A 101,950-nucleotide genomic window follows, 5' to 3' on the forward strand; every position below is an offset into this window, starting at 1 on the left:
TCATTGTGTGTGCATGGTAGTTCACATGGTAGTGTTGTGACTCATTTTAATGGTATTAAATAACCAACTTTCTCCACACTGTTCAGTAGCTCCTACCAGTGGAACGATCTGATACTGCAGCTGGAATGATACGGAAAGAGTGGGCTTTATTATCCCACATGATTAGGGACGGATTCTAGTGAAAACTGAAGCGTTTTTATACAGTGACTGTGAAAGCAGTAATACACAATTGTTCTATTATTTCATGTAATTTTAAATACTTTTATCAGGATATGTGATTTCTTGTGAGTCTCACCAGCAGTTAAAATCCTAAGGCACACATTAGACATGAGGTAAATATGAATATAACAGCTACAGATTTTCCCTCATCGGATGTTCCTTGCCTTTGTTTGGGAAATCGGCCCTTGTATGAAATTGTAGGTGATTTTCCTCCCTCTCTTTTCAGGTGCCGTCTCTCAGCTTTCACTTGCTTTGTCAGACCTGTGCCAGTGTTTCCTGATAATTGAGTAATTATGTGTAAGAGATAGCACTCCCACAGCGCTATCTCCTAATCACACAGGCTGGTCTTCACTGCAGATCAGCCGGAGGGTAAACACACTAGTTAAACCGTGCCATAAGCATCACTTTCGTCTGCATCTGTGTGTGTGATGTCCTGCAACTAACTGCCCCATTTGTATGCACAACAAATGAGTCCAGGCACAGCCATTTTCAACTTTTAAAAGATGACCAACTGTTGCATAGCAGGCTCACAGCTGATGATAGGTTGATCACTCACAATTTAGATGTTAGTGTTTTCTCAGCAGCTCTCTTTTGTAGAACAAATGCTGCGAGTGAGGTATGTTTGGCATTCCAAAAGCATTTTGTGCTTAAAGCTACAGTTGCGGACGCAACTGAAATGTATATTGCTTTGAAAGTCTGACAGACACATAAGTTTTTTGACAGTAATTAACTATAATGTTCATGTCACTCCAGTGCACCCACAGAGGCAGTTACATGTCTAACGTCCTTTCATCTCACACAGGCTCCGCATTTTAATTCCTAACACACACATACACACATATAGCAAAAGCAGGCCTATTTCTCTCCCAAAAGTTAGCTAACCTACTTTTGAATAGGAGCTTCCTTCCCCACCCCAAGTTGCTTGGAAAGTATGAATCAGGGCTCGGACTCTCATCCACCAGCAGGATCTAAATATTCCGTTACAGTATGCGTTTTCATGCAATTGTCCAAAAACAGGACGAAGAGCCGTAAACGATATACCGGTGGAGGCATCATATAATGTAGCAGACCTTCATACACAGTTTTCTGTCTCCTTCTCACTTACAGGTTTTCTCTCTTTCTCACCTCACCAACATACAGTAATCTCTCAGGACATCCCTTCATATCCCATAAGGGCCCCACCCAGGAGGAAGAGTAACCTGAGAGCCTATTTCTCAGGGTCAGTGTGTATTGTAGGCCAACAGATAACTTTCTTGTGTCTTACCTAGTGACCCAGCAAACACACCCATCAGTTCCCTCATATTAGCCATTAGCTTGACTGTGCACACACGCATCCAGAAAAACAGTGTCGAGGGCCATTTTCATTCCCCGGACTGTAATACCCACTGATGTAATGTGAGAGATAGTGATCTTTTATTTGCTGATTTATAAAACGAGGATGTAATATGAGAGAGCTTGAGGGGGGCGGGGGGTAAGTTGGTGGTGGGGTGGGGGGGATGAAGCAGTGTCGTTGGAATCTACAGTGCTTCATACCTTTCGGCTTCATTAAACCAATTTCACGCCGAGCTGAGCTAAGAGAGGAAGCGCGGCGGCTCGGCGGCCACAACAATGGCACCTCGGAGGGACGTGGCAAAAAAGTAAATTAGGTAGCACTTCACAGGCAGCAAATTAAAAACGGAAAGTTGGAGAGGAAAAAAGTTGAGGGCGAGATGATTATGTCTTTATTGTACCCCTCTCTATTTAAAAAAATCTCTCCTTTCCATTTGGTGGCCATCTTTGACCCCCACCCCCATAAGCTGGGCTGATTCGGGGAAATAATGATCTATTACTTGTGCTGTAATTGGTTTCTAAGATGGCTTTGCCAGGAAAAGCTACTCTTGGCTTTCTGGGTTTTTTGTCACATAATTTGGTTCTTATCTGTAATACTTTATGTATGAGCAAGCGGAATAAATTAAATGTTAATGCGGGTGTTTACTGTCATTGACCTGATGAGCTAAAGGGTTTCATGCCTGATACTAACAGTCCTGCAGAGACAGCCATCTGCTTTCTGGAAAGCTGCTGATCAGGCCAAACTATTAAGATAATGTTTATTTTATTTTTTAATTTTGCTTTTAGCACACTGAACACATTTGTATCCTTGAGAAAGTGCTCTTCTCATCTTTTAAACCCATGTGTGCTTTTCAATAAAACTGTAGTAATGTGAAACTGGGAAGTGGGGAAGCAGTACTGTAAACAATACACAGTCATTAACAGTGTGAAACCAGACACTGACAGTGGTGAGAAGAATGTTCTTTACTCTCTCTCTCTATCTCTCTCTTTCTTTGTCTCTGCCTGTATATGTGTTTGCTCATAAGAGTAAACTGTGTGAATTAGTCTATTATTATTTTCATTGCTATTTTTGTCTTTTGCTGAGCTGTACACTGCTATTATTAGGACATCATGCGCAAAGAAGAATATATTAATAATTAGGTCTAAGTCCAACAAAACTGCTCTTGTTTTAAGAACTTTCTGTGCTCATTTTTATTCGATTTATGTATGGATATATGAGGTTAAGTAGATTTCTTACAGTGTCCATGTGCTTGGATGCTTCATTAAGCAGGGCACTGGATATATGCACACACGCTCTCGTACCCTTGCACAATGCCTCAACAGCAGTGAGACTTTAGAGCTAGTGGCCTGCTGGCTTTACGATGCAGACGGATCCTCCTCGCCATAAAGCCATTAGTCAGGAACAATGGGGGCAGGTGCGAGGCCTTTCTCAAGTGCTCACCTGCACCCTGAGCCCTATTCAGCTCAGCCAAAGGGCCTTTCTCTCCTCTAACTCCACTCTCGCTTACTTCACAGATCACTCCACAGTTTCTTTCAGTCTCCTTCTTCCTCTCTCTCTCTCTCTCTCTCTCTCTCTCTCTCTCTCTCTCTCTCTCTCTCTCTCTCTCTCTCTCTCTCTCTCTCTCTCTTGTTGCATCTCATATGAGGAGATGAGAACGATGAGTTGAGATACCCAGTAGCGGTCCTGAAGTAAATAAACTTTTGTTCTGTTTTTATTTCTATTCTATTTTCCAAAAAGATTTTAAATTGAAGCTCTGTATTTCACTGAGTTAGACTCAGTGATTTTATGATTAAGACAACTGAGAAATCTCAGTTGACTGTAGTTTAGAGGTTCTGAAAATTTGTAGGAAAGACAATTACAATTATTTACTTAGCACCAAAATCTAAGCAAAAGTCAACATACATTTAAAGCAACTGTTTGTCCTGCAAATCACAACCAAATGTGTAATCTAATTATATTCTATACACAGAAAGAGAAATTGTTTTTCATTTTTATTCTATCGATGCAAATATACTCTTTATATATATTAAATATCCTGTGTATAATATAAATTTAATATAATATGAATAATATATAGTTATTACACTTTTATAACAAAAAAATAAGTGTCCTAAAACTTGAATATTCACTAGTTATGATTCCAAACTATTTCTAAGGCAATATTTTAATGTATGCAAATTTTGGATACCGGCTTTGTTACTTTTTTTTTTTTTACAAACAGTCAGATGTTTCCTTGAGTCTTATCTCTTTCATTAAGGCACCTGTTCAGATGACACTGTGATGAAACAATACTTATCTGATATCTGAGGAATTCTGGAAATGTATGAAGTTCATGCTGGTTTGAGTGCATGCTGTCATGAAAGCAAAAGAGATAACTAAATCTGAAATTTATGTAAATTCTAATTTGCAGCATTGTATGTGTGAAATTGTACTCATTTTATTGTTTATAATATAATTTTTATGGAAAGATTGCAAAGTCTGACCATTTTACTAGTCACAAACATCCTGAACCCCATGGCACATGCATTACATTATACTTTTATACATAATGTACATAACTGCACAGATTTAGAGAAACAATTATAAGACAAGTGTTTGAATATCAGAATATTATATTAGAATATATAGATTATTGTTAAATTTACTTTCTTTCCATCACCCATGTCACATGCTCACTTCACAGCTTGCTTATACCCAAGCAACACACTAGTTGCCTAATATGTTTCCGGTCGAATCAGAGCGAGTTAATCTGTTGAGCAAACTAACTGGAAGCAGTGAGTCAGCTGTGTTGTGGGACACAGAGAGCGAGACAGGTGGACAGCACACAAGGGCAGTTACTGTATGAAATAGACAACAGGAAGACAGACAGACAGACATAGAGAGAGACAGGCCTGTGGACAGGCAGCAGCAGGGGTAGGAGCCTGAATGTCCGCTCCGGTGGCAGAGGAACAGATGTGTGGTGAATCTTTAACTTGCCTCACTCCCCACTGTCACTGCATCTGTGCACAGCCCCGCCTGGTCAGTGGAGCCCCATCCTGTGTGAAAAAATGAACAATAAGAACCTACCGGTACACTTATTGATCAACGCTGCCCTGCCTAAATTACTGATCTTTAATAGCCTGTAGGATCATTAATTCTCGAAGCCTGTTGAATGCTTTCTGGAACTTTAATCAAGCTTGGTCTGAATCTGCAGAATAGTATATATTATTGATGCTGTATCCAAATGGAATACTCCCCTTTAACTTCTTCTTCTTCTTCTTCTTCTTCTTCTTTTGGCTTCTCCCATAAGGGGTCCACTTTAATTAGTCTGAAATAATTCTGGAATGCATAAGCAGCATAAGCAGACTAGATAGCCAGTACCCTGATCAGTATAATAAGAACACCTTTAATACCTAAGATCATGATGCTTTATTGTCTATGGCTATATCTTAATCCATAAGAATGCAAACTGTTGCTTGGATTAATGTCACAGGCTCATTAGTGTGTGACAGGTATTTAACCATCACGCAGAGTGTAAAAGCTTAAGTATACTGAAGCAGCATCATGTCTGATTGTCCCCTCTCTAACCCCGTATGTGAAATAACAGCTATGTCACTGGCATAATACTCCATAAGTAGCGTTTTATTGTCATTTATGTGATCAGGCCTAATCCCCTTAGACGTCACACAGTAAATAGTAGGGGGAAAGCTATCTCTCCATAGTGCTCTCTTTCTCTCCTGTTCCAGCACCCGTGGTTTATTTTAATTGAAAATTAGCAAAACAAAACAAGGGCAAGAGGCTCCCTGAATGCCCCCCCCTTTTTCTCTGGGAGCTCCTGGGCCGTTGAATAATGCATATGGGAGAGAGTAAACAGCAGTGGTGGCTCTGGCCCCGGAACAATGGGCCCGCTCTGATTTTATTAGCGAGCTGTCAATCCTCCCCCAGCCTGGGAAGCGTGGGACTGCGGCCAGGAGGCAGCTGCTGACCGCCTCACACTGACCTGCGCACTCGGGCCCAATCCGGCCGCCTGCTTACACACACTGAGCTGAGCTGGATCCTGCATGCCTCCACACACCCCACCTTGACATACACGCACATGCATTAGTGGCCAACCATATTTCTCTGATATGGTTAACTAGACACGTTCAAAAACAAATTGTTGCAAAGTGCTATAATTAGGCTTTAATTATTGAAAATGAGAGCCTAATATAATCCTGCATGCCTATACACATGCTTCAGAAGCTCCATCACACCTATCACCAAATAATATTGTATTGTAAGTTCTTACAATACAACACACAACTAAAGTTTTTCTTGACCAAAACATGCACTTTTAAATTGTTGAAGTAGTGCATAGGATACACATAAAATATGTATTAATTTATTATAATACTATTTATAATTGTGAACTCAAATTCACACTCATTTGTGTGATTGTGGGACAGTGAAGGGTGACAGAGGACATTTTGAAACTTCTCTCCTTCTTTTTCTTGCTCTCCTTCAGCTATTGAGATTCCAGTCCTGCTTCTTGGCTTTGGCCCACAGTAGTTGCCATGCCAACCAGCAAATTGGTTAGCAGGATGAGTAATGATGGGATGTGGTGGAGCTGGAAGGAACCAACAAAGAACTTATTACAGCTGGGTCTTTTCATAGGGCAACCATTGTTGTCAAGTGTACCTGATATTAACCTGCCTCAGCCAGGGCTCCCTATCATTGTGAGCCCTGTGTGTGTGTGTGTGTGTGTGTGTGTGTGTGTGTGTGTGTGTGTGTGTGTGTGTGTGTGTGTGTGTGTGTGTGTGTGTGTATGTGTCTGTGTCTGTGTCTGTGTCTGTGTGCATGCATGTGTGTGTATACATGTGTGTACATGTACATGTGTGCTGCCAGCTATCAGAGAGTAGCAGTGTTCTTGTCTGTTCAGTTATTGATAGCGCAGTTGGCAAAAAACATACTTTCAGTAAATAAATAATAACTTTAGACTAAAACACTGTTGCATGATATGATTGGCAAACATTCAGTCAAACCAGAAAGAAAACCTGTTTTTATCAAATGTACATTTTCCAACCGAATTTATGTCAGAACTGTACACATAAAAACATTATTTCAGAAATGTGATCATTGCATTCTAGAATTATCCGTTGCATGGTTTTTAAGATTTTTATTTGGCATTTATTCAATATTTTTTATTTTTTATTACTTATTGCAACATACAATAATATTTGGAAAAAAATATTGATTCATTGGATATCATGGTTTGTGTCACTGTTCCAGAGTTGTGCAATCCAGAGCTTTGGTAAATTGGATTATACGGTATATATACTGTATATTTATTCTCCATAATTTTGTTTTTTGGGGACAAGGTTTTTGGGGTTCTCTGGTTTCCTCCCAAGAAACTTGCCACTAGGCATATTAGCTATGCTTAACTTCCATTAAACTAGTGTTTTGTCTAGGGTGTATTATCACCTCAACACCATGTGTTCCTGGGATTTCCTATTGATCCACCATGACCCTGATCAGAAAAAAAGCAGTTACTGAACATGATTGAATGGATATATTTCATATACTGTATAACCTCATTACTCTGCCAAAATTTTCATTAAATGAAAATGCCTTTGTTAGATATTAGTGATGATAGATTAGCACAGGTGTACTTGGGAAATTGATAGTAAAATTGACACTTGTATCCAGTAATCTTGTATTTTCAGAAAACTTTGGGACAGAACATTCTCACGATTTTAGTGCTGAAAGTGGTCGCCATCAGTTTAAAAATAGACCCATTATCTATTTTTTATTTATTTATGGCATTTGGCTTACACCCCTATCCAAAACAATTACAAGGATCTTAAATACAATACAAATGAGCAGTTGAGGTTTAAGGACCTTGCCCACAACCTTCTGATCAGAGGTCCAACATCTTAACCACTAAGAAACCCCTACTGTCCTTAAATCAAGAGTTTAGTTTCACTGTCTTATTGTGCCAAATTATAGGAAAATATTTTGCACTAGCCTGTTAGTAGCTGCTGTACACGTAGTGTTATTGCAAACACACACACACACAAACAGACAGACACACACACACACACACACACACACACACACACACACACACACACACACACACACACACACACACACACACATACACACACACACACACACACACACACACACACACACACACACACACACACACACACACACATAAACTAACATCAAACACCCCTCTAAGTAGGTGAAGACTCTACATCGTCCCTTTGCTCCCACTGAGGTGTGAAGGGTGTAAAAGTGTTCAGCTACTGGATCAGGAGTAAAGAGCGAGAAATCAGTCATTGACGCAGGATGTTTTAGTATTTGACGTTGGTTTAACAACCTCCTCTGTCCAGACCCCCAGGCAGGCGGGAGATGAGTCCAAGATAGTAGATAGCACCATACCTGCTATACCCTGCCTGACTTATTGTTCTGCTTATCTTTAGCCTGGCCTATCTGCTGACCTGCCGCCTGGGAGGGAGGGGGTTATAATACCCAATTCAATGCCTACAGTTTCATTTAGGAACTCTGGGGAAGCGCTGCACCTAATTAGCGTGTCAGCATATTGGTGCTAATACAAAAGTGTCTCAGTTTGGGTTCTGGTGTAAGATTGCTAGTGTGAATTCAGTACATTCAGTTAAGAGCATATACATTTTAGGGTACAGTTTGATAATAACGTGTGTATGATTGATAGCAGTTTTATGATTGTAAGTTATATAACTACAGATAGAAGTTACATTAAAAATTATGTATTGTTTTATTTAAATTATTATTTCATCAGGCTTTTTTTATATTGAATATTATTTGAAATGCAAGAGTTTATGAGATTAGGGTATGTGTAGTTAGTATTTGTTATTTTTTAATTCCACAGCTTTAACAGGTCCTGTTTATTATCCATACAGTTAAAGCTGATCAGTTCCCCAGCATCAGTGTCTGGTCATGGGGCTGTCCTACACCCACCCACAATGCACTGTTCACCGTGGGAAGCAGAGCATCAAGAAGAATTGTTCTTGTTTGGCTCAGGTAACATAGTGGGGGAGGGGAGGGGCATGGATGGCCAGATGAAGGGACAGAAATAGAGAGGCATACAGAGATATATATATATATATATATATATATATATATATATATATATATATATATATATATATATATATATATATATATATATATATATATATATAGAGAGAGAGAGAGAGAGAGAGAGAGAGAGAGAGAGAGAGAGACAGAGACAGAGACAGAGAGACCCTGGAATGGAGGAGGACTCACAAGTCACAAGTGAGCTTGATCCTCTGAGGTCTCTTCTGAGTTTATCTTAATGTACATGTTTACACATATGCAATCATGTTTGTGTTACTGTTTGTGTGTGTGTGTGTGTGTGTGTGTGTGTGTGTGTGTGTGTGTGTGTGTGTGTGTGTGTGTGTGTGTGTGTGTATGTGTGTGTGTGTGTGTGTTCGTGTGTGGGATGGGGCATCCCTTGGGATATAGAAGTGTGGGAATATGCGTCTCAAACAAGACTACTGCTCCCAAGGGAGCACCTCACTTTCTGTAAGCCACACACACACACATACACACACACACACACACACACACACACACACACACACACACACACACACACACACACACACACACACACACACACACACACTCACTCACACTCACACACAGTCAGACACACAGAGGCACAAGGCAAGGTTTCATGTGTACCAGTATTCCCTTACATTACTACATTACTATTATTCTCCTAGTACAGTCCAAGGTGCACACACACACACACACACACACACACACACACACACACACACACACACACACACACACACACACAGGTCAACAACCAGTAGCCCTCTCTACCCTTTGAACAATATATACCCTTCCTCTAGAGAGATGAGAGATGGACATGGCGTCAGTCAAAGCCCAGTGCTGCTCGACAAGCAAATAAATGAAAAGCCTTTTGTTTACTTTGTGTTCCTGTGTAGTTGGGTGCTCTTATAGCACTCTGCAGGTAAGGATCATTATAATGTATTTATTCTTTGTTTAAATAAGAGCAGTGTTTATTAAAGTGTAAATAATTGTAATTTATTGATAATGACAATAATTAAAACAATTTTTTGGACTCGCTATCTGTATCTGTAGTGTTCAGTAACCACAAGCAATTCTTTTGAAACATCTTCCTATAATAAAAAAAAGGCCCTTTAAATTAATTATAATGGAATTTGGCAGTTTGTAAATATGATCAAGAAGCAATTCAAACAAACAGTGACACTCGGAAATTCCATTAATTTAAGAAGGCCATGCCAAAGCTATGTTAGAGGGTTGGTAAAAAAAGTGCAAAACTGGTGTCTCTGATTTTAATTGTGGGAGAAATGTTCCTATTGTGATTTGCATCCACTTGTTGCGTTAAAACGAAGTGTCAGTGCAAATGAATGAACAGTTTTTTCTGACTGATCACCTTTATCTTATAATTGGAACATTCCTTAACTAATGGAAGTGCTTCAGAATGTCATTGCAGTATGGAAATATCATCCACATTCCCATGCACAGGACACAAATGTTAGTTTGATGTGGATGAAAATAGTGTCAATTATATATTATGGCTTTTACAGTGAACAGATTTGATCCCAATTTAAAAATATTTAAGAAAGTTTGAAATGATGTGTTAGACAGTGATCTCCACTATCAACAACAAAACCAGCATCAGCCACCATTATGAGCAGCTGAAAAATCTGTTGGAGCAGCTGTGTTATTTGAAGAACCACTTGTCCATATAGACTAATATAATAATAATTGTATTGCTGTGAATTGTAGTAGCACTTTACTATCACCTTACTTGGGGTTTTGTTGAAATCATATTATTGTCTGTGATGCAAAATGAAAAAAAAAAGCCTTTATTTCTTTCTTTCAACAGTGGTTATTGCCATAAATGATGTTTATTTGATTATTATTTGTGTTGTTGTGCACATTAGACTTGCATGAGTGCAAATCAGTACATGCTGAAAAACTGTTCCTGCTTCACACCTGCTGATTTATAGATTAGATTTAATCTGGGAATAGCAAAGGGGATTAGGCGCTGCTGCCTTCCATGGAGCAGAAATAACACCTTGTCTGCTATGGCATGAGGCAGAGCCTGAGGGTCAGGGGGTCTTGTTTACCTGGGGCAGGCATTTCCTCTGTGAACTGATAAGAGCAGGCCAGGGGAAGTGCTTTGTCACAGGTGAGTGGAGAGAGAGAGAGAGAGAGAGAGAGAGAGAGAGAGAGAGAGAGAGAGAGAGAGAGAGAGAGAGAGACATTAGGAAGCCACTTATGATATCTATTCATACGAACAAGCTAAACCGCCTTCATGAAAGGCCATGTGTATGATATGTCTTTAAACAGACAGACCATGCGGAGTTTATGTATGGGAGCTTTTTGGAGAAGAAAAGTAATGAAGTCTATATCTCTACATGCCTTTATTTGAAGTAGAATGCATCTTTTGTTTTGATGCACAGAAATATGCAAATCTCATTTGTAGCACACTTCACCTGCATGTCTGCAAATTTACACCAGCTATCAATCAACACAAAAATGAAACCAAACAGGACCAAACACTGGTTGCAGAGAAACTCACAGGAGCTACTATTAGAGACATTCAATAAAAGTTGAGCTCTGATATTTGTATCCACAAGGCATCACCACAAAGCTGCAAAACAGCGGAGGTGCTTTAAGTAAACAGTCTGAGGACAGAGAAGGTTTGGCTGATGGATGGAGGCTGAGTTTGTTTGTTTTTACTCTGGCCTTCCTCTTCCTCCATTACCTGATCTAGAGCTCTCTTCTGGCCCTCAGGTGCTGAGAGGAGCCGGTCAGCCTGAACGTGTTAACAAGACAGGATTCCTCTCATCCACTGAAAGACATGCGTGCTAGTAGCATGGAGTTTGGCACTGTATGGCCTTGTATGGTTTTATCTTTGTTACATATCTCAGTAAAAACAATGAAGTAGCTGAACATGTAGGAATTTTGATTGGAGCAGCTTTACATTGTACCCAACAGCACAATACAATTTAACATCACTACTACACAGAAATAAAGTAAATGTTCTTTATTAAGCATTCCATGTCAATCAATCCATAGTGCTATCCTGAGACTCTCCACCTATGGGTTGCCTGATATACTGTATTTTGCACACTTATCTGGTGTTTAGCTTTGGATTATCATTGTTCATTAATTTCTTCAGAAACTAGTGAGGTAGTGTTGATTTATTCATTGATAGTGACTTATATATAGACCATTATACCATATGCCATACATATACATGTGTGTATATATATATATATATATATATATATATATATATATATATATATATATATATATATATATATATATATATATATATATATATATGTGTGTGTGTATGAACCTCTGTTTGCTTTTTTTCCAATGAAAAGACGGACATGAAATATAAGCAATGTTATTAAGACTAAAAACCCACTGTCATTAGTAAGTAAGTTTCTTTTCGGCTTCTCCCGTTATGGGTCGCCACAGCGGATCCTCCGCACGTTTCATTTGGCACATGTTTTACGCTGGATGCCCTTCCTAACGCAACCCTCCCCAATTTATCCGGGCTTGGGACCGGCACTAAGAGGGGCTGGGGATGGTTCCCTGACCGGGAATCGAACCCGGGTCGCAGCGGTGGGAGCGCTGCATCTTAACCACTAGACCACCAGGGGACCTTAAAAACCCACTGTCATTGTTAGGGTTAAATTATGTTTAGTTGTTTTATATTGCAATCCTCTTTTGTGTAAGTTTGTTTTTTAAGCCTGGTGCCACCTCCTCTGGTTTTTCTTAAATGTGCAATTTATTTTACTAACCATCAGGCTGATTGCTCTGTTGTAAATGCAAGTTGCTAATAAAATATCAAGTGCACTGTGATAACAATGCTTCCTGGTCATGCTTTGTCCTCACTAATGCTACAAAATTATACCATGAATAATATTAAATAATTATACATTAATATGAATGTACAAGTAATTAATAATACCAAATATTTTAGTTTAAAGCAATTAGTGGTTAGGAGGTGATTCTTTGCTTGATTTAGATTTTTGTCAGTCGTTTGACTTCTGTTATAGGAGACCGTGTTTATTGACAAAATATACTGGTTTCTTAATGTTAAAATTCTGTGACTAAAACCTGAAACTGCAGTAATACTTTTAGATCGTCCTTCATGTGTTATATTGTTAACACAACAAAAATCTGTTAAATATTCCTCTGCATATGTATTTGGACTATATGCTGTATATTTAACCGTAATTTTCAGGTGAGAAGGGTAGGTGTCCCCCTTTTTGTCCCCACCTCCTGTTCTACAGACCTCCTCAGAGGTAGCGCTTAGCCCCCATTGTGACCAATCCTAACCTGAAGTACTTTCCAATAAGCAAGCAGAGCACATCTCAAGCGGCATAGCCCCCACTTCAACTTCCACTTCCCCCCCAAAAATCCCATTTTCAGGCCTTGCAGCTGCCCCTGCTCTGCAAGTGCACTTAGCCATGTCATTCTATCTGCCTCTCCAGGCTTGGGGTAGGGGGGTGGCAGCGGAACAGGCACGGTTTTGTGCGCCACTGTCTCTGATATGACTCCAAAAATGAAAATGAGGCCATGGATCTTCATCAGGGAAGGCAGGTGTCCCCAGCCTGGCCCAGGTGAAGATGCAGGGAGGAGTGCAGAGTATGGAGGAAATGAGGGAGGGGGAACTGGAGGGGCATCCTTCTATTACAGCCCTTCCTCTCTTCTACCCCTCACCCCACCCCCCCGACACTTAATTGCCCATGTAATGAGCTGCCGGTGAATGGGCTTGCTTGTGTGGAGGCACTTGAGGAGCCTGTGCATTAGGGGCACCTCCTGCAGCTTCTAATCTCAGAGCCCATAGATAGAGAGATGTGTATGAGGCGCAGGGAAAGAGCGAAGCAAAGAGAAAGACGCTCACCTCTCTTAGCATTTTTTTCCTGTTTGTATTTTGCCCCCACCACAAGCCCCCTTCTATCTTTGTCTCCGGGTTTGCGGGGTGAAATTGGCAGGGCTTTAAAACCTATGTTAGCCAGACTGGCTTCTACGATCCCAAGAGGCAGATGAGCACACTGGAGTGTGAGAAGTCTTCATGTGGCAGGACACCTGTTCTGTCTTCACTTCAGTCAAGCTCCTTAGCCAATGTCTTGTCAGACTCCTGAAGAGGAACCACCTGCACAGTGGCCATACACACTTTAGAATGCACTGCGCTGCTACCATTAATTAAAAAAACATCTAGTTATTGGCTGATGCATCCAATTATGTGTTACTGAATAGAAATGAGATATCAGAGGCTTCTTTCATGTCAGATGTCATTCTTGACAGGCTATTACCAGCATGATCAAATTCATATTTAGCACATATTTATATTTTTCACCATTATTAAGCAACAGTCAAGATTGCAGCACTTAAGTACCATTTGTGAAAAACATTTGGGCGTAGTTCAGAAATGAAACGGAAGGCATTTGTCTAAACCTGGAATCACTTGTGATTAAACTGACACTCAATACTGCAATGATGCGTGTATAGTCCTGCATTTTCCTCTGAGCATTATCACCAGTGCCAGCACCCTTCTCACGCTGTTTGCTGTAAAATATTAGCTCCCACAATCCCTCTGCGGGAAGGCTGACAAATAAGATGCTCTCACAGAGGGTGCGGGGGTTAATGATTAGTGCTGTTGGGGGTTAACGCCTAGAGATAGGGGCTTTCTCCTGTGCCTCAACAGATGTTGGTGGGCCCTTAATGTGGTTATCAGGATGGAGGGTCTTCTCAGAGCCGCTCTGCCATTGTGTGCCACTGCATTCCAGGGCTCAGCCACGGCAACCAGGCATCCTGGGAGCACAGCCGGGTGTCCCGCTGCGCCACTGTGAGCCTGAGCACTGACTGCTGAGCCACCCCCAACACACACACACACACACACACACACACACACACACACACACACACACACACACACACACACACACTCATACACACAACTATATCCCACACACAAACACACACCACTGATCACAAACACCATTCTTTACACCCCTTGGCCTCTAACACCCACCCCATCTCCTACTCTGTTCCTCAGCCATAGTGCCCTTTCCCACACCGCTTTAATGGACTGATTTCTGGGCACAGCTACTGCTAATGGTTCACTATCTATCTATCTATCTATCTATCTATCTATCTATCTATCTATCTATCTATCTATCTATCTATCTATCTATCTATCTATCTATCTATCTATCTATCTATCTATCTATCTATCTATCTATCTATCTATCTATCTATCTATCTATCTATCTATCTATCTATCTATCATAAGCATTTAGAAAATAATAACTCCTTGTGAATCTATTTAATTGGCTATTTTTGTGTTTGTTTTATTTCTATTTTTATAGAAGCTTATTATAATATTATTATACACATTTCTTATGTATTACTTATAATTGATATATAATATAATAATAATAATTATAGTTTTTTAAAGGTTGTATGTTAATACATACAGTAATATATATGTATATATATTGGGTAACTGTATTTGAATAAAATGCTAGATTTTTTTGCTAATCTGCAAAAGATTATACATGTATAATATAATAATAATTTAAAAAAGATAAAATGTTTAGGAATGTGTCTTACATGCAAAGTGTACATACATGTTGAATAAGAATTAGAAATGCTTGTCCTTTTTTTCTTCTCCATATTGCTTTGTAGCTTTAGTGCTGTCAATAGTGCTGCATCCCAGTTAGGGGTTTAATCTTTTTTTATTTATAATACCTTTAATGCATCAATTAATGTGCCAAGTCTCCCAGTGCTTCTCACACAGGTGAAAAACGCCAACACTTAATGCACAGATAAACTCTTCTCCTGTTTTCAGAACATGCTCTCATCTGCATCCTCCCCATCAGTGGCAGCTGTGGGCTTGTTTGTATACAGATGCGGCGAACAGCGATGATAATTACCCTGCAGCTGCACTCCAGGCCTTGGGCTGCAGTTTCGCACTGCGCCGTCTTTGTGTCTGGGCGCGGAGCACGGAATGTGAGAACTTTGTGGTAATTAAATGTGTTCTGTAACCCAATTAAGCGTACTGCCCTGCAGCAGCAACAGCAGCACTGTACCCAGTGATCAAGCTGTCTGAGAGCCAGTTGCCACTTCGAACCAGAGCTCTTCATCCAAACCAGCAGGTTTTAAAGACTGGTTCAGGAAAAAAAAGTTGGTGAGCCAGTTTGGCAAAGAACACAATCTGACAGCTATGACTACTGAAGAACAGGATGAAATGTATGAGGTGATATGCCAGCAGGTAAACAGAAGTAAATGAGTTATGTGTGTAAAGTGTCGTATTTCCCTCTTCTGGCTTATTTATTATCTCTCTTATTTCAAGGGAAGATGAATTTGTAACAGTGTGAGCAGTCAAATGACAAGAAAAGAGTTGCCTTTTATAATAAATAATCACCATATTTCTCACTGGTGCATATCATATAGGATTCTGTTGGAAGGAAGTCTTGAAATGAAACCAGGTTTTGCCACAAACAACAGATTTATTGGTTCAAGTGCTCTTTGTGCAGGATTTTCAGCCAGTTGCTGGGCAGTGCATTTAAGAAGCCTGAACAATGACAGTTCACAATAAAGGTGCTCAATTAACTGTATAACCCAGCCGTCAATTAAGGCGTCAATTACTAAATTGATTGATGAGGTTAAATGATGCGATTCATTTTCTCCATCTAGCGGAAACACATTAGAAGCAGTGGTATGTGAAATTTATTTGATGAATGTTTGAGTTATAGTGAGAGACACTGGCCAGAAAAGACACTGTACTTTTATTGAATTGAATTTTATTTTTGCCAAAAGAAAATGTAAATAAAATAAAACACAATTGAATATATATTTTTGTTTCACTTGAATTCTAGGACTGTCCAAGAATATTACCCCAGACTAGTGATATCTTCTAAAACAAAATGTATGAAGATTGGGATACAGCATATTAAAATGTCACCATTTAAAATCTTGTCTGGGTTTTTTATTGTTCAGAATAATACTCAGCCTGATTTTATGTACCTTAATTAGTTTAATATTAACATTATGGATTGGGGTTAAGCGCAAATGAGATGTTCACTATTTGGTTTTGTGTTCTCTGTGAATCGTTTAATGTCTCATTCCCTTATTATAATGTTTCTGATTCACTGAACACTGCTTATCATTTCTGTACCTGGGACATGGAACAAAAGGTTCACGTATAATCCAAAATTATTTTCATCTAGTCATCTCGTTCACATACCTGTAATGTGTAAATTAATAATTAAGATGCTAATATAAAGTAATCATTTAAAGGGTTATATCCTATGCATTTTAACATTCTAATTATTTGAAATAAAATTATTTACATACACTGATTTTGGCAGAAAAAAATATGTTTGACTACAAAATAAACTTTATTAAATTTTTTTTATTTGTTTATCCTCATCTTTTATTCTGGTCATGGTTATGGTAGTCTTTAAAACACTGTCCACTGCAGGCTACTACGGTTTTTATTTTATTTATATGTTTTTATTAGATTGTTTTAATATAAATAAACTTTATTAACCATTTAGTTGCAGAAGTACTTTTACCAGAAATATATTTTGTAACTTTGGGTGTAATGGTTTATTTTGAATTTGCTGTTATTTTAGCTATCTGATCTGGGCCAACATTACATCAGTTATTAGCTTTTATTCTTCATTAGTGATTTGACAAATGCCCCTTTTCTAAAGCCCCCATATTATTCTGCTTGACTTTCCCCTGGGTGTGAATTCAGTTATTGATTGCCTGTTCTGTTTCACTTGGAAAAGGTTGATAAAAGGAGGTTTTCACTTTCTCTATTCGATGTGACAGCTTCCTAACAAGAATAATGGAAAAGCCCTATTCACAGGCAAATCAACCTAATTCAGCGTGCCCCTCCACTTTGAATGGAGGAGTCACAGTCCTTCCCTGCTCATTCCATCACAATCCTCTCTCTTCAGCAGCCCTCAAAGTTAGCAGAACTCTTCCAGCACCAAACACTAGTCTTTGTCACCATCTCTCACTGACCATCAACTAGATAAATAGGTTCATAAATGCATGCACAATTAATAAAAAGCAGCAAAAAAAGGCCTTAAACAATCAGCTGATTTCATGAGAGGAGAAAAATCACGGACTCTTCTCAAGGAAATTTCCAGCTATATTTTTGTTCGGTTTGAGAATTTCACCATCCACAATGTTCTAATGTTCTTGTACCATTTTGGCATTCCCTAAGCACAGGAAATGTACTTAATGAAATCTGATATCGCTTTGACAAGCTTATACCGGGGCATTATTGAGGGAAACCCTAACCCTCAATCTAACCACTTTGCACAACAGGATTCTTAAACTGCTTGTAATAACAAGGAACCTTGCCTGCGTAATGCTGGATTGAGGCCAGATAAGAAGAGTGCAGGTGTGAGAGCTAACCAGGCCTGGATGCCTAGTCTTGGGCCTGTTCACAGGGGATTAAGGTATCAGCTCAGCCCTGGTGGCACAGGGGTCATGTCTATTGCACTCAGGGTGTTTCTAGCATACTGGCCACATTATGGGAAGTGCAGAGAGCGAGACTAAGCCTCCTGCTGCTGTGAACCATGAACGACTGCACACAAAACACAGTGTAAACCCACCTTTACTGGCTAATAAAGCATCTCGTGCACTATTATCAGAATGATTTTTATTTGTGTGACAAGAATTTTTGTCTGCCCAAGAGTGCAGTATGGGTCTTTCGGATTTGGTGGTTTTGGTGCATTTGAAGGAATAAAGTGTGTTTGAAAACTGAGAGCACAGCAGGAAGAATATTAGAGAATATCACATATGTCCTAAACACAGACCTTGAGAAACTAAATCCTAACACCTGAGCCAGGTGATTGAATGTACGCCTACAGATTACCTGGCTTAGGTGAGTTGGCACTTAAACAGAACAAAAAAGTAGATTACGTACACTGTCTGTAAACTGTTTGGGCTCACATAGGATCTTAAATGCAGAAATTTGTGTTCTTGGTTTGCAGGAATTGCAAAAAATTAGAGTATTAATGACTAACTTTTTAGTTTTTAGTTTTTTAGGAAAATAATTTAATACATGTAAATGTTAGTGACAGTAATGAAAATAATTATATATCTGCTTCACACATTTTATATGAAGTTAGATTTTTTATTTTTTTTTTATTTTTTTATTATTTATTTTTTTTTTTTACCAGCAATTTCTTTCTTTCTGTAGTTCCTACAGAGATGTTTGGACATCTTCTTTTAAAGGTCAGTAGACTGGATGGGTTGTTCCATTACATACAATGCTCTTATGTAATATGGTCATTCAAAATAAATTTTATTTACCAGCACCTAAAATACAACAACAATAGATAGATAGTTTTACACTTAAAATAAATAAACAAATGTCTTCAAGGACTTTACCAAAACTACATGTGGCCGAAGATAAACAGGTGAAAAGTAAAAAGCTGAAAAAAGACTTGGTCTTACAGCTCAACAAAATACACAACATATCTGCTCTAAGGTTCTGCTCTGGTCCTTGGTATTATATGGCTTGTCCTTGCCTGTGAATGAGTCTTATAGAATACATGGAAACATTTGTTTAGGCACAGACATGTTGTGAGATTTTTGACTTCCCCTGTCATGTCCAGCACTCTTGCACACTTGCTCCTGTTCTCGTTTGGCCATTTAGACCCCATAAGGCAGACAAGGCCCAATCACAATATTGTCAAGGCTCGGTTGGTTTTCTGGTTCAAATCCTTGTTCATGCTGTTTGCTGAGTACTCATCTGCTGTGACAGGCTTCAGACAAACAGAGGCTCCTAAAAGAGGTCTTCCACAAGCAGATCCTTCCTGCTGGGTGGTGGCTGAAACGAGCCTTTCTCTCACCATCAAGTGGAACCCAGCCTATTGAGCGGCAACCCTCGGAGGCCTGCATTGAGGCAGGCTACGGGCCAGCGCTTCACCCCTCAGGGCCTGGGCCACCCTCACACTGTCCCTGGACACCTGTGTCCACCTACCCCCAGCGTGGGAACCCTCCTAACTCAACCCTGTTACCTAGAGTAGCTTGGGTATAATGATCTGCAATTCTCAGTCTTGAGAAGTTTTCAAAGTTAGAGCAGATCCAGCAAACAGCAATGCTCAATGTCACTTTTTTTGTCTGGCTAACCATCCCATTAAGAGTTTGTGTATAACAGGCAGCTAGTTGGCAATCTTGTAATATTAATATTCTTAGAATTAAGGATCAATAAGGATCAACTCTCTCAAAATATGGTCCAAAGAATTCGCTCACAGCCTACGTTAGTGATATTTTGGCAGTCGCGCAGGTGCACAATGAAATGCATGAGATTTGAGAAGGTAAAAGCTGACCCAGTTCCTTGCCAGCAGCCCCTCTCCAAGTGCCCAATCCGGCTAAATCTCCATGGCACACTGCAGAAAAATGGCATCAATTAATCAGCATTCATGAACCGTTTACTTGAGCCCCCTTTTGTTTGCAGCAGAGTTTAATCCAGACAGAGACTTGGCTGTTTGTGCTCAGCCCATTGTACACTCACAACTGCTGATGCATGAAACGCTGTCATTCCCATACCCTTCTGTCCTGCAAAGCTTTCATCCAACAAAGTAGCATACACTTCAGCTCTAGACTGCACTTCTATGACACAAATTCTGTATTAGCTTTATATCTTTAAATCCTGTTTTTTTTTTCTTAACAAAATTACTTTTTGGAGTCAGCAGTGACAAGCAATATACTCATATCTTTAACCAGAGGTCCTGATTTTTCCACTGCAGAGATTTAATTCTTTCTTCAACTTCCTCAATCTTTATCCTCAGAGGGCAGCTCATTTGACTTTGCCATGTGAAGACATCTGTCCATATTCCAGATATCCCATTTTGGTGCAAATGATCCCCTTGAAGGAAGCAATTTTTACAATATGGCAATTCTACCATTTCCATCACGGCTTAACACAGATTCTTTGCCTTGCCGAAGAAGCAAGTTTAATTGGAAGGCTGCATTTCAAGTCATTCCACAATTATACAATTATACTGGAGATGCATGTCTGCATGTTGCTCGTTTGCACCAATTTACTGCACTTTCTGCACAGTTTGGAACCCGCTTCCTTTTCAGTGGATGCAAATTCCCCTCATTTAGCTCCAAATGAAGCATAATTGCTCATATTCAAGCAAACACCTTGCTATAAGAGGTTCCTCCTAGTTAGTTCGCATTAAATCTGAGCAGAACAAAAATCCCCAAATCCATTTGTGCACATGTGCCAGCTGGGTCATTCTGTTGGGAGAGGGATGAGGAAATGGATGATGCAATTGAGCACATTTAACATCCTGCTAGCACTTCTTCCTGTTACCGGCATCTCAAAACATCACTTAAAATGCCTAAAAGGCTAAAACACATGCTGGAAACCTGCTCCAAAAATTAGTTATTCATCACCATGTAACGGTGTGTAAATAAAACCGAAATTTAATGTATACTAGAATCTATAAAGTTCTGATTAATTTCATAACAATATATGAATTTGCACTTGGAGTGGAATGTCACCTCAGAAATATACACCAAAATTTTGTTCACATGTAGGTGCATCACTGTGCATCTTTCTGTTACAGTGAAATCATTGTGAAATAATGGAATTATCTGTCATCGGACATTTGATCATCAAAGTATTCTCCAGTGTTTCCGCTCTTTTGTTTGATATAGTAAAAGTTAGAGAGCGATTCATTGTCCGAAAGGCCAGGAGTACCCCAAAGTGGCAGGACAAGCACACCACTGACAATAGCTTACAAGAGACTGTTTTAATTCATACCCTCTTCTTTATAAAAAGGGCGACAGCACAACAAACCGTTGACTTGCTGATACACAATTAAGAGTGATGCGGCAGTTAATGCTACAAGCCGCTCTGTTTAACAGTCTGTCTTTGACCCTCTGCCTTTGAATAAATATAATGTGGCGGGCGAGCGCGAGGAACTGGAGCTGAGAGAAAAGGGTGCTGGGGAGATTTTAAGCCACAGATAAGTAGTTAAAGACCTTTATAGAGTATAACGCCATTATGCTTGCTGAATAAAAATAGGATTTAGTGTTTTTTCCACTTAATTTGAATCAAAAGAATCCCCACCTTACATATTGCGCCGGTAATGTAATGGAGAGAGAATCACAAAAAAGGCTTTGTGGTTCTGACACCTTCTATAGTGGGCCTGTGTTGTCCTGCGAGCAAAAGAGAGAGAAAGCTTTTTTTCTTTTGCGCCTTGCTATCTGCTAACCCATTCTAATTGATGCCGCTTGCATTCCTGCACTGGGCGCATTCAGTGAATTAACGAGCGATGGACTGAATGCCTATGAATTGGTGGCTTCTAAGAGAAGCAGTAAAACAGCCCATACCCCCCCACCCGGTTCTGGATCTCCCCCACTAACCACCAAACTCCTCTGAATCTTTGGCCAAAGCTTGCTCTAGCTTTACCGCCCATTAAAGCCTTGCTATTGTGCGCTGACGCAAACCCCACAAAAGCTGTCCATCTCTGTGAGGCCTCTAAAGCTTGGACTCACACAGACTAGAGTGACAGCTACTGCCACCACTCCTCCACCCCCTTCACTCTTCTTTCGCTCTTTTGCAAAGTCTACCCCCAACCAACTTGCTCCATCTTTTATATATATATATATATATATATATATATATATATATATATATATATATATATATATATATATATATATATATATATATATAGACCTTTTTTTTTTTTTATTATTGATTTGATTTAAGGATCATTGGAATTCAAAATGAAAAAAAGTTTACTTCCACTGCATTTACAAGTAAAATTGTTCTTCAATCTCCCTTTTTTCCCAGTAACTTTTTAAACAGTGTAAATTGTGTGATCTGTTATAAATAGAAAGACTATGCTTTACTATGATTTAAGTTTCTCTCTCTACCTCTGTCCCTCCTTCTCTCTCCCTTCGTTGCACAAAGCATCAATCTGTCTTCGGAGCTGGCACCCTCAGCCTTTTGTCTCATCTGCAGGTGCCTATGAAAGCACCACGGCTGCCCCGAGCACGCCACGCCTCGTCCCGGCACAGGAACTGCTGACAAAGACTCCATGTGGGAATGAGGGATGCGTCGAAGGAGGCAGAGGGGGAGTGAGGAAAGGGGGGTGCTTATAGGACAGATGGTTGGGGAAGTTTCCCAACTTTTTGCAGGCTAGGCCTCCTCCATGGAGACGGTTCTGCAGGACTGGGTGCTGTAGAAGAGAGTCACCAGGGAAAGAGCCACTGATGGAATGCTTAGTGAGAGGCAAGGGTCACTGCTTTAACCTTATCACGATTGGCCTGAAGCACAGTAATGCTTTTAGTTATGAACTTTTCTCAATATTAGTCTTTTAGTATTTAGTATTAGTATAGTATTTTTATTAGTCTTATTAGGGCTTTAGTACTTCTAAACTAAATTAAGCATAAATGAAATATTCCATACACACCCTTTTTAGCCTTTCTGTTTAAAATACAGTTCTGTGTGATTCACAAATATATACACAAGTACACTGTAAAGCAAAAATGCATTTAAAAACAATGAAATTAGACATATTAAAATTGACAAGAAGTTAAGTGTAAAAAACTGTGGTCCCTTTGGTTAATTTTTTTAAACTTAACTTCTCGTTAATTTTAATTTGCCTAATTTCATTGTTTTTTATTTTTTATTTTTATTCATTTTATTCATTTTAGAACTACTTCAGTAAATGTAACTACATCATATACCTCGGAGAGCCAGCCACAGTTCATCTGAAAACCTTGTCTGTCTCACTTGGGTGCGTTTTCTGCATCTAATATGAAAGAGCAAATTAGATTTTATCTTAGAAACTGATCTGTAACTTTAGATGCAATGTTCTTTAATTACATGTAAGCACCTCTCTGTAAATTAATATTATTGTTGTAATTATTGTTGTTGTTGTAATTCAGAACAAATAAAGAACCCAATTGTATTATACAATGTGTAAAATGCTTGAATTCAAAGATTCCTTTGATTCCGCCAGCCTAACTCTTTTTTAATTGAGCTAGCTCTTTGTGTGTACACAAAAAAATGACCATAAAAAAAAAAAAACATGATGCTTAAACACATTTCTCTTTATGTAATAAAATCTAAAATATTGCAATAAGCTTTGAAACCACGAAAATTGCGTTGGACTTCAGTTGATACAACCACTTGCCGTGAACAGCTTTTGCACTCAAATCTCCATCAGTGAACAGTTGAATAAACAACTTCAACAAAATAGACCTCCGATTACAACACTAATGATTCTCCTGGTTACACAATTGCAATTTTTGACCATATACACAGTCATAAAAAGGGATTTTGAATTCTGGTGTCACCCATATGAAGATTTTTAAGATTTCATCCTTTCAATGTTTCTTTTCCATATGATCTTAGGGAGTTATTTTTCTGCCACTTTCCCCTCACTTTGGATACATTTATTGATTTAAAATAATTATATTCTGTATCTATTCATTTCTGTAAAGCTGCATTTAACTACATTTCTGTAAAGCTATAATGGTCATTGTTAAAAGCAATATACAAATAAAACAATTGAATTGATTGATTGCTGCTAATGCAGGCTAATATTTTTCTAATGTTTATTGAAAAGGATAACTTCTTCTAACTTTTAACATTATAAAATAATATATATATTTTTTTATGTTAGGGAACGTTCAGCATTAACAGGTGCTCAAAATAATAATAATGTTCAGAGATCCGTGACTGTTGGCATTTCAATCCACCCTATCATAATTTCCAATTCATCTTCGACCCCAGCGTCAGTAAAATGATCTGATTGCTGACTGCTGCTTTGGTACGCTGTCATCTAGAAGCTAAGATAAAATAGCTGGAGTGTGAAATCATCGCAGAGATTAGTAGACTTGCTTTGTTCCTAAGTGATAAGGTCCAGATTAACTGAGAACTGAAGTAAAAAAAGATGACTGGCTCATTGTGTTTGCTGTCAGCCTTCAGCTTCAACCAGGATCGACTGCCTATATATATATATATATATATATATATATATATATATATATATATATATATATATATATATAACATTTATTGCATTTTACATATATAGTATTTGAAACAGGCCATTTTCCAGAGCAACTTACAAAGTGCTTTGAAGTCTACATCTATAAATATATTCTAATACTGGTTTATTAGGACACAGACTAAGAATACCACCTTTCTAAAACTCTGTTGGGAGAAAAATAACTAAAAGGTGAATTGTTTCGTTTTTTAATTGCAAGAAGGTACCTCTTTAGATGTCATTGAAGACTGCTAGTGACCCAGCTGTTCAAACATCAAGTGGAAGTTTGTTCTACAAACTCAGGATCAGAACAGATAAAAACTCTGGAAGCATGTCTTCCTTGTATCTTGAGAGATGGTGGGACCATCCGAGCAGTGGTTGAAGATAGGAGACAACATAGTGAGGTGAAGAGTGAGATAAATGCTGAGAGGTAGGGGGTTTTGCTGGTCTGTTTTTGGCTTTGTAGTCAAGCATCAGTGTTTTATAAATATCCTTACACTCTTTATTCATTCAGGCAAAGGCACGAATGCAGCCCTTTGTCTAAATCATGAGTCACAACAAGAAAACAAACTCACTGTTCAGTTAGCAATAGGCCAGGCTGAATCAAAAGATGTCAAAGTGTAGCTGGGACTGATGACTGAATGATGTTTAATCACAATTTTACATTGCTTTACTTTCCTGAGTTGAAAAACGTACATGAAATAAGTCTGTAAATGAGTCTGCACTTTTTTCCTTTAAGATGAGTCTCAAGGTTACTTACTAATATAGTCTTATAGAGTTTTTACTCACCTCTGTTTCATTTTTTAGCGTTTCACTTATAAAGACAAATGTATGGATTTATACAAAAAAAGCTGGTTTGGGACAATGTCTATTGTTAAAAGTGCTACACAAATCAGATGAACTGAATTAAAAGTGACTCGAGTCACCAAAAAAAAAAAAAAAAAACTTTAACTGTAGTAGATTGAATGCGAGTGAATTGCATGAAACTAATTGAGAACGCTGGGCCATAAAAATAAGTGCTGGAGATTTTCGACTTTTTCCCTGCCCTACAGCGCACCCTTGTGACCAAAACTGAACATTACACATCCACTGAAAACGCTCTGTGTGTGTGTGTGTGTGTGTGTGTGTGTGTGTGTGTGTGTGTGTGTGTGTGTGTGTGTGTGTGTGTGTGTGTGTGTGTGTGCCTTTATGATCCCATATAGTAACACATAAAGATAAAGGGCGTGTTTTATGATTTAGAGAGAAAAGATCTAAAAAAAAAAAACAACAGAAGTGTTTTATGTTGCACATTTGAAATTTTTATTAAAAGTAAAAAAAAAAAGACACCTTTCAAAATTGTTTCGGTTTCACACACACACACACAAACACAAACACACACACACACACACACACACACACACACACACACACACACACACACACACACACACACACACACATGCCCAATTAGGGAACAACATTTACATATTTATATAGAAGTAGTTGCAACATTCCAAATATAATAGAAGAGAATAGAACTGAAAAGACAATAACAAAATAGCAAAGGCACTTGTTCCTGACAAATAATTATTATAAACCTCATTAATTAGTTATTTGTATAAACCTCAGTCTTCTACAAGATACAGTTTTTTTATGTCATTTATATAGTTTTGGACACTCTTATTGATAAGTGACCAATGCTTTTTTATATATTTTATAAACCTAATACTGATTAGCAAATGATGATGTTCAGGTCCTTTTCAAAATAGAAATTCTTTAGTCTCTTCCTTTTTAATAAACGTTTAATACAAACTATAATCCTCAATGGCTGTTGTATCCACCAGAGGCTGCTGCTTTATCACAGTTTGTGTGCAGAAATAAGACTTGGGCTTTATCCAATCAATTATTACAATATATTATAATAAGATTTTATTTATTTATTTATTTATTTATTTATTTATTTATTTATTTCTTCTTCTTCTTCTTCTTCTTCTTCTTCTTCTTCTTCTTCTTCTTCTTCTTCTTCTTCTTCTTCTTTCGGCTTCTCCTATTAGGGGTCACCATAGCGGATAATTTGTCTTCATACCCCTCTGTCCTCTACATCTGCCTTTTTCAACCCAACTACCTGCGTGTCTTCCCTCACCACATCCATAAACCTCCTCCTTGGCCTTCAAGATACTCTCATAGTCCATGGAGACTCCTGTCTGACCTCGTCCCTCAACCTGTCCATCACCACTGCAAACAGGAAAGGGCTCAAAGCCGATCCTAGATGCAGTCCAACCTCCACCTTGAATCAGTCTGTCGTTCCTACTGCACACTTTACTGCTGTCACACTGTCCTCATACATGTCCTGCACCACCCTCACATACTTCTCTGCCACACCTGACTTCCTCATACAATACCACAACTCCTCTCTCGGCACTCTGTCGTACGCTTTCTCTTAATCCGCAACTACTTCAGACCTTCTCTATACTTCTCCATCAACATTCTCGAAGCAAATAATGCGTCTGTGGTGCTCTTCCTCGCCATGAAACCTACTGGTGCTCACAGATGGTCACCTCTTCTCTCAGCCTGTCTTCCACTACTCTTTCCCATAACTTCATGTTGTGACTGATCAACTTTATTCCCCTGCAGTTACTGCAGGTCTGCACATCTTCCTTGTTCTTAAAGATCGGTACCAGCACACTCCTTCTCCATTCCTCAGGCATCTCCTCACCTTCCAATATCCTGTTAAACAATCTTGTTAAAAACTCCACTGCCATCTCTCCTGAACATCTCCATGCTTCTACTGGTATGTTATCTGGTCCAACCGATTTTCCACTCTTCATCCTCTTAATTGCTGCTCTTACGTCCTCCTTACTAATCCTATCCACTTCCTGCTTCACCATCTCCACACAATCCAACCTTCTCTCTCTCTCATTTTCCCCGTTCATCAGCTGCTCAAAATACTTCCTCCACCTTCTCAACACACTCTTCTCACTAGTCAACACATTTCCATCTCCATCCTTTATTGCTCTAACTTGCAGCACATCCTTCCCAGCTCGGTCTCTCTGCCTGGCCAATCGGTACAAATCCTTTTCTCCTTCCTTAGTGTAGCTTTTGCCACAGCCCTCTTCACCTGCTGCCGCATCTCCTTCTACTCCTGCCTACTTTGCTCATCTCTCTGCCGATCCCAATTCTGTTTCGTCAACTTCTTTCTCCTTATGCTTTCCTGCACTTCCTCATTCCATCATCACATCTTTTTGTCTTCCTTTCTCTCTCCAGATTTCACAACAAGAAGTTTCCTAGCTGTCTCCCTTATCACTTCTGCAGTAGTTGCCCAATCATCCAGCACCTCTTTACCACCACTGAGCCCCTGTCTGACCACTTTCCTAAATCTCACACTACAGTCTTTCTCCTTCAGTTTCCACCATCTTATTCTTCTTTCAGTCCTCACTCTCCTCCTCTTCTTCTTCACCTCCAAAACCATCCTACAGACCACCATCTGATGTTGTCTAGTTTCACTGTCCCCTGCCAACACCTCACAGTCTTTAATGTCCTTCATGTTGCATCTCCTACATAGAACATAGTCTACTGTGTGCACCTTCCCCCATTCTTATGTCACCCTATGATCCTACTTCTTCTTGAAATAATTCAATTCAATTCAATTACATTTTATTTGAATAGTGCTTTTAATAATGAACATTGTTTCAAAGCAGCTTTACACAGATAATGTGGTGATTAAAAGCGAATATGTTCTTTATAAGTAAGTTTGTCCCCGATAAGTTAGTCGGTGGCGACTGTGGCAAGGAAAAACTCCCCAAGATGGCATAAGGAGGAAACTTTGAGAGGAACCAGACTCAGGAGGGAACCCATCCTCATCTGGGTTGCACCGAATGTCCAATTATAGCAGATATACGATATCTGGGGTACAGTGATGATGATCAGAAGCGAAAAGTAGTCCTGAGTCAATGTAGCAGACTGTTGACATTAACTACAGTCCAAATCCATCCTCAAAGCTCCTGTTCTTCGCCTTTACCTAAGAAAGAAATCTACTGATTAAAGGCTTGACTAAATAAATACGTTTTCAACCTCGACTTGAACACTGAGACTGTGTCTGAGTCCCGAACACTGATTGGAAGGTTGTTCCATAACTGTGGGGCTTTATAAGAGAAAGATCTGCCCCCTGCTGTAATCTTCATTATTTAAGGTATCAACTAGCCAGCACCTTTTGATCTAAGTAGGTGTGGAGGATCATACTGGTACAGAAGTTCATTCAGATACTGCTGTGCGAGACAATTAAGTGCTTTATACGTCAGTAGTAGTATTTCATAATCAATGCGAGATTTGATTGGGAGCCAGTGTAGACTGATTAAAACAGGGTTGATGTGGTCATATTTTCTAGATCTAGTAAGGACTCTTGCTGCTGCATTCTGAACTAACTGAAGCTTATTTATGCACTTACTCAAACACCCAGACAGTAAAGTGTTACAGTAGTCTAATCTAGATGTAACAAAAGCATGAACTAGTTTTTCTGCATCCTGTAACGACATCATATTTCTAATTTTAGCAATATTTCTGAGATGAAAGAAGGCGATCCTGGTAATATTATTCACGTGAGCCTCAAAGGAAAGTATAACACCAAGGTCTTTGACAGCCGTACACGATGAAACAGAAACACCATTCAAAGATGCTATGTAATCGGAAAGTTTGCTTCTAGCTGCATGTGGTCCTAGTAAAAGTACTTCCGTTTTATCTGAGTTGAGCAGAAGAAAGTTATCAAGCATCCACTGTCTAATGTCCTTTACTCAGCATTGTTAAGCTGATCTCTCTCATCTGGCTTTGCTGAAATATACAGCTGCGTATCATCAGCATAGCAATGGAAGCAAATACCATGTTTATATAATTAGGCAGCATATATAAAGAGAAAAGTAGTGGGCCTAAGACAGATCCTTGCGGAACACCAAACTTTACCTCAGAGAATTTGAAAATAAGTGTTCACCACTGCCATTTCCATCCTTTTAGCAAAATCTACCACCATCTGCCCTTCCACATTCCTCTCCTTAAGGCCATATCTACCCATCACCTCCTCATCCCCTCTGTTTCCTTCACCTACATGCCCATTTACATCTGCCCCAATCAGCAATCTTTCATTTCTAGATACCCCTTCTACCATTTTATCTAACTCACTCTAAAATTTTTCCTTCTCCTCCATCTCACAACCCACTTGTGGAGCATAAGCAGTGTTGACATTTATCATCACGCCTTCAACTTCCAGCTTCACATTCATCACCCTTTCAGAAACTCTCTTCACCTCCACTACACTCTTACTGTACTCTTCCTTTAGAATCATCCCTGACACCAATTCTCTTTTAATCCACACCATAAAAGAACAGTTTAAAGCCGCCTCCAATGTAAGGCCCGAACACTTCTCCTTTACTTCTCCTTTTCCTGCCATCTCTGTAGTCTTCTTTCTCCTCTCCTTCTCCTCCTTTGGCCAACTGTCCAATTTCCACCTGTACCCTGTTGGCTAACAATACCTGTGGCAGTCTTTGGTAACCCGGGCCTCGACCGATCCGGTATGAAATTCTGGTTTGTGATCCGCATATTTGTTTTGGCACATGTTTTATGCTGGATGCTCTTCCTAACGTAACCCTCCCCATTTATTCGGGCTTGGGACTGGCACTAAAAGTGCACTGACTTGTGCAACCCTACTGGCTGGGGGTAAATAATTGTATTTATTTATAGTTATTAATATGTGTGGTACTTTCAACAAAAGAAGTCCCAAAGTAGCTTTACAGAAATAAATAGAATACAAATACAGGTTTACTTCTGCTATTAATCGGTCCCTATAGGTTTATCCCTAATAGGCGCGTCAGTGGTGACAATGAAAAACTGTGGTTTGAGGGAAAAAAAAAAAAAAAAAAAAGACTCTAGGGTTTCTAGGGGCTCTAGGGTAGAGGAACCCAACCTCATCTGGGTGACACTAAATGCCTATTCTTTATAGTTCCATTAATGCTGAGGTGCACTATTGGAGACTTGAGTGTAAAACTGTTCATGACAATTGCAGTCCCATGCCACTGTTGCAGCCTGTTTATATTATGTGCAGTCCAGAAACATCTTCGTGGTTTATAAGGTTACTTTTACACAGCAATCTCATGGTTCTTTAGGAGGTCGTGTAAAGCCATCCTTGGCTGCATCGAGTGAAACAGGGTGCAGAGAAGGAGAGAAACATGGATTGTTGGGTGCTTTTATTGATACATAATAGTTAAGGACACTGTGTGGTTACAGTGCAAGCAGGGACTCTGGAAAGACTAGCTATGATGGCATCAGTTAAATGGAAAGCCCCACCAACAAATTTGAGTGAAAGCATGAGAGTGGGATGACAACAGCATCCCATCATTACCAAAACATTCTATTACCAATTCAGCACCAATTCACAAAATGCTAATTAATGTTATATTACAATTAAGATAGGATATACCTTTATTCGTTGGAGTGTTGTGTAAAATGTAAATAAAATAGAATGCAAGATTTGCAAATCACATATTTTAAACACATATCTTATTCACAATAGAAAGTATATCAAATGTTGAAAATGAGGAAATACATAATTCTAAGGAAATATAGTCATTTTGAATTTGATGACCACAACTAGCCTCAATAAAGTTGGTACTGGGAAACAAAAGGCTAGAAAAGTAAGTGTTAAATAAAAAGAAACAGCTGGAGGAACATTTTGCAATTAAAAAGATTACTTGGCAACAGGTCAGTAACATAATTTGGGTATAATAAAATGATCTTAGATAGTCAGAGTCTCTTACAAGTGAAGATGAGCAGAGGTTCACCAATCTGCAAAAAACTGCAAATCGTGTAACAATTTCCGAATAATGATGTATAAATTTATATGTATGTATAAAATTGCAAAGACTTTAAGAATCTCTACGGTATGCATCTAGAGTTCATACTATCATCAAAATATTTAGAAAATATGAAGAAATCTACATGCACAAAGTACAAGGGTGAAAATCTAAATTAAATGTCCATGATCTTTGCGGAATTAAGCAACACTGCATTACAAATATGAATGATTCTGTAATGGAAATCACTGCATGGATTCAGAAAAACCAGAGTCAAAGTGGGAAATCTTTCTTTGCTCAGAGTAATAGAAAATAAAATAAATTTTTTTTGGAAACTATGGATACCGCATACTCTAAAGTAAAGACAAAGAGGGACTATCTGACTTATTAAAAGTCAGTTCAAAAGCCAAGGAAAAGGCAATATCAATACTAAAAGGTATATACAGGTACTGTATATACAACATGTGGTTCTCTTCAGACAATGAAAAGGACGTGCATATTTTAGACAATGCGAAATTGCATGCTGCATCTCTTACAACAGCATGGCTTTGTAGTAGAAGAGTCCAAGTGCTGAACTGACTTGCCTTCAGCCCAGACCTTGCACCAATTGAAAAGAAATGCACATAATGAAATGAAAAAATACAACAAAGAAGATCCAGGACTGTTGAGCAACTGGAATTCTGTAATCAAACACATTCATCCTCAGCTCCCAGACGTATATGGACTTGTTAAAAGAAGATGCCACACACAGTGGTAGATGTGGCAATGTCCCAACTTTTTTTTTAGATGCGATGTAGGAATCAAATTGAAAATTACCTTATTTTTCCTTAAAAATTATGCATGTACTCAGTTTAAACATCTAAATTGTTTTCTATGTGAATAAAACGTGATTTTATGACTACATTCTGTTTTTAATTATGTTTTATACAGCATTCCATCTTTTTGTAATTGTGATGTACAAGGTGTACATATGGCTTAATGACTGAACATGCAAAAAAATAATACAAGAAATATGTTAAACTAAGCATCCATTGAATCTGAGAAATATATATATTTTTTATATGCAACATATTTGTTTTAAATAAACAATATCATACTGCAAGTCCTGTTCATGGCTGTGATGTCACTAATTTACAGTCAGAGATATCTGTTCAGCATGGTTGTTGAGTAGAGATGTGTATGGTGATCAGAATTAGCCTATAAATGCTCTATGAGGATGACAAATATACAGTGTGGGATTACATTGCTGACTAAACATTGGCATAGCTGGTCATAGAGGAAGATCCTCTCTGACAATTTGATAGTTATAATAAAAGGATAGAGACTCTTTTTTCCCCCCACCTTTCAAAAGTTCCTCATGGTTCTGGGCTTTAACCCAAGGTGTTAGGCTTTAACCCAACAAGAAAAGTAAGTTGATTCTCTTTTGGCACAATTAGAAAGGCACACATGACATCATAATTCAGAACAAAGGATTTTACTCGACTTCCTTCCTTATTTTTAACAAGCATTTTGCTTTTCCTATTATTTTAGATTTCATTTCCTTAAGGCACTCCCTTTCACATGGTTGTGAGATGGCTGAAGTTAGTGTGCTATAGAAAGTAAAGGATTCAAATTCAAATCTCAAAGATTTTGCCTCCTTGTATTGCTATAGATGATGTGGCAAGTAGTACTCCTAATGTACGCTAATGGTGTGCCCTTACACTGGAGCAGGCCATTCAGGACATGTCTATTTGTTTTTTTTTAACTGAACTCAGAAAAGAGCTAATACTAAGTTCAGCCACACAAACCATTGGCATCAGAAGACACAAAAAAGCCGACAATTGTATTCAGCCAGGTCACTATGTTCTGCACAACCCCTTTTGAAATGTTACAAACAGACAGTCCATATATATAAACAAACCATCAATACAATACAAAAAACACGATTATAACAACTCGTGGCATTACAGAGAGAGAGAGAGGCATTTCGCATATGGAGGGTAAATACTATATTTTCTAAAGCAAGAAACCCAGTTAAGACAACTCCAAACCTCTACACTACCACCACAACTGTACCACCTACATCATCTGGAGCAGCTCAGAATCAATATTTGTCTAATAACATGACAAAAACATAAATTTTAATAAAATACAACCTACTCACCAGAGATGCAGTCTCATAATTAGTAAGCCAGTGGTACCGCTCGTATTTACTGGTCTGGAAGTGGAGAACAAACCCTTCCAAGCTGTGGAACGCACTTCCAGCACACCTACAAAGCATCACTGTGCTGAGTGTTTTTAAATCGCAGTTAAAAACACATTTATTCATACAAGCTTTTAACACGTAGCCTCTGATTCGACTGCTATTTTATGTTCATTGTGTTCTTATATTTTATTGTCTATTGTTGTTTTTACTGGAAAGCACCTTGTGCTCCTTTTGGTTGTTGTAAGGCGCTCTATAAATAAAATTTGATTGATTGATTGATTGATTGAGACAAGCTAGCTAGCTTCGGGGTTGGTCGGCCTCTTCTCACAATGTCTAGCTTTTCTGGAAAATGGATTTTCAAGTAAGTCTGAGACCAAATCAATTGCTCTTCCTCCATATGCATAAAAAAGTCTAACTCAGATGTATTAATGTGCGCAGTGTGCTACAGACGTGTATTGTGTGTATATATATATATATATATATATATATATATATATATATATATATATATATATATATATATATATATATATATACAATAAGAAATACACGTACTGGAAGCAGTGCAGTCAAGAGAAACACTACAAAATCAAAAGAATAAACTGTTGGGAATGAATTAAAACAATTTCATGGAACAAATATTAGAATTTAGGTTGTAAATGTAGGTCAGTGCTTCTGATAGTGTTTAAGCCAGCAGAGAAGGCTTTGCTGGCCTTGACTGCTCGCCACTGCAAAAAGAGGCACTGTTTTTGTCTTAGAGGTGGGTTCAGGCTATAGCTTGATGGAGACCCCTTTTGCTCCTTCTTTCTTTTGCTCTCACCTTGGCGAGGTACTGCATTAGAGTAAGCAATGGTCACCATGAATGAGTAAATAAGGAGATCTATATATAATTGCACTATCCAGTGTTTCCCAGATGAGGATGGGTTCTTTTTTTGAGTCTACTTACTCTCAAAGTCACCTTTGACCTGTTTAATAGGGTTAGATTTTTAAGGATAAAAGCACTCTACAAATAAATTTGAACTTAATTAAATACATTACCTTAAATGTTAAGTTGCAGTGAGGAGTAGAGGAGGATGAACAATCTGAGACTAACCAGTTGCAAATGAGGGCAATGCATCTACTTCATAATTTTTTCTTCCTTTTTCTGAGCCATTGGCAGCTATTGGTTTGCATGGACAACAGAGTGCAAATGTCTAGGTACCACAATACCCAGTATACACCCTGAAGTGATTTCCCAGATCTGGGACAGGTAACAAGGCACTGTTCGACCTCTTGGATGGTGGCAAATCAAATAAATGCTTATTTTTAAATTGATAGGCAACCCACTGGGACAAGGTACTCTAACTCACACTTGCCTAATGAGCAGACCTGCCATCACTGATGGACTCAGAATGAATTGCAATTTAAGACCATTGACCTTGTCAACAAAAAGCACCTAATTCACACTGCACCTTTTAGAGCCTAAAGTCTACGCAGTTCTGTGAATTTTTTATGTCCAGTCTGAATCTACTACACTATCGAATATTTAACACATGCTATCAGCAATAGGTACCAAACAATCATTTTCTTCTTTAAATATGAATCTTTCACCTTGAAATGTGAAAAGATTTGTTAAACTGCTACATATTATATTAAAAATGCCATCTTAATAACAAATGCTGTGCCATTTAAAAGCTTTACCCTGAAGCATAGAAAAGTACAGCACATGCATTTTCACAGTTGCAAATCACATAATAATGGTACAAAGTATGCACCATTGATGGTCCCCAAGCATCAAGGAAAAATACAGTTTAGTACCTTTATTTCCAAGACTGCATGAATTACATGAATGTGCACTGAGAGGAAAGTGTTTAGAATAGATTACATACATAATGAACAGTGCTTACACAGAAAGATCCTGACAAAATGTTTTCAATCCCGGGGACTAATTCTATTCTGTTTGATTGACTGGATTTATGCTGAGGTGCTGTGGTGGCAGTTATTAAATAAGGTGTGGGCAATGATTAATTTTAATAGATTATATAATTAATACAGAAATTAGGGCCAGAGATCTTATTCATGTCTTTAAAATCCTGTGTTGTGTAAGAGACAGAAAAATCAATTGGATTAAATCGTTGTATCCACAGGAACCTAGTCACAAAGATGATAACTTCAGGCTTGTAGTTCACTTTGTTATTGAAATGATGCATATTTGTAATGTAATGGAGTCACTGATATTTTAGGTATTATTACACTGATTGCACACATTTTGCACACATACAGTTCATATGTTGCTTTATAAAGCACTATGGTCCATGTAGGAACATTGTGTACTGTAACAGCTGTATAGTTGAAATGGCATTAAAGCCACTTGACTTAACATGTTGCAACATGACTATATAGTTCCATTAGCATGAATGGCACTAGGGAATAACAAGATAAAATAGATTAAAATAGAATAAACAGAACATAACAGAATATAGCTGAACATACAAGACCAGAACAAACCAAAACAGAGCTGAATAGAATGAAATAGAGGAGCAGAATTTTCTTTTTGTTCCTACAAAATAATTACTGGGTGTGTAATACTCAGACTTACACCAGATACAGTAAAGTTTATTACATCTCTTAGTTGCATTGATGATTATAGTATCATTTTGGAGCTTTTAATTGGCCTAGCACTGAATAGCAATTGATAATGGCATAAAGAATGGTAACTTAAATGCATCAGAGTTACAGGTAAATGTCTTTCTAAGTGTTTCTTTATTATTATTAAATATTAAAATACAACACAACAGTTATTTATACTTTATTTGGTTAACAATTTATGTGTCGGTTATTCGTGGTCATGAGTTTCACAGTTCGTGGCCTGGAAATGCAGAAGGCTGAAAGAAGGAACGTGTCAAAGAAAGAAGTAGAGTAACCACGAGGGGGCACTATAACCAAACACATTCACCAGCCCAACGCCAACGCAACCTGAGCTATTAACTCTCACAGCTTTGCATTTCTGGATACACTTCTTTCCCTCTATTATCTAGATCATTTAGAACATTGTTTTTGTTGTCTTTGTTGTGATTATTATCTTAACAATAATAAATAATTTTATTGACAGTCGTAAACTGGATCAGATTCCACCACTAGAGAATATATGTTGTCATTTTATTTTTATTTTTTTTACATTTAAGGAATTTCATCGAAACCTTTATCCAGAGTGATTTACAATGATCTCATTTCAAGTACTGAGCAGTTGAGGGGTTAAAGGCTATTTTATTTCACTGGTTCCTAAAACAAAACAAACACGTTGATTAGCATCATATACAGTAGTGTGAAAAAGTGTTGGTCACATTTAAGAGATTTCTTGATAGCAAACAGGTGTGGCAGGAATCAGGCCTGGGTGTGGTTAGAGAAATTGAACTCAGGTGTGATAAACCACAGTTTTAACAGGGGGGCAAACACTTTTTCCACACAGGGCCATGTAGTTTTTGGATTTTGTTTTCCCTTAATTAAAAAAACCTTTATTTAAACACTGCATGTTGTATTCACTTGTGTTATCTTTTACTAATATTTAAATTAGTTTGATGATTTGAAACATTGAAGTGTGACAAACATGCAAAAAAAAAAAAGAAATCAGGAAGGGGGCAAACAGTTCCACACCACTGTACATACAGTTTTAGACATATCGAGAGATTATTGCTGGTATCAGCAATTGTACACAAGCTACTTTAAATATGCTTGATGCCAGTGAAATTGGTTTTAAGGGTTTTGTACAGATTGAGAGACTATACAAGTACAAAATTCACTAATTAAATTCACAACTGTTTATAAAACCTACAAAAAAAACACATTAGATTTATCTAAAAAAAAAAAAAAAAGTAGTTCAATTGAACTTTTTCTGTCACGGTCAGTTTACCAATGACTTGTGATGCCTGTAGAACTGATGCAGCTCTAACTTTATTGTACAGTAACAACTATGAAAAGTCTGTCATGAGTAACTGGTAGAAAGATAATATGACAAATAAAGTGATTCAAAGGAAGGAGCAAAAGCGTGAAGCAGGCAGACTGGTCGAGACAGAAATAAATATATAGTCTGGTAGACTGATCGAGAGATGGATAGAAAGATTGTGTGACACTGAGAGAGAGATGTGAATGTGTGCTACAGGTGCATTGACACAGTGAGACAGAGAGTAGAGGTCTTCAGGCCATTAGCTTTTGAACTTTCCCTGCATTCCCTCAATATTCATGTATGGAAGTGTTAGGGAATTGGATTGTCTGTTATGTGAAAACTGTAAGTCCAATCAGTTAGATAAAAAAAAATGCATGGGATCGTTTTGGCTTTTGGAACAGTAAAAACAGTTCTTCAGTCCCAAAAAGTGTACAGAGGGTTGAGATTTGGTGCATGTTTAATAATCTCTTAGAGGAGATTAGACATTTTGCTCTCAGAATACTCCTACTATTACTATTCCTAGGACTATTACTACAACTATTCTTAATTTGACTACTGCTACTACTCCTATTATTATTTCTACTACTACTAATACTGTTCCTACAACTATTACTATATATATATATATATATATATATATATATATATATATATATATATATATATATATATATATATATATATATATATATATATATAGTACTAGTATATATACTAGTATACTATTACTACTTCTACTAATAATAACACTAAGCTTTAACAGGTAAAAAAAGACTGGTGGCTTCTTAAGCCAACATAATATTAGCATTCTATTCGCTTCTATTTTAAAATGTTTGCTATTATTGTAATAAATAGTGCTGCCCGTGTCTTCTACAAACTTTTGCCATTGCTCAACCACGCACTTAATAAAGAAACCATTAAGACCCAAACTTCAGTATAAGTGAAAACGAAAGTATACACTCGATCGAAACTGCTGAGGCGTCTTTGACTCGACACGCGAACTCGTAAAAAAACCACATTTCCCATGAAGCGGTACGTAAATGGCGGGTCCGGGTGGGAGGGGCTTAGCGAGGCGTAAAGACTTCTGCGTTGCGTGGAGTAAAAATGTGTTTGACAGGGCGTCAGAGAGCGAGAGAGAGAGGAGGCAAGTGGGCGGCATGCGAGATATACAGACGTGCATCCTCGCCCAATAAAGCCCTGTCACTTTTTTTTTCTTAAGCAAATCCGCTCTTCTGTGAGCCTGAGCACTTCCGTGCAGCCTGAAGGCTCCAGAGGCGAGGAGGAAACCTGTGTGTTGAAGCTCAGCAACAGGGCACCGCGCAGTAGCGCACAGGCGCACGATGCCGCTGAACACGGGGAGCTGCCGCCACTAGCACCGGCGCCTCGCCGCGGACTGCGGACGAACCCCCCGATATGCGAATGGTGAGAGGAGGAACAAGTGGAAGAGCACACGGAGCATGTAGCTTCCCCGCCGCGTCCCGCGCAGCCAAGATAAGCGGAGCAGCCAACAGATAGCTTAGCTATAGGCTAAACCGGCTTCATTTAGCGTCTTACATGCAAAGTTAATCGTGGCTACAGCGTGTAGGCTGGTAGTTCGGCTGAGAAACAAAAGGAACCGCATTTTTATTATTTTTGCCAAAGAAGACTAAAGGAGTCAAGTATGATACGGAGAAGGCTAAATCGTCTGGTAAGTACATCTAAAATAAATAATAAAAAAACATCCCGATTAAACACACACACACACACACACACACACACACACACACACACACACACACACACACGGCGTCCCTCATTACCGGAGCGACTGTTAAGGAGAACGTGGACGCGCGCGCCACAGCAGCTCCTGCTCCAGAGCCTTTTCATGTCATAAATATTGTTTTTATGGGTTTTTTTAATACATATTTTTACTTCCCGCTAACAATGCTACAGGCTTTTTCTCCCTGTCGTGTATCGCCGACGTGTTACTTGTTGGACAATTTGTTCCTTGTATAAGATCGTTATAAAGTCCGGTTTTGAATGCAGCGCTTGGATATAATCACGAGTCAGGAAGAAGGGAGAGGGAGAGAGAGGACTTCCTCCTGCTGGGGTTATAATAATAATAATAAAAAAAAGCTACTCTACTTCTCTCCAAACGCTTTATTACGCGTCATAACCAGCTAACGCTACCCAGGACGCCCCCCAAGGGCTGAGTGAATCCACATAGCGTTACACTGACACCTGGGTAAGTCCAGGGAGGATTCCTGAGCTCTGTTAATGCATCACTGGGGATTTTGCTGTGTGAAGAAGATCTTTCTGCCAGTTCACTGAAATCAATCCAGGCAAATCTGATTATTTATAAGAGCTGCACTTCCGGATTGACTTTAATCTAATAGTACTTTAGGGTTGCAGTCTTTCTCCATTGAATCCCAGAATTAATTCCCTAAATGTCCCTCATTAGGTGGGAAGTGCTTGGCTAAATCATGCAGCTCAGACAGCATGCATTATAACTAATTATTCTGTTTATCTGGTTGTCAGCACATGGTGATGTTGGAAGCCCCGGCTCTGCTGTTCACGCCGCTGCTGACATGCTCACATCCTCCTCTCGTATACGAAGCACAATTCATTTGGGTTTTTGTACGTCCTGGCAAATTTACATCCAGCTAATATGTTTGAACAGCAATAAGCGTTTGATCGTTTGATCGAAGTCATAAATTGTTTTTTTTTCTGTAGGCTGCAGAGTCGCCTTAAGTACGGTTGTAAAAGCCTGTGAAATATAACGTTCATTCAGGAAAGGAAAACACCCTGCAACAACCTGTTCAGTATAGTCGTATGCCAGTGCCCACCAACAGCCAGCTCTTCACCATTATACCGAACGGGTAGGGTGTGCTTATTTTCGAGCATTTGAAGTCAGCTGAACACGTCCTGATCATGCTGCATCACAGCGCAGCATCACACCATCGGACCTAAATCGCTATCAGCATTTTTCCTCATAAAAACCTCAGGGATACCCATGATTGGCAAGTGAAGAATGATAGGACTGAGACAGTATGGCATCGCTCCAACCTCAGAGAGGACGGCCTGTTTTACTCTAGTGTACCCTAGAGACGTGATAAATTTTTCCACTCCAGTGTGTCCACTGATTAAATTGCCAAATTTTAGTCTACATTCACAGGAATCTGGATAAGCTCAAAATTGTTTAATTGTTTTTTTGTTTTTGTTTACCGTTTACCCCCGAAACGTTTCTGTTTGGTGGAAAGAAAAAGGAACACCTTGAAAACACATTGTTCAGTACATTTTGCATTGTAGTCTGGAAGGAGATATTCAGAAATACCGATGAATTTCAATCATCTGAAACAGTGATGCAATTCCTTCAACGGAAAAACATGGTGTATGATGTCAACAGGAAGAAGTAAAGCCAAGCCGATGATGGAAACGGCGCAGGCCGAAGTTCTTACACTTTTTACACCGGGCACGCTGAATAGGGATCACATGAGCATTTCAGCGAAGACGAGCGAAAGGAGAGTCTTTTAAAACCTGCAGATTTCAGATCTCTCCGGATTAATGTGGACGTAGCAGGAAAACGTTGTAATCCTCAGGGCAATCGGCCAAACCCGAACATATCACAAAGGCAATAAATGACACGTGACCTACTGGGAATACCCGGCGGAGACTGCGTTTAACTCATTTTTCACTAAACTGCTTGATCAGTAAAATGCATCACTATTTTGCAGCTGTCTAAACATTTGGTTATTGTAGCAACGCATCTAAGGAAAAGCACAACTTGCCGATTTTGCAGTGCATCCTGCCGTTTGGGGACAAGTGATGACCAAAAGTGTCAAATATTAACATTCACTTCTCTATAGTGTTCATCGCTTTTACCCACAATGCTTCCTTCAGACTGTTGTAGGTTAAAGTCACATGCTATTTATTGCGTTTGTGAGGTTTGACCCATTGCATTATTGGTGGCTCTGAGCAGCTTTACTGCCTCTGTAATCACCACTAGGCACCTGTTGTCTTAATCCTGAGTCAGGCAGCATGAGCTATGTAGATACTAGCTATAATAGAGTAAGAGCTGTATAACGATTATGCTGTTCACTCTGACCCTTCTTCGCCATTCTTTTCAGTAGATCAGCATATTTACTCTGCATCCATTGATATTTTTTAGTGTGACCCTGCGTATGTGTGACTGGTTTCTGGGTCTATCAATCCTTTCCCTTCACAGACAAATATTTTTTCGTGTGGTAAGTTTTTCCCTGTTCAACACTATTCCACTGTGGCTGCAGTCCAATTGCTTTGAAAGTGGGAAGTCTGGGCTTGGAATGAAGTCATTTTTACACCGATGTGATGTCAAATGCCTTCCTCAAAACAGTGCCGTGCATAGCCAGTGACACAGACTTAACAAGCTAATATGCGGAGCGTTCAGAAACGAATACTCTGCAGTATTCGGCTTCAAAAATAAAAGCCACTTTGTGCGCTGTTGATGATTTCTGTGCAGTTATGTTTATTTGATGTCCCTGCCTGAGGAACTGAGTCAAACTGCAGTCAATTGTAGAACAAGGTTGTTGTTTTTTTCACCACCGATTACAATATTGGCATAAAATTACTATGTTCCTGTTCTACGTGCTAGCTTTTTATTTCAGCCTCATTTTATATAATAGCAAATCAAATTAGCTATTAGATTTGATCTACTTTTGCAAGTTAGCAACAATAAAGTTAGCGTTATTACGTTTATGCAGCAGGGATTTCATTCCATTTCTTTTTAAACGGAAAGCAGGTGTATAGACGTTATCGTATGTCATGCGGATACCTACGTTAGCTGTGCCCAATACAGCTAAATTGTTGTTTTATTTTCCTATTATACCAAACACTGAATTGCAGGACTGGCATGAGAGGCAGCAGTTTATTATGTTAAAATTCTCGCTTCTTTTAGTAGCAAGAATGTACACAGGAATGCTTCAAATAAACCGATGGAAAAAAAACACTTGGTGAAGCTTTCTGTAACTTGATGCTTAACAAGCATTTTTGGAAGATTCTCCAGTGTCAACCTTTCCAACATGGAAAATTATCCAGGAGAAAGGATTAACATTTTTTTTTTTATTAACAAACTACATAAAAAAGACATTAGAAGAATAACTCTATAGCTTTGTGTTGTAAAATGAACTCGTAACCAGGTGTTGCACAAGGTTAAATGTGACTATAACCAAATGAAAAGTATACATCTCTGTGAAATCCTGTCTTCGCATGTTCTAGCATGTTAGAGAGCTTGTATCAGAGCAGAAACAGTGTCCCTGCAAGCAGATAAGGGTTCAGATAGGTTGCTGCTCAAACCGCCATTGTGGGGCCCTTGAACATTGCTGTTAACCTGCGCTCTGATCCTGGCTTGAAATGGCACTGAATTTCACCGCTCTGTAATGTATATTGTATCTGACCAAAATTTCTTCTTCTTTAGACAATAAGCTTAAATGTAGGCACGTCAGGCAGCATGCAGTTTATGTGGTGCAAGTGGAATAAAACTCCCCAAGATGTGCTGCTATTGAAAAAATAATCAACCCCAGCGTATTTTATTCCTTACATAATGCATGCCATTATTCATCTTTTAAATTTAACTACGATCAAACAATTATTCAATTATATTAAAGTTACTGAGGTATCACACAAAGCATTGTGTGTGTGTGTGTGTGTGTGTGTGTGGGGGGGGGGACTAAATCCAAAACAAATGATTGTGTACTTAATCACGAACTGTCATATCATGAACTACTAGGATAGTAGTGGTGACAGGAAGTTGCCTTCAGAGGTTTGCTGAATAATCACTGTTTTCAGTTACTCCTGGTCTCATTTCTCTTTTATTGCTCTCATTACATCCAGCACTAGTGTTACACCAAATAAAGCTGAACTGGTTTATTATGTTTTGACTTGCATTCACTCCCGAGTAATGAAAGAGCGCCATTAAACCCACTGTCATTAATAAGCTGCAGTATTAAGTCAGGCAAAATGTCCCCTGGTGGTCTAGTGGTTAAGATGCAGCGCTCCCACCGCTGCGACCCGGGTTCGATTCCCGGTCAGGGAACCATCCCCAGCCACTCTTAGTGCCGGTCCCAAGCCCGGATAAATTGGGGAGGGTTGCGTTAGGAAGGGCATCCAGCGTAAAACATGTGCCAAATCAAACGTGCGGAGGATCCGCTGTGGCGACCCCTAACGGGAGAAGCCGAAAAGAAAGTTATTAAGTCAGGCAAAATCACATGGCCCAGTGTGGCCACTGCTATCTTGTGCACAGGGTGGAGGCCTTTCAGAAATGCAATAGCATACAGTTTTTAGTTTTCTTTAATTATTAAAAACAGACAAAAACATTTCACTTCTAAGATAGGTTGTATTGAAATGCAGTTCTTGCTCTTTTATGTCTCCTTCCCCTTACTGATTGTGGTGTGTGTTTCTTTCGGGTTGGTATTTACCAACCCGACAGAAACACACACCAAGATAACGTTGCCAAATTGTTCTCAGAGTCTACACCACAATTAGGCTTCAAGAAATTAGTTTGTTTTTAAAACTTCACATTTTTGCTTGTGCACATAAATGTGGTGCATTCGGAAAGTAATCAGTATTTATTTATTTTTTGTTATGTTGCAGGCTGATACTACAATCGTTCTCTTTTTTTTTTTTTTCTCTTATTAATCTACACTGAGAACCCCACAATAAGATGAAATGAAAGCTGGCCCAGTCAAGAACATTCACAGAGTTGTCCCTAAGCCACTCCTGGGTTGTCTCGGCTGTGTGCTTAAAGTTGTTGACATGTAAACCTTTGGCCCAGACTGAGATCCTGAGCGCTGTGGAACAGGTTTTTCTTGAGGATATCACTGTACATTGCTTCATTCAACTTTCTCTTAATCCTGAACATTTGATCTCATAGCTTGGTTTGCGCTCTGTTGGCATTGTCAGGCGTTCTACCAAGAGGTGTGCACCTTTTCCAAATCATGTCCAATCGATTTCATTTCCAGCTGAACTCTAATAAAGGTGTAGAAAGATCCCAGCAATGATCAGGAGATATTGAAGGCACCTGAGCTAATTTTCAAGTTGCAAAGGGTCTGAATACTCGTGTGCGTCTGATATTACAGTTTTTTTTTTTTTATAAAAAAGAAAACAGACAATTTCTACAGTTTGGTTTTGACCGTCATTATGGCATAATGAGTAGATTTAATAAGAAAAAAAAAAAATTTTGCACGATCGGGGGAAAAAAGTGAAAGGGGTCTGAATACTTTTTATATGTACTGTATATTACAAAATTTGCTCCGATTTTTTTAACTGTTGACACCTTCTTACATCCTTGACCCTTAGTACACATTCTTCTGCTTCATTATAGTATAGAGTTAAAAGTTGGCAAGTCCTGAACTCGGTTTGATGCGTCAAACGCATGTTTTTGAAGTGATCCCCTGAGGAGATCTGAAGAAGGAGGTGACTGTTAACAGACTGCAGACTTTTGATGTGTGTGGGAGCAATTTCTTTAGATTTATTTTTTTGGGATTCCTCCCTTTGTAATTTCTTTCCGCAATGCTATTATAGTACTCACCATCCTGATACATGCTCTATTTTTTTTCAGAGCTTTTGAAGGCTTACAACAAGTTCTTCAACAAGTTCTTCTACAACAAGCTTTGCTCATTCTTTTTCAAGTCTTTCACCATTTTTACTCAGTTTGTTTCAGCAAGATTGGATCTACTAGTCTCAAAACTTGTTGCGTGGGTCGTTTGAGCGAGCCCATATAGTATAGAAACAAACGCACATCACCACCATCCCCACTACATCATTTCTCTCCACTGCTAATACCACTGTTGTTGCCATCTGCCCTATAATGGTGATAATGCATCAATCGCTGACCATTTTTGGATGAAAGATGCCCAGGGAAAAGGCGACAAAAAAAGTGAGCGCATCAGCAGTGCTTAAGGCCTCTAGTGTCCCACAACTCTGTCCGCTGAAAATGCGCTCTCTTGAGCACTCCGGCATTTGCTTGTTTTGCAGGATGTTAAGCAAATGGAAATCTAAAGCACTGTTCTGTATCAGATTGCTTCCCTGTAGTGGGACTTTGGGAGCAGTATTGGTCCTGTAATAGCCCCCGTCCACCTGTTGGAGGGCAAAAGTCAAATCAATGACAGTATTGGGAAGGCGGCAGGGATGAGGGTTAAGGTGGGATAAAGGGCCTTCCTGGACTCTGTGATTTATCAGTCCTGTTTCATCCAGAGAGCTACATATCGATCAGAGTCTCGCTCCTCTTTCCCGCCATTTGTCTTGCGCCGCCACCCCTGCCCCCAACCACCACCCCAACAATCTTTCCCTAACTGGCAGGAAGACAGAATTGCTTACACCGACTTCTGCTCCATGTGTCTTCCTTTACAGATTAAGCTTTATTTTCCACACCACACAGGCACCAGATCGTGAAGGCCAAAGTAAGCAGATACAGAGAAACGCCAGAGCACGTTTTGCTTTAACTGCCGTATGCTTCTAGACTCTTCCAGAGACTGCGCCAGTGAAATAAGTAAGGGGGCGGAGTGGTGGATGCTTTGGGTGTGTTTTTTTTTTTTTTTTTTTCCTGCCATTTTGTCCATCTCTAGAAGCGAGCTAGAAGCGAGAGCCGAGTTCAGTTTGTAGGGGTAAATAATGGAACGGGCTCGTTTCTTTTTAAAATTCTGCTCACAATGCTTCTCCTTTCTAAACTCACACTGCTCAGGATGCATTTCTGTTCTGTTTCGTTCTGTTTATAAAAACCTCGTCCTGAGATTCCCTTTGCCATGCTTCAACTCGAAGCAGTACTCCGAGTGCACTCACATAGACATGTGAAGAGGATGATGAAACGTATATGCTTGCTCGCGTGTGTAAGCGAGAGAGAGAGCGAGAGAGAGAGAGCGAGAGAGTGGAGGCGAAGAGACAGATTGAGGTATTTTGCAATGGTGAAAGCCAATGTTACTTATAGAGCTGCATCTATAAAATTCTGCTCACGAGAACACACACGTTCACATACTACAGCTTGTGGTTTAATTGCAGATGATGCTGTACGAATGGCTGTATATTTCAAATGCCTATAAATTTTTATGGCTCGATCTATGCAACATAGGATAATTAACTGAACAGTAATTACAGTCACGATTGCTGGTTGTGTAATAAAAGATAATGACATCAGGAGTCTGAGAGCTAAGATGTAGGGTTTTAGTTTTTAATTTTAAGCCTGTCAGCGTTTTTTTTTTTTTTTTAAAGCGTCATATCAGGCAGCTACTAAAATTCAGCTAAATGAGTGAAATAGTTTCTTTCGTTCTCTTCACACAGGATAAAAGCCACAATGCAGTCAAATAGATTAGATTAGTCATAGACTAATGTGGTAGCAGTAGCACAGAAACTTGGCGCAATTAATCCAGCAGAATGAGGAATACAACAAAAGTATGCCATTTATAGATCTTATATACCAATTATATACCTATACCAAACTTTACACGACTGTCAGATTCTCACTAATGATCAGAAATTGTGAATTACAGTAAATGAGCTCACATACATAAATACACACGTAGGCACCTTCTAATAATGCTCTCAAATCACGGTATCCTTGTAATTCACTTGTGGATTATAATGCAGGCCGTTTGTCATACAACGTTGCTCAAATCATGTAATCTAAATTAATAATATAAATAAATGAATAATGTAGATTTGACCAAACTCCAACACACTCTCCTCTTAAAAAAAACAAAAAAAAAAACCTAACAAAAAAAAGCCTACAGTGGTTTAAACAATAACCTCCCCACTGATAGTGGAGTGAAAACAATGGTTCCAGTCATCAGGAAGCGGAAAAGTTCCCCAAATCCTTAAGGTCTGTTGTATAGGAAGCATGTTGTTTTCCTGCTAAGTTACAGCACTGACGGTCAGAATGCGCAGGAAACTAAATGCTCGTGTGCCGAAGTTAACAAATGAGTGATCACGTGGAGACACCCGCATATTGCACTTTATTGAATTTTGAAGTCTGTGTATCGTTACACGGAGCATTCTTTCGATTTGCGATGCAGCTGCAACTCTTACATGACATTGTTTTCTGCGAATTCAAGATCGCTTTCAGCTGTTCATGTACTAATTATCCATTTGAGAGCAACATCTCAGTGAGACTGATTGATTTGTGCAGAATGTGCAGACAATGTGTTTGTTTTGTTCCCCGCTCCTTCTCCTTTACACCAGAGAATGCCTCTTGTTCACTGTTTGTGCATATTTACTCAATGCTGCCTGAGACTGTGTAAAAAGAGTGCTTTAAAATGCATGATTCATTCGTGCTGTGACTCAACAATCCCCCCCCCTGGTAAAAACACAATGTCTGCTGCAAACTATCTTCGCCTAAGGTAAGTGTCACATAGATGTCTGGATCGCAGCGACTGAAACGTGACGAAGAGACGAGAAGTGAAAGGCACCGAACCAAATCATTGAGTAAATGCTCAAGCACTTCTTTTATGCTGAGCAGACTTTGGACAGGAACAGATGATGTGCTAAAGTAAGGCTGAAAGAGACCTGGTGCTGGATTCTTCTCTCTTTTTCGGCCAGGTGCTTGTGCGCTCTTGTTTAAGATGTAACCGTCTTTATAGAGTGTGCAAGCTTCACAGCTACCATCTTCAGGTTTTCAATACACTTGCCGCGTTATCGCCTTCCAAAGCAGGCCGACTGAAAAGTGATGCGAAATCCGCTCTGTGTTTTTTAGCATTTTAGCCTCAGAGATCCAGTAGCTTCAATAAACATGTAATAAAGTGCTTTCTATTATGTGACCTTGTTCCTCTATTGTAGATGAGACTGTACTGATGCCTCTAGTGTTTTTTTTTTTTTTTTGTAACTGAGGCAAAAGGCAGAGGATTTCAGCACAGGAAAGGCTGTGCAATAATCATGCCATTTTTCATTATGTTTCTGAGAAAGGGATGCTCTGGTAATAAAGACCAGGCCACAGAGCAGCTCGCCTGCTGTCGCTACACTGTTTCTCAAACACTTTTAGCTGCTTCTCGAAACACAACACGCCACGGCTATTTAAACACGCTCCTGGCGCTCCCGTGAAGGCGTCTTTACCGGGTGCGAAAGGAAAACACGGCAAGCTTGTAACACAGCTTGAGGATCTGCTTGACATGGCGACAGCTGAAAGCTGGTGTTTATTGCCTGCAATCTTCATGGTGCTAAATGTCATGTCTTCACCGAGATAAATAATAGATCCAGAGGGGGAGATATCGAACCTCCTGCGGCTGCATAGTGCTGTTCCCAAATGTCCCCGGCCAAAGCTCGCTCTAACAACCAGTGTCCCCCTGGCACATTTACTGCCGCAGAGTTCTTGCCACGCTCCCAGCACTGACCGTAACAGTGGCTTTATACGCCTCTTTCATTGCCCCATGGCACCACACATTTCTGCTGATCACACAATTCTACTTTCTGCCAAAGTGTAAATCTGATTCCCCAGCCAAGTACATGTTTCGACATTTACTGATGTATTATTAATATAACGGAGTTAAAAAAAAATTCTTTAGAACATTTTTTTGTGCAGAAGATGTAAATTATATACATATTTTTGCTGACACGCTACAGGAAAAGTGGAAAATGAGAGTTGAATGAATTATAACATGGATAAGTTATGGATAACTCGAATAAGTCATCAGAATTTCTGTGCCTTTCTAGTTGAAGTGTAATATATGCGCAAGAGTGTTAGTAAAGCCAGGTCCTGATGTAGGCAGTCAATGTTTTATGCGTTGAGTAGGATTGAGGTCAGCGCTCTACATAAGGCCACCCAAGATTTTCCACTCCAACCCAAACCATATCTTCATGGAGCTCACTTTATGTGCAGGGGCATTGTCATGCTGGAACAGGTTTGGGTCTCCTAGTTCAAGTGAAGAGAAAATTTCATACAATGTCCTTGCATCCAAAGACATTGTATACAATTCTGAGCCTCCAACTTTGTGGTAAAAGTTTGGGGAAGAGTCAGGTGTCCCAATACTTTTGTCCACATCAGGTCACATCATATTCACTGAATGTCTCATAGTGCATAAGGTTCCTCCACAGTAGCAGTCGAACTCTAAGAAACACATCAAACCCCTTACTTACCCTGTTAAAACTGCCCTTTGAGCTCATTTCCCTTTGCTTTTCTTTTTGTGTAGGTAGCATTCAGTCACATGCTCGAGTTAAATAAAGGGCCTTACTGGCTATTTTTAAACATGCATTGATCTTTCTCTCTCTCGCTCTCTTTTCTTACACCGCTTTAAATTACAAGGTGCCTTTTTAGTATAGCGAGAGCCCTGTGAACCCGGCAGCCGGTGCCTCATGCTGTGCCTCGTATATCCTGAGTAAGCAAATGAACATGCAAAGCATGCAGAGTGCCATTTTGGGGGGTTTTCAATTTGCAACAGCGCCTGGCGTTGCAGTGGATGAGTCTGGAGTTCAGCCAGTTGTGTATCCTTCATTATTCGGTCTAAGTGGCATGATGGCAGGACATCATCACTCTGACATGCTCAGGAGCTCATTGTCTACTCGAACATTCTACCTCAGCTTGTTTTCCTGCTCGCTTCACCCATATGCTTTAGCTGCTGAGCTGATGCATATGAAGATGGTGTAATGCAGTACTCAGGGTTTATGCGTCAGAACTCTTTCACTCGAGATCAGTTTGCCAAGTAGAATAACAAGTGCAGAGTAACTAAATGATCTATTTACACCGAACTGCAGGAGCTGCTTAATTGTGTAAAGATGAACAGATTGACTGGCAGATTGCATCTGATTTTAAACCATTATAAGATGAAGATGAGCATGGCACAAAGAGTTGTATGCAGAATAGAGGAAACACTATATGGATAAGCCATATGTGGGGTTTGTCCCCAAACTGTTACCACAAAGCATACAATTGTATAGGATGTAAGCATTATGGAATAAACCTTTCCCTTCATTTGACTTAGGAGAGCCAAGCCTGATCCAGCTTGACCATGCCAATGTGCATAAAGTGAACTCCATGAAGATATGGTGTAAATGGGTTGGAGTTGAAGATATATATAGCGGCCTGCTATAGATCTCTGACGTCAACCCTATTGAACACCTTTGGGATGAATTGGAATGCTGACTGAACCCTAGACCTTCTCTATCCTACATCAGTACCTGACTTCATTAACAACCTAGGGGCTTAAAAAGTACAAATCTCTACACTCCAAAATCTAGTGGAACATTTTCCCAAAAGAGTGGAGATTAATAAAACAGCAAATCGGGGGGTTAATGTGGAGTGAGATGTTTTAAAAAGCAAAAATCTTACGTCTGGTGTCCACAAACTTTGCTATATGTGGAAACACAATATAATGAGGCTGATGAGGAGGATGTTGTTGATAGGGTTTTGTGTGTGTGAGCGTGTGTGTGTTTGTGTGTCTTTAAAGTGAATGAATGGAGGGAATGCAGGAAAGGAGCTAACCACTTTACAATGCAGTATATTCAATTCAATTCAATTCATTTTTATTTGTATAGCGCTTTTAACAATGAACATTGTCTCAAAGCAGCTTTACACAGATAATGCGGTGATTAAAAATGAATATGTTCTTATATATAAAAGTATAAAAGCTCTTGAGGCCAGCTTACTGTATACTTCTATCCAAACAGATTTCCGGTGTCAAAATGCACTTTGGATGGGCTCCCACTGCCTTCTTAAGTACTAATGGTAAAATACATTGCTAAATTGGAATTTAAAGAATGTTAAATCTGATCTAATACACTGGATTCAGCCGTGTGTGTTTTTTTTTGTTTTTCCCTGTGGCTGTGATGCAAAACTGCAGACGTGAGTCTGTGAGCCTTGAGCTTGTTGTTTGCATGCGCTTATTTGGCATGCAAATCAAAAATGAGATTGCAAATGAGAGTGCATCAAATGGAAATCGCTGCACCTGGTTCTTTTAATATATTTTGGCCATTTTATTAATAGCAGATAAGGCGGCGCGTAGCCGTCTCGTTACAAGTACATCAATTACAAGCTTCTTGCTTACTACTTGCCGTATTTATTTTATTTATCCTAATCAACCTCTGACTTGTGCATTTTTGCTGAATCTGCAAGTAACAGAACTAGACTTTTGAAATGGCTCGTTTGTCACTATAACATTGTTTGATTATTATCATTGATCTTGCATTGCGCTGTGTAGCTTCCTGATGTCCACCTCAGTGGCGTCTCCCGTCGGGGAAAAAAAAAACTAAAACGGCCCGAGCTCATTAAATCCCAGCGATCAGTATTTTGCATGACTTTCCTGCGTAAAGAATTGAATGATGGATCGAAATAGGCATTTAAATCAGTGTTGTCAATGATGGGATAATGAAAACTTGTTAGTAATGCAGCAGTATGTTATGTTAATTATGGTATGCATATGGAATACAGCAGTCACTACTTGTTCCTTTACTGCTGTCAGAGATTGATTGTGCCTGAGCATTAACCATGTTCAACAAATAATCTAAACTTTAATATCTATATGGACAAAGTTTGACCATAAGATTTATATGTGCTTCTAAGAAGATGATCCACTAGATTTTGGAGTGTGCTTTGTGGAGATTTGTGCTCTTTAGCCACTAGGGGCATCAAGGTGAGGAGGCCTGGGGTGCAGTCAGCATTCCAAATCATTCCTAAGTGTTTAGTAGCGTCGAGGTCAAAACACTATAGCAGGCCACTCAAGATCTTCCACTACAACCCATGTACATCATATTTTAATGGAGCACACTGCTGGGCACTGGGGGATTGTTATGCTGGAACCTAGTTCAAGTAAAGGAAGAAATTGAATGTTACTGCATCAAAAGACATTCTATACAATTGTGTGGCTCACACTTTGTGGTAACAATTTGGGAAAGAACCACATATGGCTTGAAAAGGCAGTGAATTCATATTGCTTATAATGTGCACACACGCCATACAATATACATGGACACAGAAAGCAGGAAGTGTAGCAGTGCTATAAAAGAAAGCCGGAATTGAGCACATTACTGATTATCTAACAAAACTACTAAAAGCACAATGAAAATACCCCATAATGAAATCACAGTGCAATAAAGAAACTTAGCCAAGGTTTTAAAACATAGCTGGCTTTATCTTCCTGAGCATTTGTGTCTTTAAAATAAAGAAGTGGCAAGTTGAATTAAATCACACCCACACCGAGTCAGACATCCCCGCACAAGTATCATCGCAATTTCTGCGCTTGTGGATTTGCTGGGACGTGGTTACTAGTCATCTCCTGGCCCTCCTTCCACTTTTCCCAAACGACACAGGGGCACATTTAAACTAGTCAAAACTGATCGGTGTGCTGGTTAACACGACCATGTTCAGAACAAATGAATTTGGTGTTCAGTGTTGTCACAACTTTTCAAATATCATTTCACCTAGAAAGAGGGAAAAGGTTATCTAAACTGCTCAGGTGGCCATTCTTGTGTGGCTTTCATGCGCTTGCATTGATCGCTGTGCTGTGCAGAACTGTCACATCTCTTTCTTTCTTTTTTCAATTAGGTGGACATCATTTCTTTGGGGCCTAATCTAATATTGTAATGCTGCTGTTTATTCAATCCACTAATGCTAGAGTTTTCCCTAATGCCGAGCCACCAGATCTTGTCCCCGACCGAGTACGCTGTGTTTGCATAATTGATCCTGCTTTCCCATAGAGGCTAAACGTATTTTTGTCCAACAGAACTCAAGTGACTGGCAGTCCTTATACCCCCTGCCAAATACCTTCCCAAACGCCCAGCCTCGGCTCTGTTGTGTCGTTCCTCTGACAATGCGCCAGGTGCAGTTTAGTTAGAAGGCTAGGTTTTGTTTGTTTTTTTAATTTAAGACATCTGTTTTTGCGTAACGTTTGTCTAATTGTTATGGGAGCGCATTTTGCACATGCTTGTCAAGGCATGCCGTATATGACGGGCGGCTGAAAAAGCTTCAAGTGTGAAATTGTGGTGCAGGGCTTAAAGAAACAGAACCTCAAACATGTTTGTGAATTAGTCATGACACTTTTAGTTAGAGGTTGTTGTTTTTTTTTTTTTTTTTAAGGTTTCACAAGATCTGTGACGCAGATAAGAAAGCTCACATTTAGCGCACAGGCTTGTGACATTGTATGACATTGTCGTCTATAGTTTGCATTCATTTGACAGTGTTTGTTTGCGCGTGTACGCTAGATTGGGACGTACCATCACACTAGCAGTATTTATATTTCTGTCATTTCCGGGCTGTTCTACACCCGGCTAGCCTTCTTGCAAAACTCAAGGCGCCGCTCAGATCCTGTACTACTGACAATTGAATGGAAAAATGTTGTTTTGTTGATTGTGGTGAAAAAAAAAAAACTATGATTTTTTTTTTTTTTTTTGCGCAGATGATGGTTGTATTTTTGTTGCATTATTTAGGCAGGTCTAGTCTTTTTCTCATTCTTTAGCAGAACCTACAACGTGCAGCTTATATTCTCGTAATTGTTTCACAAAACCTGTTAGTCAACCAGTCAAAGCATGTGTGTGTTGACCCAGTGGAGCGGCAACTTTAAAAAAGAGAGAGAGAGAGATGTGTGTAGAGATAGTGGCTGTTGAAAACTGAGAGTTCGTGGTTTTTGGTGGCTTCCAGCTCAGCACACTTTTCCAATGTTTGAGCAACTGAACTTTCGTAACTAAACTTTAACACAGATGTTTGACCTTGGACACAAATGCTGATTCTTTAACAACTACATCAGATGTCAGCTTTGCAGGGTCACAAACAGTTTGCTTGTTGGCCCATACTCGGATTCAGATAACATAAGCATTGACTAAAGTTCCCTCTTGTATAAAGGCATGTTGGGAAATTATCGTCTGCACAGGGACTGGATTATGCTAATGTATTCTTGTACCTAAGAAGGATTAAGGCATCAGGATGCTGCCATATTTGGGCAGGTGGCTCGTGTGTGCCCTATTCAGGCCAGGGACCCATTGACCCTCCTGAGTCTTAGAATTATCACTTAAAAGTATCATTTATATCAGTCTTATAAAAGCCAATTAAAAGATGGCGTAAGGTCAGATGGTGCAAGAGTCTGACCAGGTCTTTGGATCTTGTATCTTGGGTTGTTTGGGTCCAACAGTGGATCGAAGTTGTTGCTTGTGTGTGTGTGTGTGTGTGTGTGTGTGTGTGTGTGTGTGTGTGTGTGTGTGTGTGTGTGTGTGTGTGTGTGTGTGTGTGTGTGTGTGTGTGTGTGTGTGTGTGTGTGTACTGAAGAATGAACATTAGAGAGCTCGAGTATCTGCACAAAAAGGGCTTTGTGCGATGGTTTGCATGGAAAAGCCCCAGCTGGAATGCAGCCGTTTTATTTAGCATTTGTATAAAGTTGTACGAGGGCGTGTAAGAAGAATCTTCAGCCTTGAAAACAATCTACTGAAACTGGCCCATCCTGGACTCGCGGCGTTCGCGCCATCAGATTCATCCCATGTGTGCGAGTGTTTGTGAGACAATGTGTGTGTTTTGCAAGCTTTCCCATGAAGTATTGCACTCTGTCTCTCCAGAGCACAAAGACACGAATAAATAGACCGGTTATAATAAGACAAGGTTGAGGATCGTCGCATATAACTGGCTGGTTAGACCCGCCTTCTCTGTACGTTCCGCAAGGAAATACTGCTATCAGTGTCCTCTTTCACTTTTAGGGCTTCAATGTGAAAAACTTGTCTCAGTTTTAACCACACGCTGCATTTATTCCAGATTGGACCAGTATCAAAATTCTCATTTGACTCTTAGGTCATTAACAGGGGACATTTTTATGAAATGAATGAAAATAACGGGTTGCATAACAGCACAAAGTGCAGAAATGTGTCAGAGTAGTACGATACAGACGGAGGACGACTCTAATACCGAGTGATGACTGACTCTGCATGGAATGATTTACATAACTCTATTGCTAACAGATGCTTGAACAGAGAGTGAGCTTGGTTATGAAAAGGATATTATGTCGGATCAGTATCGGGTATTAGACAATAATCTGTTGTTTAGTAAGATTTCGAATGGTAGTATGATTGTTGAAATCTTGCCCTCAAGTCCATTCTATCCTTACAAAACCATTACTGATTGGCTTTAATGCTGATGTAAGCCGCCGGGTTATACCGCTGCCCTCTATCCTGAGTACTGGAGGATTTGGAGGTGGATCTGGACGCTGCTCTTAAGCGCTGGCACCCGCTCCCATTTCCTGGCGTGGTGTGCTCCATCCGGCCGGAGAACACACACCCGATGTGTTACGAGAACTCGCAAGCATGGTCACGCTCCGCAGAGCCTTACATAATCTCGGGCTGTTCCTGACAGGAAAGCCAGAACATCTCGAACGACAATGACTTTGAATGTTTTCAGAACAGACTGAAGCCTGAGCAGCTCCCACATGACATGAGTAGATAGGCTCTTTAGATGAGGCATGCGTGAGGCGCTTGACGACGATGGAAACAACTTTTGCCGTGGCTTTCATCAGTCAGGAGTGGATGAACATGGCTGAATAGGCAGATGTCTCCATGGTGGAGAGCGCAAGTCCTTTCCACCGGATCACTAATGTGTTTTGCTTAAGATCTCCCAAGATTTCAGGTAGCGTGATAACATGAGTTGAGAGTAAATATATATAGTTCCCCTTCAGGCACCGCTGTCAATAACGTTATCGAGCTAAACGTGTCCAGACAGGTGGTGGTGATGATGGGGGGGCTTAACCGGTGCTCACACACCAGGAGGTGCCAATACCGTGCATTAGACACTTGGATTCCCTCTGATCGCTAAATAATTCAAGCTCTGAGTAATATCACTGCCACTTGCACTTTTCCCAAGCATGCTGGAAAATGGGCCGAGCAGGACATGTTCAAGTTAGAGCACAGCTGAAAGCCTGCTAACACACACTGACAGCTTTTGCGTTACTCCAGAGGAGCTACAGAGAAAGTCCTGGCTCTTTCGGTAGAGAAATTTCGACTTTTCAGTTGACTTTTTTTTTTATAACACTGAGTATTACTTAATCAATAATAAAAATGATTGTTTCGAGTATTTAATACTCCCTGCTTTATGGGTCCTGTTATTAAACATGTAGCACAACCATAGTAAGTACAACTAAAACCATAGTTTCAGTCACCACCGATCGTAAAGTCACCCACTACAGTATATGCAGGAAAGTAATGGCACGCCGAACATTTTCAGCTGTATGTGGTTCTTCCCCAAATTGTCATACAGATTTATATTTTTACTTCTATAGCACTTTTAAACATCATAGACATTGTCCCAAAGCAGCTTTACAGAGATAAAGAGGTTAAAAAGTTGGAATGTATTACTTTAGTGCTTATATGTTTGTCCCTAATGAGCGAGCCAGTGGTGACCGTGGCAAGGGAAACTCCCCTGAGATGGTATGAGGAAGAAACCTTGAGAGGGACCAGACTCAAAAGGGAAGCCATTTTCATCTGTGTCCATTCATTACAGTTACGCTAAACACAAAGCCACTTCCCTTAACCTTTTATGATTTACGTGGGTTGGAGTGGAAGTTGTTGACTGGCCTACAATTGAGCTCGTTTTGGATGAATTGGAATGCTGACTTTCCCATGGCCTCCTCCTTCTACATCAGCACATGACTTTACTGATACCTCTGTGTCTGAATGAACACAAATCTCCACAAGCACACTCCAAAATCTAGTGGAACATTAGTGTGCGTCAAATCAAGTCGGCTTTGTCATTCCAACTATATACAGTGCAGTATGCAGCGAAAAAACAACAACCCAGGTTTCCCCCAGGACCAAGATGTTACATCAAACAACATAACAAAACACAGAACCACACGGAGAACTCTAAACTAACAACGCAAAGTGCACATGTGCAACATTTTCGTGCAATAAATAACAAAAGACAACATTAAACACAGTAATTGTGCAGTAAAACAGTAAAACACAGCAACAATGTATCAGCAACCAGTACGGTACAGAAGGTTGTGCTCGAGGATTGTCGGTATAAAATATAGGGTGTGTGTGTGTGTGTGTCTGTGTGTGTGTGTGTGTGTGTGTGGAACTTAAGGACTGAAGTGTTTATCTCAGGATCTGACATCCTTTGTGTTCACTGTGTGTGAAGCATGATTAATAATTCTTTTAAGACACCCACAAACACTGCTTTTACTAGTTTTGAATTCAATTCCAGTGATCTGATTAAATAAAGCTATAAGTTCTTTGAAACTCCAAAACATTTAACTGCTCTCATCAGCATTTAAACTCAAATTTACCCTCTAGCAAGTCAAATCCTGATTGGTTGAATGTTGATGGTTCATGTTGTTTGCATTGGAGCAGGAATAGAGATGGTTAGGAAAATCTCCCACTGAGCAGATATTTACAAGGTTGTATACTTTTGCATATAAGTGCATTTGAGCATTTCCCTTCAGGGGTGTTTTTCTTTTGCCTATTAAAAATGCTTATTGTAAAAAGTATGCATATTAATGTGAATGTTTTTATAGACTGATGTGGTGGCATGAAATATAAAGTACACTTGTGGGCAAAAGAAATCTGGTCTAAGCCCCAAATGCTAGAATATGAAGCTTAACAAATCATTGGTCAGGAAATGAGCAAGAATAAAAGACAAGGATAAAGTAGCTTAGTGTTGGATTGCTTTTCCTTTTCTTTCTTTCAAAGTTAAGTCCTAGTGGGTAAATCTGCAGACATCTTTTTACAGCAGGAGTCTATGTTTAGTCACTCAATGTTGAAGAGCTTCAAACAGTTGGTGAAGATGTAGAACATGGATATGAGTTCAAACATTTGAATCATTATCACGATTTTAACTTACGTATACAAGAAGACTATTAAAATACATTTCTGTTTTTAGTGTTTTCTCCTAACAGGTTAAATCTAAATGACCAGAAATGGTGCCACAGCAGCTCCCAGGGGTGCATTTGCCTAAATTCTTGCTCATTTCTTCTTGTTAAGACCAAAGCTTCAGATTTGGCCATTTCAGGGCGCATTGTTTGTCAAAAAGAATAGATAATACAGGATGCTTTTGCTAATCTTTTGATTTAAACATCATTTGTACTTGTCTACCACAGTCTGAAACCCATAATTATTTTCTTCCAACTAAAGTTGGTTTTATGTTGCTTTATTTTGTATTTTTATATCAAAAACAAATTTGTTCCCTATGTCACTTACCTCCCATGATCCTATTTTTAGCACCGATTCTTTGCAGTGTATTTGAAGTTGTTAGCCGTATCGATTTTTTTCGTTGTATTGTAGATTCATGGTAGCGATTATGAAACGTTCGACTCGCTGGACTCGTCGAGGTGCAGAAGCGAGAGGGAACTGCTGACGGCAGGAAACAGTAAATAACAGCAAAACACTGATATGCTGCTTTATTAGTTTGATGTGGATGAATGATTTGTTCAATTATGCACACTACACATTTAAAAATTGCTTTATCCATCCGGTGGGACTGAGAGCTAGCAGCTCCCTCATAATGGAGAAAATCGCAAACAGCAGAAATGGGGAAACAAATCACAATAGACAGGTGTTAAAAAAATAAAATAAAAAATATTGTAGGTTGTGTACTAGTTTACCAGTTCGATATTACAGCCCTAAACGCTAAAGAAAAAAGATTTTACAACATTTTGGTTGAGTTTCATATGTTTGTATTTATTATTACCTCAACAATCTACACTATGTAGACAAATGTATTGGCACACCAGACTTTCCCAGCCATATGTGGTTCTTTCTTGAACTGTTACCACAATGTTAAAGGCACACAATTATAAAAGATTGGATGCGAAAGAATTCAAGTTTTTTTTCTCCACTTGAACTAGGAGACTCGAACCTTTCGCAGCATGATCGTGCCGCTGTGCACAACGCCAGTTCCATGAAGATATGGTTTACTTGAGTTGTAGTGGACTGCGATAAAGCTCTGACCCCAACTCTCCTAAACACCTTTGAGATGAATTGGAATGCTGACTGCACTCTCAGGCCTTCTATAGTCCCACTCTGAAATCTAGTAGAACATCTTCCCAGGAGAGTGGAGCCTATTGGAACAGCAAATAGGAAGTAACTGTCAAATGGGATGGTGAAAAAATTATCACAAACCAATCTAATTGTAACATTTCTCCACAAACCGCACTCCTGCTTTCGATGCAGGTAATGCGCGATGTGAACATATTTGGGTTTAAGCAAATAAACAAGCACAGCATTGTGAAAGAGATGACAATATACAGGCATGGTAAATGATGTGTTTTTCGTTTGAAGGGTGGAAACACGAGCAACCGCTTTATTCATTCCGGAAAAGGCTGACTCACCAAATGCTGCAGCCAACTTACCTTTTTCCTACATTGTGCACACTAGGATAACTCAAATTTAATATACAATATGATACGGTGGCGTAGGATAACAACAGCAATACTGCAAAAATAAGCATTATCTGACTTGCATCCCTTACTTTCCATTTTGATCCGATTCAAATGTTCAGCATTCTAACAACAAGAACTGAAACTGAGGCACTTTCCAAACGTAATCAATTGAAACATGGCTAACTAAACTTTAGATCTCTGACCAAGAGGCTAGCGTGGGAGAGGGTGTGTAGATGTGTGTTGCTGCGATTATTTGCACTTCTGACAAAGCAGCATCCTGTAAACAACCCCTGAAGCCTCTCCTAATTCAATTTGAAATAGGAAGTTATTTTTGCTGGGGGAGGGGGTGTGGCTATCATCAAAGTTGGCTTCATACTCTTCAGGCTGATTTTGCTTTCACAAGAACGAGTACGCAGTAAAGGACAACCGGAATTTCACGAGTCGAGTTCAGTGGTCTTACATATGACATGCTCACCGACGGCTATGAGAAAAGTCGGTTCACAGGTAGTGTCTGGAAAAAATGTGCTGTAACGTTCGTCTAGAACCTGCCCAAAGAAGCCCAGCATAACAGTAGGAGAAAAATAAACTGACTGATTAGCTACAGACACTGCAATGGCCACGGCCAAACGAAACATACAGGGTTTTGCTACAATGTTTGTAGAACATCTCTCCATGCAGAGGTGGAGTGTTTGGTGCATGAGGTGGAGTGTTTGGTGCATGAGGTGGAGTGTTTGGTTTCATCAGCCTTCAAAACAGATTGTTAGTGTATTGTGAAAGATGATTTTTTTTTTATGTAGATATTAAAATATTATATTTGACATTATTTGAAAGCAGCCTTTTTTTTTTTCCTTTTCAGCCTGACTTTGCATGTGCCTAATATTTTGCACAGCACTGTATTCTGTATCAACATACAGCATCTTGATACATCACAGTATCTGTGATCAGAAACAGTGTTGTACAAAAATACAGTGCTGTTCGTGACACACTGAAAGCATTTTCGACTCTAATCCGTAGAGCTGAATGTAGGAACTCCTGTACAGGACTGTTTGAGCAGCAGCACGTGTTTATATATTGAGAGATATCTGATGTAATTAAATAAACAAAGCCTAACCGTGTGCTTTACTGTTTAAGTGACATTTAACATGTTATGACAGCGCTGAACTCTCGCAGCTCGTTTCAGGAGTACACGAGGGACTCAGCCCCTTACATGGTGCTAAATAAGAACCATTTCTAAATCTGTTCCTGTGTTCGGTCAAGCGCTCGGGCTTGATACGGAGCAGACCCGACAACTATAAATGCGTTGTCTCAACAGACCACTATGGCGTTGTAAAATGTAGCATATTTTAATTTCTCTTCTTCTCTCTTTCTCTTCTGTGTCCTTGTAGTTTGGTGGTGATGAGAAAAGAGTGGACAGTAGGACTATTTTGGTAGGACATCGCACATGTCCGGCGACTGAGGCCTTCATCCCTCCTAAATTCTGTGACAACAGGATAGTGTCTTCCAAGGTATGTGATATTCTATTTTTATTTATTTTATTATTGAACTTTTTTTTTTTTTTTTTTTTTTTTTTTTTTTTAAATGGACGCTGCAGTGGGATCAGGTTTGGATTGGAACTGTTAATAACAATAACACATTTGGGATCTTTACAAGCTGTATCTGTCTTCTGGCACGCTCGCGGTTATCAGTTGTTGTTTCGTGCCATGGCAACGCAGTGACTGTAAGGTTACACATGGGGCACAGAGACAGAGAGAGAGAGCAACGTAGATAGAGAGAGAGGGAACGCAGGAGACATTTACTAGTCTCCCTGCCGCTTTACCACCTGCTCTCTAGGTGTAGAGGCGGCTCTAGAAGCATGCTCACCCACACCCACCCTCACGCACAGTTGCGATCCTGCTGTGGGATCGCATGATCAATCCTGCTCTGGTGCGACGGGTGTAAACACACTTTAATTACCCGTGCCGCGGTATTTACCCTGCGCTATGTGTCTGGCGTTCATCATCCCTTTCCTTTCTCCCAGCATCTTTCCTCTGCTCCATCCCTCTCTAATCATCCTCGCTCAAAACCTGCCTTCTATGGCTTTTTCTCGCTCTCAATCCTCAATTATTGTTCTGTCCATGCTTGAGTTTCCTAGGCTTCCCGTTCCTGTCCTGTGATTTTACAGAGTTCGCCGATGGATGGTTTGTGGTCTCCAGACCTGTACTCTTTCATCGCCTCTACAGAATGTGTCTCTATACATAGACTTGAGTATTGTCGTTGTTTCTTTCATCATGTGCCAGATTCGGTATTCACTCAGTGTTTTGTGCTGTGCTGTGAACAATTCATCTCATCCTATGCAGCTCATTTAGTTCCTAGTTCAGCTTTTTTTTTTCGCTCTCTACTTTTAAAGCTTTAGTTAGTCCGAGAAAGAGGAAGAAAGATGAGCTGATTATGCAAACCACCTGCAGCAACAAAACTCTGACTTCTGCCTAGTGTCATCAACTTATGAAGAATCCTAACTTATGCTTTTTGACCAATAGACCCACATTGCTTCATCTGCATGCCTAGATTTCGGTTAACATGTGCATCTGTGCGTTTTTAGTTTTATTAGCATCACTTTGATTGCCTGATTTGTTTTGTCTCTGCAGTACACAATATGGAACTTCCTGCCAAAGAACCTGTTCGAGCAGTTCAGAAGAATCGCCAATTTCTACTTCCTCATTATATTTTTGGTGCAGGTGAGTACTTGCTTGCTGGAAAATAGTGTGTGTGTGTGTGTGTGTGTGTGTGTGTGTGTGTGTGTGTGTGTGTGTGTGTGTGTGTGTGTGTGTGTGTGTGTGTGTGTGTGTGTGTGTGTGTGTGTGTGTGTTTGTGTATTAAAGTCAGCAGTGTGAGATGTGTTTATACTGTGGCTTCCTGGAACCTGCTGTGTCTTTATTCTCTTGGCCGATCTGATGAGAAGGAGGGAGAGAGAGAGAGCGAGGGGAGGGGGTGGGGGGTTCTATAGCTGTTCAGCCCTTAAAAGTGCATGTCTGTACATACATTAAACTAGTAATATGCATTGAAATATCACTTGTTGCAATATATGTGATGCAACAATGCACACTATTACCATGAAAGCTCTTATGTAAAATATTGATCCATTTGCATTTGATTTAGCAGGCAGCATGTTCTGCTGAAATGGTCTAGTTGTTAGTCCTCCAAGCCTAGATGCAAACAACATGCATTTTTATCTAAACGGTTCTATCCAGAAGAGCCTGATTGACGTTTTCACGTGACGTGACACTGACGGGAGTTCCCGATAACGATGTCCTTCGTTTCACTTGAAATGTTCCTCTGTTTCTGTTTCATGTTGAATTAGTTGCTATTTATATCAGGTGAAAGGAGATGGTTACAACTTAATGTGTACATTCTCCTTGAGCACAATGGCGATCAATGGAGATCTCACAGCAAACACACACGCACACATGTATACAAAAAAAATAAATGCCCTTAGTCTGGCATTTAATATGTTCCTAGTTGTTTCATCTCCGCTTCGCACTTTAAGAGCATTTTTTTTATTTATTAAACTTGAAAGCGTACACACAACAATGCCAAGGCTATAAAACGAACTACAGTTAGCATTACAGTTCCTTCTTCTCATAACAGTTCATTAAAAGAGGTGATACAGAAAAATGCTTAAATTAAACATTTATTGAACACCACAAGTTGTTAGCATGTTTTGGTACCTGTGCCTACCTGTAGCCTAAACTACAGTTGGTTGAAGGCTCGATAACAATAAAGATCCAAAAAGTTATCTTGCATTTTCTTTCCACATGTTATTCTCATTCTCTTTCCAAAAGGAGCATCATATTTTACCAATAAAATATATAACCCTTATTTACAATGAAGGATGAGGACTTAAAGCCGGGGACACATCAAGCTGACGGTCGGTATTAGTTTTTCGGTGTGTTTCGCACCGCCGCCGCTAGTTGGACAGCTGTTTTTCAGTTTATCGAATAAGCACACGAGAAAAAAAACAAACCGGAACTGACGCAAGCAAACAATGACTGAGTGGAATGAAGTGGGAACACATGGATACTTGTCATTCTTGATCTTGTTTTTGCAACTTAGCAGAAATGATGGAGGAAAGCGACAGGAGTAAGTTAGTAATGATCGCAGCAGGTCTAAATGCTGCTTGCTTTATATATTTGCAGACTTCCGATTTCCCTGTTTGGATGCCAAAAATGTCCCGATTTCATCAGCCGGCCAATCAAGTGGTTGACCTTTCATACGTAGTTTAAATACTATTCAACTTTTTTTTTTTACTATTAGTCGACTGACTAAAAACACGATTCCTGTCTTACCAAAGGATCTTTGTGTGGCTTGATTTAATGTGGAACAAATGATTGCTGTAAATAAAATATTCAAGTTACTAACAATCAAACACTTTGATTGTGATCGTGACTATTCCGTAGTCTCTCCACCCTACAGTATATTATACAAAATACACCATATGAACAAAGGTTTGTGGACATCTGACCATAAGATTTGTGCGTGATCCTATTCTATTTCTATTTATAAGTGCTTTGTGCATTCCACATTTAGTCCCCATTTGCTTTTAGAATGACTTTCATTGTCCTGGGGAAAATGTTTTACTGGATTTTGAAGAGCAGATGTGATTTGAGCTCATTAAGCCATAAGGGTGCTAGTAAATTCTGATATAGGGTGAGGAGGCCTGGGGTGCAGTCAGCATTCATCCCAAAGGTGTTCACTAGGGTTCAGGTCAGAGCTTTATAGCAGGCCACTCAAGCTATTCCACTTTAAACCATGAAGCCTAATAACAAATAATCTACGACGTAAATTGTCCACTTGAAACGGCCATTTGCAAGGGCCCTGTGACGTTAATGCGTTTTATCACTGCAGTTGGGAATAACCCTACAGATGGTCGCTATGGGAGCGTCCCCATTTAAAGCGTCCTGTGTATGTCTCTAAGGTTGAGAGTACACAGCACTGGTAAACACCACAAACTTGTCAGTGTATGATGTATCACATAAGGTCACCTGCTCAGCTTAAGTGTAAACTTATAATGCTTAATAATGCGTGTGTGTGTGTGTGTGTGTGTGTGTGTGTGTGTTTGTGCGATAACCTTCATTGCACTTGTGTGAGAATGCAAATATTTGTTGTCACACATGGCCACCTTTATTTTGGCTTCTTGTTTATTTGCCTGCGTTTGTGGAAAGAGGTTTTTATGTGTGTGTGTGTGTGTGTGTGTGTGTGTGTGTGTGTGTGTGTGTGTGTGTGTGTGTGTGTGTGTGTGTGTGTGTGTGAAAGAGAGAGAGAGAGAGAGAGAGAGAGAGATTGCTCTCCTTGGGTTGTCTGTGTTTCCCATGTGGCTGGCGTGTCTCCACTAATCCAGGTTCCCTCTGGAGGACCTCCTCTCTCCCGAGCTCGAATGATATGAGCTCGCCCACGTAACCCGCGATTAGCGCTGAGAGGGAATCTCACACACACACCGAGCCGCTGTCACTCAGAGACCACACCCGTGTCACAGGCTTTTTCAGAGGCACCATGAGAATGCGACATCGTACCCTAAACCACATGCGTCTCTCTCTCTCCCACTCTTTCATCGAACTTTCTAACATCTCTCCTAATCCTAATTGATCTCCCCTCTCTGTTTCCTTAAAGCTGTCAGACTCTCCATTTTTACCCTCTTTATCCTTTTTATTTTTTCCTCTATCTACGCCTCTGCAGCACAGCCCAGCTGACGTCAGCAGCCAGGAAGCCCTCTGTAGTTCTCCAGAGCCACAAATAGTCACTGGCAGATAAAAAAAGCCGAGTTCGGCTATAAATAGAGCTGCACGCCTTTGCTCGGTCCTGATGGGAATAGAAGGGAGGGGAAGAGAGAGAGCGGAGGAGGAGAGATGCTGGAAGATTTTTTTTTTCTTTCTGAAAACACTTTACTGGAATGTCCTGTGTGTGTGTGTGTGTGTGTGTGTGTGTGTGTGTGTGTGTGTGTGTGTTGGAGAGATAGTAGAGAGAAAAGGACAATGCTCAGGACAGAATTTGTCAGCTGTTGTTGAGGATATTGCGTGTTTGATCAACACTGCTTGCACCTGTTGGAGAATACCGCATGTCTTACCATTTCTTTCCTCAGTTAGAACGAATGCATAGCTTCAGAATTGCACATCAGGTTTAATGGGCTGGATTTGGTGCAGTGTTTATGTAACAGGGCATAATGCTGCTTGGGTATTTCTGCAGCCAACCATCATGAAAGAAAAAAGAAAAGCTCGAGCTCAAAGTGCGACTTTCAGCATCAGTTTGATGGTATTAACATCCAAATTGGGTAAAAAGCGACGAAATTATGGCACTCTTTTTAATATGCGTATTACTCAATACGCATATTAAACTAAAGTAAAGTAATTGGAAATCTAGCGGCTTAGTTGTGCGTGTGGTACTCCTGCATTATTTCATATACAAAATAAAAGAAAAAACCTTGAGTTTATTTGAAGTGTTGCGTTTGTGTTTTGGAATCTGTTATGTTAACTATCCAGCAAATTGTTACTGGCAGTGAAGCGAGCAACCATTAGACCGAAAGGTAGACAAAATGCACTGGTGAACTCAGGAACAACAAAAGTCCCAGAACACTGCAGTAAACAATTGTGGCAGTATTCATTTTCTGGTGAAGAAAAACATTTCCATAGTTCTACAGATCAAGAATGTCGTTTAGGATTTGGACATATCTGTATAAAAGTTAACAATTTGGAGAAAGTTTATTGTACTAAATATAGAGAGATAACCACAAGATGTACTGTAAATCATTGGTAAGCCTCCACGACAGGAAGACCAGGTTAGAGTTTGCCAAAAACATAAAATAAATGAAAATCTAATCTAATGAAAAGATGAGACAAAGATATACCAGAAAAAAGAGAAGAGTATGGAGAAGGGAAGTAACTGCTCATGATCTGAAGCACACTACTGCATTATATGACGTTGTCATGCATAGTTCAGAATGAAACTGGTTTGCTTGTGTTTATTGAGATGACTGCTGATGAGTAGACAATGAGCCCAGAGCATGCTCTAAAATCAAACCAAGACTTTTTTAATGCAAAGACTGGGAATGGTCTGCAATTATCAAGTTATCACATGTCCTGAATACGAATGAAAGTGCATTTCACTTGCTGAAGGCAAAACTGGAGGCAGACGCAGTAAAAACCTGGGAGGGAATCACCAGGGACCAAGTGTCTACCTGAAGTCTGGAACCTACAGACATCATCAATCACTGAGTTTTAAGGATTTCCAATTAAATATTTTGGTTCCTTATGAAAAGAAATCACTTCGTATGGAAAGTGCTGTGATTCCTGCACCATTTACCTGTTTCAAATGTAAAGACCCTCAATGTAAAGCTCAAAAGCTGCACTTGTATTTATTTTCTAATTTTAACTCCATTATACAGTGTCAGTCAGGCAAAACTCCACAGGTGTATTTTTGGAGCGGAGTGTATATTTATTTAAATTTAAGATTTCGATTGGTTAGCAGCTTTTTGATACAGCTTTCTATATTCAAGTTAGATATTCAACATGGCATTGCAGGTTCCTGCAGGAAAAGCAGAATAGACCTGTAGCTTTTATGTAAAAGGAAGAGGAGCTCACATTAAGTAACTGATCTCAAACATAAAGTTGAAACAGATTGATGAAAATGATTGTACAGAGCTTAATATTGTTCTTACTATGCAGCCGTATGTAATCTCCTGTGTAATGGGTGTGCATGAGAGATCGCCATGTGTAGAGTAATGCCTCCTGCTTAAACCTACACAATACTGCTTCTTGAATTCAATCTGATTCTCAGGATATTTTTAACAAAATAAAAGAAAATAAATAAAACATGACATTTTGGGTAACTAATCTATACAAAATTTTTAAATAATGTACAAAGAGACTTGTGGGATCTGTGCCCTTTGCACTGAAGCGGTTCTGGCTGTGGGTTCATGGTAGCTTACAGCCGTATCTTCACACTGTCTGTTGCTCTGCTCTTTGTTTTCTGTCTGTAGTTTGTAATAATAATTGATTTAGTGATGCATGGACAAGGTTATTAAAGTGTGCTTTACTGACAGTTTTTTTTATTTTATTAATATGTTGTTTTTACTGTCCATCACCACTGCAAACAGGAAAGGACTCGGAGCCGATCCTTGATGTAATCCAACCTCCCACTTGAACCAGACTGTCATTTCTACTGCACACTTCATTTTTGTTACACTGTCCTCATACTGCACATGTCCTGCACACCCTCACATACTTCTGCAACACCTGACTTCCTCATACAATACCAAATATATTCGAATGAGTGCATTGATTAAAAAACAAAACCCCTGTTTTTAGACTTGTAGCTGGGACTTCTGATCAATCCATTTGGATATTGGTATAAATGTGCACTGAAGCGGTTCTGGCTGTGGGTTCATGGTAGCTCACAGCCGTATCTTCACACTTTCTGTTGCACTGCTCTTTGTTTTCTGTCTGTAGTTTGTAATAATAATTGATTTAGTGATGCATGGACAAGGGTATTAAAGTGTCCTTACTGACAGTTTTTTTAATTTTATTATTATGTTGTTGTTTTTTACTGTAGCAAAGCAAGCCAGGGAGCATATATCAGACTTTTTCACACCTATTAGTTTGCTTACTGAGTTTTTTCCTCCATTCAGTGGTGACAGAAAAGAAAATTAATAAATAATAATAAATAAAAAAAGCGAAGGAACCTTTTTGCTTGTCGAAATCACAAAACTCACCCTAGCATGGAGAACACCAAGCCAGTACCTTGTACGTATGATTAAATAATCATATATTAAGTTGAAGCATTGTCTGTACGTTTATCCCGTGCTACGGTTTTTAAAGGCGTACCCAATCGCTCACACTTACTCGATTAAATGGCAAACGCAAAGACACCAGAGTTCGATTCAAACCGACTAAACGGCATAACATATACCAACTACACTATACGGACCAAATTACTTAGACACTGTGGTTCTTCCCCAAACTGTTACCAAGCTGTTGCCGTAGCAGATCTAGTAGACCAAAAGCTGTTCCAGTATCACACTAACACTGCTAAACTCTATTGAATACCTTTGAGATGAATTGGATCACCTGAATTTACTAACACCCTTGTGGCTGAATGAGCAAAATCTCCACAACCACACCTCAAAATCTAGTGGAGCATCTTCCCAGAAGAGTGGTTATTATAACAGCAAATGGGAAATAATGTGGAACGGGATGTTCAAAAAGCAAAACTAATGGGTAGGTGTCCACAAACTTTTGTCGATATAGTGTGTGTATATAGTGTATTTTTCTTAGACTTCGATTTTTTCTATGCTAGTTTTAGTCCCACTGGGAAACCCTACAGCACACTTGAATGTATTTATATTATTCTTCAGTGTGAGCTGCTGTATTATTGACTTTGATTCTGACTTTTAAACAAGTGCTGATTGAAGCTGCGAGGTGGCGTCATTACGGCGTTCCTCTGAAATAATTAATACCGGTTCAGTTGTATTTAATGACTCCTTGTACGGAGCCCACTGGCTGCTCCTGATTGCACAGAAAGTCGCCATGTCTGCATCCTCAGAGTGACCTCTGTACAGAAAAGTCCCAAGTGTACAGGAAGCACAGAAGGACGTTCGTAGAATGAAAAGATCACGTCTTCCTAAAGAATGCGATTGTGGATCAGCTGTTTGCTTCTTCATACCAAACTATGCACTGGAACATACTTCTTTAATTCAACACAATGCTCTCCATTACTTTGACTGTTGACCCCAGGTACCTGAACTCCTCTACCTTCTCCACCTCTTCTCCCTGCAACCGCACCACTCCACTGCTCTTCCTCTCATTTACACACATGTACTCTGTCTTACTCCTACTGACCTCCACCTCTCCAGGGTCTTCTCAATTTGCTCCCTACTCTCACCACAAATAACAATATCATCCGCAAACATCACAGTCTATGGAGACTGTCTGACCTCGTCCATCAACCTGTCCATCACCACTGCAACCAGGAAAGGACTAAGAGCCGATTCTTGATGTAATCCAACCTCCAACTTGAACCAGACTGTCATTCCTACTGCACACTTCACACTGTCCTCATACTGTACATGTCCTGCACACCCTCACATACTTCTGCCACACCTGACTTCCTCATACAGTACCAAATATATTAGAATGGGTGCATTGATTAAAAAACAAAAGCCCTGTTTTTAGACTTGTAGCTGGGACTTCTGATCAATCCATTTGGATATTGGTATAAATGTGTGTTTAGCATAATGGCAGTGCTTAACACTGTTTTCTTAGCCTTGAGGCTCACTCGGAGTCACAGTCGGAGTTTGTGTCAAGTGTTGCCACGTGTCATTACCTCTAGGAATCCTCATAGCATGCATCAATTAGATACACGATCTAAAGTGTAGTGCAGTAACGCAATGTCTAGTCGTTTTCCTCGGGTGCATTGCAATGCATTATATGGCACCATTAGTGCTGACATTTCAAGCACTTGCAATGCACGTGTGTGTGTGTGTGTGTGTGTGAGAGAGAGAGAGAGAGAGAGAGCTTTTATGTAGAACACGATGCATAGAGCTTGTGAGAATTAATCTTTGAAAGACTGCTGACATTTTCTGCTCATACCTCTTCAGAAGGGAGTGTCAGAAGAAAAGATCTGTCTACACACTTCTGCTAACAGACATGATTGACATGAGATAGAAACAATATTCCTTCCACCCCAAGAGTGCAGGCAGTTTTGTGGTGGAATAGAGACGGCTGACTATTTAGACTGTATTTACTCCTCACTTACAAAAGGTGGAGTGAGGTTGTTTACAGGAACTGCTTTTGGGTACTGAAATTTATATATGGTCAATAGCAGGGTGTCCTCAAGTCTGTAAAAATATCACTCAATATTTTGTTTGGATAGAACACACAACAGGCTAAATTTATTGTCTGCCATTTTTTTTTTCTCAAACCTAACCTCTCAGAGCCCACAGTGCATCCCTGGGCGACGATTTCAGTGCGTTTCCCAGTATTCATAAAAGGAAGCGTATATTTCATGGCATGCTCTACACTGCTGCTGCTTCCCATATGCTCAAATGTTAAGCATGTCAGCACCTGCTGTTGTCGTTATTGTTGCTTGCTCACTACACATGCTGTGAGGACAAGGTGTTGGGGAAGCTTGGTGCAGTGACAACCAGCAACTGCCAAGGTTTCCACGAACCACAGGGGACAAACTTTACTAAAACACGGCGAGGCGAGGTTACTATATTTACCACGTTCCTATGCATAATTGACTGCTTTACAGTAGCACTAGGATGTTTTCCCTATTTTAAGACTCAATGCCACCTTGACCAGGATAAAGCAGCTCCTCAAGATGAATAGTTTGTGCTGATGCCTCGAAATTAGTTGATTGAAGATGAGAGTTAAACCCTCAAGGCTACACATGGACAGGGTTCCTGCTGGTTGAGAAGGGCTTTATATATTTTAGCAATGACACAAATATGCACCCTATAACAAAAGTAATACCACTAATACCACTAAAACACCACTAATTTATTCCAGCAACAACAATGACACCAAGTTCAGAACTATTTCATGTTTAGTTTAAATTGCACAATATTTCCTTTTATATTTCATTCAAATCTTCTGCAAAGATATTTGACTAGAGAATTTGTTTTACATTTATTTACACCATGTTGCCCACTTTATTTATGGCATACCCCCTAAAAATACAACGTTCCTTAACCAGATAGTTTTTCAAATGACTAATAAAGAGAATGTTACTTTAGTCATGTTGTTGTGGTTATGTTTTACGTTGACTAGTGAAACTAAGTAAGTTCAGAGTCTGATTTTCGGGTGTTCTTGCTGAAGCCGCATTTATATTGTCAAATGCGGCCAAATAAGGAGCTATGGCTTTTCTGTATTTATTTTTTTTTCCAAGCAGCAGATTTTTGAGTATAGTTTAATGAGGGTTCATAGGAAGATATAAAACCCACATTAGGGACATCAGACAATTGGTGGAGTTTCACTTCAGCCAATTGTTTGTTGCTTTACAAAGTCGTTCATTCAAATTATCGAGGAAATGATCCTAAAATGTAGTGCAATTCAAATAGATTTCAATAGCGCATTGACTAATAGCAGCTTTACAGAAATCTGGAGGTCTTTTCACACATGCCTCTGAAGACAGGATCATGTTTGTGTCCACAGAAAATGAGTCTCCTATGGCTTTGTCACTTGCTCCGATGAATGCAGTATACATTAGTATAGAGGCATATTTTTTCCTAGTGCTGAATATGCTCAAAGGTGTGAAGTAGACACCTTCTGGAGCCATTCTCTCCTGACCCGTTAAGCTTTTCCTCTTCCCTCGTCTGGTCTCTCTGATAGCGAATGCTTCTAACATCAGTGTCACCGAGCAGCTGCTAGCACACCTCGAGCAGATGGGGACCCTCTGAGCAACAGGAGCAGCCTCACTATGTCAGAGGGAGCGATGGCAGGAGAGAGAGGGATTTTTATATCCTTATACAGTGATTCTGGATCTTTTAACTGGTCTCTGGATCTTTCCACCCCCCTCTTTTTTCCCTTTCATGTTCTTTTTTTTTGTTTTGTTTTGTTTTGTTTTTTCCCAGTTGATGCATATGTGATATCAACACAAGTCCCTTAGCAGAATCCGGAAGCTGCTTTGAGCATGTTTGTGTCTGTCTCTGCTTGCCAAAACGTGTTCCTGGGAGCCCAGAGCTGTGTGTGTGTGTGTGTGGTGTGTGGTGTGTGTGTGTGAGATTTCATAGGTGTTTTCCAGTTTGGTAAATCAGTCCATCATTAACTGCTTTGATTGTGCGTGAGAGTGTAGATAGTTCAAACAATTTGGTGTGTGTTTTAAGTGTTTGACCTTGAAAGAGGTTTGTCTTTTGTGTGTGTGTGTGTGTGTGTGTGTGTGTGTGTGTGTGTGTGTGTGTGTGTGTGTGTGTGTGTGTGTGAGTTTGTGTGTGGCAAAAGTGTGACCAACCGTTCCATGTTTAAATTCCACAGTGGCACCATTTCTCACCTACTTCCACACTTCACCTGAACACCTCTGTAGTATCTCCCCTGTGTTGTGTGATGGAGTTGATCTAAAGCTTGTAGGAGACATGAGAAATTGCTAGCTCCTGCATCGGGACATTTAATGTCCAGGCTGTTAGATTTTTATCCATAGTTGTTCCGCTGAGGTTAAAAAACCATGAAAAGAGTTCCTTTTTTTTTTTACTGACTGCTGCAAAACTATTATTTATTTATTTATTTTGAAAAGTTGGCTATTTAAGTAACACAACACTCCTCAACAGACGTTTCTCTCTGTTGCGCTCAGAAAAAAGGGCTTTCTCTCCCTAAAGGCCAACACAGAGTTTCTTCCTCCAGGCAATTAAGTACCTCAACCAGGAGGACACCTTAATCACTCATTACACAACACTTCAGCCAGTATTATACATTTTTTTGTTGTTGTTTTTTTTTTGCACACACACACACACATACCGCAAAAACAATAGCACATCTCGCACAGCTGCACTTTATTAGAAATTCTATGAATAATACTGACTCTGTCTTGTAAATTTTGTCTTTCTAGTTTTAATTTTCAAATTCTTTTTAATTGCAATTTTGTTTTTTGCTATTGTAAATGTCATCCAATTTCTTATTAAATATGATTACTAAAAAAAGGTTCTCTTTTTTTTTATATTCAGTCTTTAGAAGCGTCTCACAGCACGTTGTGTATGCGACATATAACATTTGAATGCTGTAACTATGTTCTCAATTCTTCTGAATTTACATGCTGCAAGTGAATAAATCATTAATTATGTATTGCTTGTTAAAATGTTGTGGTCGAACGCCTTTAACAGCTAAGAGCTGTGTATTTTTGTATTTTTTTATTTAGGTTATTGTGGACACCCCGACCAGCCCGGTGACCAGCGGCTTACCACTGTTTTTTGTGATAACAGTGACAGCTATCAAACAGGTGACTACCACAACCTTTCTTTATACGTCTCTCAACTCAAATTGAACACACAAACAATAAGTTGAGTACATTTTCAGGACCCAATCTTGAGATTTAATTTCGGTTTATTATTTCTATTTCTTTGAATGCATGTTTGAAAGAGAATTCAAATCAGTCGCTTACAAGCACACTTCCTTTACAACTATGATTCAGGTGGATCCTTTAGGTCCACTCAGTACCTCCACCTCAACACTTCCTGGTCATCGGTGCACTATTTTCCAGCAGGAACATAAAATGTTCCAGCAACTATACCCTTTTAGATGACTGAGTGACTGTTCAGCAAATCTGTTATCTTTTAGCGAAGTCTATCAAATATTAAACACACGAGTCTCGTGAAAGGGAGGTATCTTGTTTTGTATATAAATTGTTTTATTTCTCATGCAGTAGACTTGCAGAACTTCTTTAGCAGTCACGTCGATATCCATATGGCCGGTAGGTTTCATACAGAAATGGGAATAATTCATGACTCCAGTTTGTTAATCCCACTAATCCTCCCCCTGAGGGCACATTTTTACTAAAACATGCAAAAACGGGGTTACATTGCTAGCGTGTTAACCTAATCACTCACGAGTTACCATTTGAAAGCGTCATAAAACTGCACGCCACTGGTTTGAACGCAGAATCAATCATACAGTAGCTGCTGTTTCAGCAGTGACTTGGTTCACTGCGCTGTTCTGAGCGGAGAAGAACAATAGAGGGATGGACTTTAGACTGACTTAAGGGTGGAAAGTGACTGCATACCGTGTACCAACACACTTCGTTTTTGTGTGTTAGACTGTTTGCAACTTTTATGTTTTTGCGCACTCTGTCCTGATTTAATTAGGCAGCCCAAATATGGTCAAATTATAGCTCACTGCAGTCTTCCCACCTACTGCCTTGTGTACGCACAGATACACTCCTCAGAGTTGCCATGATATATCTCTATCTCTCTCTCTCTCTATCTCTCTCTCTCTCTCTCTCTCTGTAGGGATATGAGGACTGGCTGCGGCACAAGGCAGACAACGAAGTGAATAAGTACCCAGGGAGGGTGCTGGAAAACGGTCAGCCAGCACGAAAGGAGAGCGAGAAGATCAAGGTACCTTACAGCTGCTGCACCAATGGCAGCACTGTCCTCTGTGTGCGTGTTTGTTTAAAAGCCTGCGAGAGAAAGAAGGACTGGAGAGGACTGTTTGCATGTGTACAAAGTTTGTAAGATATGTACACGTCACTATGGTGAATTGTTTCAGCAGTCTCATAAACCAGAACACTGTTTGTCGAAATTGAACTGCATATATATATTACATTTTAAGAACACATATTGATTAGATTGATTAATCTATTATGAGCCGTTGACCCAAACAAATGCAGTTCTATAAAGAAATAGGTGTATGATGGCCATGGGCGTGTATTTACAGTATGAGCACTATATATTATCCGTATTAGCCGCAAATATGCCACGTTTCTGGAACAAAGCAGCACGCAACTGCGAGCATTGCGTTCATAGCGCTGCAAACCGCTCATCTTTCATTCTTAACACGCGCATTATACTTCTGAGCCATACATGCTTTAATCAAGCTAGGAATACATAAATCAATTTTCCAATCTCTGTTGTGATATCTATAAAAAGAAACGTACACGGAGTCAGCAATTTATGATGCATTAAGACTATAATACATCAGGACGTTTATGTTATGAGCAGCATTAGGTTTTACAATAACTTAGTTTAATGTGGACTGTTTACTGTTTATTTATGGACTAATCATGAATTCATTTCTTCTAGCTACTTAGTCCTGCTGTTTTATTCCTTTACAAATCATAGTAATTAAAACTGAGCCATAATAAAGAGAGGATAATCGGATTTAAAAATTGGCCTCCCAACAATACAAAAACGCGTTCTTTTGACTGACTCCTTTATAAGTTATTTTGCGAGTTGTAATGTTTTCTTTTTTTTTTTATTCAATTCAAATTTTATTTGTCACATACACATTCATACAGAGTACGACATATAGTAAAGCGCTTTTTTGACTGTCTGACTTGGAAATACAATGTAAAGATAAAAATAAGAGTCAAGTAACATAAAAATAAATAAATAAAGTAATCAAGTATATTAAAATATAATCTAAAATTCTATAGTTATAAAATTATATTTATATTATATAGACAGAAGTACAGATTAAAGTGACCCAGTATGATTGCGATTGTCATTAACGTGTCCATGTGCTGGTATAAAAATATAAAAGTGAAACGGTATAAAGTGACGTTGCGTTAGTCCATTTTTGGAAAATGCAGTATTTGATTCACCAGTGAACTTTTTACTTGTAGTGGGAAACATTAAGCTATAATGCGTGGATATCTGTCTCTGCGTGTTATCTTAAAAAATACAAAATGAATTTCATGAATATTTGTTGGCATGAAAAAGCAGAAAAATAAGGAACTTCCCACTTGAGCTCTGTGACATTATCCATCATCCATGCAGAGATTGTTATGCCATGCATTGTTGGTTAAATGGTTTTTCCTTTGCAGGTGGGTGATATAGTGGAGGTTGTGGAGGACGAGACCTTTCCCTGTGACCTCATTTTGCTGCATTCCAGTCGAGACGATGATACGTGCTTCGTCACAACAGCCAGCCTGGACGGGGAGTCCAACCATAAAGTGAGCTTATTAACACAGCTCATGACATAGGTCATGACGAACATTGTGTTCCTGTGCCTGTATTAGCTGTGTGTTTCCCATTTAGATGGAAAGCAGAGGCCCAGATTGTGGCTTTTTTTTCTTCCCCCAATTGCTCTGGTTCTTAAAATAGTTGACCCACATCCTGTTATCATTCTAAAACTTGTCATGTTTCTCCCTGCACTTTATCCCATTATTAAGCATATTGCTTTTATATTTTTTTTCACACTGATTGTAATGCATAAAGATTGTTACACTGATTGTGCTTTCAGACGCATTACACTGTGCCAGATACAGAGAAGGATCTGCAGTCTCTCATTGCTACCATCGAGTGTGAACAGCCCCAGCCTGACCTCTACAAGTATGAACCTATCTTGTGTGTTGCGACATGCTTCTTTTTTTTTTTTTTTTTTTTAATGTTGTTAACCTCAGCTGAACCACGCATCTCTTAAAAATAGACCTGATTAGGCTATTGAGCTGCTTTTCTATCAAGAGCATTTTGGTGACTTCATGGTCATGTAAGAGAGAGTGGTTTCACCGCTACTGTAGTTCCTTGTGTGTATAATCATTCATCCTGTTCAGCCACTGTGGGCGCAATCAGCCTGTACAAAGCATTAAAGGTTTATAGGGAATCTGTGTTTTCCTGTTGCTCACAGCATTGTACCAGTACTTTAGCTCTCATGCTCCCCCTGTTGTCAGGCTTTGCGTAACTGCAGCTTTTTTTTTTGAGAAATTGCCCCACTGTGGGACGAATAAAGGTATATCTTATCTTATATCTTTTCAGATGGAACACAAGAGTCGCCTTTAATGTCCCCAAACTTGTTTTAAAGAACCCATATTCTTTCCTTTTTAAATATTAATTTAGACATGTGCACACATTTAATCACATGTAAATGCAGGAAATGCACTTTCTGTGCATATATGCAAATTAACAACCACCCTCATTTCCTCCTACACACACACACACACACACACACACACACACACACACACACACACACACACACAATTCCCACTGGTAAATTAGTGTTACGTGGCCTCCAATCACATAACATGATTGGTGTCATATTCAATGACCCAGAAACACTCACTTCTCTCATCTACTTAATATTCAGGTCTGCATGTTTCTTGAAATGTGACAAGGCCTGTTTAAAATTGTTTCGCAGCTATAAATTACTCAAACTGTTTGATAGAGAACTATGCTTTATAAAGTTCAAGGTGACCTTAAATTCGAAGCAGCACAAGTTCGACATCCATATATGATCATGTACACGGGGTAGTGTTTTGCGGTTTAGATATAATGTTGTGCTGGTATAATAGTGTGTAGATATTTCTAGATCATGGAATGATGTTCAGCTGAGCACAAATGGATCAGTAAATGTATAATATCTAAAGGCAGAGCTCGGTTGTATTTAGTGCTTAACTATGGTCACTAGGTGCATTTACCTGGAGCACTAAAATCACTTTGAAAGTCCAATCCGAATGAAAATGCTCCATATAAACACCTCAATCGGAATAAAAATGCCCAAACCCAAAGAAATTGTAATCGGTTTGAGAGGGTTGGATAAACCTTGCTATAAACCCAACAAAATAAAAATCCTGTTTAAACCGATTACTTTATAAGACCCATTACTTGAGGGACAAAACACGCTTTCTCTTCACCTGGCATCCGTATCAGATCTTATATCGGCCCATTCATCATTCCCTTGCCGAATATATACACAAGCTTTTTTTTACTCTGCGCTTGTAAACACCGAATTGATTTGCCACAACACGGTATTCCGTACAGCTTCCGAGTTTGTATAAAACAACCGCGACACGCATAATTAAGGGAATTGGATTTCTGACCTTCTGTTCATCTGGGGTCATAAATCCCTCTACCAGTCCACACAAACTGAATGACATGCAAAAGTTTAGTTTCCATGCCAGGTCACTAAATTATAGCAATACAGTCCTTACTACGGACCTTCATCCACACGCTTTTGCTTTTTGGAGGAGGGAGTGGTGGTCTTGTGGCGCTCCGTAGAGATGCACAGCCACCAAAAAGCTCAGATTCCTGCCCCGTCTTTTCCTCATACATTCCAGCAGTAGCATGACTGCAAATTTATGCTGTTGCTTGTTCAAGAGCAACACTTCTACATAAAAAATTGCACGCATGAGAAATGGGACTCCATGTTGACAGGAATAAAAGGCGGCAAACAGGAAATAGGCTACTGTGTGCAGGTCACAAAGTCTATTCATAGCGCCGGCACATGTAAACACCATATCGGATTAGAGAACGTTTAATTTCAGCAGTCAAAATCATTTTAATCGGAATGACCAAAAAAGTGAACATGTAAAAGTGGCTACTGTGTGCATTTGTGATTTTTGTTCTTTTTTTTTTTGTTGACTGAACTAATGTGTGTAGGTTTGTGGGACGGATGCACATTTACAAGCCCGAGCAGGAGTCACCAGTAAGGTAAGGGGATTTTTGCTCTACTCTCCTATTCCGCTCATCAAACTAAGTATTTCAGTCCCTTCAGCTCTAAGAAACTTTCCTATTCACAACATTATATTCCATTGATGCACAACGTCAGACAAACATTACACCAGAGCACGCTTTTTAAGCACTGCTACAAAACGCTTGTCATTTGTCACTGGAGCAGTGAATAATGTGTTGTAAATCCTCCCACACTCTGTCCTTCACAAAATCCTGCCCATGTCAAGCAAACTCACTTAACTGTGTCCTGACATCTGCTACATTGTTGTCAGTCATAAGCATAGATATGGATTTGCTGATATGGTATAATCTAATAGTTGCATGTATTGTGTTATTTAGATCTTTGGGTCCAGAAAATCTGCTTCTCAAAGGCGCTACTTTAAAAAATACTAAGAAGATTTTTGGTGAGTGCAAACGTTTTTTAGCCTGGTTGCTTTTGTCAGGGTTAGTATAATGGATTGGAATAATGTTATATAATAGATTGGAAACAAATAGCTATTTTCAGTATGTGCCCTTCTTTTTTCTTTGCGCTCGAACGCACCGAATTGCAATATATGCATATATATTGCATTCCTATAAATAGTGGACATAAAGATTACTATTGAGAACAAGGAATAGAGCTGGACTAACCCTAAAAATCACGACTATTAGTGAATAGAATAGAAGGATTTACTTAACACCTACCGTGTCTGGTCCCAGGTGTAGCGGTGTACACAGGCATGGAGACAAAAATGGCTCTTAACTACCAGGGCAAGTCTCAGAAACGCTCAGCCGTCGAGAAGTAAGTGGATAAAGAAGAAATCAGCACAGCTGAACAGTTAGCAGGGTCTCGGCTGCTCTTAATTTGGTGTGCACTTTTCTTAACAGGTCCATCAATGCTTTCCTGCTGGTCTATCTGTGCATCCTGGTCAGTAAAGCCGTGGTGTGCACTACACTAAAGCACATTTGGCAGAACCGAGAAGGACCTGACAGAGCCTGGTACAACCAAGAAACCCAGAAGGAGAAAGACACTTATTTGGTGAGTTCTTTCTGTTCTGCCATATATTATTCTAATGCTTTTTGTTGTTGTTGTTGTTTTTGTTATTTTGTTGTCCTCTGTGTTACCTCTAGCTTTCTTTTTTTTTTTTTTTTGTAGTATCTGAAGATGTTTACAGACTTCCTCTCCTTCATGGTGCTCTTCAACTTCATCATCCCTGTATCCATGTATGTCACTGTGGAGATGCAGAAGTTCCTGGGTTCCTTCTTTATCACATGGGATAAGGATTTCTTTGACCCAGAGATTCAAGAGGGGGCGCTGGTTAATACCTCTGACCTCAATGAGGAGCTCGGACAGGTAAGCGTTTCGAAGCGCAGAAGATCTTAACCAATGCACGTTGTTCTGTTACCTTGATCCCAGTGTCTTTTCTGCACATGTCTGGTCTTAAAAGCTGATCTTATAAGGTCCTGTCAAATTAGGGAATGATGTACTTTAAATATATATAAAATTCTGAGACCACATTATCTGTTCTCCAGTCTGGAGTGTTCACGTCAATAAATGTCTTTGCTAAAAGGCCAATATTCTACAGCAGTAATCAGTCACTTTGTCACAGATACATTTCTGGCAGGAAATGGGTGCCTTTCTTCACTGGTGTTCAGAGAATTGAGGGCTTTGGGGCATCAATACTACTAACAGATTGCACTTTTATTGAATATCATAGATTTTATCAGGTGTGGGTGCTTCTATAACCCCATTGTTCCTAACTGTAAGAACTAACTAATTGGAAAAATTGGATTAAATGCAATAATGAATAAATATGGAAGAATCTCAGAATTGATAGTTTTTCATCAATTTTCCATTACATGAAAATGACTCTGTGAGAAATGGGGCGATGCTTAATCACACTACCTTCTGTCTTTGGTAGTGTTGTAAAGGAGAATTCAAGCAGAAAATATAGAATTTTATATTTTATTTAAATTGTCACCATTCCATAAAAAAAAACAAATAAAAAAACATACTTTTGTGAAACCAAACCGATTTGAAGCGAGAGGTAAACATTGGTTTACGCATACTATTGTTTCCAAGCCAACAGAAGACCAGTCTGTTTCTATTGATATCTCCCGTTCTTGAAAACCTTGTGTCTCTGCTGGCAGGTTGCCTGACATGCCTAATTTAACATGCCTTTAATGGCAATTCAGCTGCCTACCATTTTTTTTCTACATTGAAAAAAGGCTATAATGTTTAAAGTGTCTTTTTTAAATGACAAAAATCTCCATGATGTTGCAGCAATGAAACTAAATGTCGCATTAAGGTTGTAATCATTCGCTTCTTTCTTTTCCCCTATAACTATTAATGTTAGCCAGGGTCATTGTGGTTGAAGTTAAAGTTTTTGTTCGCATTTTGATGTTCCGGATTAACAAACTTTATCAAAAAATAATATCTGAGAGAGATTTGATCAGACGTTCTGTGTAAATGGACAGAATCGATTAGAATAGCTTTGGCAGTAAGCGCATACTTGCACCTCTAGAGTTTATTGCCACACAATGACATTGGGCATTTTTATTTATTTTTCTACAGGTTGAGTACATTTTCACAGACAAGACGGGGACACTGACCCAGAACAACATGGAGTTTATTGAGTGCTGTATAGACGGCTTTCAGTATAAGGACACAGAGGCCATGAGTGAGGTTGATGGGTTCTGCGTGACAGACGGGCCAATGAACAAACTGCATCAGAAGGCTGGGCATGTGAGTTATACGTATTCTTCATGCCGGGTGTTTAAAGGCTTTTCCCATATTATTTGAAGCAGCATTTCACACCTTTCAGCACTTCTGCTGCCTGCAAGATGAATTACTGTAATTGCACTGAAAACATGAACAAGCGTTCCCCTGATCTCCTAAGCAACCCCACTTTCACTGTTCTAGCTATGCATGCCTTATGATTTGTTTCTTACTATAAGGGAAAGATATTGTGCAGTTCTGCTTTGGTCAGAGGGGTTGGGCTAATTTTAAGGAAAATAATCTGAACATACTGACAGCCAGAAGGTACTTATTTAGGACAGGGGTGTCCAGTCTATTTCACAAAGGGCCGGTGTGGGTGCATGTTTTCATTCGAGGGCCACACCTGATAGTCATTGAAAATAAAATCATTAGATTTAAAGAGGTAGAATTTGGTGTTGCCCTTTGTTCGGGTGGAAAAATTATTTTAGTAGATGTCCATAGATGCTTTTTCAGCTGATTAACCTTGAACCATGCACCACAACTTCGGGGATCTGCTGTGTCTTTGGAATGTGTAAGTCATCCATGCGCTCAGCGCTAAACATGGCCTTTGTTTCTCTTTCTCTCAGGAGAAGGAAGAGCTTTTCCTGCGGGCTCTGTGTCTATGTCACACAGTGCAGGTGAAAGAAGCAGGGCTCAATGAGATTGACTGTGATCAAATAGATGGGCTGGATGGAGAACACTCGCAGCAGGCCGAGCAGACAGGATACATCGCATCCTCCCCTGATGAGGTCGCTTTGGTTAAAGGGGCTATGAAGTAAGTCAGTGCTGTTCCCCCTCATTCATGGATCATTGGCATTGATTGTACCAGTGCAATAACACTTTTGTCTCTTGTTTAGACATGGGTTCACCTTCATGGGTTTGGACAGTAAAACGATGAAGATAAGAAACAGGCAAAATGACATAGAAGAGTAAGTGCTGCTTCTTTCATCTTCCTCAAAGTGCTACCGTGCTGTAGTAATAATGTTGTCGTAATGACTGCTTGGATCATTCATTCAGACAGGACCTGTTTTACTTATTTTACAAATATTATTTATATTAGGTTTTATGAGTTAAAAGCTTTTTAAGGTTCTTAAATTTCTTAAATTCGCAATGACTTATTCAGTTATTTATCTGAAAGCAAATTACATAGTAACTACTATATATTATTTACCAAAAAGCATTAACTAATAGAAAATGTAGTACATCACATTCATGTCCATGTGAGTTTGAACTTGTTTGGGAGGATCCTGGGAGAATCAGTTAAATTCCGCAAACACATTTTTTCCTTGAACTCTTGAACCCTGCTCAGTTTATCATACATTTGCCTGAGTGCTGTATCATTCTGTTGAGATAATTCCCCCCTAAATTTATCTATATATCTCTATGATCTTTCTAAAGACATGATGTATTTACTGAGGTCTCTTCTGTGGACCAAATCTGTTGTTTTTTATTTATTTTTATTAGGTCATTTACACATTGTATGAATTTGTGTGCATCTTTGTAGACTATGTGTCATTCACACAAATCTACTCTATATATGATGTGGCAACTATTATCTGATTACAGACTGAACTACTTAAGCCATCACTATCCATATTAATAAAAGTGTGTGTGTGTGTGTGTGTGTACATGCATATGTATGTATTAATGTATGTATGCACACACACACAAATATATATATATATATATATAATGTGTGTGTACTTATAATTACTGCTGTGGGAACACACACATTGAGAGAATATGACGGGTAGTTCAAGGTCTTTGTCTTTGCTTTTGTTGAATCGTACAGATACGAGTTGCTTCACGTGCTCAACTTTGACCCTGTGCGGCGGCGAATGAGTGTCATAGTCAGGACCCAGATGGGTAAGTTAATGTGTGGCTAAGTATTTCCTTACATTTTGAACTTTAAACCAGTTAAAGTCTGAGGAACTCTTTGCTCTCTGTGTCTGTGTATTCAGGTGAGACACTGCTTTTTTGCAAAGGGGCAGATTCCTCTATCTTTCCCAGAGTTAGGCCGGAAGAAGTGGACCGAATCCGCATGCACGTTGAGCGCAACGCTACGGTAACCCTTTCTCTCATGTTTTCCAGTGTATTCTACACTAAGGGTCATCTGTACAACATCAAGTCACTCACAGTGGGTTTATATGCGTGTGTGTGTTTGAGCAGGAAGGTTATAGGACCCTGTGTGTGGCGTATAAGCTGCTAAGCCCAGAGGAGTATGCTACAGCAGACGAAAATCTAAGGGAAGCCCGACTGGCTCTGCAGGATCGTGAGGAGAAACTCATGGCTGTGTACAAGCAGGTGGAGACAGACATGAGTCTGATTGGAGCTACAGCAGTAGAGGACAGGTCAGTGTCCCAAGATGCATTGCAGCGAAGGACAGGTCAGTGTCCTAAAGTGCATAGCAAGCTGTTAATAGTACACTAGGGTAGACTCTGCCCTATCAGTTCTCCACAAAACAGTCATCTTTTAACAGTGTTTAGGAACTTCAGGCTTTCCCATGCCCTCCACCAATCACGTCAAATGTATACATAAAGAAACCTTTTTATGCGCATGTATATAGGCAGCAGTTTTTTTTTTTTGTTTGTTTTTTAATCAACAAATAAAAGTCCAGCATATATCTCTTAGTACTTAAAAAAAAAAAGAAAAAGAAAAAGAAAATCTATAGTAGTAGCTAATGCATTCTGTACGTGTCAAAAAAAAAAAAAAAACATACACCTCTTCCACTGTATTTTCAGCCACATGTGAATTTGCAAACCCAATTTTAGTTTTTCATTCGCAAATATTCCCTCCTTGTTGTCTCTCAGATTGCAGGAAGAGGCTGCTGAGACCATGGAAGCCTTACATGGAGCTGGAATGAAAGTGTGGGTTCTTACTGGAGACAAAATGGAGACGGCCAAGTCCACATGCTATGCTTGCCGCCTGTTCCGGAGTGGCACAGAGCTGCTGGAGCTGACGGTGCGAACGCTGGAGGAAGGAGGGAGGAGGCGTGAGGAAAGACTCCATGAGCTCCTTCTGGACTACCACAAGAGGGCAGTGCAGGACGCAGCACCCATCAAAGCTGGAATCACCAGGTCTGCAGTCTCGATAAAGATATATCTGTTTGGATTAACCAAAAAAACACAAGCTAAAGAATTAGGCTATTATTCTGAATCCCAATCGCTGACCTCTAGCTTTTTAATTTATGGAAAGCTAAGCTGGAACAACTTCAGACTATAAAATATCTGCACAGATCATCTGTAAGTATTATGTTCCACTGGCTGTAGTCTAACAATGGCTTGGCACAAAGTATGGTGCATAGTAAAATGTAAAATAGTAAAAAAAATATATATATAATATATATATTTTAATGTACCTTTCTGATTCAATTCATATTTATTTGTATAGTGCTTTTAACAATGCACATTGTCTCAAAGCAGCTTTACACAGATAATGCATTGCTAAGGAATTAATAAGGATGTTCTTTATAAGTGTAAGTTTGTCCTTAATGAGCATGCCGGTGGCGACTGTAACGAGGCAAAACTCCCCAAAAACTGATCAATAATTAATGATTCCACCTATATACTGTATATATCTCCTGTTATGTGAACACATTTATCACTACTTAGACATAAGAGATATAATTAAAAAGCTACTTAAACAAAACCAACTTAGGTCAACTTCTTCTTCTTCTTTCGGCTGCTACCGTTAGGGGTCGTGCCACAACGGATCATCCGTCTCCACACTACTCTGTTCACTACATCTGCCTTTTTCAAACCAGCTACCTGCATCACATCCATAAACCTCCTCCTTGGCCTTCCTCTTTTTCTCCTGCCTAGTGGCTCCATCCTCAGCATTCTCCTACCGATATACCCCATGTCCCTTCTCTGCACATGTCCAAATCATCTTAATCAGCCCTCTTTCACTCGCACCAAAACGTCCTACATGCGCTGTTGTTCTAATAAACTAATTTCTAATTCTGTCCATCCTCGTCACTCCCAATGAAAATCACAACATACAATCTCTAAACCATACAACATCGCAGGTCTCACCACAGTCCTATAAACTTTCCCTTTCACTCTTTTCACACCCTTCTATCACAAATCACTCCTGTCACTCTTCTCCACCCACTCCACCCTGCCTACACTCTTTTCTCTACTTCTCTAACACACTCTCCATTACTTTGCACTATGGACCCATCCACCTTCTCCACCTCTTCTCCCTGCAACCGCACCACTCCACTGGCCTCCCTCATGTACCTCCACCTCTTCATGCTCCCTACTTTCGCCACTAATCACAAAATTATTCGCAAACATCATAGTCAAGGGAGGTTCCTGTCTGACTTCGTCTATCAACAATCCATCACCACTGCAAACAGGAAAGGGCTCAGAGCCGATCTTTGATGCAGTCCAACCTCCACCTTGAACCAGTCTGTCGTTCCTACTTCACACTTCACTGCTGTCACACTGTCCTCATACATGTCCTGCACCACCCTCACATACTTCTCTGACACACCTGACTTCCTCATACAATACCACAACTCCTCTCTCTGCACCCTGTCGTACGCTTTCTCTAAATCCACAAACACACAATGCAACTTCTTCTAATCTTCCTCAGCATGGAAACATACTTGTTCTCACAGATTCGTACTCACAACTACAACTGCTTAAAATAAAGGTGTAATGATCAGAAAGGTATTGCAGTGTCATAAAAAAAGCTCTGTTTTGTTGCGATAAAATAAATTCATTACACTTTTCTGAAGGATTTGTGTATCCATGCACATGCAGTGCTGGAGCATTACTGTTCCAGATGTATTTTTTTATAAAGGGTGTAATATTAAATCTTTCTTGTGTGTGTCTCGTCAGGAGCTGGTCCACAGTGAATCAGGAATATGGCTTCATCATAGATGGAGCCACGCTGTCTTTAGTAATGAACCATTCTCCTGATACAAACTCCAGTCGCTACAAGAGTCTCTTCCTGCAGATCTGCCAGAACTGCACAGCTGTGCTCTGCTGCCGCATGGCACCACTGCAGAAGGCGCAGGTCTGACATGTAGCACGTACACACATGCAAAGAGGACACAGTGTCTCAGTAATAAGAATGCTGATCCTGCTGTATGATTTCTTTGCAGATAGTGAGAATGGTAAAGAATTCTAAAGGCTCTCCCATCACCCTGTCCATTGGGGATGGTGCCAATGATGTCAGCATGATCCTGGAGGCTCATGTGGGCATCGGTAAGTACTATGAATGATTTTGTCAAGGAGTGGCAGACTTCCTTGAATATATTATTTAAAAGTAATGAAAACATTAAGACTTTGGGCCATGATGAAAATGTTTTCATTCATTTCTGTATTCATATTATTCATTCTAGTGTATCAGAGCAAGATTTATGACACATCAGGACCAAATGTTCGCTTGCTGCAAAATTTATCGCACCCACTAACAGGTTCCATGATGAAATAATGAGTGTCGATAAATTGCTATTTTGCTAAATGATTTACTGCAATTTGCTACATTATTGACAAATTACAGTATACTCCTGTGTAGGCTAAGTCATGTCTCAATATTTTATATACATATATATTTTAGAGCTATTTTAATTTAAAACACAATTACGATCATTAAATTGTTACACTCTATTAAGAAAATTCTGTTTTATTTATTTAACATGTACACGAATACACTATAATGCATATATATATCCATTAAAAATGCATTTTTCTTATAGATATTAGTGCATTCGGGCAAGCTGCATGCCAACGGTGCTGATATTTAGTACAGCAGAATTTAAACATTGCATTATTTGTCACTCTGCTTGTCTGTGTTTACTAAATTTTTTTTTTTACTTCTGGTAAATGTTGGTGGCGTTGAAATCATATTTAGCACCTGACCAATATTTCCTAATGAAATGTGTGTTTTTTGAGGAGTTGTTTTGTCATTAGTATAGAGGCTTCTGTATATGTTAATGTAATGCTACCTTGTTTTCCTTGCAGGTATAAAGGGTAAAGAGGGGAGGCAGGCAGTCAGGAACAGTGACTATGCCATCCCTAAACTGAAACACCTAAAGAAGCTATTGCTTGTGCACGGCCACCTCTACTACGTCCGCATCGCTCACCTCGTGCAGTACTTCTTCTACAAGGTAAACAAAAGAAAATGTCAACTCTTAGCATAACACTCTCTGTTTTATCGTTTTGTCCTGAGCAAATGTTTATATTTATATATTTTGTTTTTGTGTCCTCAGAACCTCTGTTTCATTTTACCTCAGTTCCTGTACCAGTTCTTCTGTGGTTGCTCACAACAGGTGGGCATTCTGAGTGAAACCACTTCCTGTCTTTACTTCTCCTTTGTTATTTCCTTCCTCTCCCTGACCCTCAGTGAGTGTGGTGTGATGTTTCTAACATTTATGTACTATCAGGAGAGAAATACTTTGTCTTTTCTTTGACATGTTCTTACCAGGCTTCAATAAATAGATTAAGCCTGTCAGCAATTCTAACAGAAGATCATGCGTTTGTCATGACTGCCAAAGTTAATGTTGAGGCATTAAATATAACACCACACATGCGCACCCCACATTTTCGCTGCCATTTTCTAGTTTGATCCTTTGACTCATCCATAATAATAGGATTGAATAACTGCAAATGGAAGCTGCATTAGCAGGCACTGACTGCAATGGAAATAAGAGACATTACGCTGCAGCATACAGAGAGTTTAATGGATGTTAAAAGAGTTGTCTTTCTTTGTTCAGAGTTATACCTGTGTGTGAGTGCATTTGTGCGTTTTCCTTTGTTTTATTAACCCCGGGTGCCATACCCCTGCCATCCCTGCCCTCTCCAGCCCCTGTATGATGCAGCGTATTTGACGATGTACAACATCTGCTTTACCTCTATGCCCATCCTGGCATACAGTCTGCTGGAGCAGCACATAGCCATTGAGGTCCTGCTACATGATGCCACTCTTTACAAGTAAGACACGTTGCTTGCTTTTTTTCTATTGTCACAATAAAAATAGTTTTTTAATTGTGGTATAGGGTTGCACAATAATGAACAAAAATCCGACATGCTATTTGATAATGCAAAAAATCAATCAATAAATCAAACACATCACTCAATGTTTAATTGTATTAATATATAAGAGCTTCCAGGGAAACAAAAACATTGAAATTTATTTTTCTGTCTATTGACAAAAGGTATTGTAGTATGTAAGGGTATCAGTGGAAAAAACAGCAGCAGGCATCCATTTCTCATTTCAAACTTTTAGCAAACTGTACAATGACGAGTGGAATAAGTGCTAGACCTCAACCTCACTGTACACCTTTTGAATGAATTGGAACGTCGAATGTGAGCCAGGCCTCCTCATCTGATACCAGTGGGTGATCATCTTTCGGCAGAGTCGTGTTGCTAATGCTCTCGTGGCTGAATCATCACAAATCCCCACAGCCATGTTTGCAATCTAGGAGAAAAGGATTAAAATAGTTGAGGTTGTTGTGATGGAAAAGCATGGACCAACTACATATTAATTGCGATGGGATGATCAACAAATAGGAAATAGGTCATAAGAATGATTGCTCTTAGTGTATATTCAGTCTGTTTGTACAGATTGCAGAAAGATTTCTAGCTGTGATAATTGTTAATTTGTAATGTTTTAAGTTAACAGTATGTGTACCAGCTTCATTCTGGATACATGAGCTCACAATTTGTATTTTTTATAAATATAAATATAGTAAAATAGGCATATGCAGTTTTAATTAGCACTCAGACCATTGGAAAAAGATTTTTCAATTCAAGTTGATTTCTATAGGATCAGCTGAGCATGGGAGGTTGCATCCCTGAATGCTTTTTAAAGCTAATTAGCTAAATCACCAGTCTGATTTGATTGAGGATGAAGGAGAGCATATGGAGTTGATCTGCTCTCTCTCACACGTCTTACCAGCCTCTTCAGGCATGTCAACTAAAGTTCTTAAGGGACTGCCATGTGCAGTACAATTACTTACTTCACAGTTGATGTAATAAACTGCACATAACAAAATTTGTATAGGGCTTTTCACAATGAACTCTCAAAGCAAGCCTGCAGTGACTGTGGCGTGGAATAAAAAAAAAAAACCTGAACTTGTACCTTGTGTACATTAATGTATTGTACTAATGTACATTAATCATGTTTCATGAAGAAGAATTGGTAAATGGATCAGCTGAACATGGGAGGTGGTAGCTCAGTGGTTCAGGCATTGGACTTTGGATCGGAAAGTTCAAATCTCACCACCACCATGCTGGGCCCTTGAGCAAGACCCTTAACCCTCCTCTGCTCAGTTGTAAGTTGCTTTGCATAAGGCATCTGCCAAATGCCATAAATGTAGACATGTGGTCATGTTTTCTGACTAAAGCTCACTTTACCTGGATAGAGATTATCATTTTATTTTTTAAATAAAATATGAATTGTGTGTAGCTGAAACATACCTTAGTTCAAGGCCCATCTATCCATGTCTAGCAAAATGAATCGAGTAACTCTCTAGTTTCGTCTGGCGTCTGAATAACAAGCTGCTCTTCAGTTTGCTCTCGTCTGGTCTGAATGATCTAATTATGAACATCTTTGATGCATTAGCGTAACATCATCTTCCTGGATTAGGAGAATGTTTTGGAGTAGCTCATGTTCTGGGTTGGTTGTATAACGTTGTGGTTCTTTAAATTGAGTTCTTCAACTTTTTTTTGTAGGGATATAGCCAAGAATGCTATGTTACGGTGGGCTCCATTCCTCTGCTGGACCATGCTGGGGCTTTTCCAGGGGCTTCTCTTCTTTTTTGGTGTCAAATATTTGTACACCAACCCAGCACTACAGGACAACGGCCAGGTCAGTGTCATTTCTGGCTACTCTTTGACAGTCCTTTAAGCTGTTTTGTGGCAATGCCATACTTGTCGAATCCTCACTTTTCTTTGCTTCTCTTCCAGGTTTTTGGAAATTGGTCCTATGGAACAACAGTTTTTACAGTCCTTGTTTTTACTGTCACACTAAAGGTTAGCAGCAGAAACAAGCACATTTCTTCTACACTATTTGCACCATATTAGATTTTCTGTCTACGTGACTGGTTTTCTACTTTTTTGTTTCTCTCTTTCAGCTGGCCTTGGACACACGGCATTGGACGTGGATTAACCACTTTGTGATGTGGGGCTCACTGGCCTTCTATGTGTTTTTCAGCTTCTTCTGGGGAGGCATAATATGGTGAGCGAATGTGGAAAGCAGTATATAATGAATGGCATATAGAACAATGCTTATTGAACCATGACTCCTGAGTAGCTCCCACATGACTGACCACTTTTTATTTCTCCTAGGCCATTCCTGAAGCAGCAACGGATGTACTTTGTTTTCGCTAACGTGCTTAGCTCGGTATCCGCCTGGCTGGTCATCATCCTCCTCATCCTCCTTAGTCTCATTCCACAGATCCTGTTCGCGGTCTTGCGTAAACCCAGAGGCCCCCGCTCTCAACAGGTACTTCACTCTTTCTTGCCATCTGTCTTTCATAACTTGTCAAATACATTATATTTGCTTATTTTCCAGACTGCAATTTTGTACATGTTCAACTTGGAACAACCAGAATTTTATTTGCCCTTGTTTTTTTCTATACATTTGTTTTGTTTTCCTCTTGATTGCATAAGACAACATCACAAAATCATTCCAACAAATAAAGTGCAACGAGTCACTCTGTAATAAGGAAAAACCAATGATTTTACATACCTTAATCCATCTAATGAATTCAGACCACTCCCTGAAAGCTTTTTAAAGCTAATAAGCTAAATCACCAGTCTGATTTGATTGAGGATGAAGGAGAGCATATGGAGTTGATCTGCTCTCTCTCACACGTCTTACCAGCCTCTTCAGGCATGTCAACTAAAGTTCTTGAGAACTGGCATGTGCAGTACAATTACTTAATTCACAGTCGATGTAATAAACCGCACATGATTATATACAGAGATGCTCAGTCAGAGTTCTAAAACATTACACTGTTGTACTCTACTAAGTGACAGCATAATTTAACGCTACTCGTATTAAATTGTAATACAGCATACTCCATAATGCCAATGTGTTTTATACAATGTGTTGTCTTTATGTATAATCTTAAAATAAAATAATAATACCAAGAAAAATAATAGCAAGGAAAATAATAGCAACATAATTGCTGATGTGTTACTATTTTCAAATTGGCATTAAACCCTGAAGAGTTTTATCGTCACAGCAATTAGTCAGAGATTATTTGATCTTAATGAACACGTCGTGCTTTTTCTTCATTTGCATTTAACACTTTGGATTGTTGCAGAACAAGTCAGTTCTGTGCTACCACTTATACAGCATTAGATTAGCTGTAAATGCTTTCTGTCTCCCTTCATGCCAATAAGGCAAAAAATAAAAAATAAAAAAAATAAATCAGCTTGTCATGTTACAAGGAAACAAGAAATTGGAAAACCTGCTGACACCCGAGACTTTTTTTTATAATTAAATAAACCTGTTTTTTTGTTTGTTTTTTTTACTGAAAGTGTCACTAATGCACTATATTGACGAAAGTTTGTGGACACCTTACTATTAGATTGTGCCATTTTTCTGGGAAAATGTCCCACTAGATTTTGGAGTATGTTTGTGGAGATGTGTGCTCATTCAGCTACAAGGGCACGAGTAAAGTCAGGCACTTGTTAAGAGGGAGGAGGCCTGGGGTCCAGCAAGCTTTTTTTAATTCATCCCACAGATTCCTTTGATCCCATATTTAAAAATGTTCTCGGGTATAGCAGGCATCTTAAGATCTTTTACTCCAAACCATTGAAACAGTATCTTCATGGAGCTTGCTTTGTGCTAAGGTGCATTGTGCTGCAGGAAAACAGGTTTGGGTTTCCTAGCTCAAGTGACTTCTAAAGACATAAAGCTCCAACTTTGTGTTAACAGTTTGGGGAAGAGTGCAAAAGTCAAGTGTCCTGATCCTTTTGTCCATATAGTGCATGGTTATTAGCTTAAGATTATGTTTCATATTCTTAAGCACATTCTACTTTAAAAGCAATAATATATTAGGACAAGCACATTATGATAAACCTGTGATTTGAAGCTCGCTTTATTTATCTGAATATAAGATATGGAAGTAGTAAGAGTCAGGATAACTGCACAGATGCCAGGCTTTCCTTTTTTTATATGTACTATAAATGGTGCCCCAATTTGATTAATTCTTTTTTATTTATGTATTTATTTTTTTTAATTGCTTAGTCACATTTCATATGCTTTCAGATTTTTGGGATATTATTTAACCTCATATTTTGAATTCATTTGAATGAATATGCAAATCTCATCGATTATATTTTACAGATTTCTTATGGAGGACGGTGATAAATGTATTGGAAACTGTAGGCTTGATGTGGCCATCTTTTTACTTCCTGTATATCTGTTTTCCCCCAAACATGCTTTTAGTTCTCTGCCTTTGGCCCTTTTGTTTGTTTTTTTAACCTCTATCCTTTTACCCCCATCTTTTTTTTCTTTCCCTCTCTTTTTTTTTCTCTCTATTTGTTTTTGTTGTCACATTTCCCTTTAATTTGATCTCTCTATTTCTCTCTGACTCTTTTTTCTTCTCTCTCTCTCTCCTTTTCTCCTTTGTGTTTGGGTGCTATAGAAGAAGCAGCGGCTTCCTTCCTCTGGGACTTCCACTATCTTCATGCTGTCGCAGACTGCCAGCACTCACAGCTTTTCCTGGAGTGACTGAGGTCTCTTTGACCCTATGTTCGTTTCTTCCCCTTATGTTCTGCCCGCCTTCTCTCCATACGTACAGTGAGGAAAATAAGTATTTGAACACCCTGCTATTTTGCAAGTTCTCCCACTTAGAAATCATGGAGGGGTCTGAAATTGTCATCGTAGGTGCATGTCCACTGTGAGAGACATAAACTAAAAAAAAAATCCAGAAATCACAATATATGATTTTTAAACTATTTATTTGTATGATACAGCTGCAAATAAGTATTTGAACACCTGTCTATCAGCTAGAATGCTGACCCTCAAAGACCTGTTAGTCTGCCTTTAAAATGTCCACCTCCACTACATTTATTATCCTAAATTAGATGCACCTGTTTGAGGTCGTTAGCTGTCCACCCCATACAATCAGTAAGAATCCATCTACTAACATGGCCAAGACCAAAGAGCTGTCCAAAGACACTAGAGACAAAATTGTACACCTCCACAAGGCTGGAAAGGGCTACGGGGAAATTGCCAAGCAGCTTGGTGAAAAAAGGTCCACTGTTGGAGCAATTATTAGAAAATGGAAAAAGCTAAACATGACTGTCAATCTCCCTCGGACTGGGGCTCCATGCAAGATCTCACCTCGTGGGGTCTCAATGATCCTAAGGAAGGTGAGAAATCAGCCCAGAACTACACGGGAGGAGCTGGTCAATGACCTAAAAAGAGCTGGAACCACCGTTTCCAAGGTTACTGTTGGTAATACACTAAGACGTCATAGTTTGAAATCATGCATGGCACGGAAGGTTCCCCTGCTTAAACCAGCACATGTCCAGGCACGTCTTAAGTTTGCCAATGACCATTTGGATGATCCAGAGGAGTCATGGGAGAAAGTCATGTGGTCAGATGAGACCAAAATAGAACTTTTGGGTCATAATTCCACTAAACGTGTTTGGAGGAAGAATAATGATGAGTACCATCCCAAGAACACCATCCCTACTGTGAAGCATGGGGGTGGTAGCATCATGCTTTGGGGGTGTTTTTCTGCACATTAGACAGGGCGACTGCACTGTATTAAGGAGAGGATGACCGGGGCCATGTATTGCGAGATTTTGGGGAACAACCTCCTTCCCTCAGTTAGAGCATTGAAGATGGGTCGAGGCTGGGTCTTCCAACATGACAATGACCCGAAGCACACAGCCAGGATAACCAAGGAGTGGCTCTGTAAGAAGCATATCAAGGTTCTGGCGTGGCTTAGCCAGTCTCCAGACCTAAACCCAATAGAGAATCTGTGGAGGGAGCTCAAACTCCGTGTTTCTCAGCGACAGGCCAGAAACCTGACTGATCTAGAGAAGATCTGTGTGGAGGAGTGGGCCAAAATCCCTCCTGCAGTGTGTGCAAACCTGGTGAAAAACTACAGGAAACGTTTGACCTCTGTAATTGCAAACAAAGGCTACTGTACCAAATATTAACATTGACTTTCTCAGGTGTTCAAATACTTATTTGCAGCTGTGTCATACAAATAAATAGTTAAAAAAATCATACATTGTGATTTCTGGATTTTTTTTTTTTAGATTATGTCTCTCACAGTGGACATGCACCTACGATGACAATTTCAGACCCCTCCATGATTTCTAAGTGGGAAAACTTGCAAAATAGCAGGGTGTTTAAATACTTATTTTCCTCACTGTATCTTTTCCCCCATTTATTGGGGTGTGTAGTCCAGAGTCTCTTGGGTTGGTGTTTGATGCTCAAGGTTATTTTTAAGCGTGAATGCATTGGTTTGTGGGTGTGTAGACCCCTTTGTGATAATTGGGATGGAAGTCTTTTTGGTTAGCGTGTGCTCGCCAGTGTGTGCGTGTTTTGTGAGGTTTTTTTCCAACCGCCTTTTCCCCAGTCACCTGCTTTGTCTGTGCATGCCCAATCAGGTGAATGCAGCACGCATATATGCACAGATTATACCTGCATGCGTGCTGAGCCAAGACTTCACTGTTTCATATACACAGCTACTGCGGGTATCATCACGAGTGTGTGCACTGAAAATTACAGAGTTTATGTTTTTGCATATTTTTGTGTCTATACCCACTCTGGTCTTTAACACAAGTTGCTTTATTGAGGTGGTATAACTTGGTGGTATTACTTACATACATACATACATACATACATACAAACAATAAATATCATCAATCAATTTTGATGATTATGGCTTACAGCTGATGAAAACCCAAAATTCAGTATCTCAGAAAATTTTTATATTGGGAAAAAGTTAAATATTGGAGACTCATGGTATCACATTTAAATCAGCAAATTAACTCAAAACTCCAGCAAAGGTTTTCTGAGCCTTTAAATGGTGTCTCAGTCTGGTTTCAGGCTACACAATCATGGGGGAAGACTTCTGACTTGACAGTTGTCCGACAGTTATAAAGGTTTTTGTTAATCAGACTTCTAAGAACTATAGCATTGTCATCTGTTTTGTGTGTGTGTGTGTGTGTGTGTGTGTGTGTTGGTTTGCAAGCACATATACCATTCTATCCATAGTGTCATAAGTGTCTCACACACTCCCCACCCTTTCAGAAGAAGTCTGCTCGCTCGGGTACTGGGAGCAGCCAGTCCTCACGATCTTCAGCCCGGCCTCTGCTCATGAGAACCTTTTCAGACGAGTCCAATACTGTCATATGATCAGGTACCAGACCTACCAATCACAGCCCTTTTAGTTGCCCTAAGCTAACACAGGGCTTGTCTAGTCCAAGTCATCAGTACAGGTCAAAGTGTGCATTGTAAAAGTCAGTGAAAAAAAGGGTTAGGGTTAAAGCGAGATATAAGGAATACAATTATTGGCAGGATAAAAAGAATGTTCCTTTCAACTCTGTAGAGAAATCCCCCTCTCGAAAAGCTCCTGCATGCGCTCTTAGAAAAATTCCCTGTGATTGGGTATTTAACTAATGTGTGTTTTAACTGACTAAACCCTCTTCAGTTCTGTTGGTCTGGGAATCATTTGTGTGGTCAGGGTTTGTGTGTGTTTGGGTGTCTATATATGTGTGGGTGTTTTGTGTCATTCATATCTGTACATAATTTGCAGATTTGTCTGCATCAGTGGTCTTGTATATAATATGACTGTGTTTAAATGTGTGTTGGAATTTGCGTTTTTTTGTTTTGTTTTGTTTTATCCGTTTGCATGCGTCGTCATTGCAATTCCTAACCTGCCTAAACCCGGTCAGTATGTTGTGTATTTGGTTGCAGAAACTTGGCCTTTTAATGTAAACCTTGCACCCTGCATATACATGTGCTTTTGCCTGCTGTGAATGTGTGCATGGTGATTGAGTCAGCTATCAAAGCGATTGTATGCATGGCTCACTCACCAGCATTAAACTGGTTTCTCTGTTCTTCTCAGCTGTCAGAGGACCCCCTCCTTCATACAGCCAGGTAAAGTGATGCCATCGGTGATTGATGGCAATGATGCCAGTGGACTGCTCTCAGCAGGTCCGTGTATGTTGTGCTCATTTGTGTTTTTGTCTCAAAATGAAACGGGGACAAAAGTGAAACATCCGTTTATTACAGTAATAAATGATATTTATTTTCTCTCTTCTCACACACGAATACATGCTGCTTTTCGTTACATTTTGAAACAACTGCAACAGAAATGAACATGATGTACACAGATTTGAGCACCACTGCCAACCAAATCAAATCAAAACAAAATCCAACTATACTCAAATCACTTCCAATCTTAACAAACTCAAGATTTTCAATGATTGAACTTATTTGGTTTTGGTTTTTTGATACTTTATTTAAGCAAGATGTGTTTGTATTATATCTGGTAGGTCATTTGGTTTGTTAATATTAATTGCAGTAAATTTTCTTTCACTTCAATTTTAAAAATGTGATCACAGTGACTGTGACATGGCTGTTGGTGAATGATCGGATATTCTGAGTATTTCATAAACTGGCATTTGTATGCAAAAGAAAAACAACAAAAGAAAACAAAAACAAACACTGTAGCATTCTCACAGAATGCTGAAATTCAGAAAAAGATCCAGTAAGTGGCAGTTATCTGCGCATGAACACATTGTTAAAGAGAAAGGTCATAGGAGAACGCCAAAAACGCACATTGATGTGCTAGTGTTGCAGAAGACTACATCCAAACCTGTTGAAGACTGTAAAAACATCAAGGCTTTTTCCAATCTTCAACTGTACAGTTTGGGTAAGTTCACTGTAGTCCTCTTGTGTCCACTGTAGCTTGAGATACCTGCTCTGGAATCCTAATGTGGGTTTCGGCTGTTGTATTTAGTCAAGGTTAGATGTGCTGTGCTTAATAATATGCTATTCTGCTCACCACAGTTATCAGAGTTACTTGACCATCCCTTTGAGCTTGAACCAGTCTGGCTATTCTCTTGTAACCTCTTTTTTTCTTTTTTTTTTTTTTTTTTTTTTTACCTCTGACTGTTTTGCATGGAAATCCCAGACATCCCAGAAAGTCACTGTAAGATCACGTTTGTGCAAACGAAGTTGGTGGTAGTTCAGCTCGGAGACCGGTGCTCTTCTTAGGAACGATCATTTCACTGTTTGTATTTCTGTTCTTACTACAGATCACCACCATCACCACACTGTCCTACAAGGCTCTGAAAGAACTCAACTGAAGGACATGGAAAAGCCTGGAAGGAAAGGAAACACCCCCTCCCCCCCCCCCCCCCCCCCACACACACACACACACACACACACACCCACCACCACCACCACCTCCTGAGCTGTACTGGCTACCTGTCCCTCCTGCCTGGTCAAAACAGGACAAGAAAATGGACGCAACCAAATGAAAATAAATCAAACCAACAAAGCCTTTTCATCCCAGGCCTGGATCCAGCAGTCATATGGCCCTCTGTCCTCTTTGTCCTTTACTCTTTATAGTATGACTTCACATATGCACACTGTGTCGCTGGTCTTCACAGCATGTGCCACTTTTCGTCCACGATGTTTCATGACCCATTCAGCACTTCTTGCTCGAGCATTAGAGAGGAGGATTAGCAGGATATTGTGGGCATTCTCGAACATGCTGTAGTGATGGCATTGACCTTACTGGTTTACAAAGCTGCCTTTCAACAACATGCTGTCTGTCCACTTGTGCAAAGCGAAAGGTTCGCATGTGTTTTCCTATCGCGTGTGAGTGTGTGTGGTCAAGAGGTATATTCTAAAATTGTGTGCAAACATTTCTTTCCTCCTCTATAATACATTTGGGTGCAGATCATAGTGTCTAATAATGCAGGGATCACTCGAGATATCGGATTATGGATTTGTTAATAAGTAGATATGTATTTCTGTTTGTGTTTGCTGGAAACCAAAAAAAGTCTTCTGGAGTGCCTGCTCTGCATAACCAGTCCTGCACGTGTAATGGTGTGTGTGTTTTGTGTGTGAGAGACTAAACTATACTTCAACACACAGTGTGTGGAGCACGGGTTCATTGTGTTCTCTTTGTATTGGCATGGGGTCAGGTTTTACTCTTCATTGTTTGTTTTTGTTTTTGTTTTTGTTGTTTTCTGTATTCGTCATGAGCATAGCATTTATTTTATTTCTCTTCTTCCTAGTTTGCGCTTCTTCATACATTCCATCGCTGTGTGCCATAATTTCCAATCACTTTTCTCAGTTATTCCTGATTTGTATTTGTATTTTTCTCTGTCTACTGTATGAATCAATTTGACATATTTATTTAAATAACTTTGTCACACAGGTTATATTTTTATGACGTGTATCTTTTTATCATGAAGAACAGTAAATTTAGATCCGTGTAATCCCACATGCCGGGCTCAGTGGATGTTTGAGAGCAGGGATAGCTGTTAGATCAGCGCTTCACACATCACCCGGTGGGTTTACAGTTGGAACGGTGCTCGCGGTCACATCTCAGTAAGCCCTTTAAAGAAAGCTGAATGATTATTTTACGTTTTCATGTATTTGCTATTAGCCCAAAGTGGGCGTAAAGAACCAATTTTTCAGCATGATTTATAATTTTTATAATTTTTTTCATTAAAGAAATAAATAAAGGTCATGTTTTGAAATCATTCAGATCTGGAAGGCACCGTGCCCTGTTACCGTTACAGCGTAACTCGATTCAAACCAGCTTTATGTGCGTTACTGTGAGAGCAGTGGCAAGTGTTAGACCTCTGACTGTGTCATGATGCCAAGCATCTTAAGTCCAGATTTTAGTTCACCGACAAGCACTTTCTGATTCTGTCATCAATTGCTATTTTGAGAAAAGAAATCTACATAACAAAAAGCTCTATAATGTATTTTTTTATTTCATTTGTTTGAAACATTTATTTGAAGATGTCTGGGTTATACAGCCATTTAGCAGTGACATTCTGAGTTTTATTTGTCTGTGTGTAGAGCTCAGAATGGGGATGGGTGAATGGGGACCTGCTTGCAATGTTTCAAATACCTTTAAAAGATATCAGAGATGCTATTTTCAAGCTTATTACTGTTTGATTGTCATACTTGCCTGAAAATGAGAAAAAAAAGGTTGACTTTTTACTGCACCTTTTTTCCATGCTAATTTGTAAGAAAATAGGGGGGGGATGTAAAAAAACAAAACAAAACAAAAAAAAGGTGTAATACTGTCTGAGGGTGAAAACTGGGCCAGTTTCAGGATGTGGTGCTGATGGGAGTCCAGCACCAACATAGGCAGCCATGTCCTCTGTGTCAGGACCCTCAGGCTCCCACCCTTCAAGCTGAATGTACCTCTTTAACAATGGTCTGTTCCAAATTATGGGAAAAAAAAAACTTTATATAATAAAACTGTTTTTGAAATCAAAGGTCTTGCTGGCTGAGTTGCTTTAACAGTATATATATTTTTTTATCTTTTATTTTATTTTTTATTTTTTTTTGTATATTATTTGACTCTAGTGTTATTTCGTTCATTAAATATGTTGTGAAACTTTATATTTTGATTTTAATGAGAGGCATCTGGAATCTTTTTTGGCCTCCCTGGTGGTCTAGTGGTTAGGATGCGGCGCTCTCACTGCTGCGGCCCGGGTTTAATCCCCGGTCAGGGATCCAACCCAGTGCACTCTTAGTGCCGGTCCCAATGGGGAGGGTTGCGTTAGGAAGGGCATCCAGCGTAAAAACGTGCCAAATCAAAACATGCGGATGATCCGTTGTGGCGACCCCTAATGGGAGAAGCCGAAAGAAAGAAATTTTTTTTTTAGTGGCCTCTATGGAAGCTCAACTGTAAAACTGATTGAGATGATGATTTGTTTTAAGTTTCAATGTACATTTATTTTTTTAATATGATGTTTCATAGTCATAATGATTTTTTAAATATCAAGAAACACTCCTTTGATTTTTTTTGTATTTTTTTGTTTTATTATTTGGTTGATTTTTGACTTCTTACAGTATGGTTGAAAACATGCAAGTGCACATTTAATATCAATCAAACCTGATGACAAACGTAAAGGTAAAAGGGGAAAATGGTAATAAATGATGATGACAATTTTAATCAAAATCTGCAAGGGAAAGGCAGAAAAGTTTTCCCAAAACGCTCTTGTTTCAGATCCGAGTCTGTACCTACTGTAACTCTAAATAAAGAGAATAGAGCAATCTATTACAGGATTGTAATTTTTAACAGTTGCATAAAATAAGGCATCGAACTAAGAGGGTACAGAAAACTAATGCTGGATTGTAAAGAAAAGGAAGGAAATATCCTCAAAAATGAAGGTAGAGAAAACTAATAAAGAACAGAAAAGGCAGAGAAACAGTTACATATTGGCTTTCTGAAAATGTCCTTCAAATAGCAGAAGCATGTTTTTCTTTTTTATGGTTAGGTTTTTGTTTATTTATTTCTATAGTGCTTTTTACAATGGACATTGTCTTAAAGCAGCTATACAGAACTTAAGAATTAAGGTGAATGATGTGTTTTTATCCCTGATGAGCAGCCTGGGTGACTGTGGCAAGGAAAAAGTCTCTAGATGTATGAGGGAGAAACCCATCCTCATATAAGTGATATCAAGGGTGTGATTTATAAATATTTAAACCATACAAAACACTAGAAAACGAGAACTAGTTACCTGATGATGTTAATCAGGTAAAGGGTGGAGAAATTTCGGCTGTTTTGGTCTTCGTCAAAATACGTTCGGTTCTCCAATGTGCAGAGATCGGAGTAGTAATGTGTTTGCCATCAGCCACTATTTGCTGAACTAGTCTCTTATTTTGTCTAATAAAACAAGCTGAAGGAGAGACAGAAAGTTGTACTATATACAGCGGGGAAAATAAGTATTTGACACATCAGCATTTTTATCAGTAAGGGGATTTCTAAGTGGGCTATTGACACAACATTTCCATCAGATGTAGCCATCAAGCCAAATATTGAATTCATACAAAGAAATCAGAACATTTAAGTATACAAGTTGAGTCATAATAAATAAAGTGAAATGACACAGGGAATAAGTATTGAACACATTAAGATAAGGTGCAAAATGGCATAGAAAACCAGGAGATCACCTGAAATCTGTCAGTATTTAGAGAGAAACCCTGCCCCCTATCAGTACTAATTAAAATCAGCTGCTTTAGTTCTAATTGATGGCCTA

General features: G+C 39.4%; 1 protein-coding gene and 1 long non-coding RNA gene across 9 annotated transcripts; one reads left to right on the forward strand and one right to left on the reverse strand.

Moving 5' to 3' along the window:
• Positions 1–38,653: 38,653 nt before the first annotated feature.
• atp11c (ATPase phospholipid transporting 11C (ATP11C blood group)) lies at positions 38,654–100,180 on the forward strand. Of its 8 annotated transcripts, none has more exons than XM_083560077.1 (31): positions 38,654–39,269; positions 61,242–61,361; positions 62,481–62,570; positions 73,729–73,809; positions 74,816–74,923; positions 76,351–76,479; positions 76,770–76,858; positions 78,905–78,955; positions 79,316–79,380; positions 79,676–79,757; positions 79,844–79,994; positions 80,112–80,309; positions 81,531–81,701; positions 82,301–82,488; positions 82,571–82,642; positions 83,506–83,579; positions 83,675–83,778; positions 83,883–84,064; positions 84,524–84,790; positions 86,561–86,738; positions 86,827–86,929; positions 87,689–87,834; positions 87,937–87,996; positions 88,530–88,657; positions 90,401–90,536; positions 90,635–90,700; positions 90,802–90,905; positions 91,016–91,172; positions 95,958–96,066; positions 96,775–96,806; positions 97,970–100,180. In XM_083560077.1, exons 1-29 carry the CDS (start codon positions 39,243–39,245, stop codon positions 96,060–96,062), a joined length of 3,432 nt encoding a protein of 1,143 aa, XP_083416203.1. In that variant the 5' UTR covers positions 38,654–39,242; the 3' UTR covers positions 96,063–96,066; positions 96,775–96,806; positions 97,970–100,180. The 8 variants fall into 8 exon arrangements, with proteins under 8 accessions (XP_083416203.1, XP_083416204.1, XP_083416202.1 ...); XM_083560078.1 differs by having other exon boundaries at positions 95,961–96,066; XM_083560076.1 differs by lacking the exon at positions 96,775–96,806.
• On the reverse strand, positions 77,358–77,594 carry LOC310736528. Its single transcript, XR_014536571.1, has 2 exons — positions 77,495–77,594; positions 77,358–77,448 (listed from the first exon to the last, which is right to left on the reverse strand). It is a non-coding gene; the product is annotated as an uncharacterized lncRNA (long non-coding RNA).
• Positions 100,181–101,950: the final 1,770 nt, after the last annotated feature.

This window comes from Silurus aristotelis (assembly GCF_946808225.1).
Source record: "Silurus aristotelis genome assembly, chromosome: 14".
NCBI lineage: Eukaryota > Metazoa > Chordata > Actinopteri > Siluriformes > Siluridae > Silurus > Silurus aristotelis.

Bases quoted from the DNA above. Each gene is read 5' to 3' on its own strand.
- atp11c (XM_083560075.1), top strand. From the start codon at position 39,243: ATGATACGGAGAAGGCTAAATCGTCTG. The intron at 88,658-90,400 runs GTAAGACACGTT...TTTTTTTTGTAG, and splicing joins CATGATGCCACTCTTTACAA to GGATATAGCCAAGAATGCTA. The intron at 90,537-90,634 runs GTCAGTGTCATT...CTTCTCTTCCAG, and splicing joins CACTACAGGACAACGGCCAG to GTTTTTGGAAATTGGTCCTA.